The sequence below is a fragment of the Marmota flaviventris genome, chromosome 17, assembly GCF_047511675.1.
Source record: "Marmota flaviventris isolate mMarFla1 chromosome 17, mMarFla1.hap1, whole genome shotgun sequence".
NCBI classification, from domain to species: Eukaryota; Metazoa; Chordata; class Mammalia; order Rodentia; family Sciuridae; genus Marmota; species Marmota flaviventris.
Window position 1 is genome coordinate 68,007,973 of NC_092514.1, and position 144,179 is coordinate 68,152,151.

The 144,179-nt window shown below is 35.2% G+C and overlaps 1 protein-coding gene across 7 annotated transcripts; it reads right to left on the reverse strand.

Annotated features, from left to right (window-relative positions):
* Positions 1-4,320: 4,320 nt before the first annotated feature.
* On the reverse strand, positions 4,321-84,506 carry Abca5 (ATP binding cassette subfamily A member 5). Of its 7 annotated transcripts, XM_071603290.1 has the most exons (41): positions 84,385-84,504; positions 78,660-78,732; positions 73,790-73,823; positions 73,360-73,476; positions 71,559-71,763; positions 69,248-69,409; positions 68,407-68,495; positions 66,128-66,357; positions 64,463-64,604; positions 63,145-63,333; positions 61,759-61,906; positions 61,369-61,537; positions 59,516-59,574; positions 52,225-52,335; positions 50,867-51,042; positions 50,154-50,273; positions 49,184-49,322; positions 47,970-48,060; positions 47,650-47,789; positions 45,694-45,813; positions 34,143-34,344; positions 31,495-31,664; positions 28,350-28,477; positions 27,805-27,942; positions 23,039-23,152; positions 19,328-19,498; positions 18,258-18,371; positions 17,748-17,882; positions 17,024-17,098; positions 16,208-16,299; positions 14,680-14,806; positions 14,238-14,355; positions 14,045-14,136; positions 12,937-13,112; positions 12,458-12,533; positions 12,245-12,339; positions 11,063-11,182; positions 7,246-7,395; positions 6,753-6,832; positions 5,224-5,279; positions 4,321-4,620 (listed from the first exon to the last, which is right to left on the reverse strand). In XM_071603290.1, exons 4-41 carry the CDS (start codon positions 73,459-73,461, stop codon positions 4,513-4,515), a joined length of 4,929 nt encoding a protein of 1,642 aa, XP_071459391.1. In that variant the 5' UTR covers positions 73,462-73,476; positions 73,790-73,823; positions 78,660-78,732; positions 84,385-84,504; the 3' UTR covers positions 4,321-4,512. The 7 variants fall into 7 exon arrangements, 5 of the variants coding, with proteins under 5 accessions (XP_071459391.1, XP_071459389.1, XP_071459390.1 ...); XM_071603288.1 differs by lacking the exon at positions 73,790-73,823; XM_071603289.1 differs by lacking the exon at positions 73,790-73,823 and having other exon boundaries at positions 84,344-84,504.
* Between the last annotated feature and the right edge of the window lie 59,673 nt (positions 84,507-144,179).

Here is a 144,179-nt window from a genome sequence, read left to right on the forward strand (position 1 = left end):
GTGCTAGCAAGTCTTGCAATTAGATAGTTCTATATATGTTGTCTAGTTTTGAGATGCTTACAATTTGAGAACTTGATATGCTTATTTTAAAAAGCAGTTTATTAATTTGCAGGAGTTGTTTAGGTGCCTGGGAAGAAAATCTATTCTTTAAATTTAAAATATTGCCTAAATGTTTAAAACAATCAAATTTATTTTTAAAATTCTAAGAAAATAGATAAATTTGTACATAGTGTTAAATAATTGGGAATAACTTAGTATGTTAAATGTTATAAAGTGTAAATGAATGATTCCTTTATATTTGTACAAAATAGTTGAGATAAAAATATCAATAAATAAACCTAATTTATGTTTAAAGTCTGAATGTGAGTTAAAACCAGCCCAGGGGCCCATTAACCAATAAAGTGATAAAAAAAATGTGGTATACATTTACATAATAGAGTTTTACTCAAGATTAATGAAAAATGAAATTATGTTATTTGCAGGTAAATGGATGGAACTGGATACCATCATGCTAAGTGACCAAATTATGCTATGTACATATATGAATATACTACAGTGCATTTCACCTTTATGTAAATCTTTAAGCACCAATTTAAAAATACACATAGATATAGAAAGAAGACCAGTAGAGTAAAGAAAGCGGAACATGAGAAGGAAGGGAGGGAAAGAAAAGTACTTAGGACTGAAGTGGAGTAAATTATATTCCATGCATGTAAAAATAAACCTCAGTATTTTGTATAAGTATATAATGCACTAATAAAAAATTTCCAACTTAAAAAAACATAATTACCTCAATGTTCCTACTTGAAAACTCCCCTTAATACTTAAAAAATAACTAACAATTTAAGTGCCAGGTTTTTACTTTAATTTTAATATGATCCTCTCATTCACTTATCAATATTGAATAACAAAGAATTCATTTCAATACACAAAATGAAGAGTGTGACTTATATTTTCAGCTTCTTAAAGCTTATTAATAATATAAGCATTTCACTTTTCTTAAAGGACAGCATTGAGAATTACATATAATTACATATAATAAATAAAAAAATAAGTAAACTTTTACCTTATAAGAATAGCTGATATAAAAATAATTCACCTGAGATAAACTCTCATTTTATGTGATGCTACTTCAAAACAGAAAATGAAAAGTTCATGTTAGCAATATTCAAAATATATTAAGAATAAGCATTTCTAGTTTTCAAAAACTTAATGCCTATTTATATGTTACATGAGAATACAGGATGATATTTTAACAAATCTGAAGCACAATCAGAATAAAATGTTGAGTGACCAACAGAATAAGAATAAAAACAAAAAGCACCCTTAGTGTAAGAATTGTGCTCCTACAAAACATTGTTAGTACTATTAGCAAAGCATTTGGCATATCACTGCTAGTTATATAAGGATCTATCTTCCTACTAGATTACCACAAGATCTCACAGGGTGAAAATTGATAGTCACCCCTCTATTGGAAGAACCATTGCTAGAAACATAGCTGCTAAAAATGTTCATTGAATTAAATTACTCTCAAAATGTTTAATGATGAAAACCAAAATATTAACTTAAGATAATATTCCTTGATTTTAAAAGAAAAAAAAAACTATTTGAGAAAACCTACAGCCTTTTGTTAAAAATGAGCTGGAAAGAAAATAAATTAAAAGCCGGCAAAGTGAAAGGTAAATGATATTCATAGTGCTTCTCTTTGCTACCAAGTGCTGGGCTCCTTAGGGCTCCAGGCAGAGGTCTGCCTTCTCAGTGACCACTCTGTAAAGCTCAGCCTTTCCTCCACTTTTAGAAGCTGATCATGGATGGAAAATAGGCAGGTTATACTATTTTTTCCATCTTCTACTTAACAAATGTATTTATTGACTTACTTGTATTGATGCAAAAAAGTTTTGAAATCAGTTAAAGACATTTAAAAATACATACATGGACAAAACTATGATTTGTACACTTGTTACTTGACTCTCCTTTTTTTCCCAACTCACTTATCCTTTCTTTCCAAATAATTAGTTTAGTTAAATATCTACTGCATCAGAGATTGTTACTATGAACAAAGGAAAAACACATTGCTACAAATAATTTAATTTTGACCAAGATATATTCCCTCTGACTACATAAAAACTAAAAAAAAAATTAAAATTAAAATAATAATAGTAATAAAGTTAATTCTAATGTCTCGGGAGCAGTTTTTTATATACAATAATAGTAAATGAACACAATAGAGAAGACTATGGTTAGCGTAATATCAATTTTCATTTGCCAAGAAAAAAAATTTTACTTTTCATTGATCGCACGGTCACAAGCATAAAGTTAAAGTGACCAACTCTGTGAAAGAGTAGTTAATGTTCTGTTAGTCATGCTCTATTTTAAAATAACACTTTTTTTTTTTTTTTTTAGGGTAGTCAGGTTATTAAACCAAAACTACCTTTTCCAGTGACTGCCTCAGAAAATGATATGTAATTTTGTTTCTTATATTGAATGTAAAGTTCAACACTACACATAGTTACAAAATCACATCCCATAAGAAAGGCCTCTGGGTACTTACATAAGTATTAAATAATAGAAAGTTTCTCTTTAAATTTATGGCACCATTTAGCAATGACTTGCTTAGAAAATGCAACATGCTATTTTATCTACAAATGTAAAGATTTTCTTTCAAATGTATCTTGATCGTATGCATTGTGTAGTCATTAGCCAGATATAAAAGTGAGATTCTCAGGTAAATAATCCAAAACTATAGTTTGGTAGCAGGAGGCAACCTACTACCAACTAAATCTTACAAGAACAACTTAGTTGTGGGTTATAAAATCTAAGCAGAAGCTTGTAAGATGGCTCAGTTAGATTAGTTAGAGGATCTCTGAGATAGCTGGTCAAATAGATATTTGTAGGATTATGTACAGCAACTGCCAAAGCAATAGAAGAAAGTATCAAACATGTACCTTATACTAAAAAAGGAACACTATTTTAAATCAGTTGCTAGAGCCTAAAATTACAGACGTCTTATTACATAAAAGAGCTAGAAGTTTACCAACTCTTACCTACATTAAAGAATTAATAATAACTTCATTATAGGATTTGGCTACTTAAAGTAAATCAGTACCAAATATTTCTGTTGTTTTCTTTAAGTCTCTGTAATGCATTAATCACACTCCAAATATATTTGTTTTTGCAAAGCTCATATTTTCACACATGTAGTTGGAATCTAATGCCAACTATTAGTATTTAAACTATTTTATATCTATAATATCTATAGTCCATACATGGGTTATATAACTATTTCTAAGATCATATTACCCATACCTTACTTCAACTGTGTCATAGAGTAAACTTCTGGTTCTTACTGAAAAAATTATGTACACTCAACTTCTAATCCTTAATTTAACCCCTAAAGGAGTTTATTTATATTCCACCATGTTTCAAACTGATTTTGAGTTACTACATACATCTATACATTGTTCTACTTAAAACTCTGTAAAGAAGAGAGAGAGAGAGAGAGAGAGAGGTTCAAAACATAGTTTACCAATAGAAATGGTTATCCAACAAATAAGAATACCCAAGAATAAAATTGGGGACGAGGGATGTATCAATGACAGCATTTGCCTAGTATATGTGAGGCCCTAGGTTCAATCCCTAGCACCACAAAATAACAACAAATGTGCTTTTTGCAAGAAAGACAATAAAAAATTATATCTTCCATTAGATGTTGGGAAGAAGGTATGGGTTAATTCTTTCACCTCTAGGGGTGTCTGTCATTCTAGCCACAGAGTTTTAAAAAAAATAAAATAAAGCAGATTATTATAATTAGACTCTAGCCATAGACGTCCTTTAATTATAACTAAAACACCTTTGAAAGAGCAAATAATAATAATAATAATAATTTAAATACCAACTTTTTTCTATTACCTGTGTCTAAAATTGCCAGTTGAAATAAAGTCTCCTTTCCTTTTTTATGATTGATGACTGCCACCTAGTGGATAGACACCACTTCCCTCCATTTCTACAGTGAGGCTTTCTAGGGTTTACCCAAGCTTTTATGGATACCAACCTCCACTGAAAGCTTCTTTTAGAAACTGAAAAGGAGAAGCAAGAAGCTTTCACATTGCCTTATATATATATATTAGTTATATATTCATTTTTTTTTAAATTTAGAATGAGACATTACATAGCTATGTAATTAGATGGTATGACCTTTAAAAATAAACACAGCTAGTCAAAATAGTTATTCTATCACTATTTCTTTAGAATCTCTTCTTGCAAGTGAGAAATATAGCATACAAACTACAGTTCAAAATTCTTCAGATACAAACATGCAAGTTGACTTAATTACATATTAATTTTATTTAAAGTAAAGCAAAACAACAACCACAGCATTTCAATTAAGGAGCACAGGAAAATCGCAATGCCTTCACATTTCTCTAGTTGCCATTCAAATAATAAAGTTTTAATGGCAGAGTTAAATGAAGTGAAGAACAAATAAGTTCAGCAAACAGACTGAGCAATACAGATTCAAAATACTACTCTGTCTTCCTGTGTTCTTTCCCACCAAAGTGTGCTGTTTAAAGTTCCACAGCTATTATCTTCTTCCTCTTGTTCTTTGGTGAGTTCTACAAAAACCTGAATGAAAGGAAATAAATGAATGAAGTACCACACAGCTCCAAGACCTTTTAACAAAATGAGAAATGGGATAAGGCCACATCTAATTATATTAACCAGTATCGAAAGAGGCTTATTGATATTAATACTATTTAAATAAAATAAGTTATCTCCATTAATTACATGCAAAGATGAATGCTTGTTCAAAGGATTAATAAACTGTTGATTAATATGTTAAGTAGCACTGTCATAAAAATAATTATAAATATTTAAATAATTTAAGATATTTTAATATGAAACACCTTTCTTTACCAAACAGAAAAAATTGAGCTATTCAAAATAAGCAAATGGAAATTGGCTTGATTTAACTATTCCATGTTATATACATGTATCAAAATATCACACTGTTCCCCATAAAGGTATACAAATATGATTTATAAATTAAACTTTTGAAAAAATTGAAAACAATAAGCAAATAATTATAAAGTTCCCTATAACTATACAAAGTTTAAGATTATTCTACAATGATTTTATAATATCACAGTATCTCTTTCTTCAATCTAAGCCTAAATAATTGCTATTAGATACTTTGTACTTTAAAATATTTTTTTTAAATTAAAGTACCTGTTCCAATGTTGCTTGAGAAAAGCTATATTCCTCAATGGCAAAAGTCTGTTTAGCTATTAAAATATAAAAATAGGATTTTAATTATCAGTATTTTAAAAGGATAAAATGGCAATCACTAGTAAGATAGCTAACAATCTATTTTAAAAACTCATGTAAACAACTCATTTAAAATTGAAGATGCCAAAATCTGTTACTTTCCTTTCAAGTCTTCTTTTCTCTTCAGATGCCAATTCCTCTACAACCTTAAGAACTTAATGTTTATTACTTGTCTTATTTCACCTTTTCTAATCTCCTCCTTCCCTCCTGTATCCCCTTCGTCTTTATTCCTTTCTTGTAATATCTGCTATGTCCCTTTCCCCAACTCCCCTGTAACCTGTTATTTGCTTCTGGGACTAGATTCTGAATATTAAGAATTTTTTTTTTGTACCAAGGATTAAGCTCAGGGGCATTTAAAAACTGAGCCACGTCCCCAGTCCTTTTTAAAAATATTTTATTTTGAGACAGGGTCTCACTGAGTTGTTTAGGGCCTCACTAAGTTGCTGAGCATGGCTTTGAACTCGAAATCCTCCTGCCTCAGCCTCCCAAGCTGTTGGGATTACAGGCATGTGCCACCACTCCTGGCTCCAGAAGATATTCTATATTTATTTCAGATGCTTTTGCAATCTAATCCAATGCCATGTCTGCTATCATATTGAATTCTTTAATTCTTCCTAAGCAGTTCAGGTTACTTTTTTTATTATAAAGAAATCATCAGAAAAACAGAGTTTACCTTTATACTCTTAAGGCTAAAAAACATTGATCCATAGATGTTATACAGGGTATAAGAAAACCTTTTATTCAGCATTCACATAATAATAACCACAAAAATCCCATTATTTGTATTGAAAATATTAATAATAACCCTTATTCATAGGTAATGCTATAAACTAACCTGTGTCTGAACATTTGCCCAATCCAGGGCATTTAACCTCTCTTAACTGCCACCAGCACATATTTTTGTACTTTCACTTATTTTTTAAATGCACAAATTCAATACCAAGTACCTCCAAAGGAAAAAAAGTTTAAAAATAGACTTTTTTTGTTTGTTTGCTTTGTTTTCTAAGAATCCAGATTCTTTCAATAACCTTCTTTAAAACTTAGAAGAATGCCCACCCTCTTGCACCATGAATTCTCCTGTCATTTGCTGCTACCACTAGAGTAGGAAGTAAGGATTCAAGAAATACAATGCCGCTGGATGCTGGACAAAACCACTGAGAGATAAGCTAGCTGATCATTTATACAGATGTAATATAATAAACTATGCTGTTTGGTGTCCACTGACAATTCTAAAAGGTTTACATTGTGATAGTTGTTCTACAAAATCCCTAAAGTATTTATATTTATCTATATCTTACATTACATGAATAAAAGATTATGTTCTTATTTGCCATAGTTTCAACAATAAGTTGCCTCCAGTTCTGAACTTTTTAAATAAAATTCTTTCATAATTTGAGAACTACCTTACAAAATTTTAGAATACTACTTACCTTCTTCCAGCTTAGAAAAAGATTGTGAAAGAGACTGAACATCTTCCTTGGGAATTTTATAAGCCAGAATAGAAGAAAAACTGAAAACAAAGATAAAATGCAGAAAAATTTAAAAATTACTACAACTGTGCTCTAATGCTCAAGTTTAAACATTTTTTATATTCAGAATTAAACTCTAATAAGTTTATTTGAAATTTATTTGGATAAAAATTGTTTGAAATGATAAAAGAACTCCATCCATAGTAAAATAATTATCATTACTACCAAGTAAGAACTTTAAAAATTTTAAGTACTATTAAATATTGAAAGACATTACACTGAACAGACATAAAATTCCATCAGATTTTATTAGCCCAGTATTGGTGATAATACAGAAGTATTAATGTGAGATACAGATATAATCAATGACTAAAGATTTTTTGGCTAATCCTTAATATAACCTTTTATGATTATTGCACTATAATGAAATATAACTAAGTTAAAAATATTTTACCTTTCCTGGCGGCTTGCATTTGGAAAAATATACTGAATTTCTCTGTGAAGGCGGTCTATTTCTAGATTTTCTATCCAGTCCTTTAATTTAATTTCCAAAAAGTAGCCTTTTCCAAATTTACTCTTTAAATGTTGTACTGTTCCAATACATCTAAAGCAATTTTTAAAAGAAAGAACAGGGAAAAAAATGGCTTGACAATTTCAAAGAATGATTGCTCACTTAAATATTTATAATTTTTTTTGAATAAAATTACGCTGGAGTACTTTTACATTTACAGGAAATGAAAATGGCAAAGATGCAAATGGCTTTCCAGTTCTCCCAGCACCATTTGTTGAAGATGCTATCCTTTCTCCATTGCATGCTTTTATCACCTTTGTCTAATATAAGGTAGTTGTAATTTTGTGGATTGGTTTCTGTGTCCTCTATTCTGTACCATTGGTCTACCTGCCTATTTTGGTACTAGTACCATGCTGTTTTTGTTACTATTGCTCTGTAGTATAGTTTAAAATCTGGTATCGCTATACCGCCTGATTCACACTTCCTGCTTAGGATTGCTTTTGCAATTCTGGGTCTTCTGTTTTTCCAGATGAATTTCATGATTGCCTTTTCTATTTCTTCGAGAAATACCGTTGGGATTTTGATTGGCATTGCATTAAACCTGTAGAGTACTTTTGGTAATATCACCATTTTAATGATGTTGGTTCTGCCTATCCATGAACAAGGTATATCTTTCCATCTTCTAAGATCTTCTTCTATTTCTTTCTTTAGGGTTCTGTAGTTTTCATTGTATAGGTCCTTCACCTCTTTTGTTAGGTTGATTCCCAAGTATTTCATTTTTTTTGAGGATATTGTGAATAGGGTGGTTGTCTTCATTTCCATTTCAGTGGATTTGTCACTGATATACAGGAATGCCTTTGATTTATGCGTGCTGATTTTATATCCTGCCACTTTGCTGAATTCATTTACTAGCTCTAGAAGTTTCTGGGTAGAACCTTTTGGGTCTGCTAGGTATAGGATCATGTCATACGCAAACAGTGCTAATTTAAGTTCCTCTTTTCCTATCTTTATGCCTTTAATTTCTTTCGTCTGTCTAATTGCTCCGGCCAGTGTTTCGAGAACTATGTTGAATAGAAGTGGTGAGAGAGGGCATCCCTGTCTTGTTCCAGATTTTAGAAGGAATGCCTTCAGTTTTTCACCGTTTAGAATGATGTTTGCCTGAGGCTTAGCATAGATAGCTTTTACAATGTTGAGATAAGTTCCTGTTATCCCTAATTTTTCTAGTGTTTTGAACATAAAGGGATGCTGTACTTTGTCGAATGTTTTCTCTGCACAAAAGTTAACTCAAAATGGATTAAGGAGCTAGGAATCAAACAAGAAACTCTGCGTCTAATTGAAGAAAAAGTTGGCTCTAATCTCCACCTCATGGGGACGGGCCCCAAATTCCTTAATAGGACACCTGTAGCTCAGAGTTAAAATCAAGAATCAACAAATGGGACTTACTCAAACTAAAGAGTTTTTTCTCAGCAAGAGAAACAATAAGAGAGGTAAATAGGGAGCCTACATCCTGGGAACAAATTTTTACCCCTCACACCTCAGAGAGAGCCCTAATCTCCAGAGTATACAAAGAACTCAAAAAATTGAACAATAAGAAAACAAACAACCCAATCAACAAATGGGCCAAGGATTTGAACAGACACTTCTCAGAGGAGGATATACAATCAATCAGCAAATACATGAAAAAATGCTCACTATCGCTAGCAATCAGAGAAATGCAAATTAAAACCACCCTAAGGTACCATCTCACCCCAGTAAGAAAGGCAGCAATTATGAAGTCAAACAACAACAAGTGCTGGCGAGGATGTAGGAAAAAGGGTACACTGGTGCATTGCTGGTGGGACTGCAAACTGGTGCGACCAATTTGGAAATCAGTATGGAGATTCCTCGAAAAGTTGGGAATGGAACCACTATTCGACCCAGCTATTCCCCTTCTTGGACTATTCCCAAAAGACCTAAAAAGAGCATACTACAGGGATACAGCATCATCAATGTTCATAGCAGCAAATTCACAATAGCTAGATTGTGGAACCAACCTAGATGCCCTTCAACAGATGAATGGATTAAAAAATGTGGCATATATACACAATGGAGTATTGCTTAGCAATAAAAAACAACAAAATCATGGCATTTGCAGGGAAATGGATGGGATTAGAGCAGATTATGCTAAGTGAAGTTAGCCAATCCCTAAACAAATGCCGAATGTCTTCTTTGATATAAGGGGGGTGACTTAAAATAGAGCAGGGAGGAAGAGCATGAGAAGAAGGTTACCATCTAACAGGGATGAGAGGTGGGAGGGAATGGGAGAGAGAGGGGGAATTACATGGAAAAGGGAAGGACACCCGCATTGTTATACAAAAATACATATAAGAGGATGTGAGGCAAAGGGGAGGAAAAAAATAAATATAAAAATAAGAGAGAGTGAGAGAAATGAGTTATGGTAGTTGGGGTAGAGGGAGGGGAGGGGAGGGAAGAGGAGGGTAGGGGAGGGGAGAGGGAATAGGAAGGGGATAGGAAGGGCAACAGAATACAACAGACACTTGTTTGGCAGTATGTATAAACGTGGCTGTATAATCAACGTGATTCTGCAATCTGTACATGGGGGAATAATAAGAATTCATACCCATTTGAAACAAATGTATGATATATGATGTGTCAAGATGAATGTAATGTTTTGAGCAACCAATAAATTTCTGATGCTTAAAAAAATAAATAAATAAAAATAAAAATAAAAAAAGAAAATGGCAAAGATGATAAATACAGCATCCCCTTATCCTTTATCCGGTTTCCGCTACCATGATATTTTCATGTTATTTCCCATGGTACATTTGTCAAAATCAAGAAATCATATTATTACACTAGCATAAAAACTGAACTCCAGATTTCATTTGGATTTTACCAGTTTTCCACTTCTGTCTGTTTTATTTATGGGATTCTGTTCCACAATGCACTCAACTGTCACATCTCCTTAATCTCCAATGATCAGTGGCAATTTCTTATTCTTAACTTCTTTTTCATGATTTGGATGGTTTTCACAAGTACTAGTTAGATGTTTTTTGTTAGCATGTCCTTCAGTTTGAATTGCCTGATAATTTTCTCATGATTACATTAGAATGTGGGGTTTGGGACATAATAGCACACTGTTGAAGTGCCCTTCACATCACATCACATCACATCAGGGGGTATGTGATATCTACACAATATTGCTTTAGTTAAGGTATATGTCAGGTTTCTCAACTGTAAAGTTACTATTTTTCCCTTTCCACATTTTATTTTTTAGAAGAGACTAGCTAAATCCAGCCTAAACTTGGGTATGAGATAGTGGAATATTAAGCTCCCCTTTTGCAAGGGGTTAATATCTACATATATTGTTTGGAATCATTCCAAAAGTAAAATTTTCTTCTCTATCCACAGTTACTTATTTAATTATTTATTTATGCATTAACTCATTTATTTTTTACTGTGTTATATAATACAATATAATGCCTAACAATTTGTTAAAATAACAAATATCCTAACCTTAAAATAACATTTGAAGCTACTGAATAATTGAGCCAATTCCAAATGCAAGTAGCTAGTCATATCTGAAGGAAGATAACATTTCCAACTAATTCTATAGAAAACTGAATCAAAAATTCAAACAAAGAAACATTTTTTTTAACATTTAAACTAATGTATCTGACTATATGTTTTTGAAAGAATGACTTTCAAAACCCACCACCCAACTCTCCTTTCCCAAAAGGCCTACTGTGTAAACATGTACCTTAACTGCCCAGACACCATAATAGCCACTCGGTCACAGACAGCTTCTGCCTCCTCCATGTAATGAGTGGTCAGAATTGCAGCCCGCTTTTTGTTTTTAAATGCAGTTCGAATTGCTCGCCTGTTAAATAAAATACAAAGAGGAATATCTTTTAATGAAAATAATGGGTATTTTAATTTAACTATTTGGTTACTTTGGTTAATTAAAACTTATTGAATATCAATTGCTATCGCTATTATTTTCTGCCCAACTATGATGTATTTGAATTTATTTTCTCTTCATTTTGAAGGCTAATCAGATAAAGAGATATTTCATGATTTCAAATGTTCATGTGGGATAAAAGTTTAAAAAACAATTAATTATAAAGATCGATGGGGCTGGGGATGTGGCTCAAGCGGTAGCGCGCTCGCCTGGCAAGCGTGCGGCCCGGGTTCGATCCTTAGCACCACATACAAACAAAGATGTTGTGTCCGCCGAAAACTAAAAAAAATAAATATTAAAAAACTCTCTCTCTCTCTCTCTTTAAAAATAAATAAATAAATAAATAAATAAAATAAAGATATTGTGTCCATCTACAACTAAAAAATAAAATAAATTTTTTTAAAAAATTAAAAAAAAAAAAGATCGATGCTTTTTCATGTTTTAAGAAAAGTAACCATAAAATCCAACTTATATTTTATCAATATGGAAATCAAGGTTCAGAGAAGTATTCAACTAATTAGTACTTTAAATTACCAGGCAGAGTTACAACATAAGTTTAAGACAATCGATTATCGGAGTGATAACTTAATGTTACATGATTAGGAAAAACCTTTCTACAAACTATTCAAATAGCAGAATAGTTTATTTTAATAATTACTCATATGCTTATTTCCATTCTGGAATATATATATTATATATAGTATATATGTCATATATAACATATATAAAATACATATACTATATATACTGTATTTATATATAATATAGTATACTTCACAAAAAATTAGATAAAATTTTAAAAGAATAAGGTGATCTCTGGAAATCTAAATATTTAGCTATTTTATTATTTACATAGGATTTTAAATCAAGATATACACATAACTATTATTATAACTAAAAGTTACAGTAAAATAAACTGCTTTTTTTCTTCCAGCATCAGGCAGTACAGTGTGTCTCAAGAGTTGTTTGAGTCGTACTCACCACATATGCTGTTTGGCTTTAGGATCCATACCTGTGGATGGTTCATCTAGCAGAGTAATCAGAGGATTCCCCAGCATACTTAGAGCAAAACATAACTAGATGGAAGGAAAAAAAGAGGAGATAGACTGTTAAGGCTTTACTGTGAGGAATTTTATCAAGACAGCCATGAGCATTAAACTATCAATAGATATATCTATTGCTTCATCAAAGTACCTTTCGCTTGATTCCCGAAGGTAGTTTCTTTATAGTTTTTTGAAGATGTTCTTTTAAATCAAGGGCATTTGTTATTCTGAAAAGTGAACAACATCAAATGAGTGTACCAAGATATGAATAAATAAATGTATATTGTCTGTGATCAGACATTGCTTTCTCTAAAACAGTTAACTCAGTTGGAGCTTAGTATAATTACGTAAGAACAAAAATCTTCAATTTATATCATTTTAAACAAATTAATGTCTTGATAAAATGATTCACTTTAAATAAAAATGTTTCATGACATTCAGAGGTACATTCATTCTATTAGGAAAAGAGCCTTTTATTTTCATAGCTAACACAATTTTGTAAAGAAAACATGAACAAGTATTTATCATTTTCTGTGAAAACAATGATCCACAGAAATGCTTGATAAGGAATTTTTAAAATGTAAAATATAAATCTCCCCAAGTAACAAAAGAAACCTAAGGACATTTTACCGATTTATTATTTCTTTCATGTCACTTGCATTCATTCCTTTCACAGCTCCATAAATTTCAAAATGTTCTTGTAATGTAATATCTGGCCACAGTGGGTTTATCTGAGGACAGTAACCCAAATACTTAATGGAGTCATCATCTTCAGTTGTGTCTGAAGTATAATCTCCTAGAAATACCTACAGAAATACAAACCAATTATTAGGAAGTATTTTTCGGTCAGTATCTATTGTGAGGGAAGTAAGTTGATTATTTCAAATCCCTTCCTATGACCAGAATAATATAAGGTTAGAATTTTATTGCTTTTTTTTAATCTTAATTTTGTTTATTTATTTTTATGTGGTGTTGAGGATCAAACCCAATTTTATTGCTTTTTGATGATGGAAGGACATACATACCTAACCAAGATGAAGGTTAGTGATGAGGACAGAAAGGTGATTACAGTGAATAGCCAGGTAGGAAAGTAAGGCACAATTTTAACTAGGATAACCAGGGGGCTGCATCAGAAGGTAATATTTGAGCTAAAGTGAATTTAGCTGTTCGAATTTGTGGGAGATAAGGTATAGCCAACACAGGAACAGCTCCAGTAAAAACCCAAAGAAAAGAGTATACCTGGGGGCTAGGGTTGTGGCTCAGTGGTAAAGTGCTTGCCTAGCACTCATGAGGCATTGGGTTCAATCCTCAGCATCACATAAAAATAAATAAAATAAAGGTATATTTTAAAAGAGTGTACCTGTTTTTTTCCAGGAAAGCAATGAATTACTTACTGGAGCTGGTGTGAAGTCAGCAAGTGGGGAAGATACAGGAAATAGGAGCAGGAGAGTATTGTGAAGTTTCTACCAAGTGGTGAGTAACTTGCTAATAATCAAAGACTAATCAATGGCAGAGCCAAGACTAGCTCCCTATCTCCTGAAATTAATAAAACTATCTTCCATTAAGTAGATAAATCACTCATGCATGTAAAAATCATAAAAGTAGAAATACCATATATGCATGTCTGCATCTATGCATGAAAATGTTCATCAATTTCATCAAAATCCCAATTTGTCATTAATTATCTTAATTAAAAATAAAAATCCTACTTGACAAATTCCACACCACTGATACATACCTGGCCTGAAGTTGGTTCAATATCACCAACCAGAATATTAATAATTGTACTTTTTCCTGCACCATTTGGACCCAACAATCCCAAGATCTCTCCTACAGGAATTGAAAGAAAAATAATCATCATATTCAAATGAAATGAAATGGAAATTACTCTTCTGGAAAAGATATTTATAGAAAAGTAATTAAATACCAACCTTTTTTCACAGAAAAAGAAACGTATTTAGCTGCCACTTTCTTTACTTTTCTTGAATGAAGAAAATCTTTCTTGTCATCATATTCTTTATATAAATTGCTGACCATAATGGCTGGTTTCTAATAACAAAAACAGGATTCAAAAAGCGAGTTATAAAACAGATATGTGTCATTTCGTTTCATGACAGGCTGCACTATCAGTTATGCCTATATTATAAGAATAAATTGCTAATAAGTATGCATTATGAGTAGTATACAAGTAAACTTCCACTCATGACTGAAATCATGGCTTATTCAAAAGTTAGTTGACAAAAATACTTTTTCCATGAAAAACTTTTTTCAGACTGATACATATTCAAAGAAAAATATTTTTCAGATTAAATTTTATGCATTGGTAACTTACATTTCACATTTAATATGACTTAGGCATAAAGTCTAAATTACCTCCTCACAACACTGGCAACTCATCAGCTCTTTGACCTTTAGTCTCTCAGCCTTGACATCTTCATCTTCATCCTCATTGTTTGGTGGTTCTGGAAACTTCCTAGTTTTGAACTTTGTTGAAAGGGTCCTAAGAATATAAATATAGTAAATTTTCAAATAATTAAAATACTAAGAAATTTTGGCAGTACATTGAGAAAAGATTTTTTTTAAGAACATTAACATGAAATCTAAGATTATTTCTGAAAGCTGGAATTACAAGTATATTTTAAAAATTTTTTAAATATTTTTAAAAATAAATTTAAAAAATAAAAGCATATTTTTCATCGATGGCTGGCATTTAAATAATATTATCTACATCAATTCATTTATCTTTTCAACATTATTATTTATGACTAGTATCTGTCAGGTATTCTCCACAAGGAGATAAAAAACATGAACCATTCCCTCAAAGAACTTAGAACTTAGGTATAAAGTGAAATTGCCCACAAAGAGTAGATAAGGGCTGAAGTCAGAACCCACAGAAACATCACTCTTGTGGGTAGACAGAGGAAGTGCTTACAAAGGAAATTCTGATCAGGAAGAGAAGAGGCAAAAAGATGATACCAACGTGGAAAACAGAAAAATATGAGGCAGGGGGAGTCAACAATGTTAAAAGCTTCAGACAAATAAGTTGGGCTGACCAGACAAGACAATGATAAAACCATTAGTTGCCTTACTGGAAATTAAAAAAATATATATCAATGGAGAGGTAAGGGAGAAAACCAGATTGTAGGAAATTAAGGAGTGAATGGGAGGTCAATACCTGAAGATGAATGATTTCTGGCTATGAGAGAAAAAAATTCAGAAGTAACCATCCAAACATTATGCTAAGTGTAAAACTGTATACTCAATACTAATTTATTATCTAAATCCTAAAATTTAATAAAGGTGCTTTCTGGTGAGTCAGAATTTTCCAACATTAAAATACAGTGCCCACTATGGTGAAAAGTAAATAAATATGAGAGTTAATACATTTAATGTACTTAAGAGAATCATTGGTCTTTTTTGGTTAAGTTTTTCAAAATTCATTTCATTATGTCTTTTCTTAAAAATGTTTTAAAATGTACTATATAAATATTTAAAATACTAGGCATGCAGTAAGCACAATGGGAAGGACATATGCATCAATTCTAATTATATATATTAATGTTAATTTTGCAAAAATAAGTATAGAAAATTTTTTAAAAAAGAAAAATATGCTAAATGAAAGAAGCTAGACCAAAATAGACTAAATATTATATAATTCCTGTTATATAAAAAGTTTGCAACAGGCACACCTCACAGAGACAGAAAGTAGCTTAGTGATTACCTAGGGCTAGAGCCATGAGAGGACAGACAGGAAAGCAATTGTTAATCCCTCAATGGGCCTAAAGATTGTTTTGGGAGTACTAATACTGGAACTGTTTCAAAATTATGTAAATGGTGATGGCTGCATAATTTCATAAACTTAGTAGAAATGTTAAAAACTTAAATACAAAAATTAACTGACCTGAAAAAGGGATCCTTTCTTATTGATCTCCCTCCATGCTTTTTTTCATAGTACTGTAAGAGGAAAATCCATAGTACACACTGCAGATAAGGCTAAAAGAAGAACATGAACAGCTCAGGATTGAATCTGATGAAGTCATTCTTTCTTTTTTTCTTTGCCAACAGAACCAAGACCACATGCATCAGGTTCATTAACAGCACCATCCCCAGCAAAAAAAAAAAAAAGCCAGGCTCAGTGACACATGCCTGTAATCCCAGTGGCTTGAGTGTCTCAGGCAGGAGGGTGGCAAGGTACTAAGCAATTCAGTGAGACTCTGTCTCTAAATATAAAAATAGGGCTGGGGATGTGGCTCAGTGGTCGAGTACCCCTGAGTTTTATCTCCAGAACGCCCCACATTTGACTTCCTGTGCACCTTGTTTTTTATGCAACAGGATAAAAACTAAACATAGTTAATTTACAGAGATGGAAATTACATAATACTGAGAAAATGGATTTCTAAAATTCAGGTTTTATGCTGGGCACAGTAGCATATGCCTATAACCCAACATGCCCATAAACCAGCAGCTCTGGAGGTTAAGACAGGAGGATCGCCAAGTTTAGGGCCAGCCTCAGCAACTTAGCAACTTAGTGAGACCTTGTATCAGAATAGAAACCAAAAAGGGCTGGGGATGTAGCTCAGTGGTAAAGTGCCCCTGGGTTAAAATCTCCAGTACACAACAAAAACAAAACAAAACAAAAAAAACAGTTAAAACCAGACAACCACACCATTGTTAGGGTAACAAGCTGACACACAGAAACACTTTTGTTATTTCTTACCATTATAACAGCCACTAAAAGTCTGTCCCATGGATTGTCAGTATTCTCATTTTTTTGTAAATTCTTCCAAGAAACCTAAGACAAAAAAATTTTTAAATGTATATTCTGAACATGTAATATTTGAATTAAAATTAAAAAAACATATAAGTTAGCTTTTCATATTCATAGGCTATGCTCTATACTTAAACTCTTCCTTGACCCCAAAAATTTCTGAGAGTAGATATAAATTAAACATATTAAACTTAAAAGAGGAGAGGGTAGTAGCGTATAGAATTAACAGCAATTCTAAATCAATAATTCATAATAATTTTTTCTAATAAATGGAAAATTCTTTCAATTATTTAGACTTAATAAAACTAATGTGCTTTTGGAAATTAACACTTTATTTTCTCTCATCCCTTTCTAGTATAATATGCTACTTAATCCTTGAAAAACTCCTAAAAACAAATACTGATTGAAACCACATCTTACTTCAAATTATGTACATTATTTTGAGCATCAAAGAACATGTAATGGGCACAGTCCTTTTCCTCTGACAATTTATATTTAGACATGCTTAAAGATTTCATACTTCATTTCAAATTGCTGTATTAATAACTTAATCAAATAGTAGCAGTTAATTTGATGTATCCTGCTATTTTCAGTACAAAAGCTAAGATTCCAAAGATTAGGCAATATATATTTATAGAATTAAAATATTAAAATATCTAACAGACTTACTTACCTTTATGAAAGATATCAGGCAACCTAGAAGCGGATAGATTGGAACAGCTATGCAAAAGGTATAATGAAAAATAGCTGTAACTGTGTATCCCATAAAGAAAGTTATTTCAGTGATTGCAATACAAGCTAATGCTGTCTGAAGGAAAAAAAAATGAGAAAATAAGTGACAAGGTATTTAAATCTTTCATATAACTTACTTACAGATGGGTGCCTTAGTACATTAACTATGTTTTCAATCCTCTAATAAATCATGGAGCCACGGGTGACACTTAGCCAGAAAGCATCAATATGCTGATACCAGTTGTTTGCAGCTGGTATGTTTGCCATACTAGTTGTTAAGTGCTTTTAATATCATCCTTTCATGGAATGGATTATATGGAAGATAAATATACAGGCAAAAAGATGCACCCAGTTCTCTATCTAAATTCTGACGTGATTTTTTTTAGTATAATCATGAAAGAATTTATGACTTTTAAATAAGCTGTTACAAAAAATATAAAATGTGACTTACCACTGAATAGATAAATGACCAAAATTCTTTGGTATTTATAATTTTCTTATAAGTGAAAGAAGCAACATAGGTAAACAGAATAACTGATGGAACATAACCAATGAGGCAAAATACCTGCAAATCAGAAATGTTTATGTTTATATAAAACTACGAATAGCCAGTAATACATACAATGTAAAACACCACAATCATAGTAAAATATTAATAATTATTCTTTAAATTTTATTCAACAAATCTTTCCCAAACTGAAAGTGTGTGATTTAAATGAAGAGTTATTATCCATAATTTCTACTAAATCAATAAAAACATGCTTTTAATTTATTGCTAACACTATCCTGAACAATCACTTAAACAGAACACAACTTGCAGTTTTTTATACCAAGTAAAATGTTGTCTTATTTTATTAGAGGGAGTAAATATAGCTGTTTGCAACTTTATTTCACTCACTCAACTATAAGCTACTATTTAATATTGCATTTAATAAATTAACATGTTTTAAGAAAAGCATTATTTTATTTGGCAGACTTATATATAAGGTCACAATGGTCTCTGGTTAAAAAAAAAAAATCTTTACTTTTCACCTCAGTGTTTCCCCTTTTTTCTAATAAAAACCATTTAATGAAAAGGTCTATTATCAAGTCATTTACATGTGAACATGAATGGGAATTAAGAGTTTTTCTTTGTATTTTAAGCCATGTTATAAATTATGGAAAAAAAGAGCTTTCTCCTTGTGAAATTATGGTCTGGCATAAGAAAAAACAAGAAAGACACTTTACAGAAGGAATACATTTAAATATTCCAGATTACACAAAGTATGTGGTCTGTGTAAAAAGCCACCTTGATCTTAAAAAATTATTTTAAAATGATGATAAGTTATTGTTTTTAAAAATCACTTGTAGTAATACAAACTGAATTAATTAAATGTATCATATACAATAATTAAACACTGGTTCCATTTTCTTGTTTAACAAACTAATTTCCACATTACTCAATGCGGTCATGTATATAATTAATTTTTTAAAATAACATTTTATCTATAGGTAGCATGAGAACAACTGATGTTAACTTACCACGGCAAGGAACTTTACAGCATAAAAATATAATTCATAATGAAATGCGAATAAACTTCCTAGCATCAAAAAAAGAATAACAAAAAATAAGGGAATATCAACAATTGCTTGTCCAATCCAATATGCAGATGGCAAAAGCCCTGAAAGTTTAAGTTGAGTATAAGCTTTGATCTAAAAAGGAGAAAAAAAGAAAGTTTTATTGTAATTTCATTTTACAAACAAAAACTAGTAAATTATTATAGAACTCCTAAATTTATATCAAGAGAAAAACTCCATATTCCAGGCCGACAGGTAAGTACTCCTGACATTAAATACTGAGTCCATTTAGCCCTTAATGTGGCTTACTATTTGTGAAATATAATAACTTCAATGAGATTTTTAAGAATCAGAATAAAACAAAGCAAAAGAGGTTATGTCATGGGAGTTATGGCTGTGCAAACAATGAGGAGCCAAAGTACTTACTTCTGAAAATTTGTGGAAATGAATGGAAATCTGTGTAAACAGAAAAAGGAGTCTCATTTTTTAAAACTGACCTTTAATAAAAACACTAACAAACTGCCAAATACCCTCTGGATTTGAATAGAGCTTCAGACTAAATGTTTAACTTAGTACACAGAAAATTTGAGACTCTTACATTAAGATGGTGTAGTATATAACTGTAAGGTGCTATTATAATACATGTAAATAGCATTTTCATGCATGAGAACAGTTTTTCTCTCATGCTCTCATTACTTAAATTTTTTTAGATTTTTTACAAATTCAAATACCTAATAATCTTATTCATTTCTATCATCTATAAAAATATCTATTCTTAATAATTAATATATTATATGAACAGGCCAACGAGTAAGACAAAGGATCCAAGAAATATAAAAATCAGTTAAAGAGGAAAAGGGGATATAACAGCTCAGTGGTAGATGCTTGCTTAGCATTTTTGATGTCATGGGTTCAATCCTCAGAACAAAGAAGAAGAAAAGGGGGAAAATGGACAAATGCTATGTTCAATAAATCAGAAGCAAATTTAAGTATAGGAGTAAATTAAAATATAAATACAAAAAAAGTCAAATACAGTCATTTTGTACAATTCTAACTTTAGTTATTCGTTATTTTTGGTTGGAATATAAAAAGGTATATCCACTTTTGAAAATAATTGGTAATTTCTAGTAAAATTAAACATCAGAATACAATCTTTTGGGCATTTATCCTAGAGAAATGAAAATATGTTCATACGAAAACCTGCATGTAAATGTTCACAGCAACTTTATTGATAGGAGTGAAAACTGTTATCATTTCAGATGTGGAATACTAAGCAATTATGAAGGCATGGACTATTGACACACACACATTTGGTGAACTTCAAAAAGCAATGGGGAGTTATGCTGAGTGAAATAAGCCATTTGAAAAAGAAAACATACTGTGATTCCATTTATACATTCTTGAAATATCAAAATTATAAACATGGGGAACAGACAAATGATTTGACAGAAGCCACAGGGGGAATGCAGGGAAGTGGTATGTGACTAGAAAAGAGCAATAGAAGTACTCTCTGTATTTTGACTTGAACAATGTCAATACTTGTAAAATTTTACTATGTTTTTTTTAGGATGCTACCACTGAGATAAAATGAATAAAGAGTATACAGGATCTCAGTGTATCATTTCTTACAAGTGAAAATGAATCTATAATTACTAAAAAATTAAAAGTTTAATATTAAGTTGAGTTGGGTACATTGGTTCATGCCTATAATTCCAGCTATTCAGGAGGCTGAGGCAGGAGGATCCTAAATTCCAGGCCAGCCTGGGCAATTTAGTAAGACTCTGTCTCAAAATAAAATAAAAAGGCATGGGGATATGGTTCAGTGGTAGAGCACTTGCCCAGCATGTGCAAGGTCCTAGCTTCAATCTCCAGAACAAAATTTAAGAACAAAAACCCCTCAAAGTCAAAGGTCAAATGTTCTCTTTCATAAGTGAAAACTAGAAAGAAAAAAAGAAATAATAAAAGGGGAATCTCATAAAACAGAAGGAAGAACAGTACAGTAGAAGTAGGGAACCAAGGGTGGGGGGGGGGGGGCAAGAGGAAGAACTGGGGAATAAATCTGACCAAATTATGCCATGTGCATGTATTAATATATTACAATGCATTCCAATCTGATATCTAACCAAATGTACCAATTAAATAAATAAGAGATGGAAGACCAATAGGGATGAGGAAGGAAATAAAGGCAGAGAGAAAAGGAGAAAAGATGGAAGGAAAAAGAGATGGTACTGGGTTTAAAATGGAGAAAACTATGTTATATGCATTTAAGAATATGTCAAAATGAACCCCACACAATAGTGGTGTTATTATAACTACAATGCACTAAAAATAAAATCTTTTAAGAAATGTAACTGTCTGGTAAATTTTAGAAGGGTTGTAGATTTTATCTTTGTTAACTTTTCTATATTTTCTAGGGAGGGGGAGCATGGGAGGAATAGAGGAATTCTAGATAGAGCAGAGGGGTGGGAGGGAAAGGGAGGAGGCAAAGGATTAGCAAGGATGGTGGAATGTGATATCTATCACATCATTATCCAAAGTACATATATGAAGACACGAGTTGATGTCAACATACTTTATATACAACCAGAAATATGAAAAATTATATTGTATATGTGTAATAAGAATTGTAATGCATTCTGCTGTCATTTATTTTTTTAAAAATCAATAAAAATTTTTAAAAAAATAATAAATATACATATCATAATATAAAACTTGAATATTGGGACTGGGGTTGTGGCTCAGTGGTAGAGCACTTGCCTGGCATGTGTAAGGCCCTGGGTTTGATCCTCAGCACTGCATATTAATTAATTAATTCAAAGATCCATTTACAACTAAAAAATATTTTAAAAAACTTGAATACTATTTTTTAAATTGCCTAAAGAATCATGTTATATTTATACTAAAGAAATTTACTTTCAATAAAATTTTTATTAAAATTTATATTAGACTATATTTTTATTAAATTTTTAAAGATGAGTCTAAACTTATTTGTCATCATAGTCTGTAAACTAATAAACTTGTTTCAAAATTAAGATCATCCATTGAGAGAATAAAAATTTTTATCAGAGAATTAAGATACAATTTCAACACAGAGGAGTTGAGAAATTCAAATAGCCAAAAAAACTACAAAAGATAGGTAGTTGCCTGGTGGACAAAAGAAAAAGGTGGAGAAGAAAGTGAAGAATTCCGAAGAACTTGTGTATACTTAGCAGTTTTTCCCGGGCCCCAGTTATGACAATCAATTTCACCATTTTTTTTCATTTAACAAGAATGAAATGCCTGTGTATTCAACACACTCTACTAAAGGTAAAGAGAGGAAGGGTGGTGTTCCAGTTAGGATCATGAAGATCACAGTCAGTTTTCACATTCACAATGTAAATGAGCTGAGTCAACCTGAGCAACTTACATGAACGCTCCCATCTTTGATTTACCGATTTGTAAAGTAGAAAAATAAAACTTAGCTCAAAACTTTATAAAGATTAGAGGATGCAATTTTGAAAGCACAAAGCAAGTACTTAAGTAACAACTATTATCACAATTATTATAATAATAAATTTATTTATTCTTTACTTCTGAAATAATTCTATATAAGATTTGCAACCATACAAATAGGTTAGTTTTGGACAATTCTTATTGGAATACCATACCTGTAATTTTTTAAAAACTGAGTCATACCTTATGATTCTCTGAATTTTCCATGGCAAAATAAGGTGGCATCGCAGTAACAATGATTCCAAGCAAAGCAGCTTGGAAATACAGCTCAATTTTAAAAACTATGTCAGTAATTTCCTGAAAGACATCCACAGAATAAGAAATGGAACTCAGTATCACTTTATACCACCTTAGTACATTCTAAAAGAGTATCACAGAATATCAAAACCTCTGAGGGAACACATTTGGATATCTATCCCAGGCTTAGTCTCTATGAGAGACTGGGTAGTAGGTTTATTAACAGGTGTTAGACTAGTACTAACCCTGATACTAATTCATTAAATAGCTATATGACACTGCACAAATCATTGTACACTATTTTTTTTACCTACAGCACAGAATAATCCAGCATACAAATTAACTTTCACCATGTAATAAAATAATAAGTCTGAAAATAAATTGGCATGTCCACCAGTGGTCCTATGCAATGATAAGAAATATATAAGGATGATCTTTGGTGCTCTTCATTGGTTGTGTGGAATATATGCTAACTGGGATCTTAGGTGCTCCTTTTCCCTTTGGAAAAACTTATCTAAACTCAGCTTTCTATAGAACTAGGAACTTCTCCAAAGCAAGGGAGATTTTAACTTCTACTGATCCCAATGTCCAAGTAGAGTTAACTAACTTTCCCAGACAGTTCAGTAAATAAAGTGCAGATCACACAGGACCAAAGGTGCTATGTCATCCTCCATCCCCAACAAGGCCACTTTCCTATCCACATTGTTTAAGAACATACTCTCATGAGGTAGAGAAAGCACCTTGCACTAGTGCAGGACCCACACTGTGTCTGGCAGATACTGAGGCCCTGGCACCTACTCCCTTGATGTGGAAACAGTGTATCACCCTCTTATTGACCCAAGCCTTCTGAATTTTACCATGTAGCAGTAAAGCTATTTTTTAAATTCATGCCATGTGACACTGCAGAATTTGCCTCAAACTCATATATGTGACAGTGGAAGGGCTGGACAGAATCCACAAACATGTGAACTAAGTAGTTCTACAAGAAGTGGAAATTAATGATTCTATAGTTGGATTCAATCACACAAAACCTGATTAAAGAAGAATTTAGAACATAAGTAAGACATCTATGAAGAGTAACCTTTAAAAAATCCTATGTCTTTCTCTCTGGTTTCAAAAATGGCTATGAGACCATGTTTGATGAAAAAAGTGCAAGATCTTTGGAATAGTTCTAGATATATATATATATATATATATATATATATATATATATATATGCAGTAATATCATAAAAACATGTATGATTATTTCAAAATTTTGAATTGTGATTACTTCTATGGAGGAGAGGAGGAAATGAGACTGGGGAGAGATAACATGGAATCTTAACTGTGTATTCAAAGTTGTATTAATTAAAAACAAGCATGATAAGGTATTAACATTTGAAACATTTTGGGTGCAGATATATATGGCTATTCTTTTTTTGTAGGTTTGAAATATTTCACAATTAAAAAAAAACCCACAGGTGAGATTTATAAGTTTGGTGAATTCTATATCATGTATGTGCTGGTGACTTACAAATATTTACTTTCGATTCAGAAATCACTCTAGATTCAGATATTCAAAATGCTTTCTAAAACTTTCTCAGGAAAATGCCACAAGAACAACCAATTTAGTAGGTTAAAAGTGAAATGTTTTTCCATCTCAACAAAACATTTAAAAATCACTCTTCTTCCTGTATTCTCCAAATCAGTGAATACTAGTACCAAGTACCACATTACTGAAAACTGTAAAATGCAAGACTCTCCTTCTCCTCACTTCACAAATGCAACAATAAGCAACAGTGTAAGAAAGTTAGGCCACTTGTTTTTAACATACATCTAGCACTAGAATCTAGAATCTGAAGTCTTTACCTTTCTTCTTCTAAACCCCAAACTCTCCATAGAATCCCTTTTCAGTGATCATCTAAAATGAAAATTTTATATTTGTCTACATGTCTAAATATAACAAGAAGAGTAGGCACTGGCATATGCCTATAATCTCTGCAACTGAGGAGGCTGAGGCAGGAAGACCCTAAGTTCAAGGGCAGCATCAGCAATTTAGCAAAACCCTCAGCAACTTAGTGAGCTCTTGCCTCAAAATAAAAAATAAGAAGGACTGGGGATGTGGCTCAATGGTAAAGCACCCCTAGGTTCAATACCTGGTACAAAAAAAAAAAAAAAAAAGAAGGGCACCAAATTAATCTTCAATATGATTTCCAATTTAAGATATCAAAAGGTTATAGCAAATTAAAAGAAGTTTGGGGTATGGATTACCTAGCCATGATCATCTACATAAGTGAATGTGTTATTTCAAGTAAAAAATCTTCGACTTCACAAAGAAACCGGATTGTCATATTTAAAAATGTGTCTTCATTCACAATCCATGTTTTCCTTCCCTTTTGTCACAATGTAAGAGGTGCTTTGCCTCTGTCTACGCTCGCCATCTTAGATCTAATTTTTCTCTATCCCAAATCCTATTCTCATCAGGATACAAATGAACACAAAAGAAATGGAGGAGAAGAGAAGGAAGAAAGAAACAAAGGGAAAGAGTTCCCTGATCCTCCACCAACTGCTTGCTGCTCCACACCCCTGCTCTGCTTCTCTCAACCCTTCACAGGTAAACTTGAAAGTTGTCTCCCCTTGATCATCCTACTTCACATCTCAGTCCTCTATAATTTGGATAACATTCCAACCTTTCACTGCTTTAACCAAGGCCATCAATGATTTCCTTGTTGATAAAGTCACAGATACTTGTTCTTGCCTTGTACCTACCTCATCTGCTATCGATATTGATGAAAAGCCCTGGCACTACCAGCACCCATTTCCAAGTAAAAAGTATGGCTGTCATCCTCATTTGCGATAGCTAAATAACCATCAATTCCTGACTTATTTTTCTTTTTGGTAGCACTGGGGATTGCACCCAGGGGCTCACAAATATTAGGCAAGCACTCCACCACCAAGCTACATGCCCTGTCCTTATTTATTTGTTTGTTTTGAGACTGAGTTTTGCTAAGCTGCCCAGGCTGGCCTTGAACTTGGTGATCATTCCTCCTCAGCCTCATAAGTAGATGAAATTACAAACATGCCTGGGTTAAGTCCTAACATTTTCACTTTCTGATCTATTCACATCTCACATAACCAGTATTAGTACCTAATTCAAGCTACTATAATCTCTCACTCAAATTGCTTCCAAAGCCCACTAAATGGTGGGCTCTCACTAGTCTTGACCTTCTACAACATACCCCGTAATATAGCTCAGGCAGTTTTTTAAAGCATTACTCTCTTAAATAATTAATCTTCTTTGTTTAAAGACCTTTTAGTAGCTTCTACAATCTATGTCAGAATGGAGTATAAATTTCTTAAGACAACACTCAAGGCCCTTCTTATCCTGGGACCTGCTAAGTCCTTATTTCATGCCTTATCATTCTTTGTCCCTAAACTGATGTCCCTTAGGACACACAATACATTTCTTGTGTACTTTTGCTTTCACACTTCTGGGTTTTTAAACTTCCTATTACCTCTGTCTAGAATACTATTCCCACTTTAGTTTTCAGGTACCAGTTGCTCTTCAAATCTTCCCTGATTGCTTCACCACCTGATCCCTATCCTATAATCACAATGGTTTGTGCTTAAAATTCTTCCCATAAATGCTACCAAAAACTCTGTCATTAACTATGATATTGTAAAATGTTTGTTCTCTTCCCCCAGTTCCTGAGGCAAAGCTTCTAAAACCCTTATAGACAGGAGCACTATGAGAATATTCTGTTTTAATATTTAATTTTCATCCCGGTTCCTGACATAAAGCTCTTAAATCCTTTGGAATTTTCTGTGTGATAAGAGAATCTTTTATTCTAATAAGGCAGCCTTGGTGAGTTCCTGATAAACCTCAGGATTGAGGCTGATTGCCAGGGCATGGACCATGTGATTACAGGGTTGGAATTTTCAGCCCTACTCCTTATATTTAGGCAGGCAAGAGAGGTTGAAAGTTGACTTGATCACTAGTGGCCAGTGATTTGACTGACAAGGCCTAAGTAATGAAGCTGCCATAGAAATTCAAAAGTAAAGCATCCAATGGCTTGCAAGTTGATGAATATATCCATGTGCCAAGAGGGTGGTACACCCCAACTCTATGGGAACTGTGTATCTCTTGACACAATATCTTAATATCTAAATTCCAAATAAATAATATTTTTAGGTAACCTTAATTTTTCTTCTATAATTAATGTAAAATATAATTATGTTTTACAAAAATATCAGTACCAGCAGGGCACAGTGACGCACACCTGTAATCCCAGCCGCTCAGGAGGCTGAGACAGAAGGATCTTGAGTTCAAAGCCAGCCTCAGCAAAAAGCAAGGTGCTAAGCAACTCAGTGAGACCCTGTCTCTAAATAAAATACAAAATAGGGCTGGAGATGTGGCTGAGTTCAATCCCTGGTACTACTTCCCCTACCCCCCCCAAAAAAACACAAAACAAACAAATATCTACACACACACACACACATATATCCATGTATATCAGTAGCAAAATAATCTCCTTAATCCTTAAGCAAACTAATCCTGGGACTCTCAAATCTTGATTTAAACCATCCCCTACTTGAGTTTTAAAACTAGGAGATAGCACAGGATAAATTTCTACAAATTTTTGTCTACTATAATTGCTTGGTTTTTAATTTATATTTTATACACACAAACAATACACTTAAGAAATTTTATCTATATATGTGGTTGCTTACTTGAAAGAATGGGGTACTCCAGATCTGGATGGTTTCAGTCACATTTAAATGATAAAGATAGTAGTTACTAATGATATTCATCAATACAGGTAGAGAATAAACCATAGTACTGTTGAAAACAGCTGTAAAAACATAGTCCTATAATTTAAACAAAAAGTTATTGCATACTTTATATAAGTGGATAAATTATTGCTATGTGTCAAGCTTTTCTCACCAAGTAACCTAATTCTAATTAACTGTATAGAATGGATGCTTCAATAAATCATAGAAATAATACTCCATGATAGATACAGATAATAGAGCTGTGAATACAGCTAGGAATGGGCAGATATTTTGATATTTTAAATAAAAATAAAATTCCTTATTCCTTTTCATGTTGATCAGTCATCACAGCATAAAATATATCATAAACAAACAGCCAGTTATTTCTAAAAGTACATTCTAATTTCCAACTAATGAAGTCAATTTAACAAATAACTAATTTTAGGACTAATTTAATCCTTTATAACTTTTAAATGAGTAACGTTCACATGCATTAATCTTACCTTTTCTGAATACACCACATTTAAAGCTGCACTATGAGGAGCAGCAGAAACATAGTCACTGTCATTAAACATCGTCACCATTATGTTCCGGTAGGCAAAAAAGTTAGTAAGATCACTGATATCTGAGTCTGGTATTAGAAAACAAATAATAAGGAATCAGTTTAAAGAAGAAACAGCCACAGACTTTTAATAACATTGGAAACATCCCTGTCTTTTTAGAGAACTTTTTATCTTTATCAGCTAAGACATGATTAAGAACAGTAACTCTGGAGCCAGTTACTTGGATTCAAACCCCAATTGTACCACTTGCACTATTCTTAAAACAATTTACCGAATGCTCTGGACCTTAATTTCCTTTTTTGTAAAGTAAGGATAAAAAGCATATCAAACCCTCACGTCCTGTGGTCATAGGAATTAAAGGACTGAAAATAAGCATAGGGCTTAGAACAGAACCTGGCACTTAGTAACTGCAAATTTAACCTATAGCTGCTGCTACAATTATTAAAAATAACAATGAAAAGCTACCTGGAATGCTCATATGAAATATGGTTAAACAGTAAAAATGACAATCTATTTGGCAATTATAGGCAACAAGATAACCTGCTAAGGTTAGAAAGGTATAAGATAGGGTATGGTAGCATTGTTCCCTTTGGAAATTTTGTGTGTTCTGGGCAGCCAGACAAGTTTTATAAATGCCAATTGACTTAACAATGTCAAAATATTCAAATCCATAATCAGCTCTCTATCTACATTCTCTAGGTGGCCTGGAACAAAGGGAAATATTTTAATCCTGTTTAGGGTTTAAATCTATGTTGACATGTCTGATGAATACAGGTAACATCTGCTCTATCATCACAAAAACCAGGATCCAAGGAAGGACAAATGTGACTCTGAGAGAAATTCATATCATTCAAAGCAAAATACAATTTGTAAGTGAATAGTGTAATAAGGTGGATCAGATTCGACACCAAACCGCAAAGTCATACTGAATGGTGTTTGGGGGTATAAAGTGACACTACCTTTACTCCTAACCTAGTGCCTTAATGCAACTCTTCTCTAAAGCTTGTCAGCAGGACTACATGTGTTGCAAAGAGAGCTATGCTGTAACTGAAGTAGCTTCAGTAGTTCCACCTGTGCTTTGCAAGGAGGTAAGAAATCATCCAATGACACAGACAATGCCCAGTGATTCCTAAAGGAAAAAGGTTTTTATTTTGGATCATCAATAGGACCTAGGAAAATACTGGATACATAGGCAAGAAACTCTCAAAATACTAAATGATGATGATGATATAATAATAATGGAAGAATGAAAGAAACCTTGATAAAACTAGAATTTCTAAACATCAGTGAAAATGAACTCAAAAAGAAAGCTAGTAACTGCAATTTACAATTCCCCAAACTTCAAAAAAATCATAATAATGGGGCTTCATGCAGTAGTAGATTTTAGCTACAGAAAATTTATACTAAAATTGAAAACAAGAATTCTAAATGAAAGAAAAAATTGCAAAACATAACATTTTCTATTTAAGAATAACTGTCTATTCTAAATACATCTTCCCAAGAAAGAATAAAACTTATGTAGTATACTTAGCACCAGATTATATTAGTACATGATTTAAAAAGTAATTGATACTCTTTTGAAGACCCTTAGGACTATGTACACAGGAGATGTTGTAGGAACAACTGATCATACATGAATAAAATTTTGTATTAGGTTGTCATATTTTGAAGATCAGAATCCTATGTCAGTTTCGTTCTTATTTAAGCAACAACGTATACTCATACACTGCTGGTGGGACTGCAAATTGGTGTAGCCAATTTGAAAAGCAGCATGGAGATTCCTTAGAAAGCTGGGAATAGAACCACCATTTGATGAGCTATTCCTCTTCTCGGACTATACCCAAAAGACCTAAAAACAGCATACTACAGGGACACAGCCACATCAATATTTATAGCAGCACAATTCACAATAGCTAGACTATGGAGCCAACCTAGATGCCCTTCAATGGATGAATGGATAAAAAAAAAATGTGGCATATATACACAATGGATATTACTCAGCACTAAAAAATAATAAGATCATGTCATTTGCAGGGAAATGGATGGCATTAGAGCAGATTATGCTAAGTGAAGTTAGCCAATCCAAAAAAAACAAATGCCAAATGTCTTCACTGATATAAGGAGGGTGACTCAAAATGGGGAAGAGAGGAAGAGCATGGGAAGAAGATTACCTTTACATAGGGAAGAGAGGTGGGAAGGAAAGGGAGAGAGAAAGGGAATTGCATGGATGGTGGAAGGAGACCTTCATTGTTATACAAAACACATGTATGAAGATGTGAGGGAAAAAAAAAAAGAATAGTGTTACCCTAGATTAGGTAGAGAGAAGTGAAGGGAGGGGAGGGGAGGGGTTGGGGAGATAGGAAGGATAGTAGAATGAAACAGACATTATTATTACTGTGTTTATATATGTGACTGCATAACCAATGTGATTCTGCAACCTGTATACTCAGAAAAATGAGAAATTATATTCCATCTGATTCAAATGTATGATATGTCAAGGTCATTGTACTGTCATGTGTAACTAGTTAAAAATTTAAAAAAACTTTTCATTTTCAACAATTATGAAAGAATACCAACAGCAAATTCAAAAAACTCAACTACAACTACAAATTCAAAAAACTCCCACATATTTATATTTATGTTTATTTGTCTTAACTAATTCTTCAAATAGTCCTCAAAGGATTGCTTAACATTCATAAGCAGCATAATACTGTAACTCTTTCTAAAGAAAATTTCACCACTTCTCACCTTTAATTAGTTCACCATGAACTCTGAGGTAAAACATGATACTGAGAACAATGTTGCTACTCTTAAAACAAAACAACAACAACAAAAAAAAAAAACAAAGGAATTTAATGATCATAAGCGGTATAGACTATTTTTAAAACTTTCAGTTTAAAATTTCATTTTAAGTATAATTGTAGTACATCACTCAGCATCTATAAAGTACTTTTATTTCTTGTGGATTCTGTGTAGATCGTGCCTATACCTTAATTATATTTCTAAAATCCAAATCTCAATTGATCCACCCCTCAATTCCCGTTCCCTGGCCAACACACATTCACAGACCTTCACACACTCTCACCAGTGGAATTCTGAAGAAGCAGACTTGTTTTATATTTATGAGGTTTATCTCCAGGTTTTAGGAAATATAAGTCTGGAACAAGTTTGATGGGAACCACAGCATTTTTGAAAGAGTGATGTACAAAAAACATAAAAAGCTGAACTGCAAAAAAAATTAAAAGCAGAAGTAACCTGAAAGAGGAAAAACAAAAGAAAACAGCTTAAGGTATATTAATATGTAAATCTATTAAAAACTTCTTTAACATTTGTATTGATTTAAACCCCAGATGGTTAAAAATGAATCATTGAAAAAAATGAATAAAAGAAAACAAGAACAAAGAAAGAAATATTTTTAAAAAATTCTACTACCAAAAATTACCTTATGATAATGTTGTAGAGAAAGCTAATATTGAATGAAAAAATTACAAGTTATAAAAGTAGAAGCAAAGAGAGGACCAGAGTCACCCTTAAATTATTATAGGGTATGTAAACCTGTAGTTTTTTTTCCCCACAATATCTTCTGTTTTTATTTATTTATTTATTTATTTATTTATTTATTTATTTATTTATTTATTTATTTATATTTTATGTGGTGCTGAGAGTTGAACCCAGTGCCTCATGCATGCTAGTAGGCAAGCACTCTACCTCTGAGCCACAATCCGAGGCCTAAACCTATAATTTTAATTGTTAAAGAATCTGACATTGCCACAAACATTTATGTTTCTATACTCCTGAAGGAACTACTTCCTGCCCTCTCTCTATCCTATCCATTTACTTTTCATATACTGGCAAAAATATTTAGGTATAAGGAAAAAAAAGTACAATGAAACTTTGATATCTTTTAATTTCCATTCTAATCACAATTTAATCACATTAACTGCTATTGTGTCTCTCAGGTGGCAAAGCAAGATACAATCTACTGTAACACCCTCCTACCTGGAAGATAGCTCCTTCTCTGCAAAGCATCTCCGTCTTAGCTAAGTGTCACTAGTGGCTGGAGAACTTAGATCATCACACTTAAATAAATTTATAATTTATAATTTTTAGATACCTCATAATTGTTTTTTAAAAATCATTCTTAAGTTGTCACAATTCTGCTTTTAAATCCAGCCCTATAAGTTAATAGATATTTTAGATAAGAAAATAATTCATGAGAAAAAAATTCATGATCAAATACTATTTAGAATCTCCAGACTAAACAAAATTAAAGAAAACTTTTTTTTTTAACCAAAGAACATCTCATATGTTCTTATACGCTGATGAACAACTTAGTTGAGCAAATACAAGGCACAATATTTCCTAAATGTACTTGAGCATAGAACCCTGTTTTGAAATGAATGTTTGTGTCCCCTTAAATTTATATGCTGAAGCTCTAGCCCCTGAAGACAGGAACTCTGGAAGGTAATTCAGATTAGATGAAGTCATGAGAGGGTGTGTGTCTTATGATGGAATTAGTGTCTTATTGAAAAAAAAAAAAAAACCAGCAAGAATAAGATCATTATGTGTTTGAAATAAGAGAGTTCATGCTAATGTGCTCACTTGCTTATTCTCTCCCCACAACCCCTCCACAAAAAGAAGTCATGTGAGCACACAGTGAAATGGTGGCCTTGAAGAGAGTCTTCACCACACTGGCACTCTGTCTGGTCTCAGACATCCAGCCTCTAGAACTGTGAGGAAAAATAAAGTTCTGCTTTTTAAGCCACCCAGTCTATGGTTTTTAATTATAACAATCTGAGCTAAGACTCTTATTGTTTTCCCAGGGGTATTTCATGAAAGTGGTGTTCAACTTAATAAATGGAAATGTGCTGATTTAAATAAATATTTTCTTTCAGTAACAGTAACAGGAATAAATCAGATACTTAATTGACATTTGCTTATTTTTTCAGTCAAAAAGGCAAATAAGGTCAGCATATTTCAAACACATAATAATCTTATTCTTGATGATTAAGTTTTATTCCTACTACCATTTTGGATCTAACATGATAGAAGTACAGTATATGAAAAAAGTTGATATTATTCCAAATAAGCCAATTTTTAGTACCCTTGAAAGAGGGTGCTTGGGAGAGGTTAAAACTAAGCTGAGAAGATCTCATTTTGATCCCAGATCCACCAGTTACATAGCCTTTTTTACATTTCAGTTTCTTTATCTGATATATAACTATAAATCTTTTTACTTTTCCTAATGGGCTCAGTGGTGTACACCTGTAGTCCCAGCACTCATGAGGCTGATGTAAGAGGATTACTTGGGCCTAAGAATTTAAGATTCATTTTACACACAAAAAACATTTCCTGCTATTTACAAAATAAGCATAAAAATGAACTAATGGATGAAACAAAAATGAAAAACATTTTTGTAAGCTAAAACGGAAGATACAATGACAATAATTCAAAGATTATATAATTACATAGGGTTACTTGTTACTTCCTCATTTTTTAGAGGTGACAATAAATGTTAGTGCTAAAAAAAAAAAAAAAAAAGTAAACCTCTAGGTGTTTTTCAAGAAATTACTATAAAGTACATTTTTCTTCTCTGAAATTGTAAAATTATTTTAATCTTTTAAAACTATGTCTTACTTACAAATGTCAACATATAAAAACTTAATATTGTAAATCCAATTTGTATCCTTAAACAGACAATTTCTCAGGCAGAAGATTGGTAATCATACTTACACTGATCTCAGTGATTTACTCTCACGCTTCAAGGTAAGAAAATGAAACTTTGCTACTGTAGACACTTGTTGTTTCCAAAGGCTCATGGTGCTCACTAGGGAAGCTTTGGTTTCAGAAAGAATAAGCAAGCTTTGTTCCATTTCATCAAAAGATTTTGAGTCCATTTCTTCCTCTGGTGGTTGCTGTGTAAAAACACTATAATCTATTTGCCAAACAAAAAGAAAATTTTGGTATATTCCTTTAATAAGATGTAAACTCTTTTGAAGCATATCAATTTAAAGAAGCACACATCTGGCAGTAAAATGGAATGCTCTTATATTTCGGCTCTATCTATTAAAGCTAAACATATGTGAATATCTTATTACCCAGGAAGACTCCTTTAGGTATAAATTCAACAGAGGTATATATAGAGGAGGAGTCACCAAAACACATGCAGAAGATTTTTATTAATGCCCTATCAAGAATATCCTAAAACTAGAAAGTAGCCAATGTCTATCAACAAGTGAAGGAACAGTTGTAAATCATGCCTAGCACAAAATGGTGTAAAACAACAAAAGCAAGCAAACAACAGTAAACCATGTGCCATGGCTGACTCTTGCAGAAGTGATACTGAGTAGAAGAACGAGTTCAGAGTTGATTTCAACTTATGAACTTCTCTGATTTCCATAGTTCAAAACTAGACTGTATGCATGCTCATTCTTAAGATCATAGATATTTGAACTATTATGTGAACTTTTCCTTTCCTGACTACAACTTAACATCAAGCCCCCATCAAACCCTTGACTTCTCTCTTTTCTCTTTAACAGTCCTCTTCTGGCTTGGCTTTACTTTGCTATTAGTTTCATACCCAGTTGATAGCCGAAATCTGCCCTTGAAATTCATTTTCAGTCTTTGGAGAGTTATAAATACAGTACTTCAATATCATTTCCTGAAGCTCTGTGTAATTACAGCTGATAATAATCTGATATAACAGACATAATAAACTCAATAATGTGAATGAAGTATGCCATTTGGATTTACTTTTAATATTTACTTGCAATTACATTTAAACATTCTAAATATATTTGGAATAAAAATTTCTTTATGTATTTTATGTTGGAATCCTACCAATTAAATATAATTGTATACTAATTTAATGGCAAGAATAAAATGCCACATAACTGATAATTGTTTATTTTAAATTCAAAAACACATTCAGGAGTTCAAATGTAGAAAGCCACTGATAACTAATGCAAATATTAAATAGTGTATACAAGTTAGAAACTACTTTGGGCAAATATATACATTTTTAAATTTAAACAATAATACAAAAAATGACATTAAATTACATCATACTAATTTTTTATATAATTGTTCAGCATACTAGCATTTATAATATTAATCAAAAAATTTCAGAGGATTTGTTTCATTTTTAGTTATTTCATTCCATTAAGGCCATTAGACTTTCAGTAAAAAAGTTTTATCTGAACTCTTCCACAATTTGTGAAGATAAATAAAAAGAATGCCAACTATATCATTTCAAATGTTCAAAAGAAGGAAAAACTACAAAATCCATATAATAACATTGCACATCACTCTTGGATGTGAACATAAAAACATTCGTAATAGGGAGATGGGAAGATGGCGGCGAATGGAGTGCATCACCCCCATGTACTGCGTCATTGCGTGGGTGAATGACGAGTTAGCATGGCCAAAAGCTATCTTGTTAGGAATTTCCAGCAAAATTGGGGTGCACCGAAACCTACAGGAAGGATTTCCATCACCCAAGGATGGGTTACTGGGGCCCAACCATGAGTGAACTGTCCGCCCAGAGATTCAAGCTGTTTATTCAGCTGCCCGCCCTGCTGCTAGAGACTGCAGCGCGCTGGGAAACAGTGTCCCTAGTAACGGCCAGCTAGCAACGCAGAGAAACGGTGCTGCAGATTCTGTGGGCTCCTGCTGGCTGTGCCCTCACTGTGCTCCAGGCTGAGTTCTGTGTTTGAGACAGGAGAAGGAAGCGGTCCAATTCTGTCCTCCACACCGGTCAGCCCACCGAGGAAGCCAGCGGCCACCATCTTGGAGAGCTGACGTCACCATCGCCAGTTATCGACAGATTGCAGCTCATTCAGCAATAGAACAGGTCAGGTCTGTGTCATTTAGACCATCTCCCATACAGCGGGGAAATCACATAAAATCTCTCCCTGGCTTTCCACGTGATTAATAGAGTGAGCGTGAATAGAGGCTTGGGGAAAGGTAAAGGCACCTGACCTCCAACTCCCCCCCTCCCACCAGCAGCGAAAACCAAACCTATCTCGCCAGCTCTCGGAGGAGGGGCTAGCGGAGGGAATCAAAACAATAAGGTGTCGGTTCCCAAAAGCCGCCCTCCACATCCAGGAAACTGCAGGCACAGAGTGTAGCTTGAACTGCTGAGAGGTATCACACTGGGAAAGGCCTGGCTGACAGGAGAAGCCAGGGGACTAGAAACCAGGAATAAACCTAAGCTAACAGGTGTTGAGAGACACGGGGCGGGGGGTGGTGGGGGGGGGAGCGGCCTCACACGGATTGTTTCCTACAGCCGGAGGGCAAAATCTTGGCCCGGAAGGCACAGCACCACCTACTGGAAGCGAAGAAAATAGAAGCCTAACAGTGTCCCTTTTTTCTTTTTTTTTAAATTTTTTAAAAATTTTTTTAATTTTAATTTTTTTTCTTTTCTATAATTATATTATTATTTTTAAAATGTAATTTTTATTTTACTGCATTTTATTATTTTTTTTTATTATCATTTCTTTTTCTTTTCTATTCTTTTCTCTTTCTTTCCTCTCTCCCTCTCTCTTTCTTGGTTTGCTTCCTTACCTTTTCCCCATTTTTCCTCTTAAGCATGACCACCCATATTACGTACAACTTACTAAATACAAATAGATGAATACTACGAATTGGTCCATAGTCCGCCTAAGCCCTTAACTACCCCCAAGTACTCCTGCCTATTCTCTTGTTAATATCCGCCTGCATTTGAGCAACCCCCCAAAGAAGCTAACATATACTAACCTCCATACCATCAAATCGCCCGACCTCAACTTAAAATCCTAAGTTCAAACCTCAATTCTATATATGCCATCAAATTCTGTAGGCCTTTAATGAAACTAATGCATTTACCTTAAATCACAATTAAATCCAACATCTCTAAACATTGTCTCCCAACACAAAGGAGAGATATTGGAACTATAAAAACCAAAACAAATTTAAAGAAGAAAACAGAAACACAGCAGTCAAACAGAGTTGGAAAGTAACGTGAACACCATGAAAAAACAAGGGAAAAAAGGATTACAAACAATGCAGGACAACTTAAATCCACAGGAGAACCTAGAGGCATCAGAAAAATGGACAGAGAAAGAACTCAAGGCATACCTAACTCAGATGGAACGGAATCTTAGACAGCAAGTCCAAACAATGAAAGTATACTTTGAAAACGAATAACACAGGCAAATTCAAATGGCAAAGAACGAGCTCTACTAGGAGATAGAGATTTAAAAAAAAAAAAATCAACCAGTAATCCTAGAAATGCAGGAAACCATAAACCAAACTAAAAACTCAAACGAGAATATTACAAATAGACTAGATCAAATAGAAGTCAGAACATCAGATAATGAAGACAAAGTTTATCAACTTGAAAAGAATATAGTCAACACAGAAAGGATGCTAAGAAATCACCAGCAATCTATCCAAGAGATACGGGATGTCATAAAAAAACCAAACTTGAGAGTCATCGGGATAGAAGAAGGTATAGAGGTTCAAACCAAAGGAATGAACAATCTATTGAATGAAATAATCCTAGAAAACTTCCCAGATATGAAAGATGGAATGGATTGCCAAATCCTGGAAGCCTACAGGACCCCAAACATACAAAACCGTAATAGACCAACTCCAAGACACATAATTATGAAGATATCCAACATACAGAACAAGGAGAGAATATTAAAAGCTACAAGAGAAAGGAGGCAGATTACACTCAGGGGTAAACCAATTAGGTTAATGGCTGATTTTTTAACACAGACGTTGAAAGCAAGAAGATCCTGGTACAATGTATTTCAAACGCTGAAAAATAATGGATTCCAACCAAGAATACTGTATCCAGCAAAATTAAGCTTCAGATTTGACAATGAAATTTAAATATTTTACGATAAACAAAAGTTAAAAGAATTCGCAGCCAGAAAACCAGCACTACAAGGCATTTTGAGCAAAACACTACAAGAAGAGGAATTGAAAAACAGCACCCAAAACTAACAGTGGGAGGTAACTCAGTAAAGGGAAGAAAAAAAAGAACCAAAAAGTAAAAATGTGCCATATTAAAATAAATAAATAAATAAGCATGACTGGAAGTACAAACAATATATCAATAGTAACCTTAAGCGTTAATGGCTTAAATTCACCAATCAAGAGACAAAGGCTAGTAACCTGGATTAAAAAAACAAATCCAACAATATGCTGCCTTCAGGAGACTCATATGATAGGAAAAGACATACACAGGTTGAAAGTGAAAGGTTGGGAAAAATCACACCACTCACATGGTCCTCAGAAGCAAGCAGGAGTGGCCATACTCATATCGAATAAAATCAACTTCAAACCTAAGTTAATCAAAAGGGATAAAGAAGGACACTATATACTGTCAAAAGGAACCATCCAACAACAAGACATAACAATTATCAATATGTATGCACCAAACAATGGTGCTGCAATGTTCATAAAACAAACTCTCCTCAAGTTCAAGAGTCAAATAGACCACAACACAATAATTATGGGTGACTTCAACACACCGCTCTCTCCATTGGACAGATCCACCAGACAAAAGCTGAATAAAGAAACTATAGAACTCAATAACACAATCAATAACCTAGACTTAACCGACATATATATAATATATCAACCATCATCAAGTGGATAAACGTTCTTCTCAGCAGCACATGGATCCTTCTCAAAGATAGACCATATATTATGCCATAGGGCAACTCTTAGTAAATGTAAAGGTGTGGAGATAATACCATGTATCTTATCTGATCATAATGGAATGAAACTGGAAATCAATGATAAAAGAAGGAAGGAAAAATCCTGTATCACCTGGAAAATGAACAATATGTTACTGAATGATCAACGGGTTACAGAAGACATAAAGGAGGAAATCAAAAAATTCTTAGAGATAAATGAAAATACAGACACAACATATCGGAATCTATGGGACACAATGAAAGCAGTTCTAAGAGGTAAATTCATTGCCTGGAGTTCATTCCTCAATAAAAGAAAAAAACAACAAATAAATGAACTCACACTTCATCTCAAAACCCTAGAAAAGGAAGAGCAAAACAACAGCAAATGTAGTAGAAGGCAAGAAATAATTAAAATCAGAGCGGAAATCAACGAAATTGAAACAACAACAACAAAAAAAAACCACTGAAAAAATTGATAAGAATAAAAGTTGGTTCTTCGAAAAAATAAACAAGATCGACAGACCCTTAGCCATGCTAATGAAGAGAAGAAGAGAGAGAACTCAAATTACTAACATACGGGATGAAAAAGGCAATATCACAACACACACTACAGAAATACAGAAGATAATTAGAAATTATATTGAAACCCTATATTCCAATAAAATAGAAGATAGTGAAGATATCGATAAATTTCTTAAGTTATATGATTTGCCCAGATTGAGTCAGGAAGATACACACAATTTAAACAGACCAATAACAAAGGAGGAAATAGAAGAAGCCATCAAAAGACTACCAACCAAGAAAAGCCCTGGACCGGATGGATATACAGTGGAGTTTTACAAAACCTTCAAAGAAGAATTAATACCAATACTTTTCAAGTTATTTCAAGAAATAGAAAAAGAAGGAGATCTTCCAAATTCATTCTATGAGGCCAACATCACCCTGATCCCGAAACCAGACAAAGACATTTCAAAGAAAGAAAACTACAGACCAATATCTCTAATGAACTTAGATGCAAAAATCCTCAATAAAATGCTGGCGAATCGAATACAAAAGCATATCAAAAAAATTGTGCACCATGATCAAGTAGGATTCATCCCTGGGATGCAAGGCTGGTTCAATATATGGAAATCAATAAATGTTATTCACCACATCAATAGACTTCACGATAAGAACCACATGATCATCTCGATAGATGCAGAAAAAGCATTCGACAAAGTACAGCATCCCATTATGTTCAAAACACTAGAAAAACTAGGGATAACAGGAACTTACCTCAACATTGTAAAAGCTATATATGCTAAGCCTCAGGCTAGCATCATGCTGAATGGAGAAAAACGGAAGGAATTCCCTCTAAAATCTGGAACAAGACAGGGATGCCCTCTCTCACCACCTCTATTCAATTTAGTTCTTGAAATACTAGCCAGAGCAATTAGACAGACAAAAGAAATTAAAGGCATAAAAATAGGAAAAGAAGACCTTAAATTATCACTATTTGCGGGTGATATGAAACTATACCTAACAGACCCAAAAGGGTCTACAAAGAAACTACTAGAGTTAATAAATGAATTCAGCAAAGTGGTGGGATATAAAATCAGCACGCATAAATCAAAGGCATTCCTGTATATCAGCGACAAAACTTCTGAAATGGAAATGAGGAGAAACACCCCATTCACAATATCCTCAAAAAAAATAAAAATACTTGGGAATCAACCTAACAAAAGAGGTGAAAGATTTATACAATGAAAACTACAGAACCCTAAAGAGAGAAATAGAAGATCTTAGAAGATGGAAAAATATACCCTGTTCATGGATAGGCAGAACTAACATCATCAAAATGGCGATATTACCAAAAGTTCTCTATAGGTTCAATGCAATGCCAATCAAAATCCCAACGACATTTCTTGTAGAAGTAGATAAAGAAATCATGAAATTCATATGGAAAAACAAAAGACCCAGAATAGCAAAAGCAATTCTAAGCAGGAAGTGTGAGTCAGGTGGTATAGCGATACCAGATTTTGAACTATACTACAGAGCAATAGTAACAAAAACAGCATGGTACTGGTACCAAACCAGGAGGGTGGATCAATGGTACAGAATAGAGGACACAGAGACCAATCCACAAAATTACAACTTTCTTATATTTGATAAAGGGGCTAAAAGCATGCAATGGAGGAAGGATAGTATCTTTAACAAATGGTGCTGGGAAAACTGGAAATCCATATGCAACAAAATGAAACTGAATCCCTTTCTCTCGCCATGCACAAAAGTTAACTCAAAATGGATCAAAGAGATTGATATCAAATCAGAGACTCTGCGCCTGATAGAAGAAAAAGTTGGCTCCGATCTACATATTGTTGGGTCGGGCTCCAAATTCCTTAATAGGACGCCCATAGCACAAGAGTTAATAACTAGAATCAACAAATGGGACTTACTCAAACTAAAATTTTTTTCTCAGCAAGATAAACAATAAGAGAGGTAAATAGGGAGCCTACATCCTGGGAACAAATTTTTACTCCTCACACTTCAGATAGAGCCCTAATATCCAGAGTATACAAAGAACTCAAAAAATAAGAAAACAAATAACCCAATCAACAAATGGGCCAAAGACCTGAACAGACACTTCTCAGAGGAGGACATACAGTCATTCAACAAGTACTTGAAAAAATGCTCACCATCTCTAGCAGTCAGAGAAATGCAAATCAAAACCACCCTAAGATACCATCTCACTCCAGTAAGATTGGCAGCCATTATGAAGTCAAACAACAACAAGTGCTGGTGAGGATGTGGGGAAAAGGGTACTCTTGTACATTGCTGGTGGGACTGCAAATTGGGGCGGCCAATTTGGAAAGCAGTATGGAGATTCCTGGGAAAGCTGGGAATGGAACCACCATTTGACCCAGCTATTGCCCTTCTCGGACTATTCCCTGAAGACCTTAAAAGATCGTACTACAGGGATACTGCCACATCGATGTTCATAGCAGCACAATTCACAATAGCTAGACTGTGGAACCAACCCAGATGCCCTTCAATAGATGAATAGATAAAAAAAAATGTGGCATTTATACACAATGGAGTATTACGCATCACTAAAAAATGACAAAATCATGGAATTTGCAGGGAAATGGATGGCATTAGAGCAGATTATGCTAAGTGAAGCTAGCCAATCCCTAAAAAACAAATGCCAAATGTCTTCTTTGATATAATGAGAGCAACTAAGAACAGAGCAGGGAGGAAGAGCAGAAGGCAAAGATTAAAATTAAACAGAGACATGAGGTGGGAGGGAAAGGGAGAGAAAAGGGAAATTGCATGAAAATGGAAGGAGACCCTCATTGTTATACAAAATTACACATAAGAGGTTATGAGGGGAATGGGAAAAAAAACAAGGAGAGAAATGAATTACATTAGATGGGGTAGAGAGAGCAGATGGGAGGGGAGGGGAGGGGGGATAGTAGAGGATAGGAAAGGTAGCAGAATACAACAGTCGCTAATATGGCATCATGTAAAAATGTGGATGTGTAACCGATGTGATTCTGCAATCTGTATTTGGGGTAAAAATGGGAGTTTATAACCCACTTGAATCTAATGTATGAAATATGATATGTCAAGAGCTTTGTAATGTTTTGAACAACCAATAAAAAAAATAAAAATAAAAACATTCGTAATAAAATACTAGCAAATCATATACAAAAACATTAAAAATACAGTGCACAATGATCAAGTGGGGTTCATTCCAGGGATGCAAGGTTGGTTTAACACATGGGAATCCATAAATGTAATTCACCACATCAATAGACTTAAAGACAAGAATCACATGATTATCTCAATAGATGCAGAGAAAGCATTTAACAAAATATAGCATACATTCATGTTCAAAACACTGGAAGAACTAGGGATAGTAGAAACATACCTTAACATTGTAAAAGCTATATACATTAAACCAAGGCCAAGATCATTCTAAATGGAGAAAACCTGAAAGCATTCCCTCTAAAACTCAAATAAAACAGGGATGCCCTCTTTCACCACTTCTATTCAATAGTCCTTTAAACTCTAGTCAGAGAATTAGGCAAAATTAAAGGGATACAAACAGAAAAAAAAAAAAAGAAAAAGAAAAAAAGAGCTCAAACTATCCCTATTTATTGACAACATGATTGTATATTTTGAAGACCCCCCAAAATGCACTAGATAGCTTCTAGAATTCATAAACAAATTCAGCAAAGTAGCAAGATATAATATAAACACCTATAAATCAATTATATTCCTATATACCAATGATGAATCAGCTGAAAGACAAATTAACAAAATTATCCCACTCACAATAGCCTCAAAATAAAATAAAATAAAATACATGGGAATCAATCTAACAAAAGAGGTAAAAGACCTCTACAATGAAAACTACAGAATACTAAAAAAAGAAATTGAAGACCTTAGTAGATGGAAAGTTCTCACTTGTTCTTGTAGAGGTAGAATGAATATTGTCCAAATGGCCATACTACCAAAAGCATTATACAGATTAATGCAATTCCCATTAAAATTCCAATGATGTTCTTCATAGAAATAGAAAAAGCAGCCTTGAAATTAATTTTGAAAAATAAGAGGCCCCGAATAGCCAAAGCAATCCTTAGCGAGAAGAGCAAGGCAGGAGGCATCATAATACCAGACCTTAAATTATACTAGAGAGCTATACAAACATAAATAGCATCGTACTGACATCAAAACAGACATGAAGACCAATGAAACAGAATAGAAGACACAGAGACAAACCCACATAGATTTAGTTATCTCATCCTGGATAAACACAACATAAGCATACATTGGAGGAAAGATAGCCTATTAAACATATAGTGCTGGGAAAATTGGAAATCCATATGTAGCAGAATGAAATTGAATCCTATCTCTTACCCTGCATAAAACTCAATTTAAAATGGATCAAGGGCCTAAGCATTAGACCAGAGACCCGGCACCTACTAGAAGAAAATGTAGGCCCAACTCTCCATCATGTCAGCTTAGGAACCAACTTCCTCCACAAAACTCCTAAGTGCAAAAAAGTAAAATCAAGAATCAATAAATGGGATGGCATCAAACTAAGAAGCTTCTTCACAGCAAGGAAATGATCAAGAAAGAACATGAACAGAGAGCCTACAGAATGGAAGAAGATCTTTTCTACCTGCACCTCAGATAGAAGATTAATCTTCAGTACATATAAAGAACTCAAAAAAAATTTAGCACCAAAAAAAATCCAATCAACAAATGGGAAAAGGAACTAAACAGACACCTCACAGAAGAAGAAATACTAATGATCAACAAATATATGAAAAAATGTTCAACTACCCTAGCAATTAGAGAACTGCAAATTAAAACTACATTGAGATTTCATCTCACTCTAGTCATAATGCTCTTTAAAAAAGAATTCAAGTAACAATAAATGTTGGTGAGAATGTGGGGGGGGGGGGAAGGTTGAGTTATACATTGCTGGTGGGATTACAAACTGGTGCAATTACTCTGGAAAGCAGGATAGAGATTCCTTGGAATGGAACCACCATTTGACCCAGTGATCCCATTCCTTAGTATATATCCAAAGGACTTTTTAAAAAGGCATACTGTAGTGACACAGTCACATCAATGTTTAAAGAAGCTCAATTCACACTAACTAAATTATGGAACCAACCTAGGTGTACTTCAACAGAGGAATGGATAAAGAAAATGTGATACATTTATACAATGAAATATTACTACACCATAAAAATGAATGACTTTATGACTTTTGCTGGTAAATATATACATCTGGAGACTATAATGCTAACTGAAATAAGCCAATCCCCAAAAATCAAAGGCTGAATGTTCTCTCTGATATAAGAATGATAATACACAATAAGGCAATGAGGAACAGAAGTTCACTAGACAAAAGGGAATGAAGGAAAGGGAGAAGGATGGGAATAGGAAAGACAGTGGAACGAATCTGACATAACTTTCCTATGTTCGTGTATGAATACACCACCAGTAAAATGCCACATTGCACACGACCACAAGAATGGGGTCCTAATTAGAATAGACTTATCCTAATAAGTCTTATTAGAATATACACTCTACTGTCATGTATAGCTGAAAAGAAAAAAAACTCTTGCTAGTTTCACATTATACTAAGAAAACAATATTCTTTTCCAGATGTTCAAAGGCAAAATATAATTTGATTAACTGCATTAGTGTGACTTCACTGTGTGTCACCCTCCATGGCTCCAGCCAAGGTGGTTCTTTTTTCTCTCAAAGACATTCAACTCATTACTCAGTTAATATCTCTGCAGTAGGAATTTTCTTTATCTGCAAAGTTTGGTCCAAAAATTTTTGCATACCTGATTTGTCATGATATCCAGGCTTCAACTCAAATATCTTCTCAACTAAGTCTTCCTAATGCAATCTAAGTTCACTACTTCCCTCATAACTACTATTACCACCAGTAAATACTTCAATTACTTACCCTTTTCTGTCCTTCCTTCCCTAAAATAGTATAAACTTCACATGCTTATATAATTATTTGCTTTATTAACAATCTACCTGGCTCATTATCTGAAATGTTTTTTTAGTTCTGCTTTTACCTGCTTGGTCAATTTCTGCTTCAACTTCCAGCTTTAAGAATACATCTTCCAAAGTTGTCATGGATACACCATAAGAAATAACACCCAAATCTGAATGAATGTCGAGAGCAGAAAACAAACCTAAAAGAAAACCAATGATATAATGGAATATACTTAAGTATACTATCATGAGTTATTCTAAAATATCATTTAAACATAGAACATGACTAAGTTTACTCAGCTACCACAGCAGTTCTCAAACTTTTGGGTGTCAGGACACTTAAATTGCTATAGACCTCAAAGAAATTTTGTTTATGGGCTACAGGCATTATATACTTACCATAAGTTAAAACAAAGAATTATTTTATACTACTTAAAATTGAGAATGTTAACTATATTAAAATTGAAACAATATATATAAAAACAAATAATTTAAATATTCATTATAATAAAATAAGAAAAAATTATATGCTAATATAATTTTATTTTAAAAACTATTTTGGGTTGGGAATGTGGCTCAAGCAGAAGGTAACATGCTCGCCTGACATGCGCGGGGTACTGGGTTCAATCCTCAGCACCACATAAAAATAAAATAAAGATGTTGTGTCCACTGAAAACTGAAAATAAACATTAAGAATTTCTCTCTCTCTCTAAAAAAAAAAAACAAACAAACAAACTATTTTTTCAGGAAAAAAGATCAGTGAAAAGAGGACATTGTCTTCTCCCTTAAATGTATGTCATAGCAGAAGCAGATGGGTTCTTATATGTTTTTACATTCAATCTTCTATGATAGCACACGTCATAATGTCTCTGCAAAACACTATACAGGAGAATCTGAGGGTCAAAAAGGAAAATATCACCTTAGTATTATTAGAAAAAAGGGTTGACTGCATAAAGTGCCTCAAGAGGTCTTCTAATCCATCCCCTTGGAGTTCCCAGAAGAGACTTTTGAAATAGTGTGATAATTTATTAAAGAAAATCGAGAGGCAACAAAGTGAAAGACATGAGTCCTGGAACCAGTCAGCCTTGAGTTTATAAATAAGCTCCACCACTTTCCATCTGGGTTACTCTGGGCAAGTTCAATAAATCTCTCTGTGCTTCAGTTTCCTTGTTTGTGAAATGGAAGCAACAGCAGTATTAATCTCATGAACTTCTTAAAATATCGGGATGACTAAACAGATTGTAAAAGGCACAGATTGACATCTGACACAGACAAGCTCTATATAAATGTTATTAAAGAATAGGAAATAGGTTTAAAAGGACAGGTTGTTATGCAAAACACACTAAACTGGCACATTTTCATCAATAAAGTTAATTAGAGATTTATTTTGGTTTTAAAAGAAATCAAACTATTATAGAAAATGTTTTTTCTAATTATGAAATGAATACTATGGGAATTTTGTATAACATACCTATATCAGTAAGATACTTTTGGCCATAAAAATGTCTCTTAAACAGAATAAGAAGACTGAGTTTAAGTTCTTTATTATAAAGTTGAAAAATAATGGCTAAATTAAAATAATTATAATGTTAATACTTCATTAAAATAATTACCATATCATTCATTATGAAATTAGAAAATGATTTGAGAACATATACAAAGAAATCCACATACACACCATGCACATACATGCACATATGCCTTACTCCCACCCAGGAAGCAAATAAGCAAACTTTGAGCAATTCATTTTTTTCTTGACAATAAAGTAAATATAATTATTTTTATATTTTTCTTACATTAAGTATTTTAAATTAACATTAGTTATGGTTTCCCACATACAGTTTGTAAAACACATACATATGAGCAAGCGCACATAAATTAACATGTAGTATTTCATGATTTCAAAAACAATATAACTTTGGCTACCAGGGAACATGGAAATATTATACAAATAATTAAATAAAAACAGGAAATCAGGAAAAAACTATTCCCAATACAAAATCTCTGTTCAACAAGCAAGAAACTGAGAGAAATACCTGAAAATTTGTCCATGTCTTTGAAAGGCAAGCTGAACATAAGCTGTTGGTCATTCTGTTGTAGTAAAGTAGCCCCAGGGATATGCTGTCTAACCAATGAAGTAAGAGACTCTGTGGCACAATATCTGTCTATGTACATGCTAGAAAACCAAAAGTCACAGTTTTTATGGTTGTTCAATAAACAGCCAAAAATAAAATCTGAAGACTTTAAATTTAGTCTTATAAAAGATAGTTAAGGCACACTATGGCAATCCCTAAAAATAATAACAGTAGATGAAGAGCAAATATAAATAGTAATGTCAATAAAGAATGAATGGTACCTGAGGCGGTAGCCAATCCCCCATTTACTTTTAAGGAAAATTGAAGAACCAACACATTTCAGCATTCCCTGTGATATGACAGCTTTCCTATCTGCAAATAGAGATTTACATTTCAATTACTAAGTTAATAACAGGATTAATAGTTGGCATTTATATATTATAGATTATTATGAGAGACACCCAAGTATTACCTCATTAATCATAACCACCACCTATGAAGAGGGTACTAGATTATTATCACCTATTTTTCAGATGAAAATAGAGGCAGTAAGAAAATACATTGCTTACACATTTCACATAACTATTCCATAACAAAGCCAGTAGCTGCACCCAAGCAGTCAGACTCCAGGGTACACTCTACAGTAGTCCAAATAGATCAGACTCTTTCTCAAAGGCTTGCTAATATAGGAATTTTCATGGGTTTCCTTTATAACCAAATGCACAAAAAAAGCAACAGCAGTACCAAAACCAAACTATTAGTTTGTTAGACATTTTAAAGAAAAAGATACTGTTGAAGAGATAAATAACATCTAATTTATTTGATGATGCAAGCTGAAAGAGGTTGCTTTCGAATTTCAAACTCCTGAATCTTACCATAGATATTAAAAATGATATGCTAAGCCAGTATGTTTACTATAATAAATCACATGAGAGGCAGAAGGATCACAAGTTCAAGGCCAGCCTTAGCAACTTTGCAAGATCCTATCTCAAATTAAAAAATAAAAAGGCGCTGGGGATGTGGCTCATTCATAAAACAATCCTAGGTTCAATTCCTAGTACCCCTCCAAAACAAACAAACAACAACAACAACAAAAAAAAAAAATTCAAGACAATTTTTCACATGAGTGGCTACCACTCAATGCATACTGTGTGACTCCATGGGAAGGGACTATGCCTGGTTTCCTCCAGACTTGGCCCCATGTAATTTATTCTTTGCTGATTTCACTTTTTATCTTTTTGCTATAGTAAATTATAGCCCTGAATATGACTACATGCTGAGTCCTGTGAGTTATCCTAGAAAATCACTGAACTGAGTGGTCTGAGGAACATCCAACACAGAAATATATAGTTCTTAAAGTTTTAAAAACTTTTTTGAATAGAATGTACACAACCACATTATAGCTTCTCTATTTATTCCTCAGAATTTAGGGTTTTTATGCCTATCTCTCTTTTGATCCATGACCTTATCTTTTAAAAATAAAGCAAAAACTCACCAGCAAGAATGTCAGCTTCATCCATGAAGTGAGTACTAAACACTGTCACCCGATTGGCTTTTCTGTATTTTAAAAGATTCCAAACAATATGACGGGAACAAGGGTCCATTCCAGCTGTTGGTTCATCCAGCAATAGTATCTAAATGACAGAGATGCGGACGAGCAAGAAACTAAAATATTTAAAATTTATGTAGACAATCAAACAGTTCTCATTTTCAAGTTGTTTTCAATTAGTTTTTCACTCATCTTTGGGTTTGTGAAATCTTAAAAAATTATGATAAATACTTTCCTTGACACAAAAGACTAGTGTCTATAATATTTAAAACATTACTGTAACAATCAGGTAAACCAAACAAACAAAAATTAAGTTATACTGCTATTATACTTAATAATTAAATTTGTAGACATAACGATTACTTTTTAGAAAAGTATGACAAAAAATAGCACAAAACAAACACATGCAAAATCAAAGTAGCAGTATAGTGACAAACTAACCTACTCCCTTGATTTTTTCCTATTTTATTATGAACACTTAGAAATGTATAATAAAAGCAATAATAAATAACACAACAAAATTTTAATAGCTACAATTCAAGTTTAACAAATACTATTTTAGCCATATTCAGTTTTTTGGTTTTTTTTTTAGATATTGAGTCTCATTCTACTGCGGAGGTTAGTGAACTTATGGGCTAAGTGATTGTCCTGTCTTAGTTTCTTAAGTAATTAGGACCAAAGGCATGAGCCACTATACCCAGACAGTTCTTTTTTAAAAAAATAAAATACTGCAAACATTAATGGAGTCTGTTCTATTCTCCAGTATAATGATACTTAATATCATTCTCATAAACCCATGACAATGCACAGTATTTTGGGTGTGTTTAAACTTTACATAAGATATATCTTTCTACAACCTGCTTTTTATCTAACATAATTTAAAGCAATCTCATTTGTGAAACTAATATTTATTTACCTTTGGATTCCCAAGAACAGCAATTCCTAAAGACAATTTTCTTTTTTGGCCACCACTTAGTTTTTTAGCTGGGTTATCTTTGATAGGCTGCATGTCTAAATCTAGTAAAACCTTTTGCACCTGTGAAAATACAGTATAAATAATGTTATTTTTAAAATCACATCATTTAAATAATTATTAACGTTAGTCTGTATTTTAAGTTTTGAAGTACTATTTTTTAAATTATTAAATATTTGAGTAATATGTTTTTAAATAATTCTAACATCGACATTTAAAATATTTATTGTGGAATTTTGTTTACAATTTTGAAAACAACAAGTAAGATGATTCTTGAAGAAATGATCTGGTTTTACTTTTGCGCATTCCTGGGTAATGGGAAAGGAAAAAGAAGAGATCAGTGCAAAGGTGCTGGGTATGTGGGGGTTGGAGATATGAATGTGGAGAAGAAAAGGGAAGAGAGGCACAGAGATGAGGGGAAAAGAGAAACAAGTGTCCTCGAAATGAAACAGGACTATTTTACACGTATTAAAACATTTACTCCAAATTATGTCTAATTCTTTCTAATAACTTTGTATACTAGCTTAGAATATTTTTTTTCAGAACAGGTTTTATATTTAGATTCGCAAACATGAGTTTATTGTATCAGTTATTATAAAAGGTTATTAATTTACAGAAAACATAATGAATATTTATACATGAATAATATAACATACTTCTTGTATTATATTGTTGGCTGGTATTCCTTTGATTGAAGCCAAGATAGATAAATTTTCTTCAACTGTCAAAACATCAAAGTGTATATCTAACTGTGGACAAATGCCAATCATTTTTCTTGCTTCAAACATTTCATCTATTTCTGAGACTCTGTGTCCATATATAGATGCAAACCCTAAAAGCAAAATATATATTTAAATTTATCTTAAAATAAAGAAGTATTAAAAATGCATATGCTTTGATATATCCTAATAACTTAGGTATGTGGTCTCAATAGATAAGAACAAGTATAAATTTGCAAGATACACTACACCCTCATTTCCATATTACTGTAATATGCTTCCACTTATATTTGCCTTCACTTGCAGGTCATATTACATAGTCAAAAGTATAAGGAACTATAAGCTGAACACAAAATACACATATCTACTGGTGCACTAGTTATATTCTAGTAATAATTTTCCTTCATTTTCAGATATTATGTATTCCAGATATAATGCAATAGTGAAAAGATCAAAGAACTAAAAGTTTTATACTACTGTGTGGTCTTGAACAAATTATTTAATGTCTCTGAATCCCAGTTTTTTTTCCCCTCTATAAACTGAATACTAACATATCCCACTTAAGAACTGCTAAATTAATGTGATGATGTATGGAGAACTGTAACAAAAATCATGTATCCTTAAATGAATGTAAGATATTATGACTAACATTGAAAAGTTGTACAATTAAGAATAAAAATAAAACCAAACTAACTATAAAAGTTACACTACATTTAAAAGATTTATAGATTAAACATACTTTGGCCATTCTGTAAAGTAATATGTGCATTTCACTGCCAAGCTATCGGGTTACTGTGGAAACATGGTGCTTCCATATTGAATTCCCACTGCTACATGCCAATCTCACATTCACAGATCAAAACTATACCTTTGAAGTACTGCTCTTAAATTTTTTATTTTAGAAGATGACATTGATATTTATCATTATTTCCTTATGAACTGTTACTATATATTTAGAAATTTGTGTTTATTTTCTCAACCTGAATCAGTCTATAGATCTGACTTAAATTTCAGTTAGTTATGAATTTATCCTCCCTTAAAAATAAAGAATATACATGTATATATCTATAAATGTGATAAAAATAGGTACAAAATTAGATCCTTTTGACTTTATTAAACATGGACTCATTTATAATTTCTATTGAAAAACAAATGTATGTTATAAAGAAAAAGAGAAAACACCTACACAAAAGTGGGTCCTAAATCACTTAAAGGGTAAATAATTACAGTATATTGTGATATCTTGGTTAAATACAATGAAGTAAGAAACTTTTTTAAAATTAGAAAACTCTCACCATCAGAAGGGGGGCATAATCCACAGAGAATATTCATCAAGGTACTCTTTCCTGTTCCACTGTGGCCAAGAAGTGCAGTAATCTGACCTTCATAGATGTCAAAGGACAAATCTAGGTTAAGAAGAAAGAAGACTCAAATGTGATTTTTATTTCTGTTCAACTATACAAGGTAATTCATAATACTTGAACAATCTTATAATAAGGCAATAAAGACATATTTAAAATTACCAGCATATTTTACAGTAAGTTAAACTGCTTCTTTGTTATAATCAAGGGTATAAACAGTAAGAAAAGTAAATAGAAACAAACATTATTTTGTTATATACAGTGATACTTAGGGTGAACACAAATATTGAGAGTTTTTTTGTATACTGACTTTTAAAAATTCCCAAGGGAATGAAACAAAAATTTATCCCTAGAGGTATTTATATACATGTTAAATACACTGGCAGAAAAAAAAAAAAACACTAGAAATTAACCAAAAGTACAGAAGTGACTAATTAAAACTTAAAAGGTTCAATTTAATGAACAGGTATCACTGTGAGGAGGTATAGATGACTGCAGGAAAAGAAGGATGGGGATCTAAAACGATGAAGCAGAAATGCGTCGGCCAGCGAATAAGGCTGAAACTCAGAACAAAGAGAAAAAGAGCTCATATCCAAATCAGTAACCCAACTTAAAAAGGAAGGGAAACAGCAGACAAAATACATTGTATCTGAAAGTACAGTGTAGGAACTGAGGATGTGGTAAGAAACTCACCACAAGACCATGAATATGATTTCCCTCAGCAGAGCAGAAAGAGACACTGATAAGCTACATACACACACACACATACACACACACATACATGTTGTGTATACACATTAATTCAAATTGAAACAGCTTAATAAAATATCCTATTGAGGTATTATAATTACTTCATAGAAAATTAAAGTCAGGTTAATATTATGTTTATATATAAATAAACCTAGATGAGTTCTATTATCCAGATAAATACAAGGTCCATTATCTGACCATCTTCTTGTGTAAGAAAAAGAAAAAAAGTAGTAAGTCAATGAGGTATTATGATACAGTTACAAATCCTCAGAAATCATAGTGCATATTAAATTAGGAAGAAAACTATACATGAGCTGAGCATAGAGGCATAACCACTATGTTTACAGGGTTCAGTACCTCTGTTTTGGAAGATTCCCTTCTCTCCCTCAGTTAGGTAGTGAGTGTTTTAAACAGTTATTCCTCCAGCACCACAATAACCCACACACTAGTTTAGAATCTGTCACTCTGAATACTGAAGACAGTAGGCTCCTATGTCCTTTACCTGAGTAACTCTAACTTTGTAACTCAGAATGAATACTGAGTTCCCTTTAGAGACATTATGGTGCGCATCCCAGCCAATGGTTGAGTTTCCCCCAGACATTCTTGGGTTTCAAAATACACTAACACTTGGAACTCACTTACTTCCCTTCATGGAGTTCTGATATGAGAGAGAGATCAGTGAGGCCCAAATGGTTTATAGGACAAACACTATAATCTTCTCTTTAGTTAATACATATAAAACTGTAATACTTTGATTATAAGGAATGAAATTCATTTTTTAGGACAGATAATAGTTTTATTTTTAACAAATTTACTAAGATGTCAATTTATATGCTATGGAGTATTAAAGTACTATTATTAGGGCTCAATCCCTAGGCAAAAAGGCCAGAGTTAGAGCCACATACCTACTGGCACAAAAACTTTTGAGTAGATACATCACACAATTCCCTTCAATCTAGGATCAGAGAAAAATAGTTAGGAATCATCTGCCATGTCTCACTATATATGAAGGACTGGAATCAGGCTCCACTACAGAGCAAAGCCTTTACTTATTCCCAGACAAAGATGTAATAAGGGTCCCCATCTTTAGATTCTCCCCTATACTCAGTAATATGAAAATTCAGTATCACTTATTAGTACAATTTATATTGTTAATCCAAATTGCTTGAAGGATAAAGCTGTCTACCTGAATCATTGCTCCCAGGAATGGCAAAGTAGACAGTTTAAACCAATTATCTTTCTAAGAAAAGGAAAGCTGACCAAAGTATTAAAAAAACATCTGTTTGAAGGCCTTGGAGAGCTAGAGCATAAAAAACTGAGGGGTAAAGAAATGAGGAAAGAGCAAGGCTAAAATAACTGCCAATTCTAGTAGGTAACAGGCTGACCAGCGTTTTGAAGACACAGAACTGAGGCAACAAAGAGGGGAACTCTGGAATGCCAAGCATGAGAGAGACTTCAGAAAACCTCTGAGGCTTCTGGTTGGGACCTCAAAGGACTAAACTTAGGTAAAAGGGTAAATGAGAAGCACTCCAGTCATCACAGAGACAAACACCAGGCTTCAAGTCATTTTAGCCCTGACTGGAGAAGATAAAATGAGGCTTCTGGTATCTACAAAGCTGCAGGCCAGAAGCAAAGATAAACACTCTCCAAAGGAGGATCACATCACACAAATATTAAATTATCTGGGTACCTACAATTATCCAAATGCCATGTGTAGCATTCAGTCAAAAATAACCAGAATTCAAGATGAGGCAAAAATCCAATAAAATAGGCAAGCAATAGAAATAGACCTACTGGAGGTACAGATATTGGTGTAATATTACAAAGATTTTAAAATAACTATGCTATCATGTTTACAAGAGAATGTCAGAAAAGACTAGAAACTACAGTGCATGCACGCACACACACACACATACACACACACACAGAGAAAGATAAGAACCAGAAAATTTTTGAAAAAAAAACATAAAATTTTTGAAAGACAATTTATCGTGAGAGTAGACCCAACTAAAGAAAAATTTAGTGAATGACAAAAATCAGAAAATATATCTAAAGCACAAAGAAAAAGAGTAAGCAAATTAGATTGGAGAATAAAAGAAATAGAATAAATAAGAAGCTGTTACATGTACTGATAATCCTAAAGTTAGAGATAACATAGAACAGAATATTGGGAAAGAAATGGCTAAGAATTTTCTAAAACAAGCTATCAAGTCCTGACTCAAAAGACACTATAAAACCAAAGAAGACTAAATATAAAAAAACAAACGATAAACAACAACAATGAAAAACTGAAAGCCATGTTTGGACTGGGAAAAATGTACATACCAACAACAGAGTAATAATAAAACTGATAGCTCTCTTCATAATCAAAACAATACAAACCAGAAGATGTCAAAATTGTATTAAACATGCTGAATGAAAGTAACTGTCAAGCTTAAAATTATATATTCACAGATATATCCTTTAAAATTGAAAGTGAATAGAAGATTATTTCAAACAAAAATTTAGACATTGTATCACTGGCACATCCATATTAAAGGAAATATTAAAAATGTCTTCATGCAGAAGAAAAATTAGAAGATCAGCTGCAAAAAATAATGAAGATAAATGATATGGTAAATGTAAGTAAATCTAAATGAATTGTCTTGTAAAACAATAGTATTGTTTTTGTTTTAAATATATTTAAGTATAAAAATATATGAAAACAATATTAAATAAGTTGGAACAAAGATAAAAATACAGTTGTGGCCTAATTTGGAGAAAAGTAAAGCATTAATTTATAAGTCAAAGATATCTAACATGTTACGTAATCATTTAAAAAAAAAGATGTATAACTAAGAAGCAAACAGGGACAGTGAGAAATAAAATAATAAAAAATTTTCCAGTGCTTCTGGTGCAGCTAACCTGTTAAAGGATGAGAGATTATGGGAAAAAAAGGCATATAAACCCACCTACAGCCACTAAGACTAATATGAAACCACTATCCGGGCCACAAAGAACTTGTCAGCCAAATCAGAGACTCCTTAAGGTATAGCAAAATAGTGGCTGCCTAAACCTTTAAACTTTGGGGTAGTTAAAATGCATAAATAGATAACTGACTGCATGTTAAGAAACTAGAAGTAGCAAAACAAATTATTAAAACTATGCTGAGATTCCATCTCACTCCAGTCAGAATAGCAATTAAGAAGAATACAAGTAATAACAAATGTTGATGAGGATGTGGAGGAAAAGGCACACTTACACATTGCTGGTAGGGCTGCAAATTGGTGTAACCACTCTGGAAAGCAGTATGGAGATTCCTCAGAAAACTTGGAATGGAACCACCATTTGAACATTTATACCCAAAGGACTTAAAATCAGCTTACTACAGTGACATAGCCACATTAATGTTTATAGCGGCTCAATTCACAATAGCTAAGCTATGGAACCAATATAGGTGCTCTTCAACAGATAAATGGATGAAAAAAATGTGGAATATATATATATATATATATATATATATATATATATATATATATGTATATACTTATATATACTTAGATATATATACTTATATATACTTACATATATGGCGCATATATATATATACTAATATATATATATATATATATATATATATATATATATACTTATATACTTATATATATGGCATATATATATACTTAGTAGTATTCCATATATATATATATATATATATATATATATATATATATATATGTATGAGACAGACTTAATGACATTTGCTGGTAAATGGATAGATTTGGAAACTATCATGCTAAGTGAAATAAGCCAATTCCCAAAATACCAAAATGTGGAGAGCAGTGATAGAGAATGGGAGAGCAGTGTCTGACATTGGGGTCTTTGATGACTTCATGGTTGTGGCATGCCTGGTGTCTGGGAAAGTTTCTGTGCAAAGGTGCAGGATGCCTAGCTGCTGTGGTAATGCCCCCATGAGGAGGCTCTGTGCTAGAGTCCTATAAGCCTCCACCTTGATCTCAGGCACACAGCTCCTGGGAATAAAGAAACTTTCTTGCTAGAGGACCACAATATTTCACCAGCTCCGCTGCTCCTGAACCTACCCTCATAAGAGCAACATTAAACAATGGACTTCATTGAGACCTCCACAAAGCTCCTAATATTGCTCATTACAATTGTAGGATGTAACTGTGGAATAAACTGCATAATGTTGTTAACTGTAACTTTCCTGAATACAAAGAAAAATGCTTACATAGTCTTTAACCTGATAATGAGACATATATAAATAAAGATTGCTGGCATAATTCTTTAGACCTGCTTCTCCATCTGAGAGCTGAGCTCCCCCTGACCCCTGTTATCTTCAAAATCTGAGACTGTAGTCTTTATTTTTCTTATCAGTCTTCACCCTCAAGGGAACCTGCTATATTGGCCTGCTATATTGGCCACTGGTGTGGCACCGAAGGCCAAATGTTCTCTTTGTTATGCAATGCCAACACACAACAAGGGTAGGAGGGGAAGAACAGAAGTTCAGTGGATTAGACAAAGGGGAATGAAGGGAAGGGGGGATGGGAATAGGAAAGACAACGGAATGAATCTAATATAATTTTCCTATGTGCATACATGAACACACCACCAGTGAACTTCACATCATGTACAATCATAAGAATGATATCCTAATCAGAATAAGTTATACTCCATATATATAATATGTCAAAATACACTCTACTGTCATGTATACCTAAAAGAATAAAAGGAGAAAAATTAAACATAAAGAAAGCCATAATAAAAAATAATCAAGAATATAAATCAATAAAATGAAAAGCAAATTATGATTCAGCAAACCAACAAAACCAAAAACTGACTCCTAGAAAAGATTAATAAAATTATTAAGCACACTGCAAGAAAATTAAAAATGACAAAAAAATTAATAAGCACACTGCAAAAACAATTTAAAATGACAAAATATACAATGAAAAAGGGATTATGATTACAGATTCCACAGGAATTAGAAAGTTTTTTTTAAAGATTATTAAAAACAACCTCTAACAACCAACTTTGTCAATTTAAATAAAATCATGGAATTCCTTGAAAACAAATTCATTAAAACAGACACAGTAGTGGAAATTCATAAGCTGCTTTTAAAATTTACATGGAAATGTAAAGAACGCAAGATACGATATTAAAAGTTATCAAGACCAAACATAAGGCTACAGCAGTTAAAACAATGTGGAAAAAGGGATAGATAAATATAAGTCAGTGGAAGAAAATAGAGTTCAGAAGCTAAAATACACATGTGTTATTATCTGAGTTAATTTTGTAAAACAGCATTAAGATATCGTTGATATACAATAAACTGCATATGTAAAAAATGGCAAATTTTGCTAAGCTATCACCATTACCAAGATATTGAATATATCAATCTCCCACAAAAGTCTGAGACCTTCTTTAACACGTCTTCTCCTCTGCCTCTTTCCACCCACTTCTACTCATCTCCAGCAACCACTGATTTGCTTTTCTTTCACTGTAGATTGTTTTTCTATAACTTTATATAAGTGGAATTATATACCATATGCTCTGTATGTCTGGCTTCTTTCACTTAAATGTACATATTTTGAGGTTCATCAATGTTGTAGCCTGTATTAACAGTCCATTCCTTTTTATTGCTTAACAGTACTTCATTGTATGAATATACTACATTTGGTTTATTCAGTCATCTGCTGACAAACATTTGGGTTATACCTAATTTTTGGTTATTACAAATCAATTTGCAATGAACATTAATGTGTAAGCATTTCTATGGACATATGCTTTCATTTCTTTTGGCTAACTATCTAGAAGTGGAATGACTATGTTTAACTTTTCACCAAACTGACAAACTATTTTTCAAACTAGTTTTACAACTTTATATTCCATCTAGCAGTGTTTGAGAGTTTCAGTTCTTCCATATCCTTAGCCATACATGATATTATCAGTCTTTTTAACTTTAATCATTTTAATAGTTATGTGGGGCTGGGGATGTGGCTCAAGCGGTAGCATGCTCACTTGGCATGCGCGGAGCGCTGGGTTTGATCCTCAGCACCACATAAAAATAAAATAAAGATGTTGTGTCCACCGAAAACTAAAAAATTAATATTAAAAAATTCTCTCTCTCTCTTTAAAAAAAATAGTTATGTGATAATCTCATTGTGATTTAATATGCATAGTTCTAAAGAGTAATGATACTGGACATCATTTCCATATGCTTATTTATTATTCTTTTTCTTCACTGGCAAAAAGTCTGTTCAAATATTCTCTCAATCTATTAACTAGGTTGCCTGCTTTCTTCTTTTTGAGTCTTGAGTCTTGAGTCTTTGAAAATCTGGATAAAACCTCTTCATTAGAAATATGATTTACAAATTATTTATTCCAGGTCTATGGTTTGTTTATTCATTCCCTTAATAGTATCTTCAAAGAAAAGATTTTTAATTTCCATTGACCAAATACTAGAAAAGCTACTTACTTCTCAGAGCCTCCACATTTTCACTTTTCTTTCTGTATGTCTTCTGAATACCACTTATTCTGAAAAACATATTTTATATTAAAAATATTTAAAAACTTATAAGTATCTGTGTTCACATATATAATATTCCTACCAATGCTGTCTTATTTTAAAATGTACTTTATGAAATGTGAATTAGGCTGGACATAGTGGTGCATGTCTGTAATTCCAATGAATTGGGAGGCTGAGGCAGGAGGATTAGAAGTTGGAGGTCAGCATCAGCAACTTAGTGACACCCAGTCTAAAAATAAAAAGATAAATAAACAAAAGGGCTGGGGATGTGGCTCAGTAGTTAGGGACCCCAGGTACCAAAAAGAAAAGAAAATTAAACTGGATATATATCTCTAGCAATACAATGTATTTATATATCTCCATATTTAGATAATAATTATTTAAATTTTGCAATACTTTTCGGCCTGCAGGAATACTTTATGTTCATGTATCCAGAAGAATTGGCATTTTTGTGCCAAAATTTGAAAAGGAAATACAAAGGCAGTCATATTTAGTAGGAATAATAGTAATACATACCTTTCTACTAAAACAATGAGTCAAAAAAAGCTGGCAACTATAAAATTATTTTAAAGAAGCTACAAAAGTACAGCACTTGTCTCTATTTTTAAAAATGATTAAGTTTTCATGCTAAGTCAACATCTAAAATTAAGTGAAACATCTGATTCAAGCAATTTATGCATTGCTTTTCATCTCTGGTTAAATATGTGTCACTTTAATTAAGTAGGATAAACCAGATGCCATTTCATGCAAGCACTTGTATCAAACTGTCTATAAATGTGATTGTCTTACTCCATTCAAAACATTCATACATAATTGTTTCAAGAATTAATGTTTTTTAAAAATATTTTTTAGTTGTCAATGGATCTTTATTTTATTTATTGATATGTGGTGCTGAGAATCAAACCCAGTGCCTCACACATGCTGGGCAAATGCTCTACCATTGAGCCACAACCCCAGCCCCTCAACAATTAATGTTTTTAAAATCAGTTTAAATTTCACCTTTGAGAAGGCTGACCACTGACCCACCATCTTAAGTATTTTAACACTGTTTTTATACATGTTTCTTAAAATTAAAGAAGTATATTTTACTTCATTTTTTTTTCAATTTGTAACTTGTTTTCTTTCTCCTTATTTAAAAAAAAATAAATTTGACTGACATGACAAGTCCAATAATGAATTTCTTTGGTTATTAAATAAAAATAATATCCTATCTTTGATCATGTCATAGAACACTGAAGGTCTATGAACAGGTAACAATTTAATGTTACATTAGACAATGTAACATAAATCAAATTATAGAATTTCTACTGTTTCAGAGTACATAATGGGAAAAGTTTTTAAACACTGAGTTTTATTGCTTTTAAAACTTTCCAATAACAGGGTGCGATAGTAAACACGAGTAATCCCAGCAGCTCAGGAAGCTGAGGAGAGAAGATCATAAGTTCAAAGCCAACCTCAGCAACTTAGTGAGGCCCTAAGCAACTCAGCAAGACCCTGACTCTAAATAAAATATTAAAAAGTGCTGGGGATGTGGCTCAGTGGTTAAGCATCCCTGGGTTCAATCTCTGGTAACATAAACCTTTCCACTGAAATATAAAAATCCAAATCTAGCAATAACTTCATTCTACATGGCTATAAAGCAAATAAAAACTAAAAAGAAAAGCAGCTCTTATTAACACTATGCTTTAAAATCATAAATGTCTACCAAATCCAAGATACCACATATAAAAACATACTTAGGATTTCAGTCTGGCAGCTTCCATCGGCAATTTACACCTAAACTGCCAAAGAGTGAATCATACCTTATGGCTTCTTTGCCTATAAATTCTGAAGAAACAGGCTCAACAATTTCACTAAAACTAATATTCCCATTAACGTTGCCCTCTGACAACTCCTTATAATTTCTTTTGCTCTTTGACCAATATGATGGTTTTAGAAAATACAAAGATGATCTCCGTAAGCCAAATTCCCCTGAAAAACAAAAATTAAAAAAAAAAAATTATGTTATTTCTGAAAAGATTTCAAAATTATAAAAACAGGAAATGAATTATTAATTCATCTAATTTTAATTTTAAAAGCCACATGGGGCTAGCAGTCACCATATAAGACAGGTTGACCCTCTGTCAGCAAAAAAGGAAAAAAAAAAAACCCACTAAATATCTTGAAAGTAAAATCCAATAATAAACTCATACCTGGAATGACTTGATCAAGATACACAGCCAGAAGGACATAGAATGTACTATTAAGTGCTAGCATGATAAGAGTAATAATTAGAGGATATGGGCCTTCAGTCAAATTAGAAAATAAAGCACCTTCATGAAAATCTTCTAAATGCATGACCTAAAAACAGAAATACCAACTTTATTATTAAAACATGATAAAAACAAGTAAAAGCTAACACTACTCAGCACCACTCATTATATCCAAAGTAACAATAACCAAACTTGGCCTTTTTACAGACTAAATTAGTAATAAGAATTTATAAGGAAAATGAGATTTCACCAAAATATAAATTCATCACAAAAATGCTATCAATTATGTTTTTAATGCTGTGCTTTGTAAACTTGGATCTATCAGCTCCTGAGACAACAAATTCTCAAGTAATGACTACCAAATGAAAGAAAAGTGAAGGGTGATGTAACCAGGGCAAACAAAAGAGTTATTTCCCCCAAAAGTCAAATAAATTAAGCATCGGAAGATAAAATTAAGGAATCTAATACTGAAAAGAGAAAAGGTATTTTGATTAACCAATACAATTATTAAAGTATTCTAGCAGATATATGAGACAGAGTAGAAAGAGAAATGTATTGGAAGATGAGGTCGCATTTATGCAGGGGCGCTGCCACCCACAACTAAAACATAAATCTACAATTCCACCTTCCTAAGGAAAGGGGGAACTCAGTTCAGTGGACTTTCAAAATGTGTAACAATACCTCTCTTCTTAGTCTCACAAACCTGAACTTTCTATCCCAAGACGAGTAATACATTATATTAAAAAATTATATATTTTTGTACAATAACCAAATTTATCTTCTATTATATAAAGCCATTTTTTAGACTTTTTTCACTTAGAATCTGACTACACCTATAAGGATAAATAAAAATCAAATTTATAAATTAGGTATTATTTAAATGAATGACAATTACATGAAACCTAGGCCAATAAAATCAATTAGGCCTTTTTATTTCACTACTACATTCATGTCAAATTTGTTCTGCTTAATGCACAATTTTCTGCTAAGCATTCTACCATTTATATATAGTAGCAATAGAGCAATCTAAATTACTTGGAACTTAAACCAATGAATTCTAAGTAATTATACTGAAATAGATTCTTGGAATGTAAACAAAGCAAAAAACGAAGAACTTACAGAACATTTAATTGAAAACTTAAAACTGAAGAAAATATACATAAAACTAGATATAAAATGTACTGAAGTATTCAAATATTATTTCTCATGTTGAAATTTTAAAGTAATTTTATTTTGCAAATCAAATGTAATGTTCATAGTAGTATAAAACATTGGTTGGAACTGGAGAGAAAAGAAGGTATTTGTGAATGCAAGATTATTACCTACCTGTGCAATACCAATCAAAAAAGTACACTGACAGAAAGGACTTAAAAGCCACACTAATGATTTTGGAAAACTTTCCATGAGGACTATTAAAAGGCCAATAAATCCGAAAGCCACAGTGACAAAAAATTCAACTATTCCCACATGTTTTGATTTTTTAAAAAGGGGTGTCAGCATCAAAGCAAAAAATATCTATAAAATATAAATATTAAGGTTAGTTAATGCACTTTCATATACACTGATATGAAAACAAAATTAAATTTGCTTATGAAAGGAGCATTCACACTATCATTGGAAAATATAATTCTAATTTATTAAAGCTATGATATTTAATTTTCATACAGTGATACATATTTTAAAATTTTAATTTGACAAATATTAAAGACTGTATATTATCTGTATTATAGGCAAACGTGAACATATCTACACTATAGAAATCAAAGAAACATGTAAAATATGTAAACAATAAATCAACAAGCTCCTAAATATAAGACCCATTTTTTAAACAATGTGTCGGTATAAAACTAGAGACATACTCATGAAAGTACAGGAGAATTTGTAACTTGTCATTTTAAAAAGTAGAGGTGATAGTCAAAATACTTAACAACTGGTACAGATCAATTTATAACCTGATCAAAGTAGAAGCTGGAACCACTTAAAACAAAAGCTTGTCATTATACCCAGCATTCACCCTATATACCAAATGAATATCAATACTGCTAAAGAGCTATATTTATAAAAACATCTTTTTTTGTTTTCTTCTATTGGTACTAGGGATGAATCCAAAGAGACTCTACAACTATGCTATATCTTCAACTGTTTTTATTTTTTAATTTGAGACAGAGACTCACTAAGTTGCAGAGGCTGGCCTCAAACTTAACAATCCTCCTGCCTCACCCTCCTGAGTCACTGGGATTACAGGTGTGTACTACCACACCTAACTACAAAAACATCTTTGAATAATCATAGCACAAACTACCTTGAAACACAGTTTCATGAAGACAAAGGAATAAAAAGTACAGTACTGGACAATCTTGATCACACATGGTTATATAAAGATTAGAACAGATAAAATCAGAGGAACTATATGTGAACTGTAACATAAAAACAAGTTAAATTTAAACCTGAGACAATTCTGTATCTTTCCTAAAAACATGGAAGTACAATAATGCTACATAATTTATTATTAAGTAATTTATCAGTAACTTAGTGATAACATATGTTGCTATGAGAAATTGACTATAAGTTAACCAAAGAAAAGCCTTTACTATATTACCAAACATTTTGAACAGTTATTTTCATTTGAAGTTAAAACACTTACAGATGATAATCCATACAGGAAAAAAAGGAGAAATATCACAATGCTGCTACTTTGAGGGAATAATGAAGAGGCTGTTGCAATGACCGCCATGAGAAGAGACATAAGAAAAATCAAACTCATATACAAAAGAACCCAGGAAAGCCTAAAATGAGAATACAAATACATTTATAGCAAATGCAGAGGCTTTAATGCTTAAAACAATCATCTGAAACAAAACTTCACATTTAGCCATTTTATTCTTAAGTCAATTTATTTCCATGTATGTTCATATACTGAAAATTAAAATTCATAACTAAGAATACTGTATTAGTTAAATTAGATGTAAAAAATGTACTCTAATGTAGAGGTAAAATGCTGAGTATCATTTACAAAACCTAAGAGCTTTAAAAATTAATAGCAATTCACATTTAAATCTAATACTCTCAAAAGTTCAATAGGGCACATTGTCTGATTTTCTTAAGTTTACTAAGTCTATATAATGATTATCTTTATGGAATGTGCTATAATTAAACCTCCAGTGGATTTTGTTACTATAAATAATAAAAGTTCCTTACCAATCAATGATGTAATTATTATATTTATAAAATGTATTATCAACAAGAACAACCCAGTCACTATTTTTACTCAAGATTTCTCTTTAAATCAGAGCTCATTTTATCTTTATTTTTCCCAGTTAGCAGATTATGATTTAACATAGGATATAAAAATCATTGAATTATGGTTAAAAGACAGTTAAATTAATAAAACTGGATCCATTGTTTCAGAGGCAAAACTGAGGTACTTGAGACTGATTTGCCTGAATTCATCCAACTGTTTCCCACAAAATAATTTAATAACCCAACACATCTTAAAAATTAATCATTTCTAAAGTAACAAGATAGCAAAGAAAATGTTATACACAATAATTCCATTATATAAAGTGTTATAATTATTTCTTAGATTAGGCCTCGTGGAATAAAATTTTGTAAAATAGATGATAGCAACTTACACAGTATTAACCTTCCCCCCAAATGAGCTTAAAACAAATTTTATTACATAAGTGGGAAGAGTAAGGAAAACATACCTAGATATATTTATAAATATGTATGTGTCTATAAAACTACCATTACATAAAAATGCTGATAAATTAAAGTTCATTTGTAGAAACTTCTTTTTCATTTGTTTCTTTATAAATTATATGTATATTGCCCAATTTAATTCACTCAAATAACTAAAATTTTCCCAGGGGAATTAAAGTCCATCTATTACATATGAATCCTTTAATCATTTAAATTTTAAATCATTTAAACATGTATATCCTATGATACTAAGGGAGGCCCATGACAGGCAATTAATTTCTAACTTTCCAAGATCACATATCTTCTGTGCAATGAAATACAGAGTGAAAAACATGGAACATGCCTCATGAACTAAAACAAAATGTAAAATAAAATGTAAATGTGTTGTCAACATAAGCTTTCCACAATTCCTCTTCCCCTATGTGAAAATAAACAAATTAGTTGCTAAAGCTTATTGACTATTCTGAAATTCTAAGACAAATGCAATCATTTTAAGAAAACAGGATCAGTATCTCATCAAGTTGGGTAAATAAAATAATTCTGAAGATCTGTATGATACTTAATACAACTGTTAAGTATACTAAATAATAAACTTTTAATAACATACCAAAAGGCAGTGTCATGAAGTCCCATTATCTTTAAAAATTCCTTTAACTTTTTTTCTTTTTCGGCTACAATATGAATTGCCAAAAAGTATCCAAAAGGTGAAAATGCTATAACTAGATATATTAAAATTATGCCTCGAGAAAAGGTAACTATTTCTACAATAGCAGTTTCTCCCATGATTACAGCTTTAGTTGACTCCAGCTCCTTCCAAAGAGAAACATTGGTCTTCAACTACAATTAGAAAATGTAAATGCATTAATTTAGTTCTGACAGTTGTTTATAATAAAATGTAACAATTTTAAGTCCAAATTCAGTCAATAACCTCATACAAATAAAATCCTCAAAAAGCTATACAGACTTGAAATAAAACAACTGACCACAATATCAAGATACAAAGTAGAATACTGTTTTCAATTCATTCTGGAAGTATATGATAAATTTTAAAGTTTGAAATTGGTACATTTTAATTAAGTAATTTGTCAAAGAAAATAAAATTATGCAATTATTATCTTAAGCAATCATATGCATCTTAACAAAAATATACAACTTCAAAACTGAGGATCTTTAGAAAAAGTATTAGTACCATCACTCCTCATACTAATGTTTAAAAGGGTTCTTTTTCACAGAATGCCTTTCCATTGCTTTAAACTATATGTATGAAGTACATATGGATGGGATAATAAAAACTACTTATGACACATGATACTCTAACACTTAAGCAAATGCTACACTGAGATTTGTCCTGCCAATTCATCTCAGGTGGTCTAGGTTGTAGATGGCTAAAGTCTTTGGCCAGGACACAAGTAAGTGGTACAACACCATTAATGTGAAATACCCCATAGTTCACTACCTTTACTGTAAACATCTATATTGAATTGGTATAATATTCTCTAATGCATTTATACCATGTTACAAGAGTTTATAAAGCAATTTTACATACATCATCTCATTTGGTTCTTACAACCCAGTCAAGTATTGTGTTAACATTTTACTACACAGCAGTCTAACAACAGAATTACTGTGTAACTCTTGATTCCAATTCTATCACTATTCATGCATACTCTGAACAGACACTGTAGTAAAGATTCCTGACACGCATTTTTGAAGTCATAATACTTTATAGTATAGATTTCAACTAGAAAAAGCAAATAGAAAAACAAAACAGACCCATAATGAATATAGAGGAATGAGATATGATTAATTCTAACAATGAATTATTTGGGGCTTGTTTTAACTGCTAGGCATTGAACTTAGGGCTTTAAACAGGCTAGGCAAATACTCAACCTCTGAGTTACATTCCCAGCCCTAACAATTTGATTTCTAACTAAAAGAATTGCATCATACTGCTATCTAACACAGACACAAAATTTAAGATTTTTTTTTAAATAAATTTCATGTCTAGTTCTTCTGCTAAAATGTAAAATGCTAAATCAGGTCCAAGCCTGTCTTTAGAATAATTCAAACATTTATACACAATCCTAGCAGCAGAAAAATATAGTATTAATGCTCATATTTAGGAGTCAAAAAGCCATAGCTTGGCCCCGTGCAGTGGCACATGCCTACAATCTCAGCTACTTGGGCGACTAAGGTAAAAGGATTGCATATTCAAAATCAGTTTCATCAACTTAGGCCCTTAGCAACTTAGGAAGACCCTGTCACAAAATAAAAAATAAAATACAAAGGTCTAGGGAATGCAACTCAGTGGTCAAGTGTTCCTGGGATCAATACCTTTTACCAAAAATAATCCCATAATTTGAATTTCTGCTTTGCTGCTGAGTTTTGACAAGTTACTTAATATCCCTATATTTCAGTTTCAAATTAAAATCAAGATAATAGCACCAATCTCACAGATTTGTTAAATGCTAAATGGGATAATATTAGAACATAATTCAAAAGTAGTGTTAAATATGACAAATGTTGTTAAATAAAAAATAAAATCTGCAATTATGACTAAAATAATAAAGATAGTCACTTTCTTTAAACTAAGTTATTTGTATTCCAACGAGAGTCTAAAAGCATTTCATAAATATTATCTATGGTCAATAATGATATAACATGAATATATAGTATGCTGAATCCTATGTTTAAAAATATCACATTAAAGTAGCTTCAAAAAGTATTAAATCAGAAAATATAACTTCCACTATATTTTTTCTTAAAGAAGTTATTTGCAAGTTATATATTTTATATATTTGGCAGCAATCTGACCAAATTCAATTGTAAAGATTTATGAAGGTATTAATAAAATATGATTTAGTTTTCTGCTATTATCATATTCACCTGTATAATAGCGGCATCTATGGATGCCTGTAAAACAGTGAACCCAGAGGACCAATACTGAGCAGCCTCACACGATTTTGAACAGCCAGCTATAAGGAGAAAAATGTAAGACATAAGATTGTGTTCAACATATGTAAGTGCTTTCTTCTAAAGGTGACATATCGAGAGTTAACAAAGAAACATAATCAATCTCTACAGAACTTAAAAACAATATGCTACTACTGCCCTTCAAAAGCAAATAATCTAGGACTGTTTATTTGAAATGTGGAAATAAAACAGTTACATGTGTTAGGATACTGAATGGTAAGTGAATAAAAATGTAAGGAGAGACATTAAATGTAAACGTAAAAAAAGTAAATACAGTTAAAATAGGTCAACTTTTTTATTTTAAGATAGTCATTCATAATGACTTTGTTTCAGCGCACCTCCAGATACACAGTGAAGTCCAGATTAAGACAATAGAAACAAGAATTTTCTATAAAGTCACAAATTCAGTACTTAGCACAGTGACTTTATTAATGGGAAATCTTAAGGATTTGTACCATAACATGAGTAAAAACAATGACATAGGGAAACAAATACAGATTTACAAAGTCTTATAAGGTATAATTTTGTTTTATACTATAATTGATAAATGTATATATGTACACACATATATATGTATGTACACACACACACACACACACACACACACTTTATGCTACACTTGAGTGTTCCTATATGAACAAATAAGCACAGCTGAAAATACCAATGTTGGAGCCCATCAAATTGTGCATATATATACTGCAAGCAGCAAGGCCATACATTTCTTGTATTTCAATGATTATTTAGGGCTATTTACCTCTTGAATCCATATAAATAGAAGATACTGGAATCACATCAGGAAAAAAGCGAAGTTCGTAGGACATGAAGTCTTTGAAAACCACACCTACAAAGTTGCTGGGCTTAGAAAGACTGGATGCTAGCATTTCTTTTTCGTTTGCATATTCTTCGGTAATTATGACTACAAATATTAACAATACAGTTAATTCATGAATTAAAATGGTTTACTATGTTATAGTATATCAATTTTATAATTATATTTGATGAATGGAATATTTTATAAGCACATTTGTTTTATTCTCTAACCTCTTAGAAAATGAAGATAATACTAATAATATCAAAGAGTAAAAGAATAATTGAATTTTATTGGCATTAAGTTGTCATAGTATTACATAAACTATCAGTATACTGTGTAAGTTATGAGTACAATAAAGCATAGTAAAAAACAATATGTAGAAAATTTTATCAAGAGATTATTTCTCTAGGAATTGTACTAAACTGTAATACTGAAGAGTTTTGTTGTCATTTCCACTTTTTAAAGTCCACTGACCAGGAGGAGACTTACTCAGACTTTGAAATTTAAAACTTCCAAAAGCAGTAAAATTGTAAAAATGCAGGTCATTTATCTACCTGAAAGTAAAACCAACACATAATTCCTTGATAAATGAAAGGATATTTTTAACCTAAATAATTCTTCTCATGAAGACAGTCCTCTAATCCTTCTCAGAAGTTAGGTATGTATTTTAGTAACTATGATACAACTGTTCTTTGAATAAAAATTGCCACTTAAACCCAATATTTCTTATTCCTTTCTTAGAAGAAATAAATTTTAAATATCTTCTTGCAGTTTTGTTTATAAGTAACTTCAATTCAGAAGCTCCAAAATATGTAGTAAAATGGAAAGAACACAGAATCAGTACATAAATTCATCATTCATTAGCTGTGTGAACACATATAAGTGTTTAAATAACTCTCCAAACTTTACTGTTCTCATCCACCACACCCAGTTAATCACACAGGGTTGCTGTGAAGACCAAGTGAAGTAACAAACATGAAGGTGCTTTGTAAATTATTAAGTATTACTTAAATGTTAATTAACATGATTTTCTAGACTTGTAAACTAGATATGAAACTCCAGAATTGACTTGAATAAAGAGGAAGTTAGTTCAACATCCTATGAGTTGTGTTACCACATATGTGTATATAACTCATTTTCAGATAGTTCTGTTGTTAAAAGATAGAACTTTAAAAGTATGTGTGTGTGTGTGTGTGTGTGTGTGTGTGTGTGTGTATATTTGTGAATAATGGTATCCCAGTGAATACATAATATACCAACAAGATATGTTTGATAAAAATATTCAATAGCAATAATCTGCAAAAAAAAAAATGGAGTTATTTGGCTCCTTACTAACTCATGTCGTCTACTCAGTGACATACTCAATATGTGATAATATATACTAGAAGTTGATTACAACTATCTTATACAAAATTTTTAAAATGCTGAACTGTTATTTTCTATAGTTCAGCATTTAATTGTTTAATCATTACAGTGTAAAACATTTAGTATAAACATTTCCCTCACTTTCTCCAGTTCTTGCTCTAGGTTCCCTCAAAGCTACTTAAAAACTCACTAGAACCTAGCACAGTGGCCCATGCCTTTAATCACAGTGACTTAGGAAACCGAGGCATGAGGATCTCATGTTTAGAATCCAGCCTCAGCAACTTAGCAATGCCCTAAGCAACTTAGTGAGACTCTGTCTCAAAATAAAAAATAAAAAGGGTGGGGATGTGGCTTGGTGTTAAGTGCCCCAGGTTTCAATCCTAGAAAAAAAACACCCCCAAACAAAACAACAAAAAGCTCACTACAATGTCATTGCTTACACTATTTCCTACTCCACTTCTTTGTGAGATATAAAACAGATCTAAGTACTTAGCCACAGACATAGTTTTCAAAATGAAGTGCTTATTCAGTTATACCATATACCTCCATAAACAGGCATGGCAATCTGAAAATATTACTGCTTTATGTACTTCTAGCTTCTCAATTATGAGTCAGAATCAAAGTAAAATATTACTTCTAATCTTTTATGTTATACAAATATTCTTAAATTATTTTACAAATGCTAAGAATTCAATTTAAAATATGAAAATACATAAAATACATATCACCAATAATGTTTCACAAGAAACATAAGGCAGTAGAATTATTTTTGTAACAATATACTTGTTGGAAGAATACATCTCTAAGAGTTTAAAGAATGCTAGTAAAGCAAGCCAATAAATATTGAATCCACTTTATGTCATAGAATACATATATAAGATCACAATACCATCAGGAAGGTGGTCAGTAGACACTCTCTGCATGATGTTGCTTGTAATATTAGTCACTGGAGTATATCCAAGAATTAGATTAGAAAGGATAGATTTATCCATAGGATTAAGTTCTATATCAGGCACTTCTTCATATTTCTTATTGGGATGCATCATGCTTATTAATATTAACCAAAATAAAAAAAATAATGGAAAAAGTATTTCCTATAATAAAAGAAACAAAGCATTATAAAATATAACACTGGCAGCAAAAAACTTCAAGATCTGTATGCACATAATATAAACAAGAAAAAACATGAAGAATTTGGTAATCCCTTCTTCTGTACAAAAAGTAAAAGCAGTTCTATACCAAAAGAATTACTATATTGAACATCTCAACAAATCCAGTAGACATAGTAGGTGATTTTTCTTTTACATTCAGTTTTGCTGAAATATTTTAAAACTCAAGTCACATAATAAATTAAAGTGATACAAATGCAATATTTAACTATCTTAGGTCACTGATATAAAATATAATAAATTATTTACTCATAATTTTAAGCACTTACCAAACATCCCTATAAGAATCACCACAAAAATGTCTTTGATTCTGAATTACAAATCATACTTTAATAAAGCCTAAATTTATACTACTAAAATTATACTCAAATTTTATGGTCAGCTTTAACAGGCATGAACTATTATTTCACCTTTCTGTTTAATTGTTCTTCTAGTTTCAGAAGAAGACATTTCCACCCTTTCAAATTATTACTAAATGGTTAGCTAGAGTTCTTTCTTTCTTTTAGCAAAAGTAATGCATGCTGCAGTACAAAGCTGTGACATAATTTTAGTATGTTAGGGCAATTCAATCTAGAGTGTATAAAATGCAAGGGTGTGGAGAATAATATTGTGGAATAATGTTCTGCAAAGTTATCTGTGAAAAAGTAGTTTGTGAATGTTGAGAAATGCACTGAAGTTCAAAATTAAGGACTGATGTTAGAAATTAAATTTAATAATAATGTTTCATATTTAGGAGCACTAGGTAATTCAGTTTTTCTTTTATGGCTTTTACTTTACAAGCAAATGCAGACAGCAAAAAGAAATTATAATAAAAATGTATCCAGCAAAATTATCTCTTAAAAATGGCAAATATCAAAACAAAATAAACTACTGTTGAGAGCCACAGCCGAAGGGGCCCCAGCAAACTTCCAGGCCAGCAAACTTCCAGCTGCCCGCTCATGATTGGCTCACAGCGGCCCCAGCAACATCTAGCTGATTGGCTCCTCTGCGGTGATGCTCATTGGGCTGTTTCCCTGCCCTTTCAGACCACGGAGCTGCTCATTGGGGGACTTTTTTGGCTCCGCCCACGTGACCCAGCCAATCAGCCTCAAGAGCAGGAGGATTGTGGGAGGTGGGGAGAGGCTTGTGTGGGAGAGAGAGGCTTGTGGGAAGCCGGTGGTGGCAGTTGGGGCTCTGAGGATTTTTCCTGAGAGGCTGTTTTGTTTGGCGTGTGTGGTTCTAAAAATAAAGTTAGTTTCTTTTGACAAGTGGCTCCTGATTGTGCCCAGCCAGACTGCGCATTTGGTGGCTCCCACGGGGAGCGACTGAGGGTAAGTGAAACTGCTGGCCCCTGAGGGCAGGGTGAGAGGATGGGTAGCCATTTTAAGATTCCTCTTTTATTTTGCTTCACTTTTGTTTTAAGTTGCCTGTCCCTGGAGATGAGTGAGAGGGAAGAAAAACCGCTCACATCTGAGGAAAAACTATTTATGTCTGAGGAACAGATAGGGATAACAAGGCATAAGAAAGAGTATTTTAACTTACCTGAACACTACTTTTTTTAGTCCTGCATTTAATTAGATAATTCTTCAATAGAAGTGTTCTGGTCTGTCTCCAAACTCCCACCTCCCTAATTGCAGTGGCCATGTTTTCTGGTCAAGCCTATTAATAGAGAAAACAAATAAGCAAGCAAACCTTGGAACCACACAGTAAAGCATAAGTCTTTTTTTATTTTTATTTTTTTTATATTGCTGGGGATTGAACCCAGGGCCTTGTGCATATAAGTCATTTTTAATGGCAAAAACAGGTGATTTCAGTCCCAAGTAAAATGAAGTTAAGCATATTTTAAGCTGTCCCTCCTACCTGGAAAGAATACATGAAGCAGCAATTTGAGGATGGTCAAAAGTAAACAGTAAGTAGCACCAGGAATGACCAGAAATTGAAATTCCACCAAACAAACCAGCAGGGAGCTTACCACTTTTTCTCCTTGTAATCCTCCAAAATGAACACTGAAGTGAGCACCATGCCACAGAGCAAGTTCCAGAAGGAGAAATGGGAAAATTTAGTCTTAATGATAAAAGAAAAAGCAGAAATACCAAGTTTTTTTTTGTTGTTGTTGTTCTTTTCTGCCTTTGCCTATGTCCCATCCCCAAGTAATACCATGGTAGCAGTGCCAGAATGCACTAATGAAAGCTAATGAGCCAAAACTCTGAGGCAGTGGAACCTTCATCTCCATGTGCAGCTATGGTTCCCAGAGAGCTGGGGCAATTCCCATTCTTTTCTTCTCTACCTCTTGTCACTAAGCCCTGGATGTAGTAGTTATAGTTGCAGAAGTGTGTGGCACAATGAGACTTTCTGTGTGGAGAATGCAAAGAGAAGCTATGGGAAAAAAAGTAGCAGAGAGGTCAAATAAAAGAAAAGCTGAAGAAAGCACCCAAAAAAGTTGTTTTTTACATTAACTCCCAAGCTGGGCATACATGGTTCTCATCCTATGTGCGTTAACAAAGACTAAAGGAACTGAACTGACAAAGACCAGTCACTGGGAGGCACACACAGGACAGATCCAAACCACACTGCAAACGTTTTATAAACTAAACTGAAATAACCATCACCGTTCAAAGACTATGAGTGGAGACTTACTACCTGAACCTAACTGGGTTGACAGCTACTAAAATAAAAGATCAACATTCCCCATAGTGAGATGGTCAAGGATCTCTACCCCTTGGGAGATGAAGGGAAAAAAAAAAGGGGGGACTCCTTAAAATTAAGGAAATCAAATCTCTCAGGGCCAACCTAGTCTCAGTCTTACAGGGTTAACAGACACATCAGAAAACTAGGAATTAAAAATGTAGGCCATCTTCAAGGCCATTGAATTAAGATAAAACCGGGAGTCTGGGGTTGGGAAGTCAGGAGGTCAGTTCAGTCTTCTGAGACTATGTGGTCAGCAGAAATACCAAGAAGCCAGAGCTGACAAGGTCACTAAAATCAAAAGCACTGGGACAAGACAATGGTGTGTCTGCCCTATTCTGAAAATAATATTAGGGACTTTCCCAGGTGCACCTCCAGGTGGTAAGGGGCACATGCAAGCATAAAATAAAGTAACCCAGTTACTTTTGCTCTATTATCATAGTAAAAAGTACACCCCAGACTGGGGTTGTGGCTCAGTGGTAAGCACTTGCCTAGTGCATATGAGGCACCTGGGTTCAATTCTCAGCATCACATAAATAAACAAACAAACAAAAAAAATCACACCCAAGATAGAGACTTAAGATGGTAGATATGTGTCACATGAAGAAGCATGATGAAGAAGAGCATAAGTGCAATCACCTCTATATGTGATGACACAGAGACCAGGACCCTGTCTACTACATAGATGCCGTAAAAGCTGTATACATTTGTCCACTAAATTAGCCTGGGATTTATCCTGTGTCATCTCCTTTGTGCTGAGCATAAGAATAGAATCTCAAAAGAAGAAATACAAATAGCCAAAAAATACATGAAAAAATGTTCAACATCTCTAGCAATCAGGGAGATGCAAATCAAATCTACAGTGAGATTTCATCTTACCATAGTCAGAATGGTAATCATCAAGAATAAAAATAATGGTAATTACAGGTGAAAATATGGGTAAAAGGGTCATATATTGTTGGTTGGACTAAAAATTGGTACAATCACTTTGGAAAGCAGTTTAGAGATTCCTCAAAAGACTAGAAATAGAACTACCATATGACCCAGCTAGCCCACTCCTTGGTATTTATCCTAAAGAACTAAAATCAGCATACCAACCAGCAGTACAATCCACAAAATTCAAGAACCAGCCTAGGTAACTGTCATTAGACAAATGGATAAAGAAATTATATATATATATATATATATATATATATATATATATATATATACACACACACAGTGAATTACACTCAGTCATAAAGAAGAATGAAATTGTCATTTTCTTATAAACAGATGGAACTGAAGAAAGCCAGGATCAAAAAGTCAAGGGTCAAAGTTTTCTCTCATATATGGAAGTTAGGAAAAAAAGGGGGAGACCCAAAACGAGAAGGGAGGTCAAGAGGTAGAAAGATAGGAAGGGAGGAAAAGGGGAATAAATGGGGAATCATGTTGACCAAATTATATTATATGTATGTATAAATGTATCACAATGTGTGGGAATTTTATATATAACTAAAATGCACCAATTTAAAAAATGAATAAACAGACAACCAATAGAGCAAAGGAAAGGGACCAAGGGAAAGGAGGAGAGGAGGCAATGAGGACGTACAAGACTGAAATAGAGCACCGTATAAATTCAGATTGAACCCCACTTTTATGTATAATTCACTAATAAAACTATAATACACTAATAAAAACAGAAAAAAAAATGAATAAAGAGCCTTGTTCCTGTCCCAGGTGCGCCTTTTTCTGATTTTTCTGATGGACAACATAAGAACACACCCTGCCAACTGCAACAGGATTAAACAAAGCCCACAGTTCAAACAAATCAAAATTTCTTGGCAAATGATGTATGTATATAAGAACAACTATAAGAAAAATAACAGGTGCCAATGTCAAAATGATGCAGATTTGGAAATTATCTAGTAAAAACTTTAAGTAACTAACAAGTGCTTTGGTAAGAAATGGTAAACACTCTTGAAAAAAACCGAATAGAAAATCTCAAGAAAGAAATGGAAGCAAACCAAAAGCAAAACCAAATGGAAATTTCAGAACAGAAAAACACAGTAAAAAATAAATAATACTCATGAAGTGGGTTCAAAAACAGAATGGAGGTTAAAAAAAAATAGTGAACTTAAAAACTGATCAATAAAGAACTCCCACTTTGAAGTTGGATGCCATGACACACATCGCAGCTACCCAGGAGGGTGAGGAAGGACAAGCTGAAGGCCAGCCTGGGTAACCCTGTCTCAAAATAAAATTAAATTAAATAAAAAGAAGAGCTGGAGATATAGTTAAGTGTTATACCACTTGCCTAGCAAGCAAGTTCAATTCCCAGTTCCAGAGAGAGAGAGATAGAAGGAAGGAAGGGTATAGGGAGACAGGAAAAGCAAAGGAGGGGAGGGGTCTGAGAGAAGGGAAGACCCAATCTGAACATCAAAGAGAAAATAAGATTTTTTTTAATATTTATTTTTTAGCTTTTAGGTGGACACAATATCTTTATTTTACATTTATATGGTGATGAGGATCAAACCCAGTGCCTTGTGCATGCTAGGCAAGCACTCTACCACTGAGCCACAACCCCAGCCCCAGAAAATAAGATTTTTAAAAAATTAACATAGTTCTTTGAATAAAGAACTATGAAACAATAACAAGAAAATCTAAATTTCATATAAGCATAGTTACAGAAGAAAATGGTAATGCTAAAAACAGAAATAAAGAATTAATCTGAAAATGTCCCAAATTTGGCAAGAGATATCAAACTGCAGGTTTCAAGGTGCTTGGTGAATCCCAAAAAGGTCAACTGAAGAAAATCCATGCATATACACATTACAATCAAACTGCTCAAAATTAAAGACAATGAAAATTCTTGAGAGCAGTCAGAGAATGATGTAGCCTACCTATAAGAGAATAATGATCTAATGAGAGTAGATTTCCTATAAGAAATTACAGAAAACTGAAATACTCATACACTCATACAGCTTGGCAGTTCCTTGAAAAGTTGTATGAGCCTCAAGTTCAGTCCTAGGTATACATTCCAAAGAACTCAAAATAGGAATTCAAAGGAGTATATGTTCACACATGTTCATAGCAGCATCACACATAGTAGCAAAAAGGTAGAAATGGTCCAAATACCTATCGACAGATAAATGGATAAATTGTGACATATAAGCTGGGCATGGTAGCACATGTATATACTCCCAGCAGCTTGGGAGGCTGAGGCAGGAGAATGACAATTTGGAGGCTAACCTCAGCAACTTAGCAAGGCCTTAAGCAACTTAGAGAGACCCTACCTCAAAATGAAAAATAGAAAGGACTAGGGATGTGGTTCAGTGTTAGAGCCCCTGGGTTCAATCCCCAGTACCAAAAATTAAAAATTTGTGAGAAATATACATAATTAAATATTATTCAGTCACCAAGGAATTAAGTACTGATATATGCAATCATGTAGATGAACCTCCAAAATATTATGTTAAGTCAAAAGGTCAGACAAAAATATCAAATATTATACAATTTCCATTTATGTGAAATTTCTAGAATAGAAAAATCCATAGAATAGAAAAATCCATGGTGGTTGCCGGAAACTAGGGAAGAAGAGAATGGGAAAAAAACTGCTTAATTGGTGAGGGGTTTTACTTTGGTGCGGTATAAATAAATTTCACCTCAAAAAATTATTTTTAAAAAACAAAACTTTAGGGGCTGGGGTTGTGGCTCAGCAGTAGAGCGCTCATCTAGTATGTGTAAGGCCCTGGGTTTGATCCTCAGCACCACATAAAAATATATAAAATAAAGGTATTGTGTCCAACTACAACTAAAAAATAAATATTTTTTTAAAAAAACTTTATGATCTAAATCACTATCCTATCCAAAGTCCTATCCTTCTTCTAGTGTATGTTTACCCTGTCTGAAGGCCTTTGGAACTCTTTCTGCCCATGGAACTCTTTTGGAGATATCTCAATTCTTCAAAGTGGTTTCATCATAGGTTGACTCAAAAGAGAAGTGGCCAGAGTCTTAACTACAATCTCCATGGTCCCTATTCTAATTTGCCCACTCTAGTAACCCAGCATCTCTGCATACCAAGAGGTGTTGAAAGGGCACCTTGGGGGAAATATAAAAAAGTCCTGTAAAACCTTCTTCCACAGCAATTAGTACTGCCTTGTTTTATATTAACCTACCTAATGGATGCCGATGATATGATTCCTCTCCAAAACAAGGACAATCTGTTCCAATTTTGTAGGCTGTCTCTACCTAGACAAAAAAGCAAGCAACTTTTTAGAGTTTTTCTTCTCTAAAAAAGTAAATATATGCAATTAAAGTTGGCTTATTTATATGCCCAGAAGACTAGAAAGATATTTTTTAAGTTAACAATGGAATTATAGAAAACTTTTGCTTTATTTATGCTTTTTTCTATTTTTTTCAGTATGTACCCTGTAATAAAAATGTGATTAAAGAATTCAACATATTATAAAATACTAAATGAGGAAATTAAAAACAACAAAACAAAGGCAGTTAAGAGTGGACTGATAACGATCTCTAGGCCAAAAAAAGAGAGAAAAGAAGGAAGAAAAACCACAAACATGATTTGCTACAATACAAACACAGAAACACTAACCAATGCAGCATGAACATTCTAGAGTTGACTGTCAAAACATATTGATTTAGTAGATACTACTGAATTATTAATTCAAATTGAATGCTAAATGCTTAAATTTTCATGTTTAGGTAATAGATCCCTCATAGAATAGCTGATGGAGTCATAATATTTTTACTTCCTTGAGAACTGTTCTCTGAACTTGAGGTTGAGTTGCCAATGGCCTTGTCTGAAGCTCATGAATCTGAAGTAGGTTCACAAGAGCCTTTTAAAACAGAACTAAATTTGACTCCCCACACACCGGACCCACTCACTACTACCTCCTCTACTTCTACCACTACTCTTGATCTACAATGGTCAGAGTTTCCCCAGCAGTATGGAAAATGAAGAGAACACTGAGGTAAACATACATTGCGTCATTAAAACTTTCTCCTGATGGGCAATACTACGCTCAAAACTTGATTTTTATTCCTTGAGATATATGAAATGTCCCATTTTCTCCCCAGTATATTTGCATTTTCACTAAGCCTCTATAATCAAATTATACTTCTTGCAACCAAAAGCATTTTAACCAATATAAAAGGCACCAAAATCAATAAACGCAGAAACTAATGGTAATGTTTGAAGTGGTACAGTATAGTGGTTAAGAATGTGACTGCTGGCTAGGCCAAGTGGTGATCCAGGAGGCTAAGGCAGGAAGATTGAAAATATGAGGCCAGCCTCAGCAATTTAGTGAGACCCTTTCTCAAAATGAGAAAATCTGAAAAATGGGCTGAGGGTGTAGCTGAGAGATAGAGCACCCTGGATTCCATTCCAGTACTGAAAAGAAAAAGAAAGGAGAGAGAGAGAGAGAGAGAGAGAGAGAGAGAGAGAGAGAGAGAGAGAAGAAGAAGAAGAGGAGGAGGAGGAGGAGGAGGAGGAGGAGGAGGAGGAGGAGGAGGAGGAGGAGGAGGAGGAGAAGAAGAAGAAGAAGAAGAAGAAGAAGAAGAAGAAGAAGAAGAAGAAGAAGAAAATAACTTCTAGAGCCAAAATGACTAAATATGAATCCTGCCTTTGCCACTTCTAGCTGTGAGACCCTGGACAAGTTATTTAACTTTTTTTGTGCCTCAGTTTTGTCATCTGTAAAATAGAGTAATAACAATGCCCACTTCTCTGGGTTGTTAAAATGACTAAAAGAACTAACACATATAAACCCCAAAATGGTACCTGGAAGATGGCAAGTAATTATACATATTGATCACTACTATACCTAAAAACAGAATAACTAATATCTACAAAGGAATAATAGAGAGTATCATATTCATGAAAAAAAGAGTAATGCAATCAAGGAAAAATTAAAGAATGGAAAATGAAATAACAAAAGAAAGTTCAAAATACATAGTCTTGATTTTTAAAAATCTATAAAATAGTCCCATCATTAGTTCTGGCCCATTCAAAGCAATGTTTTTTCTTAAAAATCTTCCCTCTTAAAAAAAATCAGTCACTTGTCTAATGTTACCATATCTCTGTAAAATATTTCTAATTAATAAAACAAATAACAACACAGCACTGAGAAGGCACTAAAAATTTGTAGAATAAACAATCCCATTGTTATATAGCAAGTAAGATAGCCTTTAAATTTTAATTAATTTTTACATGTACAGACCCAATTTAAAAACTGTGAGGAATGAATTAAGATTACAGCCTGTAAAATAAAGAAACTGAGTCATCCTGCTGTTCAGATTCATCCTGGTAAGAGATGTGATCAATCACCTTCTTAGCATCCTTGATAGATTTTCAGAAAGGCTCTTAGCTCAAAATATGTTCTCTAACTTCAAAAGATGACTGTTTGAGGTCACTTCTGGTCCACCCAAGCAGAGCTAATTACCATTCCTTTGTTCTACCTCTACACAGAATACATATAATTGCAGTTACTATACTGTATCCCCTGTATTCACTTACATGTCTTAATCTTGAACTTATCCATGAGCTCCCTAATGAAAAAGACTGTCTTGGTTGTATTTGCTTCTCTACCACCAATAGTAATATTATAGCCAATATTTTCTCACTGCAAATTACTTTATCAAGACTTCCTCAGAGTCCTTACAGCTCAAGGGCCTACAAATTAAGATGGAGGAGGACGCAAGGGCTAAACCCAGCCCATAAGCTGGTTTGTACAACCCATGAGTTAACAGCGTTTCTACATTTTTAAATAGTAGGGAAAAATTCAAAGAAATCTGGATTTACCTTGTGACAGGTAAACATTATATGAAATTCAAATTTCAGTATCTATAAATATAACCTTATTGGAATACAATCATGATCCTTAATTTATATACTGTGGTTGCTTCTGTTACAAGAGCAGAGGTAAATTACTGAGACAGACACAATACGGTCTGCAAAAGCTAAAATTTTTACTATCTGATTCTTTTTTTTTTAAGAGAGAGAGAGAGAAAGAGAGAGAGAGAGAATTTTAAAATATTTTTTATTGTTTAATTTTCGGCGGACACAACATCTTTATTTTTTGTATGTGGTGCTAAGGATCGAACCCAGCGCCGCGCGCATGCCAGGCAAGTGCACTATCACTTGAGCCACATCCCCAGCCCCTACTATCTGATTCTTACCAGAAAAAGTTTGCTACTTCCTATCATAGTTTAAAGAAGGCAGAAGGAGAAGAAAGGAGAAAAGCGTCATGCTCATTTAACATTTAATAAGAGACTTATACATTGAAAGTTTTAGGACAAAAACAGGGAGACATTTGTCATGACTTTGCTAGATAGATAATATTTAGAATTGATTGTAGAATAAACAATCCCATTGTTACATAGCAGGAAGATAACCTTTAAAATTTTATTTTTACATGTACAGACCCAATTTTAAAAACTGTGAGGAATGAATTAAAATTATAGCCTATAAAATAAAGAAACTGAGTCATCCTGATGTTCAGATTCATCCTGGTAAGAGATGTGATCAATCACCTTCTTAGCATCCTTGATAGATTTTCAGAAAGTTTTATTCTATCTTTGCAGGATAGATAATATTTAGAAAAAAACTGAAGCAGAATTTCCAGGCAGAGAAAAAGCCGTGGAAAAGCTAGATTTCCCAAAGGGATTGACTTATGTAAAGAAGAGAGATACCTGCAATATGGCAGAGGCATAAGGCAAAATGAAATGGGGCAAATGGAACTGGTATATGCCCTTGATGACACTGGGAAGACAGACACTGGAAATGGATTGTAATTGGGTATGCAAAATGAGACGCCTTTATTTTGTGCACCCACAGCCAGCACCCTCTATTTCCTCTGTTGCACTTTTACACTTAAGGGTAATTGTTTTAATTTCCTAGAAATCATATTTCACTCATCCATTCACAAGCCCAATCTTCAAACCTCCTAAACTTCTATTGGTTGCATCATTCCCAGATTATAACTTTGATTTTTACTACATTGAGAAAACAGAAGCAATCAAAAGAAATTTCCCAAATCTCTCACTATTCTTTCTATCCACTTAACCTACATCTGTGCCTGAAGGAATATTGTATATTTTAACAATGTGCCATCTCAGCCTAAATTGAAGACTGTTTTCATTAGAACTCTGAACCACAAAAGCTTAAATGCAATCTGGTATTAGCTACTTTTGAATTAAGATTTATTTATTGGAAGGAGAGGTTAAGAAGCTATCTGCCACATGACTTTAGAGAAATTCCTACCCAGTTGCATTACTGGCTTCTCAATTTATAAAATAAGCCCTTTAACTTAACAGGCCTGCTACATTACTGGCTTCTCAGTTTACAAAATAAGTCCTTGAACTTAACAGGAGATACATTATAAATGCTTTCTTCTCTAATGTTTGAAAATTTATGAAGGTAGTGTGAAAATAAAACAAAAACTAATTGTTGATAAAATTTATCGTGAATTTTATAAGTGTTCCTTGTTGAAGGAATTAACTTTCAATAGCATTCATATGACAAGTCATCTCATAACTTTTCTTATATATAATAAATTCCTAAAAGCTTGTGCTTAAAACTATTTTTAATCCAATTAACTCACCCACTCATAAAGATTATGATTTAGTAGAATATTATGAAACTCTTTTATATAATCACTCTCTCAAACTCAAGGATGGAGATTATAAATTGTATTTATCTTGGTATTCTTGACACAAAGAATAGTACATGGAATATAAACGACACTCACAAGTTTGTAACTTATTAATTAATAAGTTTGGTCTTATCTTGAATGCAAAATTTCCCTGTATTAAACCCCCTTTGAAGTTTTACTCCTTCAACAGCACAGGCACTTACACAGCAAACATTCAAGGATCAATGTCTCTTTAAGTCTGATTTTAACGCAAATACGCCCAAAGTCCTAGCTGCACTAATAATGTTCTCTCCTATGGAATCTTCCCTAACAATATATAAGATCGATCTCTGGACAGACATGAAATACAGTAAATAAAGCACCAGAATTAAGAGTCAGACATCCCTAAACTGATCGGAGCTGAGGCTCTACCTTTTTTTACTAGCTGGGAACTCCCACCTCTGCAAATCTGGTCTAGACACCTCCAACCTCACAGAAGACCCAAGGAGGTGTACCTGAGCCTGGCTGGGAGCTGGCGTCCGACAAATACTCTTCTCCCCTTAGAAATTCCTCAACTACAAGTTCACGCGGATATGTTTGATTTTTGCAGACTTGTTTTTCAAAACGCGAGTTCAAGCCTCGAGCCCGGGGGAAGCCGTGCCCGCGCCGCCGAGCGTCTCGCCAGCCCGACGCCCGCAGCCCTCCCGGCTCCGCGGCCACCGAGACGTGTCCGCGCCAGGCGCCGCTCTTGGTGTCTCGGGGGTCAGGGTGCTCACCTCACCCGGTGCAGGAGAGAGAACTCGGCATTTTCTCACCCCAATTCCCTTCAACACACTTGACTCCTGCCCCCCAAGGAAAGCGAGTGCTGGCCATCCAGCTCCTGCGAGGGAGACTGACTTCGACATTTTTCCTTCTCCCTAAAGACGGATTGATGATGGAGATGGCCCACATCACGGCGTCGCGGTGATACCGGGACCCGACCCGGTCCCCAGTGTCCCCGGGAGCGCCCGGGACGTCCACACGCCCGCATCCCGGGGGCTCCGCGGCACCCACTACGCAGGCAAGCAGCGCTCGCTCGGACGTGCTGGGGGTCTGCGGCGTCCCTCCGCTCGCCGCTCCTGCCCGCACCCACTCCGCAGACCCCGAGTCCAGCCCTCACGCCACTGACCCTCCGCCGCTGCGCCCCCCGCTCCACCTCCGGCCTCTCTCACCGACAGGCCTACAGCGCCCGGGCCTTCGGCCGGCTCCTCACCTCAGGGCCGCAGCCGCAGATCCGACAGGCCCCGACACGCTCAGTCTGTGGAGACCGCGGGAGTGACGGAGCTCGGAAATGTGTGTGAGGGCGCGGCCACGGCTGCGAGAGCGCGCCCCCGCCGCTCGGTCCCGCGCGCCCCCGTGGGTCCCTAGTGGTGTCCAAGCCACGCCCCGCCTTCTGCAGAGCGCACCTGAGGGCGGGCTTCAGAGAGGACGAGGCGGGGCCGACGCGCGCGCTCCCGGCGCACGCAGGGCACCTGGGGGCGGAGCCCCGAGGGGCGGGACAAGCGGGGCGCGCCGCCGACGACAGTGCACGCGCCTGTCCGCAGGTGCCGGATCCCCGCGAGCCCTGCCACCTGATTAGCCCTCGGGCTCTCGGCGCCTTTGCGGACCTCTAGCTGCCAGATATTGGCAAAAACTACGCGCTCCCAGTCGGGGCTCGGGTTTGAGTAGCAGCCCTGCGGCCTCCTAGCGGGTGACCTTGAACCCCCGCCCTCACATCCTCCTCCCTGGCCACTTCTAGTTTAGCGATCCTTTCTTACCCGTGACCTCTTCTCCCGGGACCGTGCTTTTGAGTCCCTGTGAAGTCCCTACTGCCTCCCGCCCGCGTCCTCATTTCCATAATTCCTGCCTCAGCACCAGGAGCTAAGTAGCACATCCAAAGGTTGAGGTTGCTTTTAGAACCTGAAGTGCCCTCATCCATGTCTGGGAATGCTGCGGATTTTGGTTTTCCCAAAGGGCACGAATATGGCATCTGTCGGAGACTGCATACCACGCTTATTTTTGCTAAAAAAAAAAAAAAAAGGCAGTTTGGTGATTGGAGTTTCATTACCTAAAGTGGCCTAAATGGTGGTCAAAAGGTTGTTTGTTTTTTGTTTGTTTGTTTGTTTTCCGGAGGGAAAGGAAAGTTTAGAACACCAGCATTTCTTGTCCATAATTCCTTGTAGTTATTTTTGAAGACTTCAAATGCTGTGAATCTGTGTACATTGTACGCGTTATCTTGTTTTTTCTACTTCTTAAGTCTAAACCGTGTCTCTTCAACATTCATTCTGCTTTCTAAGTTTAAAAAAAAAAAAATCGAGGAGTCAAGATTATTTTACTTATCTTGCCCAATATGTACTAAAAGAAAATTCAGAGAGGCTCAACAAGACACATGATGATATACTTTGTCAAAATGCGATCTATTTTGTCTCTCTGAAACATCTAAGACATTTTTGTTACAAATTCAAAAGAATGCATTGGCAATGGTGTAAGATATTTGGGCAAGTAAATAAACGTAAGCCAAAGATAAAATAAGTTGGGCTGCGGTTGTGGCTCAATGGTAGTGTACTTGCCTTGATGTGTGGAGCACTGGATCCGATCCTCGGATCGGATAGAAAATAAAAATAAAATAAAATAAAGATATTGTATCCATCAACAACAACAACAAAATTTAAAAAAAAAAAAAGAAGAAGAAGTGAAAAAAAAAATGTTACTGAACTCTCCCAATTCTCCAATGGTACTTTTCACTACTAGGCTTAACTTGGCCTGAATTCTGAAATCTACCCATCATTTCTACCACTATTCCAGACATGTGTTTCCTGAGTTTCTTATTCTATCAGATACTCAGGAATGCCTTGTGATGGCAACTTTAGTCTGATTTTCATTGCTGTTACTAATATTATTATTGCTACTATTTTTTATGTTGCAGCAAAAAGAATTTCAAGTATTTGGTCCTTTGTGTTTTCTCCAAACAGAAAAAATAGTCAAGGAGATTGATATTTGAAGAATGTAAAGCCAAATTTGATATTTAAAATTCAACAACCCAACAAGTGTTTAGAAAGTGTCTGGTAGTCTTCTTCGATAATAACTCCAACTCTTCAGGTGAACAAAAAAAAGTTTTTAAAAAAGTAAATCAATAATTATTCTGAGAGATCAAATGATAGTAACTAACAGCATCAATCTGGGTATGGTGGCACACACCTCCAGTACCAGCACTCAGGAGGCTGAGGCAGGACTATTTCTTGAGCTTAGGAGTTCTCTTTCATTCATTCCGTCTTCTTACACTTCAATTTGCTTCAAGATGAAATGACCAAAACCCAATTCTTTTTCTAAAATGATCATCCCTGATCAAATTATCTCACTCTCCTCTAACAGCTCACATGCTACCATCCTGTTTACATCACTTTATTTATGTGCTATATCTCTTCAATTAAATTGTAAATAGCCTGAACTTTTCCATATACAAATTTAATTTCCAGGTCTTATGCATTATAGCATATAGTAAATGCTGATGATACTACTAATGAGAAAAAAATATGTACAAGAAAGATTATGCAAATATTACTGCTATTATACCCCCCCAAAAATTTTACTACTCACTCTACAAAATCTACCTAGTCATAGAGAACATGTTAAATTCTTCTTATAGAATGATTGTCAACATTAAGACAGTAATCAGGTTGTAAGAATAATAAAAAAAAATGCTAAAGACCTTTTAATTAAAAAGTTCTACCAAATAATGCATGAGCGATGATATATTGTAGTGTCTCTTTGAAAAGGTACCTGTCAGATGGCTGATATCTTGTAAACAAGTTAGGCACATAATCTCAATCTAAATTTCCATAGCTACCGAGTTTTAGTATTAAATAAGCAGCTGGAGAGAAGATGTTTCTTTCTGGTTTTCTGTATCTAGGAAATAGATGCCATCCTGCTTGGTTGTCATGGTGGCAACCCAAATCTCCACATCTCATTAGTAGATGTTTTAAGCAAATAAATCACACGGGGATACACAGATCATAGGAGTTATAGCTTGAGATTTAACAAGTTGCCTCACGGTACAAAATTAATAGTGAAATGGAATTTTGACAGTATTTAATGTGGATAAAGAGAATAAAGATTGTTACCTAAAACATAAAACTGCAAACCAAACTCCCACTGGTAAACAATAGGTTTCACTTTTTTTTTTTCCTTGCTAAATACCAAATGGATTTGCTAGGCCATTATTGCCAAAATTAAAAGCAAAATTGCTAAAATCATTACAATAACTTTTTTCTCATGTTCTTAGTACATTATTTCCCATGACTAAAATATACTGAAAATTATATGCTCCACTTTTAAATATGGTCTGATTAAACACTATTATTACTTGTTTTTAAACACTTACCATTTCTATATGCAAAGAAAGGTGCCAAGAAAAGTCATGTGGTCTCTAAATTCAGGGCTTAAAGTAGGTATAATTTCAAAGAATTTCAAATTGGTACCTTGGTCTAGGAAGAGGCAGCATAAATAAAGAACTACAGACTTGGCTGAAAGTAAAAGGGAATCGAGCACCTTTAACACCAGAATTCCAAACTACCACAAAAGCAAATGTGGCTGAAATTGTAATTAAATAGCTTAGGGAATGTTTAATGTTGGGTAAAGGGTGGAGAAGGGAATAACTTCTGATGGTAACTTTAGTTTAATTGTCATTGCTATTACTAATATTATTATTACCATTGTTTATTTTGCAGCAAAAAGAATTTAAACTATATTATCCCTGTGTTTCTCTAAACAGAGAAATTAGTCAAGGAGACTGATATTTGAAGAATGTAAAGCTATATTTAACATTTAATATTTAAAACTCAACCACCCAGCTGGGTGTAGTGGTGCACACCTGTAATCCCAGGGGCTCAGGAAGATCAAAAGTTCAAACTCAGCCTCAATAAAAAATAAAAAGGGGCTGAGGATGTGGTTCAGTGATTAAGTGTCCCTAGGTTCAATCCTCAGTACCAAAAAAAAAAAAACAAAACTCAACCACCCAACAAGATTCTTGCTAAGTAAGAACACTGACTTTCCAGGTAAACCAAAAAAAAAAAAAAAAAAAGGAAAAGAAATCAATAATTATTCTGAGATACCTAATAATAGTACCTAAAAGCATCATGCAGGGCATGGTAACACACACCAGTAGTCCTAGCACCCAGGAGGCTGAGACAGGAAGATTTATTAAGTCCATGATTTTAAGACAAACCTGAACAACAAAGTAAGACTCCATCCCAAAAACAAACAAAGCATCAAACAAAGGAAGTTTTTTGTTGTTGTTGATTTTGGTACTGAGGATTTTTGTTGTTGTTGTTGTTTTTCGTACTGAGGATTGAACCTAGGGACACTTGGGATTACAGGTGTGCACCACTACACCCAGCTGGGTGGTTGAGTTTTAAATATTAAATGTTAAATTGATATTTGTTTGACTCTTAAATTATATGGTACAAATTATGAAATGCTATAGAGAAATAGTGAAAGCAAAATTTACCTAGTAACTTCAAGAGGAAAAGATGAGGAGATGGGTTTAATTAGAGTGACACTGTATAAGAAGGCAGAGAGAAGTAAACTTGCATGATTTTTTTTAAAGTATAACTTCTCATTCTTCTAATTGTACATGATATAGAACTACACCAGTCGTGTAATTCTATATGCACATAGGGTAAAAATGTCCAATTCATTCTACTATCTTTCCTGCTCCATACTCTGTCCCCTCCCTTCACTCCCCTCTGTCTAATCCAAAGTATCTCTATTCTTCCCTACTCCTTCCCCCGCATTGTAAATTAGCATTTGCATATCAGAGCCTTTGGTTTGGGGGGACTGGCTTATTAAGCTTAGCATGATATTCTCCAGTTCCATCCACTTACCTGAAAATGCCATAATTCCATTCTTCTTTAAGGCTGAGTAATATTCCACTGTGTATATACACCACATTTTCTTTATCTATTCATCTGTTGAAGGGCACCTACGTTGGTTCCATGGTTTAGCTCTTGTGAGTTGAGCTGCTAAAATTTTGATGTGGCTGTATCAGTCACTGAGGCATTATGATTTTAAGTCCTTTGAGTATGGACTGAGGAGTAGGATGGCTGGGTCAAATGGTGGTTCCATTCCAAGTTTTCTGAGGAATCTCCATACTGCTTTCCTTAATAGTTGCACCAATTTCCATCAGCAATGTATCAGTGTGCCTTTTTCCCCACACCCTCACCAACACTTATTGTTGCTTTTATTTTTGATAATGGTCATTCTGACTAGAGTGAGATGAAATCTTAGTGTAGTTTTGATTTGCATTTCCCTAAATACTAGAGATGTTGAACACTTTTTCATATACTTGTTGATCAATTGTATTTCTTCTTCTGTGCAGTGTCTATTCAGTTCCTTAGCCCATTTATTGATTGGGTTGGGGTTTTTTGTTGTTGTTGTTGTTTCACATAGGTTTTTATCAACACAAAGTTAACAGTTAACTGAGAGCATAAGTTAAAGGATAAGGAAAGACATGAGTCAATTTCTGTTTTCTTTCCTACTCTGGGAAAGGAAATGGACTTTAAATTAGTAAAGGTGAAACAACACAGAAAGAGAACTGAAACTCGAGATAGACAAGGAGGTAGTAAGAGAACACATATCTGTTTCAAATAAGTTCTTGTTTCCAGGCACAAATTACACCGCACAGCTGTCTACAGGTAACCTAAGAACCATTGCTGGTAAGTTCTGAGAAAATGCAAAAACTGAAAAAGACCATGGATCACTTGCTTTTAAAAAATGATTAAGATATAGATACTGAAAACTTTAGAACAGAAAATTAAAATCATAGCATACGTAATTAGTCTGGTGGTCACTAGGAACCAGACAAACTAAAAATGCCAAAATAGGATAATTCTAGTTTATCCATATCAAAAACGTTTTGGTTTCTGCCAAGATGAATGGCATTAATAATGCATCACTGGCAGTAGGCAATTATACCTCTGACTTCCATTTGAAAATCCTATCCTCACCTTGCCTCTTTCTTCTCATTCCTTCCCACTATTCTCCGAAAGCTCACATGTCCCTAGAATAAGCAGAAAAATGATCAACCAAAATGTCCATATCCTAGTCCCAGGAACCCCCACAGTTATTTACAGTTAACCTAAGATCTGCTGCTGAGAAACTGTGAAAACTGAAAAAGACAAGAATCACTTACTTTTAAAAAAATGAGAAGATGTTGTCTTATGCGGGGGGGGGGGGGGGGGGGGGAGGGGGAATGGAATTAACATTAGAGCAGGAATCAGGTGGCTATTGGCTGACCTTAAAACAGGGAGATGAGGGGCGAGGGCTATAGTTCAGTGGTGGAGTTCTTGCCTAGCATGTGTGAGGCACTGGGTTTGAGCCTCAGCACTGCATGTAAATACAATAAAGGTCCATCGATAAGTTTAAAAAAACAATAGGGAGATTAGCCACAATTTTTCTGGTCGACCCAGTATAAACATAAGGGTCCCTAAAAGTGGAAGAGGAAAGTGGAAAAGATGCTAATTCAGCTCACCTTCTTAGAAACTAATCAAACTAACCTTAATCAGCAGATCAGAACATTGAGAAGAAACTGCCACAACCTGAACTTCAAGTAATCCTGTTTTTTAAGGTTATCCCCAAAGAAGAGGAGGCCAGAATGTTTCAGAGTAAGAGCTCAACCCACCACTGTTGGTAATCAAGATGAGAAGGGAACACGGAGGCCTCTACAAGTTGGAAAAGAAACAGCCCCTCTCCCATAGACTCCAGTAAAGAACAGAGCCTGCTGATGCCCTTGGAGAAACCCATGTGTTAGACTTCTGACTTTCAAAACTGTAAGGTAATGCTGTTTTAAATCACTAAAATTGTGGAAATTCATCAGGGCAGCAATAGAAAACGAATACACTTCTTTATTTAATTGCATTCTCTGTATTGTAGCGCTATGATTTTTTTTTTACCATCCAAATATCATTTATTTTCGTCTCTTTCCCTAGGTAAGCAACACAATACCATAGAAAGAACAACGAACTATTATTTAAATATTGTGGGTTTTGAAACTTAGTAACTGATGTGTCTCCAATTTTACATGTCCTCCAGTTTCGTCAATTGTTAGTTTTCTAATTTGTAAAAAACAGCCTTGTAAAATATCTGCCCTCTCTGACTGGGATGCTTCAAATAATTAAAGAGATGATGTGCGTGAAATATAAAATCCAGTTATTCAGGAAAGAATATGCGCTACACACTGCTCAGTATGTTTTATTTGTAGTCTTTATTTAATCTCTTTAATGACATGTCAGTGATATACTATTTTTATTTTTCCACCCCTGAGGTAGAGACAAGTTAATACTCTGAAAACTAATTAAAAAGCATTAGAGATCACTAATCAATGGACATCATTGTAAGGATGGCCTTAGCCTAAGTAACTCCATTTTATTTTTTATTAAACTTTATTTTATGTATTTTATGTATTTTATGTGGTGCTGAGTATCAAACCCAGGGCCTTGCACATGCTAGGCGAGCACTCTACCACTGAGCCACAATCCCAGCCCCAAGCAACTCCATTTTAAAATAAACCTGTGGTCTCTTCAGGCACAAGTCCACAGAGCCAACCAATATGTCATAAGTCATAGCCTGATAAAAGAAGTCAATTTCTACAACACTGATAAAAGTCAGAGTGAAGTCACTTGATATAAAAATGTCATTTGCCTTAACCCTAATAAGAGTCAGAAGGGTAATACCAGGGCAGAAACCACCAGACCACAGGCCCTGACTCTAAGATGTGAGATGCCACTAAGAAACCTGGTAACAGTTGATAGGGGCTAAAAGGGTGAGCAGAAGCCCCAAAATTTAGTATAAATGATAGAACAAATGAACAGACATTCAGCTAGCCTACACTGATGCATACATGCCTGATGAGGACCTGGATTGACATCCCTACTTTTCTCATCATCTGCCTGATCCTCTGCATCATCCTCACCACCCTCAAACTCTACAGCAGCCTCTTGACCCTGTTGAGAACTGTAACTTCTCTTTACAACCGTCTTCTCAGCCAGTCATCAGCTCCCTACCAGAATCTGAAGCCTCTATCAGTTCCTGAGCTGGACGCTGCTGTCTGAGTGAGTGTGCATCTGCTGGACTTAAGACCTAAGACTTAAGACTTTAAATCTACCACTTAAGCTTAGCATGCAGAGGGAATGTCTGTACTAAGTCTGTCATGATTAAGAATGTTTGCAGTGCTTAGAGTTAACTTAGAATTGTTTGCTTTGAAAAGATTATGTCTGTTGCAGTGCCCAGCATTAAGGATTGTCATCTCTTGATTAAGAACCTATAGAGTGAAATTGAATTGAGTGGTTTTGAGTGAATAAAGCATTGAAAAGGGCATTAGTGCCTGAACATTCTTTCTCTCTCTCCCCTTGACTGCAGATGTCGCAATTTTGCCCATCACGACAATCATTCAGGAAGTCAATATACAATGAAGAAAAACATTTTTCTACCAATAAACTCCTGTAAATATCTTTTTTTTTCACTGAAGCATTGCTGATACTTTCAATATCTGTACCTTGTACATTTCCTTTATAGTTACTCTCTTCATTAATCTGTTCATTCATTCTATAAATATCAGTGAAGTCCGTATCATATGTCAGATACCATTCTAAGCATTTGAGATGGAATAGTGGATGACGCAAACGTGGCACCAGCTCAGCTGTTAAGTCAGTGTAGACTGTCGTGAGGGCTGTAAGATAGACAAGCAGTGACAATGAAATGTGGTCACTAGCATCACAGGATATGATTTGTAGGAAGACATGAGTGGCTCATCTAATGCCACTCTAAGAGGGGAGGGTCAGGCAGAGGAACTCATAAGATCTGAAGGCTAAGCAGGAGTTAGGCAAAAGAGGAGAGAACATTCTGGAAGAATACTCGTGACTTCAGTGTTTCGGCCTCGTCCTTATGTACACTGCCTTTTCTCAGTTCTCTGTCTCTTAACCTCAAATAGATCCTGCTTCAAGATTCATTACTGAAATATAATTTGATGTTAGTTCCTGATTTGAAACTCTCAAATACTTTATAATTAATAAGCCCCTTACCCATACCCCATTTATTATCAGATCTCATGTTTTATTAATACACTAATCAGTCAATATTGTTGCTTTAGACCACTTTAATTCCTTTCCAGTTAGAATATAGACCTCCTTAATTAGTTAACCATAATATAAATAAGAAGTGAAAAATAAACACACAAATGTTTTCTGTAGACTTCATTCATGTGGTTACCTTCTTTTGCCACTAGATGGTACTTGTATACCTGGGAGACACAAATGCTGATTAGGTTTACCTACTCTGGAAACTCACTTGACAATCAGAAGATCAGGAGATTACGAAAAAAACTGCCCAATCTAAACTTGTAAGTGATCCTAGTCCTCAAGTTTATCCTTAAAAATTAACACCATTCTTTTTCTTTTGATAAATATGACAGCAAGAATCAAATTACCTTTAAATTACCTTTAAATTCCCTTTAAATTACCTTTAAATTCCTGCCCACTTGTACCACCCCGCTCCCACCCATGCTTAATTTTTTATTTATTTTAATTTTCAATATCACCATCTTTCTAAAATCCTAGAAAAATGGGAATGGAACTGCTGGTTCTTTCTTGGAGGGCTTCTGCCTTCCCAGCTCCTTATCTAAGCATGATGCCCCTTTCTCCTTCCCCTCCAGCACCATCCCCTCCCTTGTTACTTCGGAAATCCCAATCTTTCTTTCTTTCTTTTTTTTTTTAACTGGGGATTGAACCTAGGGGCATTTAACCACTGAGCCACATCCCCAGCCCTTTTTATTTTTTTTATTTTGAGACAGGGTCTCACTAAGTTGCTTAGGGCCTCACTAAGCTGCCGAGGCTGGCTTTGAACCTGGGATCCTCCTGCTTCTATTCAATCATTCCTCAAGGCACATTTCAACTAGCAATTCTACCCCCAAGTTTTCACTGACTTTACAACCACTATAAAACTCTTTCATTCTTTTAATAACCTTAATAATTTGTTGAATAATAAATGTAACATGCATTATTCTTAAAAACTATATATATATATATATATATATATATATATATATATATATGCATCACTATAGCACTTAAAGACTTTCTACCTTATTATTTATGAACCTTGTTCAATATTTGTACTATGTAATGTTTGCCTCTTGTGGGCAGAGACTATTTTAGTCACCCATATATCCTGAAATATTAAACACAGTAATATTTATTGAACTGATTTTAATTGTAATACCCATAAGGCTACTGCCCCAAACTCTTAAGAAGCAAAAAATGAGATGATGATTCTTAGTGATATTCTCTTGTATAATTTGGATGAAATTCAATTAGCTACACATGTGAAACCAAATTATCTTTCTGCAGAAGATGTCAATCATGGCTTGCAACTCCTGCTTCTTCCAGTATGTATCTATAGTGGACATAGTACAAGTATTTTAAAATGCAAAGCTGAGCTTGAAATAGAGAAAGCAAAGACTTCAGATACCATAAATGAAGAAGAAACAAATTCAAAGTCACACTAGTAGGTGACAGAAGCTGAGATTTTATCCCCACTTAGGAGCAAAAGATGTCATCCTAAAGGCACTTCTGAGGAGCTGTCACTAACATTCCTGCTTATGAAGTAGGACCCTACAGAGGCCTTAACTTTTTGAAGCCTCAGGAAATTGCTGAGAAGCTGATCTTCTAACCCAATAGTCTAGGTCAAGTGGAGATGGAGTGATGGTTGCATGAAAATTGAAAGCTTCAACCAGTAGAAGTCCAATTTTATACTATCATTCAATAATAGAATCCCAAGATTAAAAACAGAGAAACTGCCAGGCCCCTGCAGAAGCAGTATAAAAAATCCTCCATGAGAATATTTGTACAACTCAGGACACAAATGAATGCCACAGAGTAAATCACTTTCATTAAACAAATAAAATTTGCAGACCATATAAGGAAACAATTCATCATAAGGCAGAGTAAGCAGACACACACACAAAAAAAAAAAAAAAAAAAAAAAAAACAGAAAAATCTGTGCTCCCCAAATCTATCTTTTAATAACTTGAGTTAATAAAACAATCTGAAAATGACTACCAAAAAAAATTCATAAAATGATTAAAAGCAAAAAAAGGAATAAAAATTAAAGGACAAGATAAGGTGAAAAATATAGAAACATTTTAAAAAGAGTGTTGATTCATCAGTAGTCTTCACAAATATTTATTAAACATCTACAAAGTTCTAAAACTGTTCTAGGCACTAGAGATAAAAGGATGAGTAAGACACAAAAATTTTCTACTATCATTTTATTTTCACATTAGAATTTTATTTTCTAGAATATTATTTATAAATAAAATAATAATAATATGAAAATAAAATTATTTTCAATAGAAAATAAAATAAAAACTCAACAGATGATTTAGACAAATGGAATAGATACAACGGAAGAGATAATTGCCAAACTGGAAAACATATCTGAGGAAATCACCCATAGTATAGCAAAGATGATTTAAAAATGGAGAGTAGAAAAGTGAAGTTATCTTATTTCCCTAAGGGTTTAATAAGAAGATCCAACACATATTTAATAGGCAATCCCACTGAAACAGAATAAATAATGGAGGGGAGGCACTCTTCAAAGAGAAAATGACAGAGAATTCCTCCAAAATAAAGACATGACCAATGGAAAAATACAATATATCCCTAACAGGATAAACTTTTTAATAAAGAAGTCAATATCTAGATACTTGTATTTAAAACTAAAGAGCACCAAAAACAAGGAAAATGCTACAGCTGAAAAATAAGGAATACCCATGAGAAAACAAAAATAAGACAAGAGAAATCTTGCCAGGAAAAATAAAGATTGAAATAAAATTTTAAAGGCTCTCTGAAAATTCTATTCTCAGCTAAATCGTCATTCAAAGTGAGAATGAATAGAAGACATTTTCAGACGAAAACCAATAGAGTTAACCATTCACAGATTTAGGCTGATAGAACTACAGACAGATATACTTTAGAGAAAGAGAGGAATTGAGCTGGGTGTGATGGCAATGCCAGTAATTCCAGCTACTAGGGATTCTAAGGAAGGAGGATCCCAGGTTCAAGGTCAGCTTGAACAACTTTGGAAGACCTTGTCTCAAAATAAGGAATAAAAAAAGGACTGGGGATGTAACTCAGTTGTAAAGTTTCCATTCATTCCCTGGTAACAAAAAATAAAAAGCAGGGGTATTGGGTGAGGGGGGAAAAAAAATAAGGTATAAGGAGAAATGAAGAAACTGATTAAAATGTTGGGGAAACCAAGTAAATATTGAAATATAAATAATACATTATAACCAAGAAAGTTAAAATACTGAAACACGAAACAAGTCAGAGTTCAGACATACTGTTTCTAAATCTATTTTTTAAGAAAAACTATAGTTATTAATTTTAGATATATTGTAAAATCAAGTATGCATGTTAAAAATTTTAAGAGTAATGATTTGCATGTGAGTTGCTGAATCATTGAAAAATATTTGATTCTGAAGTAGAAATGAAACAGAGATGATTAAGAGATACATAGCCTAGGCATGTTGGTGCAGGCCTCTGATCCCCAGCTACTTGGGAGGCTGAGACAGGAGAATGGCAAGCTTGAGGTCACCCTGGGCAACTTAGTGAGATTCTGTCTCAAAAAATAAAAGGGACTGGAGCTGTAGTTCAGTGGTAGATCACTCCTGGGTTCAATCCCCAATAACACATGGAGAGAGAGAGAGAGAGAGAGAGAGAGAGAGAGAGAGAGAGAGAGAGAGAGAGAGAAGGCAAGAAGCAAGATGAAGAGAGAGAGAGATAGACAGACAGACAGACTTAAATACAAACCGGTCAGATCACATCGGTAATTGAATGCACAGAGAGGCAGGATGAAGAACCTTGTAAGCACTAAATACTCTGAGACAGAGGGGCACCATATAATCATGAGGACCCACTTTGGTCCTGTGTGCCCTCAAGACAGTTGGATTAATATTCATGAATGCTCAGCAAGGGATCTGTGTTGATTTACATCCATAGGCAGGATTTCCAGTCCCTGAACCTTTCTGGGAGAGAAAAATACAAACAAGCACCTTCTGTGTGTTGAACCTTCTTAGCTCACCTTCAACTCTAGTCATCATAACCACAATATTAGCGGGAAAAATGATACAGAAAATAGGAAAGAAGATAAAAGAAAATTTGGTGATTTCATATATCCAGTAATTTGATTCTTCGATACTCGTTGTAGCCTTCCCTAGGTATATTATTAATATTCTGTTTCTTTCCCCTTGCTTCTTGCTGTGTATGTCATATGTTTTAAATAAACAGTGTAATTTCAGCATCTTACTTTGGATTGTGAACTTGTCTAGGCTACCCCGCTGAAGTAGATTTGAACGCTACTATTGCATCAAGGCAATTTCTTGCTAACATACCACAAAAAAGGTAGAGATATAAGACTTGTAAATGTGTAAAAGAAGAAGCGAAGAAAGGACCAAAGGACAAACAAGGATTAAAAATTTTAAGAAGTAATATTTTAAAAATAAGTCAGACTTGAAGAATACCTTTTCCTTTATTTCAGGGTTGTATAACTGATTATTCTTTAGTTGCTTCCTCACATAAGTTTGTTATTTGCTGTATGCAATACTGGGTTAGAAAGGTTTCTAAAGTCACACCCAACTATTAAAACAACAGTATTTCACCTACCAGTAATGTCTGTCAAAGTCACTGGAAATGAGGAGAAATATTAGAAGCATGTATTTGTCTTTTTATTTTTAATTTTTTGTTTGTTCTTTTTTTAGTTACACATGACAGTAGAATGTATTTTGACATATTATACATACGTGGAGTATAACTTCCCATTCTTGTGGTTGCACATGATGCGGAGATCTTTGCCTTTCTTGATCCAAATTTTCAAAGCTTAAAAAATTACCACCAATTCTCAGAGCTTTAAAAATCAGCTATGCTTTCTTTTATATATGTGCATTTCAATTTGGTGCCTTTGTACCTAATTTTAATAATTTTATATATGTCTGGGGAAAAGTTACTTTATATGCCACCAATTCAAATATTCATATTTATAATATTCATAACTATGCCAAAATCACAAGGTAATATTTTTGTTACTTAAATAGAAAAAAAGTTTTAATGATATAACAAGCAAGAAATTTCAGAAAAAAGAAATTTTAATTGAACTCCACAAATGGTCATTCAGCTTCTATTGTGATATGTACAGGGCAATTTACTAGAGGTTTTAAAATTGAAACAGTATCCCTGCCCTCAAGAAACTCAAATGATAGGGAGATATGTGTGTGTGTAGCCAACTATAAAACAGTGTGGCATCAGCAGATCCTACATCTGGCTGGACATCAGGATTGTGAAAGCAGTTCTCATTTGTATATGTATTGCTAGTGACTGTCAGAACCTATCTGAGAAGAGTAAAAAAGAATCTCTAGGTTATGGAATCTGGAAATCTACAGATTTTAAAGGGCTTCCACATGATTTCTGATTTTGGCCGGATTTGAGAACCACTATGATAAATATTATATTATTAGTCCTTAGTAGAAAGGGTCGTGGGTTACTTTATAGCAGTATTTTTCATGACCCTAATTTTGAAGGAAAGGGGTATGACATGAGCACATTTTCTTGGAGAATAAACCTAACGAGGATAAACTGGCAAATTAGGACATTAATATAAAAAGAGCCCTGTCATGACAGAGGACTATTGAATGCATTTGATGCAAAGAGGAAACGGTGGTACTCAACATCCAAGATGTTGTGTGTGTGTGGAGGGAAGGACTAGTGAATACAGGATAGTAGCCTTTATAATTGGGCCATAAGACCATGTCTGATCCTTTTACTTTCTCTCCATTCCCAGCACAGTCTGAGGGCTGATGCCCAAGAGCTGCTGTTAAATTTGAAATTTTAATTTAAAAAAAAGAAAGAAAATCATATCTGTGCACATTTGTTTCCTAGATAGCTGAGCACTTTGAAGTCACTGCAGTATTTTTTTGCCATATTTTTATGTCATTTTCTATAAAAACAGTCTACTAGTCAGATGGTTAGTGTTCTAAGTGGGACTACCCGCATTATCAGTTTTTTTGGCGTGTAGATTTTTATTTTCTTCAAAGAATTTTTATTTTTCAAATTTATTTTTATGTTGTTTGATATTGTTATTAAAATAACTTAGTTATTATTTTACAAACTGAGGGCTGGGTTTGTGGCTGAGCTGGGGTTGTGGCTCAGCGGTAGAGCACTCGCCTAGCATGTGCGCGCCCTGGGTTGGATCCTCAGCACCACATAAAATCAATAAATAAAGGTATTGTGTCTAACTGCAACTAAAAAATAAATATTAAAAAAAAGAAAGAAAAAGAAAACAAACTGAGAGGGGGAAAATATAAAGAAACATTTTAATTCTCTATGTTCTGATACATGTGATGCAGCCTGTTATTTAGAAAAAGCTAATGGATGTGTTAAATACAAGTAGATGTATTGACCCCAAAATGTGCAACAATTCAAACACAACTAATATTTATTTCTTACTCAGACAGTTCAGAGGAATGTCCTGAGTGTTTATTGCCTAATTGGGAGACAGATGTTTAAAAAGCACAAAGACAAGGACAGGATTCTTTTTAACTACTAGCTTACAGGCTTTTTGTAAGCAATGGCTATGTGGCTGTTCCTAGACCTCAAGGACATATTGTTCTTAGCTGTGTAGCTCTTCCCAGCAATATCTCCAGAGAGAAGAGAGAACTCAGATCTTTAATAACAGTGGTCATGTTCTTTTTATTTAATATTTAGGAGAAATCAACCTTTCAAGGTATCTAAACCTGGCACTTGATAGAATTGTAATTTATTTTTTATTTTAAAAATTGCGGCGGCAGAGTGGGCGGGGTCGGCGGGTACTGGGTACTGAACCCAGGCCCCCACACATGCTGGGCAAGTATTCTGACACTGAGTTACATTACCACTCAGGGATTTGTAATTGAAAAAAATTTATTTTTTTTAACTCTATTGCTATTTGTCTTAAAAATTCTGGATATTTATATTCCCCACCAATTGTCCATTTTATCTAAATTAACTAATGCACTACCATAGACTTGTACAATATATTGTCAGATAATTATTTTAAATTTCAGTAGATTTCTAGCTACATCCATTTATTTCTTGAATTATAGTTCAGCTAACTAGTTGTTTATCTTATCTGTTAATGTTATCAATGAAAAATAATTGGATTTATTTATAAATTTTTCTGCATAGATATTTGGAGTATTGAGTTTTGCCTTTGTATTCAAACTGTTTAACAATAGTGGAAAAGTGATGTGCTTTCTAAGCACTCATTATTTAAAATTCGTTCCTTTGCCTTCACATATGATTCATACTTTAGCTTGGAGCAGAATTCATGGGTAACATCTCTTAGCCTGACAACTTTGTAGATACATACCCACACCCACACACACTCACTCACACAGAGTTTTTATTTTCTGAGCCATTTGGGAGTAAGTTGCATATATCATACTCTTTTGCCCCCTAAATACTGTGGTTATTTTCTAAGGACAATAGTAGTCTTGTCAACCAAGAATAAAATCAGCCTGGTCGAGAGAAGAAAGAAAATCATTTATTTGGGAACAGTTAGGATTGCAACCTGGGAGACACTGATGTAAGTACCTTGAATTGTGCTCCAAGGCTCAGAGAAAATGGTGATTTTATTCAAAAATAAAAGCACAAGAGAGTTGGTAGTTAAATCCTCTATTTGTCAAGGACACGTTAAATGGTCCTATAAGAAAGAATGGGGTGCAGTCTCAGTCTCTGGGTAGTTTAGTGGAAGGGGCCCATTGTATAGTAGATCAGCACAGGCTAGCCAACAATGTTTTAGAAGAAAGTCAGCTTGCAGTGGACATGTCTGTAGCCCTGTTTCAAAGTTCAGCTTACAGGTGGACATGGGTAAAGAAAAGAGGGACTGTAACATACCATGTCCTGGAATGCCCCCTTTCTCTTTCCAGAAACCTAGCCAAATTAAGGGAACACTGAGAGCAAGCCTGGGCCAGGATGTTCAGATACATATTATCTTGAAGGACACTGACTTTTCCTCATGCACACGGGGAACTATGGCAAGCTAATGTTATCTTTGGAAAGTTGCTTTGTGCTAGGACGGTTGCTCCTTGGAGTGCTGGTCAGACAAGCAAATTAAGCAAGCTAATGATGATGTCACTGCTTCTGCAGCCTAATATGTAAAATTCCTCTCTCAGTGGTGACAGGGGTGGAACTGAGGCTCTGTGGAAAGGACATGTATCACTTACTTGTCCAGCTAGTCACCATTGGACAAAATACCAGGAGGGAGAAGAGGCACTACTTGGCAAAGCACAGTGAGGGATGGAGGCACTTCTCTCCCTCAGTCTGTTACTACTGGGCCTTCCTCACAAGCATTTCTTAATAAAGCCTTATGCCTCATCTGTTATCTCCAGGTATTTTCTTTGGTCTCTCTGCAACCTAGCCCACTGGCATGGCACAACCGGGCTGCCAATGTGACAATGTGTGTAGAACCTGATCCAAAAAATTTGGCCTCCTGACTCTGTTTAAAGTGCCCTGAGCCAATGCTACCCCATTTGATATCCTTTTCTGACAGTCTCCAACACATATAATTATTAATTTGCTTATTTTCAATCTCTTCTATGAGAATATAGTTCCATAATGGCAGGAACTACTTCTTTCTTGATAATTGCTATTTTGCCCAGAATGCAGAATATTACTTTCATTTACAGAATGGAGATAGAAAAACCTTTTCTGTAAAAGGTTAGTGATACTGTATTTAAGGCTTTGCAGGCCAAAAGGAAAAATCAAGAAACTTATATAACAAGAGAGAAAACAAGTTTCCTCATTTTTAAGATTGTTGGAATTCAATATATAATGACACTTGAATATTTCTTTTTTTTTTTCTTGGCAATTCTGCTGAGCTAGATTAGAGGGAAGCTAAGAAGAGTAGACAACAAGGGTTTGGAAGCAGAAAATAGCCCAAAAAGTCGTTCTTCAGGGGAGAAGACAAGCAGGAGGAATACCAGAGAGAAGCTGTTGATAGCGGCCCCACAACATCTCCAGATCTAAGCAGGTACTGAAGGGTTCTCCTGGGACCAAGCTGACTTCAGAATGCTTTGAGTCAGTGGAAGTCTGGGATGGGGGATTTAGGAAAGAATTAAAATGTGTAAATGAAAGAGAAAAGGCAAAACGTGTGATGATTAGACCTGACCGCTAGAGCAACCACTCAACTCTACTATCGAATTCAACCACAGACAGTACATGCTGCATTCCAATCAAATCTTATTCCTGGACACTGAAATATGAATTTTGAATAGTTTTCATGTGCCACAAAACAACATTTTTTTCTTCACCACGAAAAATGCAAACACCAATTTTAGCCAGTGGGTTTTACAAAAGGATCTGGGCTGGATCCAACCCTTGGACGGCAGTTGTTTGTCAATCCACATAATAGATGCTCCAATGGAAGGAAGGAATCCAGGAAGTGCTAGAGGAAAATTTTTTTCTAAACTTGTAAAATTGTGAGTTATATACAAATAGACATTGAATATGTGAAAATTTTTGTTTAGTTCTTTGAGTAGTGGGGGAATCATTAGGATATTGTTAGGGAGGAGTTCAGGGATACCAAGATGGCCGAGGCAGAGTGCATGAAAAATGGTGCTAGAAGGACAAGACAGGGAGGTGTATCATGTCCCTGTTTTCTGTTTACAGTAAGTCCTGTTACCATAACAACTCCCCCCACGGGTTCAGTATTCTAAAATAACCAATGGGGGTAAAGTGGACAGTGTTCTAATTAGGGATTCTAAAGTAACCAGTGGGGAAAACTGGATAGTGCCCTAATCAGATATCATAAGGTAACCAACAGGAGCAAATGGGGTAAGGTCTTCAATCAGGTCCACATAGGAGAAAGACTGCTTCACAGCTCAGCATGTAAGATAAGAATTCTTAAACATCATGGCCTTGAGGCCACCTTTTCCACCACTCCACTCTACCTTACAAGGTTCTACTTTCACCTTCACCTTTGATAAATATGTGCTTTGCTTGGACTTCTATGTGCCTTGCTCAGTTCTTTGTTGGGGACACCAAGGACCTGGACCCCAACAATAATAATTTTACAAATACTTTTTAAAAAACTTTAAATAACACACACACACACACACACACACACACACACACACACACCAGGCATGCTGATGTAAATTTACTAATAAATGCAAAATTGGCCAATGTTCACAGGGTAATGATCAGTTATATTCTAGAGACAAGACTCACTGCCTTACCACAACTTTTTTACAACTTGCAAAGTTGTAAAACCTTTCAAAGTCATGGAGAGGCTCAGGACCCTCCATTAACAGCAACATTAGAAAAACTGGGACCACTCACCAGGCTTCTCAATTACAAAATCAAGCTTGATGAAATCATAAGCTGGTTGCAGAATATCAAACTGATACCTTATTGCTGCTTTACAGGGAATGCTAAAAATGATTTGCATCAGTTAGTTTATAAAATGTCATGACATCTCAATAATATGATGAACATAGAAACATCCCAGCACCTGTACCAGAAGAATACCTCTTGTATAGTCCTTAGAAGATGAAAAGACCTCCCATGTTTTTGGATAAGCAGAATTAATATTATCTAAATGGCCACACTACCAAAAGCAACATAAAGATTCCCATCCAAAACCATGACATTCTTTATAGGACTAGAAAAAAAAACAATTCTAAAACTCATTTTGGGAAAATAAAAGACTCACAGTAGCCAAAGTAATCCTGAGCAAGAAGAGTGATGCTGGAGGCATCACAATACTTAATCTCAAATTATACTGCAGAGCTAGAGTAACAAAAACAGCATGACATTGACACCCCAAACAGGTACAAAGACCAGTGGAATAGAATAGAAGACACAGAGACAAATCCACGTACTTACAGCCATGTGATACTTGACAAAGGTTCCAAAAATGCATATTGGAGAAAAGATAGCCTTTTAAACAAATATGCTGGGAAAACTGGATGTCTATTAGTAGATGAATGAAACCAGTTCCCTATCTCTTGCCTTGCACAAACATCGAATAAAAATGGATCGAAGACTGAAGAATTAGACCCAAAACTTTGCAATTGTAAAAAGAAAACATAGGGTCAATACTCCATCATATTGGTATAGGATCAGCTTCCTTAACAAGACCCCTAAAGCTCAAGAAATAAAGCCAAGAATCAATAAGTGAGATGGCCATCAAACTTAAAAGCTTCTGCATAGCAAAGGAGACAATTAAAATCATGGATGTTGTTAGGGAGGAGTTCATGGAGAATCAATAGGATGGAAGAAAATCTTTGCCAGCTGCTCCTCTGACAGGGGATTAATACCCAAAATATATAAAGAACTCAAAAAAACTTAATATCCCCCAAACAAATAACCTAATCCATAAATGGACAAAAGAACTAAAGAGAAATCTCTCAAAAGAAGAAATACAGTGGCCAACAAATATATGAAAAACATTCAACATCTCTAGCAATCAGGGAAATGTAAATCAAAACTCTACTAAGATTTCATCTCACTCTAACCAGAATGGCAATTATCAAGAACACAAACAATAATAAATGCTGGCAAGTATGTGGGGAAAATGGTAAACTCATACATTGTTGATGGAACTGCAAATTAGTACAACCACTCTGGAAAGCAGAATGGAGATTCCTCAAAAAAAAAAAAAAAAAAACCCAATTAGGAATGGAACCTTCATATGACCTAGGTTTTGTACTCCTTGATATTTATCTAAAAGAACTAAAATCAGAATACTATAATGATACACCCACTTCACTGTGTATAGCAGTACAATTCACAAGAGCCAAGTTATGCAATCAGCCTGGATGTCCATGACCAGATGAATTAAGAAAATGTGATACACACACACAAAATGGAGTTTTACTCAGCCACAAAGAAGAATGAAATTATGGCATCTGCCAGTAAATAGGTGTAAATGAAGAACATCAGGCTAAGTGAAATAAGCCAGACTTAGAAAAGGAAGGGTCAAATGTTTCTCTCAAATACAGAAGCTAGAGAGAAACAAGGGAAAGAAGGTGGATGAGGAGGGCTGATTGGATATCATAAAGATACAGAGACTATCAGAGGAGTAGAAGATCCAGAGGGAGGAAGAAGGGATTGAAAAGGGGAAGAAATGGAGAATGAATTTGACAAAATAGCATTAGGTGCATAAATAATACAGCACACAGAATTTCACCTTCATGTGTGTGTGGAAAGCACCAACCAAGGATGGGTAAATGGATGAGCAAGGGGAGGACCATTAGAGTGGAAGGAATTGTGGAAGGGAAGAGAACAGAGACTAAAATGAAGAGGGTCAGATTCCAAGCATGTATGATTTTTTCAAAATGAATCGAGCTATTATAAAAAAATATGATGCTGTAATGCACTTCCTGTGTGAGCCCAGCAAACTTTATGCAGGGTCAGAAATAATAAAATGTCTTTCAAGATACAGATTTGATTAACAGTCCCAACACATACTGTGATGTAATCCTGAGGACTACATCTCTCTCTCTCTCTCTCTCTCTCTCTCTCTCTCTCTCTCTCTCAGTTTCTTTATCTGTAAAATGATGATGATAATGATAACTATTTTATAGGACTGTTATAAGAATTAAATGAGGTAATTCAAGTGACAGGCTTAGTATAGAGCCTAGCACAAACTAATCACCCAATATTATTATTATTTGTCCTTTCGATCAGGGCCTACTAACCTTTAATTTGTCAAAGGCTTGTCAACATACATATTGTTCTGGACAGTCTTGATAAAGCGGAGTTTACTGTTTTAATATCACAGTTGTATATTATTAGAGAAAGTTCCCTCTTGGGGGTGGGGGATGAGGTAGGACCAAAGGAATAAAAAAATAGTTAAGAAGGAGACACAAAGGAAGAACTAGGGGGAAAATATTTGATTCAGAAGTTCCGCATACTTTTCCAAGCCTGTCACTCCCCAAGTCAGCCTCTCTTCCAGCCCAATAACTGAATTCCTGGGAAATCTGCAAATCTACCTGTGCACTGATAATTAACCCCCAAATAAATAGATTAAACACAGAGAGATATGATATCTTGGGGAACCTATAATTTAGGGAAACTTCCAGCACTATCTATTGATAGGATAATGAAGACCAGTCAGGAGTCTGAGACTGACCAGAACATCAGAAACAGTCTTGAGATCACTGCACTGATATCATTCCTACCTATCTTTCCATAATCACCCCTCACCAAGTTTCCTTTAAAGGAAGAACTGAGAATCCCAAATCCACGTTTCTCAGTCTTGAAGTAACCTGCATTCTCCCTCGAATGAGTACTCCTTGCTTTACCTCCAAAGCAGACCCTCTCCTGAGATTGTCCCTATTCTTCCTTGACTTTGTATTTATTTTCCTAAATAAACCTCTGTCTATGCCTGACTGGCAAGTGCTGAAATTCTTTTCTGTCACATATGCCAAGAACCCCACTGATCCTGAATCAAATTCTCCCTTCTCTCTGGGAACTCCTTGGACCTTTATTTGGAAACAACCTCTGTTCTCTTGACAGGGAGATACCAGTATATTCAGTTCTCTGTGTCCTGGGTAATGTGTAGTGATATGGAATTGGCATAGTTTGCCTAGGGTATCCTCTGTTGCTATCAATCAGAGGGGATACATTTTGGTCAACAGAAAGAGGAAGAACACCATCTACCTGAACTTCTGAAGGAATCAACATGTTCTTTGAATTATACACAAGCCTTTTCTAAAATTATCCATCAAAAGTATACAAACTTTATTTCCCAGTGTGCATTCAGCTTTATTAAATGCTAATATAAGGAAATATCATTTCCTATAAGACTTGGCATGTTTCAGACTACATTGGACACCAAGGAAGAATTCAATTTGAAACTAATTTCGTTGTAAATAAATTATGCACATTTGATCACACCTTCTCTTTTTAGGTATAAACTGAGATATTAAAGAAATTAGAATTGTATACCTACACTTCTAAACTGAGCAAAAAAAAAGTCAAGAATTTTTTTAGAGCCATAGAGGTATTTTTTTCTGAAATATAACATTTTTCCATATGAAGAACTGGCATTTTTATTCCATACCCTACCCGCTCATCACTGCCTAAATTATCATTCCAATTCCTCAACTCAGTGGTTTGTTGGTTTTTTTTTTCTTTCTTTCTTTCTATTTATGGTAGATGAAAACCAGCATAGAGGCCATAAAAATAACATTAAGATGCAAACTCAAAGACCATAAGAAAAACATTGTGGTCTAAGGACATTTCTGCCTGGATTTTCCATAAAACAAAAGTCTGTTAAGACCGACTTTTGAAATGTCTTTTGTTTGACATTGGATTGCCCTCTTTTGCCATTTGGTCAGTACAGGTGAATTTAATTTCCTCCTTTTTTTGTTCTGTTATCAACTCTGCAGGCCCCTCTTCTACAGAAAGTCAATCAGCTTTCAGAGGACCTAGTAAGAGAGAATGGCCTTTGAAATGCCAGAACGGGGAAAACAGCTTGAAAATGTTATGAGGCAAGACAGACTGACGTGAAAGATATTTTCATCTCCGCACACTTGGTGCCAACTCAGGGCAAAGTTAGCAAAAGAGTGCGTGATGTGCTGTAAAGTAATACTGAATGGAACAACAGGTGAGTCCAGAATGAAGTAAGAATGGAAAAGTGAGTCAGATCCAAAATCACTCCATTGTGAATTTGTCCTCACGATAATTGTCAATGGCATTGATTGGCAAATCTCTGTTACTATCTCACAGTAAAAGAATTGATACTATAAACATCTGCATTTTGTGGAGAGTACAGTAATTGTACTGTGCTCTTAGTATTTGGTACAAAACTTGGTGGGGAAGTGGAATCCAGTTCTTAATTCCAATCTATCTTAACAGCCACATATTTCTATTGCAAACTAAAGGATAACAAACTATTGTGCATGAAACATCAATTTAGGGTGCTTATTAAGAAAAAGAGTGTTTGTTAGCAAGAGTCTTATTAAAAATCACAATGAAGTTACTACGGGAGAGCGTATTTTCTGTTTCTGTGGCAATTTTTCTAGATTACTTTTTTCTAATGAACATCATTCTGACCAAAATAAGCAAGTGCTTTAAATTGGAGGGAACACATGGACTGGGGATACACCTCAGCGGTAGGGCACCTGCTTAGCATACCAGGGCTCTGGGTCCATTTATCTAGCACCTTAAAATAATTGGAGGGAGCCCATGTCAATTGATTATTATCATTTGATTATTGATTCTGTTTTTACAGGACTATCTGAAGGTTTTGGGACTATCTCAAGTTTTTAATTCTTACATTTTCATTTTCATAAATGTAAAAATAAAGATGATAAAATGTTTGAAAGTGTTTTTTTAAAAAAACCTGTTTGGGTTTGCTTTTTATTTATTTTGCTTTGGGAGTCCTGACTGGGAGCATCAAGATACAGTGGTATATTCAGGGAGTGATGCTACAAAAGCTGAATATTTTGATGAAACAAATTTTAGCAGTGGTGCACACCTGTAAGCCCAGTTACTTGAGAGGTTGAGGTAGGAGGATCCCCCTTTCCAGCCCAGTCTTCACAACTTAGGGAGATTCCATCACAAAACAATAGAAAGGGCTGGGGATATAACTCAGTGGTAGAGTACTCCTGAGTTCAATCCCTAGTACCACAGAAAGAATATGTTTGAGTGTGTGTGCACATGTGTGTGTATAGAGAGAGAGAAGAGAGAGAGAGAGAAAGAGAGAGAGAGAGAAAATTGGTGAGGGTCCAAGGCCAGAGGGCTCCATATGTATCGTTGGAGTAGTTTATATTGAAAACACCTTTCTTAAAAACTTTCTTGAAAGTGATATGTAAATAGGTGTCAAACTTTTGACATGTTTATATAAGCCTGCTTAGGCTTTCATAACAAAATATCATAGACTGGATTGGGGTGGGGGGGCTTAAACAGAAACTTATTTCTCGAAGTTCTGGAGGCTGGGAGCCCAAGATCGGAGTGCCAGAGGATTTGATTCCCAATGAGGGATTTCTTCCTGTCTTGTAGGTGGGTGCCTTCTTGGTGTATCTTCACTGGGCATTGCTGGGGAGGAGAGGGAGAAATGTTATTTCTCATTTGGTAAGTCTACAGTCTCATTAGATTCAGGCCCCACCCTTTTAACCTAATCGCCTAATGATCCCATCTCCAGATACAAGTCACATTGAGGGTTAAATCTCCAATATATGATTTTGGTGGAGGAAGGCAACACAATTCACTCCATAGCAACGTTCAGAGCCTTTGACCCATCATTCAACTTCTAGCAATTTATCCCACGTGTGCGGCATGAGGTGCAGGTGGGAGTGAAGGAAGGTAACTGGAGTGTGGCTCCAAATGGAAGCTTACGTATATTCATCATTATGATCATGTTGTTGTTATTACTTTGAGAGCTGGAGCCTTGCTATGTTGCCCAGTCTGTTCTCCAATGCCTGAGCGTAATTGATCCTCCTGCCTCAGCCTTCCAAGTAGCTGGGACTACATGTGTGTCACTGTCCCCGGCCATATTTTGTATCTATAATTCAAAGTAGAGAAACAAACACAATGTTCAAAAAATACTCATGATTGAGTGCATCGTGATACAAAAGAGACAGAAAATTAGATAACCAATAAAACTGTTCCTTTTTAGTTTTTGTTTTACCAGGGGAAAATGCATATAGTATATTTTTAAACACAAATAAACTGATGTATGTACAGTGATATCAACTATGTAAAACAAATGTATAGATACCTGGAGAAAAGCTTTAAGGAATATGTAATAAAATATTAGTGTTGATTATGTCTGGATATCAGGATTATATATTTTTTTTCAAATTTTCTATAAAAGGAATATAGTATGTTAAGAATACAAAAATATTTTTCAAAGTAAACTAACATGTAAATGTGGGGTACAGCCAAGACAAGAGGGAGAAATGCTTATTAACTAGGAAACCTACTGGGTATCATAAGGGTAAGACGAAATAAAGAATTTTATCATAACATGTCAGGTAAATAAATTTGGGTTTCCTTGTACTTTTAAACTCTCTTTTCCTATAAGCCACAAAGGGGCTTCCTTCTTTAATATGCCCAGAGATAAAATGTTAGAGTTAGAAAATTAAGGAGGAATGTTTCTGTTTCCTCCTAGTGGATTAGTTGAATGATAATATGTAAATCTAACCTAGCATGGGTTCTTTCAGATGGACCTGCTGAATGGAGCACACAAACAGCCACTTTTTATTTCACATCCATCATTTTATTATGATTTGCCTTATTTCCAACAGAGGGATCCTCAAGTGTTCTAGATAACCCAGTTCAATTTCAGGCATCAGTGAAAATAACAATGAATGGATCTTATGTGACTAAAGAAAGCTCCTTCCTACTCTCTACCTTTAATTTCCATGAAAATAAATCCACTCTTGTTGCAAAACAATTCTGCCTGATACTTAAATACAACTTATGTTATTGTGAACTGGTTTCTCTTTCAGATTACACCCTCCTTCTCATCTTCTCTAGTCCTTCTGTATGAACATATTTAGAAAACAAGTTATCAGTATTTGCAGGTGCAAGAGATATTTACAAGTATCTCATTTAAGCTGTAACTTTATAAGATTTAATAAGCAGTTTTTCTACTTTATTATTTAGTTATGAATCTTCTAGTGATGAATTATGTATGTTGACTTATTCCTAAACAGACATATAACAGAGACCTATTATGAGAGGGCCCTAAACTCAAGAGTTTGTAATTGTAATTTACCTTTCCATATCTCTATATAGTCAGCTAGCATTTTTTTTCCTGTTGTTGAATATTTAACGAAGTCAGTGCCAAAAAAGTCAGTAGTTTATCATTGGATCCAGGTTAACATAGTTAATAAAGGATTTTTCCATCTCATTTTCTCTAAATTTTCCATTTTCTCATTTCTTTCACTTTTATGGTTCAGGGCATAGTGTTGCAGAGGTTAGGGGGAAATCATAGAGTACACAGCTGTGGGAAGGTTCAGGTCTGTTTACAACCTCAGGTGTCTGCTGTCATCCATTGAGACATTAAGAGAGTATCATCCGTCACTTGGTGTCATGATTCTGCCCTGTGCCCCTGCTGTCATCTGCTGAGACTTACTCATCAATTATCTGGTCTGTCATTTACAGACTGCCAGTTCATGAAGCTCAACCTGTGCTCTTTCCATTCCATACAGGTTGGTGGACCTTCTTCCCTGCACCAGTTTGATGCCTTTTCCTGACAATAGGGTGTGCCCTGGTGCCATGTTGGAGTCAAGGAAGACACAGGCAGTGACCTTGGACCCTCTTTGCTCAGATTCCATAATGGCAGTATTCTTTGACACTCGCATATTGCTGGGTGGGAAATCTTCTGTAATCAGTTTGCCACATCCTTGAACTTCCCCTGTAATTGATGTGAGTCCTTTCTACTCTCAAGATTCCCAAGCCCAGAACATTATCATTATAATCCTCTCAGAAGCAAGTTATGGGGAAGACAGGAGAAAGCACCCTTCAAGGGCTCCCTCAAAGACATACCTTCTCCCTCAGTTTGGAGTGGGAAGCAATCAAGTTGAAGGTGGAGGACAAATAACTCTGACTATTCTCTATTTCCTATTTATTATTTATTCCATTTTTAAATTCAGAGACATTTGGAATTCCAGATGCTATTAGCTTTTGGAAAAATGAGGTCTGAAAACTAAATTTCTAGGTTTTCAAAAATATTTTCTTAGGAGGTAGCAATGCAGCTTGGTGGTAGAACACTTGCCTAGCACTTAGGTATAGATGGACACAATACCTTTATTTTATTTATTTATTTTTATGTGGTGTTGAGGATCAAACCCAGTGACTCACCTGTGCAAGGCAAGCACTCTACCACTGAGCTATAGCCCCAGCCCAGAACATCTTATTTGTATATTTCAAGAGCTTATTTTAGAGACCAAATGCCATGAAATGGACTTTTCCATCTCTATACTCAGTACATTTAGTTTCATACTGTAACTGACAGGGGATAGAAACAACCTCAATAAGTAAACTTTTATCTCTGGACCCAAGACCCCAATTCATTTGTTCAACCTATATTTATTGAGCACCTGATAGGTGCCAGGCGCTGTTCTAAACACTGAAACACATACTTCAAAGGAGAGAAATGCAGCTTAACACTATATTTATAAATTGAAACATTTTTAATCAGTGGTGACCTAGATCTATGTTGTACTAGCTTAATTCATCCGTGGGTGACAACTGGTAAAATGTTCTCAGGTGGAGGTAGGAAAGGACTATGGATGTTTCACCTTCAGAAGGAAATCATGAACTAGGTACAAAGGCAGAATCCCATTCGATTTCTATATCCACATCAGGTAAATTAGTGTAACAAATCCAACTCAGGCAAAGCCAGAGATTAATGAGCTAAAATCACACACCCAAAAAAAGAAAGAAACAAACAAAAACTCAAGCCAGTCATAAACTTAAGGTGAAACCAATGCATAAGGAAGTTTGAGATCCAGAGAAGAAAGTTGAAATTGGCATAATTCTCCAAGTTTGGATTTCAGTGTCCACCAAAACATCTCTATGGTGTGTCAGTGGACTTGAGCATGAATATTATGCAGTGATAACCTCTTTTGGTTTTTGCATTTTGAAAACAGTTATAAGCAATGCTATTTCAGGAACAAATTAAGTAATACCTTGTGCAGTTAGGTATTGAGGTATTAAGTTCCAAAGCATGTATATTTCTCTTTATGTTTTGTTTGGCTATGATCTATTCGCATGGTCTCAACTATTACCTCAATCAAAACAAATCACAGTCAGTAATACCAGTAACTCAAAAGGCTGAGTCAGGAAGATTGTAAGCTCAAGGCCAATGTGGGATCCTGCCTCCAAAAATAGAAAGAGCTAGTTGATGCCTGTCAATAAATGAATGGACCAAGAAAATGTGATATAGATACACAATGGAGTTTTACTTGGCTTTAAAGAAGAATATAACTATGGTATTTGCCAGTAAATGGATTAAATTGGAGTTAAGTAAGCCAGATCCAGAAAGTCTTTTCTCTCATATGTGGAAGCTAGAACAAAATGAGGGGACAAAAGGAATGTGGAGGGTAGAATAACATAAAGATAAAGGAAAATCAGTGGAATAGAAGGAGGTCAAGTGGGAGGGAGGAAAGATGGGAAAAGGGAGGAAAATCAGAATGAATTTAACAAAATCATGCTACATGCACTCATAAATATACCACAGTGAATTCCACCTTTAGGTACATCTAGAAAGCACCAATCAAAACCAAATACATAAACGTGTGAGAGGAAGATGAGTAGAGTAGATGAAGGACCATAGGGATCAGGAGAGGCGGGAAAGGCCAGGGCACCGAAGACTGAAATGGAGTACATCAAACTCCATGCATGTACAATTTTGTCAAAATGCATCCAACTATTGTGAGTAACTATAATGCACTAATAAAAGAAAAATGAATACAGTATTCAATTAAAAAAATAGAAAGGGTCGGGGATGGAGCTCAGCAGTAGTCTACTTGCCTAGAATGTGTGAGGCCCTGGGTTTGGTCCCCATCACATGCTGGGGGAAAAAAGACAATCATACATCTGTAATCTTTAAAACCCAGCCCAAATAAATGCCTGGACATGTCTTCCAAATACTAATGATGCATTATTAACCAGTTTCCCCCACTTTTCTCCCTGTTTGTTTTGCAGTGCTGGGATCTAACCCAGGACTGTGTACATGCCAACCAAGTGCTCCACCACTGAGTTACGCCCCCTGCTCCCCCTGATTGTTTGATATTTCAAACAGAAATCACCACTTTCCTGGTCATTCTTTACCACCAGTGATTTCTCTCTCTCTCTCTTTACAGCATTACCCATCACTACCACCCCTGGCCAAGTCACCAGAATTCAAAACGATGGTAGAAGGGCTAGCCAAACATTTTTTTTTTAAATTACCCACAATGTAGATGATAATGCATTAGATCTACACTAGTTTCCTATATTACATATGTAAAATGTATATTGAATAAAATATATATTAATTGCCATTAGATGCATACTAGCCTACCCTAGTATAAATCAGTTTCATATAACAAGTGTAAAACCTTTGTAGAAATCCATCATCTGGCTTTTATCTGAGTTCCATAAATAACAAGACTGCTATATAAATAGTTGTTTGTAAAAAACATTTGTTTTATATAAACACATACCCACACTTCCACTAAAAATACATAAATTTCCCTACTGACTCTTTCCTATAGTTTTGGATGTGGTAGATTATAATTTCACATCATATTAACACAAACACAAGAAAACAGTTTACAAATAAAGTCTGAAATTGATTTTAACACTTTGCATAGAAATTCCATTTGTACTTGGTCATGCCATCCTCTGCTAGGGGAAGGAGGTTAAGTGTGCTGTTAAATCTAAAGGGCTGAGATTAGTGGAAACCAGACTAGTTTCCTGGAACACCTGTGCTGAATGTAGAAGAGCGTGTCCAGGGCAGAGAGCACCAACAGACTCCATGGTTCAGTCATGAAAGAAGAATCAGAAGCCATACTAGCTCCATACTTGGTCACAGCCTAGAGCAGCACTGCCCCCTATGGGTGGTTATAAGAGGGCTTGTCAGGATTTGTGGAGCTAGAGACCATGAATTCCTGAAGCTGAGACAGCCCAGCTGTATTGATTGTCTGATGTGTTTGGTTGAAGGGAGGAGTTGCTTGGCCACATTAGCATCTGTAGTAAAATAAATGAGTTCCTCTAAGGTCTATGTTTGGTCCATGGCTGCGACTGCAAATTCCTGGGTGAACCATCACAGTGCTACCTGGGAGATATACTAATGGCCCCAGACTTGAGAAATTCATAATCACAAAGTGATTTTGAGCATCTAAGCCACAGAAAACTACCAACCACATTGCTTGCAGGTATCATACATGACCAGGTAGACCATCCTACCTATGCCCAGGGCTACAAAGGATTTGCCTTCACAATGGTTCTCAGAGTAGGCTGAGCCAACCCACATTCCAAGTTTCATAGTTGTTAAGTCTAGGACCTGATAAATGTGACTACATCCCTGTAGTGGATCACAGTTTCAAATTGGGCCACACCATTTCCTCTGTACTTCCCTTCTGTTCACAAGTAAGAACAAGAAATATTGTTTGCCAGAAGTATCTTGATTCAATTCAATTTGATTCATTCATATTTTCAACAAATATTTAGTAAATGTTGTCTCATCATCCTAAATTTGGAATGCCTATACAACCTAAGTATAGTATATAACATATATGATAATGTAATAATATTAATTTATATAATATATAAGCTGTAGATTATGATTTTTAATCTATTTTTTTCAATATTTTATTTTTTAGTTATAGTTGGACTCAATACCTTTATTTTATTTATTTATTTTTATGTGGTGCTGAGGATCGAATCCAGGACCTCACATGTGCTAGGCGAGTGCTCTACCTCTGAGCTACAACCCCAGCCCATCTAATCTATTTTAATGCACCTGTGTCAATTTCATTGAAATATTCACAGAATCGAAAACTTGAAACTTGATGGGTTAAGTACATACATGTGCCAAGCACTGTAGGAGGTGCTAAAGATTCAGCACACAGACAGACACATACACACAAACACAATACACAATTCCTGTGAAGGAGAGAGAAAAATAAACAAGACAAAAAGTAAAACACGAAATTTGCTTTTACCCTATTGGAAGGAGGAAAAAAATTCAGCTGAGAAGGGTGATGCTATAGTCTGAATACTTGCCTTCCAATTTTTTTAATTTTTAAGTTTTCTTGTAGTACTGCGGATTGAACCCAGGGGCGCTCTACCACTGAGTTGTATCCTCAGCCCTTTTAGTTTTTGAGACAGTCTCACTGAGTTGCCCAGGCTGGCCTCAAATTTGTGTACCTCCTGCTTCAGCCTCCTGAGGTTGCTAGGATAAGAGGTGTGCACCACTGTACCCACAAATTCAAGTTGTTACAACTTAATTTTCACTGTGGTGGTATTGAGAAGTATCTCCTTCGGGGAAGTGATTACATCTTGAAGGGTTCTACCCTCGTGATGGATCAGTGCCTTATAAAAGTGGTGGACCAGGGCTGTGGGTATGTAGCCCAGTTGTAGAGCACTTTCTTAGCATGCAAACTGCCCTGGGTTCAATGTTCAATTCCCAGAACAAAACAAAACACACACACACACACACACACACACACACACACACACACATACACACGAGGGCGGGGGAGAAGGAAAGAAAAGAAAAATTGCTGGATAGAACTAGTTAAGGCTCTTTTGCTCCCCACTCTTCCACAGGTGAGAACACAAGAGTCTTCCCCTTTGTCCCTACCCCCTTCTGCCATGAGAAGAGGCTGATGATGGAACAGGGCCTCATGGAACCTTAGCAGTGTTTGGATCTTGAAACCCTAACCTCCAGAACAGTGAGAGATAAATTTCCATTATACAGAGTTAACCTGTCTGTGGAATTTTCTTAGAACAAAGGGACAAAGACAAGGGATATAGCATGTTGGGGAAGCAGGAGTCTAAATTTTGGATGGGATAGCTAAGGAAGGTGTAATTAAAAGTGAGTGAAGACCTGGAGGAGGCGAGGGAGCCTGCTGCTGTGTGGATTTCAGGGGATGACATTCCCAGCAGGCTGAACAGTAATTGTGAAGGTCCTGGAAGGTGCACATCTGTTTTGCTCCAGGAACAGCAAGCAGGGAAGAGGGACTGGGAAGTATTGAGTGATGGAAAGAATGAGAATGAGGTCAGACAGGTAATGAAGTGGGGGCAAGATAGGGCTTTGTATCAGACCCCTCTCGAACTGCACCTCACATGCTATCGGCCATCCTTTTACTCCAGCCACTACCTGGGCAACAGCTACACAGGTACAATACCATAGCACCTCTCTCTGGCTTCTCAACACCTGCCACCACCACTACATGGAATACCTGCATGAACCCACAGCCCTGTGCATGCCAGAAGTCTTTATGGAGGATGAGAACCACCAGTTAAATACTTCCTTCTATCCTTAGAAGGACAATTATATGGAGATAAACAGTGCACTATTATAGTATACTATAATAACAGTATCCTTTTATTATAACTAAGTGCTTCAGGCAGCTAACTTTATAAAGAAAAGAGGTTTATTTAGCTCACAGTTCTAGAAGTTGAAAATCCAAGATTGGGTGGCCCATTAATGTGTCCTCTGGTGAAGGGCCTAATAGTGTATGTCACCTTGGCAAGAGTGTGGGCAGGAGCAAGAGGTCACCAGAGAGGAAGGTGGAGAGAGATTTAGAGTGAGGCTCAGGCTTTTGTAACAATTTGCTCTCTCAAGAACTCAATCCAAGAGGCCAGCATTCCCATCTGAATGCAGCACCCCCAATGACTTAAGCACCTCCCACCCACTAGGCCCTGCCTCTTAAAGGTACCACTACCACCTTGAAGATCAAGCCACCAACACAAGAAACCTTGGGGGGCAAACCACCCCCAAATCATAGCACACACAGAGCTTGTCAAGTCTCCTCAGAGGAATCCAGCTCCAATTTTCCCCCTCAGTTCAATGATACCCACTTGGGTTTCCTTTCCTCTCTCTTCGTTTCACTTTTCAAACCATCCTGATTTGGGGATGATTTTCAACAACAAAATCTGCACACAGCTTTTATTCCAGGATCTTCTGTGGAAGTGACTACTTGAAGGTTCGGGAAGGACTCTGGTTTTGACTCAGAGTGAGATGGAAGCCTTTGCAGAACTTTTGCACAGACATGAGCTCATTGGTTTCTACTTGGAAAGGATGATTCTGGTCTACTGGTTTGAAAACAGACAGACCGCCTTCCAAAGGGAAAATCAGCAAGACCAGTGAAGCAGTCGCAATGATCCAAATGAGAGATGATTATGATGATGATGATGATGCCTTGGACCAAGATGGCGGCTGTGGAGGTGGCTGTAAGTGTCAATTCTGGATCAGTGTTAAAGGTGAAGCCTGTAGAATTGTCCATGCCTAGGATATGGGTTAGTGCTATAGAGTGAATGTGTACCCTCAAAATTCCTAAGATGAAACTCTGATTTCAGTGTGGGCATGGTATGAGGAGATGGGGTCTTTGGGAAGCGATTATGTTATGATAACCGAGTCCTCATGAGTGGATTAATGCCCTTGAGGAGCTGGGGCCAGAGTTCCCCTCTTGTCATCTGAGGATACAATGAGAAAATGACTATGGAGAGCCAGGAACTGAGTCCTCACCAGACACTGAATCTGCAGGTACATTGATCTTGGACTTCCAGTCTCTAGAACTGGAAGAAACAAATGTCTATGGTTTATGCTGAGAGCCATTGCCAAGTAGGAATGACGCATGGCAATTTCTTTGTCAGCCTACCCCATGTTGCTTAGAGGAAGGACTCTCCATTGTGGAAATGGACTTGCCTTTGGACCCAAGTCATTTGCAGTGACATTGCATGTATGTTTGAGTAAGGTGACCCTGCTCAAGGACCAGGGTGGATCCGGGTTTAGGGAGGATCCTGCTGGATTAGGGTGGGTCCAGGTTTAGGGTGTATCCTGCTGGGAATAGGGCATATCCTGCTGCCTCAAGCGCCCACCCGCTCCTTGAGTTCCTGTTGAGTTCTCGAGGGATTCAGAGAGTATTTGGGATGCAGAGCCCAGTGGAAGTGTGGATTTTGCCCAGAACGTGCGTGTAGAGTGCCGGTGACAGTTCGGGAATAAAGAGTTGCTGTTTGAATCTACAAGGCTGTGAGTGGCTCGTGATTTTGTGCCCAGCCAGACTGCGGCAGGTTTAAGCCACTGAGTCTGTGGAATTTTGTTGTAGCATCCTGAGTGGACTAAGACTCTATATTATATTCTCAAAGCACACTTTGCGTTATTGTCATTGGGCATTATTTTAATGATAGTGAAATAGGCTGGGGCCTGGACAAAACCAGACAGAAATTCCTTAAGTAACAAAGTGCTTGAGTTGTCTTTCAAGAAAAGCCTCCAGAAGCTACTCGAGGACAGTTTGAAACTGGTTTCTCAAGAATGGACATGCACAGAAGAAGCCAGTTCCTCTGGTCAATGACCTTTTGACACCACGTGCTCAAAATTCCCTTCACAAGAACATGAGACCTCCCCCCGTCAAAAAAGAAACATGCACTTTATAAAGAGGTATAATAACTGTCTACACCCAGGTAAGAAAACCGTATCTCAACACCCGCTGCCCACCATTCAATCAGTAAGCACTTTCTGTCCTCTCCTTCTCTGTCAATTTCCCTGCTATCAACCTACTGGAAGGCAAACTTGAGCTCTGTTTTCCATCTCATGGCCCCTTTTCCAGTCATCTTGCAATAAAGTTCTCTCTTTTTGCCAAAACTGGTGTCATGGTTTTGGCTTCTCTGGGAATCAGATAGCGACCCCTTGTTTGCTATCAGCAATTTGAAAACTATTTTAATAAGAGTTTTTTTCCTTTCCTACAGACATCAAGTTTTCAATATAAGATTGAAATTATAGAATCTAAAACTTAATTTCATCCTGGAGGGAAGGCCCAGCAAAATGATGAGGACAGTGGGAAGATTCCCTCCTGTGATTTGGTTTTATCCAAATGCAAGATGTACCCAGAAAAAAAAAAAAAATTCTCCTTATAGTGAAAAAGTCTATGCCCTTGCCAATACAAAGGATTTCTCAAGCAAAGCATGTATTAGCACAAGGTCATGTGATCTCTGCTCCAAAGGGAGGTTGAGGTTGCACTACTCATTTTCCTTATTCACCAGGTATGGACCAGCCTGAAGGTCATGTAGGGAGTAAAGGATCTCTCTCCAATACGACTGTTGCCTGGTCAGTTTTTTACTTTAATCAAAGAAGAAAGGATAAAAAAGTAAATATGAAAAGTGCATTACAAAGAAAAGAAGAAATGGTTTTACAAAATCAGATTGGATGTTCTTAAATAAAACAAGGGACATAGGCAAGATAAGACCAAGGAACCAAGCTCCAAGACTCACTGTATCCAAGGTGACTTTGCTAATTTTCCGCAACAATAAGTTATGCTTTCTGGTTCTGTTGGTCATGCCAATCTGAATATCTGATCAGTGCATCTCCCGGACTTTTATACTTGTTTAAGCATTTAAATATCAAATAAAGCTGTACCAAGTCCCTGCATTTGAATCTCAGCAAACCTAACTAGCTAAGAAAAATCACTTCAATCTAATAAAAATGAGTTACATCTGAATCACATCAGAATATGACTTAATTTTTTAATTGATTAAATGTCAGGCACATCCTTAATTTGCTAAATCAGCTTTCACATGCATAATTGGAGTAATCTGTTGAATAACGTTTCTTTAAGGCAAGGGAATACATTGAATTAATTAAAAGGAAAATGTCACTTGATGAGAATGTCTCAAAAATGTCTCCTTGTGTAGGTACTGAGTCAAATAATCAGCTTAGTAAGACTTCACAGTTGGAGAACATACTCATAATTTAAAAATGACTATGATTATGTAATTAAGCAATGTCAGTCCATGATACTTGCCCTATTGAGAGAAAATTATGCTTGCTGACACTAAAACAGTCTCTGGTCTTATTCTGTTCTATGACCTTAGGGAATTTTTCTAACTGATGTTTGCTTCAGTTTATTTTGATCTTAGATGGGTAATTCATTAGGGTAATATATGTAAAGGTGATTTTCACACCCAGGTTTAAATTTTTTGATTCTATTTATTTTAGTAAGACTTCCAGAGAAAATTTGAGTTTCTCTGTTCTTCTCTTGACCCTGCTAGCAGTCAGCTCTGTGATTTGGGCAAATATTTAACCTTGGATTCTTTCATCTATAAAATGTGAGGCTTGATCTGGTAAAGTTCTAATATTCTGTGATCATTTGCTTTATTTAATGACCATCCCTTGGGCTGGGTGGGTAACTCAGTGACACATGAGGGCTTAAGTAGCCCACATGAGACCCCAAGTTCAATCTACTGAACTAACAGAAAGAAGACAGAGAGAAAAAGAAAGATCATCCTTTGTTTTCCAAAAATTCAAGACTTTGAAATGAACAGAGAGTACTTGGTGTCTGTCTAGAACAACCTTCAGGTTATATCCACCTGACAATATCTTTGAGCTATTTTAAAAATCCATAAGATAAAACACTGACAGTGATACTTGTTATTCTTACCCATAGAAATGCAAATTGTGCCTACTGAGCTGCCATCTGTCATTACCTTTGGATAGTAACCTGCTTTACCTCTACTTGTAATTCATCTCAGCAATCCCAACTACTTATTTACATAGCTCTTTAAATTCTCCTTTGAATCAGATATAGAATCTTCTTGGTTTCCTTATTAACTAAGAAGTTAAATAATATCTTGGATATGTATTCATTTTATATTTGTATTAGAGTCATAATTTTGGCCTTTAAAAAATTAACTTTGGGACCAGGGGTGGTGGCGCAAACCTATAATCCCAGGTTTGGGACTCAGGAGGCTAAGACAGGAGGATTGCGGGTTCAAAGTCAGCCTCAGCAACTTAGCAAGGCCCTAAGAAACTTAGGGAGATGATGTCTCAAAATAAAAATAAAAAAGACTGGGGATGTGACTCAGTGGTTAAGCGTCCAATCCCTGATTTATAAAAAAAAAAAAAAAATCCTTGGGCTGGGGTGTAGCTTATTGGTAGAGCACTTGCCTAGAATGTGTGAAGGTGCTCTGGGTTCAATCTCCAGCACTGCATTAAAAAAAAAAAAATCCTTTAATTTATCCAAATCACTAGCTTACTTTGAGGATGAAATAAGATGATGAATATTAAGTACTTGGTATAGTGCCTGAGACACAAAGATGATAATTATAATTCATATAATTGTGGTATAAATATGCAAATATTGATGTGTTAAAAAACATGCTTTGATTTCACATCAAATTATTCTGAAATCCATGCGGAGTCCAGCAGAGATGTAGTTGCCACATGGAATGCCCAGGGACACAGAGGCTCAAGGAGCCACCTCTTCGCTGCTCATCTGTCTGCCACCTACAGAGATCGCCCACTTGCTGAAGATTCATTAATAATATGACTTTTGTCACCGTGGGGAGAGATATAAGAAAGGGCAAGTGAAAGAGTCAAAATAAGGGAGTCGGGAGCTGGGGGTGCCTCTCAGTGGTGGAGTGTGTGCTTAGAATACATGGAGCCCTGCGTCCAATCTTCAGCATTTTTACTGAAAAAAATTAGGTAGAGATAAAAATAAGGGAGTCAGAATGAATTTAGAATCCTTATTTTTTGCCCACCTATCCTGTTCTGCCATCTCAATAGATAGACCTTGCAATGCAGAGAAGTGAAGGATATCTTATTTATGAATGCATTTCTACATCACCCCATTGAGTAAAGTAATCGGAACTGGCTCGGGTTAGACATACAGTTTGGATAAATAGAAAATATTCCTGATTGCAAGCTCATTGCACACTGCCACAGGTCTCCTGGGGACAAGATTGCCTCCATCAGTATACATGAAATAGGTTGCTGAGAAGATTAAGTGAGAAGGGTGAAGGTGGCCATAGAAATGTCTGCCCAGAAATTCTCTCCTCTGTACCATGATGAGGAAGAAAGCAAGCAAACAAATAAATTCAATGCACATTTATTAAATACCATGCACCAAGTACTATTTTAGCCAGAGAATTCTCTGCTTTCATGAGGCTCACCTTGGGAGGGAGTGAGGAGCAAAGCAGGAGAGGCAGAGAGGAAATGCAATAAAGCAGTAAATGATACGATGTGTTAGAAAATGACAGGTGCTGTGCAGAAAAATGAAAACAATAAGCAGGAAAAGCCCAGGTCTGCAGTTTTCAGTAGCTTGGTCAGAGGTCACTCTGAGGAGATATTCCAGCAAAAGAAGAAGCAAGCCCCGGGGACATGAGGTGGGGTGGTGGGGAGAGGAGAGAGTTCCAGGTAGAAGACCCTGAGGCAGATAAACACCAAGGCTTGGGGGATAACAAAGAGGCCAGGTGGCCTCTGCAGAATGTGCAAGGTCAAGAGAGTGGACAAGGTCAGGGAGGTAATGGGATAAGGGTGGAGGCAGCTCTACATGGGCCCAGTGAGCCCAATAAGGTGTTTGACTCTTACTCAAAAAGGGGGGGAGTCCCTGGAGAATTTTAAACAATGCAGTGATATGGCCTGATTTAATTTTGTTTTAATGATGATGATGATGGTGATGATTTTATGGCCTCCCACATGCTAGGCAAGTGCTCTACCACTGAGCCACATCCCCCAAACCCTCTGATTTGAATTTTTTTTTAAAGGATCACCAGGGGGGCAAACAAAAAGCCTCAACAGCTGCAGTTCAACAGTAAAAGGGTCAATAAAGAAAGTAATGGCAGTTTGTAGAGAGAGACAGAAGTGCAAATCCTGACCCTATGACTCTCCAAAGCCATACTGAAAAAAAAAAAATTGACAAAGCTTCCAGCGCCACACTCTCAGTGGGGGGAAATGATACAAAGGGTAAATGTAACCCCTGGTGTCCTATGGAAGAAGAGTGAAGAAATCGATGGAACTGTATCAAAGCAAACCCAAGTTCCAGACAGAGCCACTCAAATCTGAGCGAGAGCTTGTTGATAGCTATGCACCTATCCTACAGTGGGGGAGAGTGAGAGGGAAGGAAACCTGCAAGAGGCCACGAGACCCTTTATACAAAAGCACATCTCAACAGAATAAAAGGGCTGCTATTTGCCTAAATAAGTCAGTACTTATAATACAAATTTTTTAAAAATTAGAACTAGTCAGGCATGGTGGCGTACGCCTGTAATCCCTGCAGCTCAGGAGGCTGAGGCAGGAGGATCGCAAGTTTAAAGCCAGCCTCAGCAACTTAGCAAGGTCCTAAGCGATTCAAGGAGACCCTGTCTCTAAATAAAATACCAAATATGGCCTAGAGATATGGCTCAGTGGTTAAGCACTCCTGGGTTCAATCCCTGTAAAAAAAAAAATTTAGAAATAGCAATGGACATAGAGAAAAGATTTATTGACATACAGAAAAGACTAAGTAATCAGAGTGAATGCACATAAAAAATAGAAAGGGAATAAAGCAATAAGTAAGTTCCAGAACACAGACCAAGACCTATCAGCTGATACTGAATAAGTATTTAAAAATCTAATTCAAGAGACTATCCTATAAACAAAGAAAAAAACCTGTGTCTAATTTAAAAGAACATCCTTCCCCGCCCCCCCCCCCCAAAGTTTGATAGAGAACGCTCAAATCCAGCATGATTACTGAATCTCAATGATTGGGGAGTTCTCTAAACATCAAGGCAGAAAGAGCAAATTGCCCTCAAGAGAGGAGAAATAAAGCTGGTGTTAGACTTTATTTCTCCCTTCAAACTCAGGGTCTTGTGCATGCTAGGTAGCGCTCTGCCACTGAGCTCTATTACAACACCCAGTTCCATGGATTTCTTTACACCAGTTATCTCAAGAGTCCAGAGATAACGAAGCAAAGTCGACCCACATGGCTGTTTAAAGTGGGATCCACAGATAGGTAGCCTAGGAAACTTGCTAAACATGTAGACTTTCAGGCCCAACGTCAGACCTACTGAATCTACTTTTGTTATTGTTTGTTTTGAGGCAGGGTCTTGCCATGTTGCCTAGGCTGGTCTCAAACTCCTGGGATCAAGCAATCGACTCCTGTCTCAGCTTCCAGAATAGCTGGGACTACAGGTGCGTGCCACCATGCCCATCTAGCAACCACATTTTAACATGTGTCTAGTTCATTTCTATGCACAGCCAAGTTTGAGTATCTACACACGGCACTTATGGAAAGAAGATATTACTAGAAATGCATTGCATTTTGCAGTTGCTATGTGATTCCATTTATAAGGTCATATCTCAAATATGAAATTACTTAGGGAATTAGACCTATGACCTCTTCTGAATGATTGACAATAAGATTCAGATGTTACGAAAAAGAATTCAGGAACAAAAAAGCAAGAAGTGAAAGTATGGTTTTAACTGAATCCATCTGAACACAGAACAGCAGTTATGAGAAATAGAGTCAAAGAAATGGATGTGAATTCAATAACCCTGGATGATGTAAAACTGAGTAACTCATAATGGGGATGGTGGGAGGATGAATATTCCAATCTTTAACAAAAGACAGTCCATGAATACTGCCCAAAATTGAAACATAATGTTTTAAAATAGTAGAATTACATAGCATAGGTGAGACCTTGAACCCAGGTACTGTGAATGAAAAAACACTACCTCCCCCCATAAAAAAAAATGAACAAAATAATAACAGCAGAATGACTCAAGTATCTTAATGCTTTTGTTTACACCTGTGACTTCTTTTTTAAAAAACCTAACCTTACAGACATATTTTAGGAAATGAGTTCTTCTGTGGTACAAAGACATGTGAAGTTCAACAATTTCTTCAATTTCACTTCCTTTTATTTTTCTTCCACTGAATTAAAGAAATTTTAACATTTTAATGACAATAGTATTTCTAGTTTTTTTTTTTTTTTACAGAAGTATTTTATCTCTCTCTTTATCCACCCAGCACAAATTCTTTATCTGTACATATGCAAACAAAGTTGCATATTCATTAGTGGTGTCTCAAGTGGTGTTTAATGCTGGCAACTCAAGTATTGAAATGTTCATATTTTTAATATTTCGTCCTTGTTTAAATTACTTCAAAAGAGCACATATAATTTTAAATATATGTATAGCAAAACAAACATGAAAGGACATAAATAGTAGTTAACTGTAGGTGGCAGACATAAAGTTCGTTATTTTTTGCTTTGGAAATTTATGTACTTTCTATTTGAAAAATTTTTCTTAATCAAGCTTTATGTTAGAACGCCAAAGCCATTATTTTTACCTCCAGAATATATTTGCTCAGTCCTCATATTTGGGGTTCAGTTTCATGGCTTACGTAGAGGCATGCATAGGCAGAAATCAAGGACTAAAGTACACTTAGAAAGAACCTTCCTCCCCTATCGTATCTGAGACTTTCCAAAGAATGCACTTTCAGTTTAAAGATAAAATACAGAGGACTTCCCCAGGGTCCCTCTGTTAGGGTTGCCTTGGCCTTCAAGAGAAGTAAATGGAATAGGGATAAAATTACTGTTCTTGACAAGATAAGGACATAGATCAGCAGTTCTGCATGCTGGGTGTGCCCTGCCAAGATAGGCCAAGGAATCCCACACCTTGAACTTGGTTTGAAGTGGCTCACATCTGTTAATTTACTCAAGTACTGGCAGACACAAATGGCAAATCTCTCAGGAAGAGGCCATCATCACCACAGGCATTAGATAATCCCCAAGAAATCCCCTTTTCAAGGGCAATAACCAGCATTCTACTGAGGATAACCAAGACACAAGTTAAGAAGTCAAAATGAATGAGAACTACCAGAAACTAAAGATAGCAGAACCGCTCCTACAAATTACTAGATATGGATTATGAAACAAATATCCTCAGTGGAATAAGGAATAAATAACAAAAGCATGAAAATATTTGCAGGCAGCAAGAAACTAGAAAAGTAATCCTGCAGGTTGGAAATGTAAAATGGTTACCTTTCTTTTAAGTGGCTCAGTAAATTCCAAGAAAGCAAATAAGATACATACAATTACGCACATCAGAGTATGTTAACCACAAGAAGCTACCATAGTCTTATTGATATCAGAGCAGGTAGATTTTGATGATAAAAAGCATTATTATTCTAGGGATAAAGTGGGCCATTTCATAGGGATGAAGTGTTAAATGATTACTTTTTTCTAATTTAAAAGAAAAGGTGACCATTTTATATTTTATATGCAACTAATAATACCTCCTACAATATATAAAGAAAAATAAATAACCATAGAAAGAAAAAGTCCATAAATTATACCATGACAATAAAAGGAATCCACTTTCAGTGATCTATGGAATAAACAAATTGAAATGCTAAGACAGATATACAGAACATTAGAAAACATGATTAAAAAATCTTAAACTCAGTAATGTTAAAAGACCAGAGCTTACAACAACCATGGAATGCATGTTCTTTTCAAGAATATAACATGCACACTCATGTACCCAAGATGTGCCTATATCCTCTAGAACAATATGTGGACATATGCACCATATACATTCATAAGAATGTTCACAGCAGTCTAAGATTCAAAATCTGGAAACAATTCAATTACTAATAATAGAATGAATAAATAAATCACACTAGGGCTGGGGATAGAGTTCAGTTGGTAGAGTGCTTGCCTTGCATGTACAAGGCCCTGGGTTCAACCCTCAGTGCACGCGCACACACACACACACACACACACATACACACACACACACACACACAAAACTAGATCCATTAAAGGAATATTATAAAGCAATCAAAATGAAGTACTGTCCGACATGCCAAAATGTTAACAAAAGCAAGGTACATAAAAGGAGACATAGTGTTATTGAATATACATAAAATACAATAAAAAATAAAACTCAACAGTTCTGTTTAGACTGTTAGAAAGAAAACCAAAGAAGTGATTCCCATAAAAGTAACAATGTCAGGATAGTGAAAACTATCCTGATAGGGAAGGGTTGTAAATAACAGAATATCATGCGGGAGAGACTTCAAAATAAGAGCAATGTTCTATTTCCTGATGAGGATGGTGGTTATTATTCATAGGAATTTATGCAGTTGTCTATACACATTGAATAAAGTTTCTGTGTGTGTATTAAATTTCATTTTTTGCATTTAAATAATGGGACTATTTTTAATGTATCCTGAAGTATGGTCTAAAGAATTTATCCTAAAGTGCAGACCAACTTTTAACTGGTTTTCACATGGCTATCCAGTTATCACCACAGGCTTGCAATGTGCCTGCCTCTATCGTACATTACATTTAACATGCAACTGGATCCAAGTCTAGATTTTTTTTCTCTCTTGTTCCATTGGCCTATCTACTAAAGCACCAATGCCAAGATGTTTGAATCAGAGAAGATTCGGAGCTCAGATTTCTCCCTCTTAGCACCAGTGGCATTTTGGACCAGGTAATCCCTTGTTGAGGATTGTTCTGTGCAGTGTAGGATGTTTAGCGAGATCTCTGTCCTCTACGCTCTAGATTCCAGGAGCAGTCCCTATGTCTACCCCTCCGGCTCTCCCTGGCTGTGACAATCAAAAAACGCCTCCTGAGGACAGAAGAGCTCCCAGCTAAGAATCACCGCTTTAGAGTCTATTTCAATACCTAGCAATGCTGTTGCCCCTCATTGCTTTCCTGTTTGATTTCTTCCAAATGCATTTTATAAGCCACATGTTATAAGTGTGCATGCGTGTGTGTGTGTGTATGTTTAAATATTAACTTATAGATATTTCCTTAATATTAAGGATATATCTATAAGTTAATATTTAAACATTTTTAGAAAGAATGGGTGTTAAATGTCTTTTTACATCTGCAAAGATGATTATCTCGTTTTCCTTTTAGCCCTATAAATATGACAAATTAAAGTTGGGATTTCTTACCACTCAGCCGCCCTTGCTTTCCTGAAATAAACTGTAAGTATTTGTAATGAATTATCGAATGGTTCCCTACATTGTATGTGATGTTGAAAATGAGGGTTAGTAATCTTTTCATCCGCCTCTTCTTTCTTTCCATTAGTTGCCCATTTTCTGATTTTAAGTCCTTTTTATTGCAGTTAGGGCCACTGAGAAATCAGCACCCTTATTCTACTTTTTACATAAAGTCTCAATCTCAGTTCTTCCCCATTTACACAATCGTACTGTAGACAGCGTAATACATTTCCCCATAATTGTTTTTGATTCTGATCTTATTGCTCATGTGGAGTTCACTCTAATACATCTGAACACAGACTCTACCTCTATTGTTCAATGATTATTGCCTCTGTGGTCTCCATTTAGCTATTGAGGCCAAATCTGATAAATATTATATTTAAGTTTATTTCTTTTAAAAAATTTGTTCTAATTAGTTATACATGACAAGAAAATGCATTTTGACACATCATCCTAAATGGAGTGTAACTTCTCATTCTTCTGGTTGTACATGATGTAGAGTTACACATGTCATATAATCACATATGCACATAAGGTAATAATGTCTTTCCTATTCACATCCCCCACTTCCTTCCCCTTCATTCCCCTTTGTCTAATCTAATGACGTCTATTCTTGCCTTCCCTACCCTCCCTTGTTGTGGGTTAGCATCCACATATCAAAGAGAACATTCAGCCTTTATTTTGGGGGGGACTGGCTTATTTCACTTAGCATAAGTGGAGAGTCTCCAGTTCCATCCACTTATTGGCAAATGCCATAATTTCATTCTTCTTTAAGACTGAGTAATATTCCATTGTGTATATGTACCACATTTTCTTTATCCATTCATCTGTTGAAGGGCATATAGGTTGGTTTCATAGTTTAGCTATTGGGAATTGAGTGTAGCTTTGTTTTAAACATTTATTTTGTGTGTGTGTTTTTGATATCTATAAAATTCCTATATACAGAGTCCCTTTGAGCATGTCCTCTTTTGCCTCCTCTGGTCACATCACAATAGCTGCTTTTAAGTCTTGGTCTGATCATCCTAACATCTTACTCATCTTGGGGATAGCAACTGTTCATTGTTTTTCCCTTCAAAGTGGATCACATTTTCCGGTTCTTGGTATTCAAAGTAATTTTGCATGGCATCCTGGCCACTGTGAGTTTTGATTTGCTCTTTTCCTGCAGTGTTGATATTTGTGTTTGCTAAGCCGTCGACTTGGTTCCACTCGAACTGCAGACTGTCACCTCTGTGTGTGGACAGCGCCTCACATCTCCGCCCCAGCTGTCTTCCCCTTGTTCTCTGCATGCATGTGTCCGGGTGAGCTAGAGACTTGGCAGTTTTCATACAGATTTTGGGACCCTCTTCTCCCAGGCTCTGATTTCTGGGAATCCCTCTGCCTTCTCTGGAAGTCCTGATTGGTTTGAGCATCATCTTTGGTTCCTCTCACCAGAAAGAGTTCAAAGCAGAACTTCCTGTCAGGGATCTTTGTATTCTAGTTTTATGTAGGTTGGATTCCTCAACTATAATGACACATCATCAGACCATACACCATGGTGACCTCCTGACCTGCTGCACACAGTCATGGGTTAGAGATTCTGCTGAATCCCTCCCAGGCTAGGCTGATGGTCTCAGTAAGCAGTTGTGATTTGGGGTCCTCCTGGAACCCACCTGAACTTTTACATGCCGTACTCCCTCCCTGAATTCATCCTAGGAAGGTGGTGATTCTACACGGACCTCAAAGGTCTGGGGGTTGTATTCGTTTTCTAGGGTTCCTCTAGCAAATTTCTACAAACTGTGTGGCTCAAAATAACAGAAATTTGCTGTCTCACAGTTCTGAAGCCCGTGAGTCTGAAATCAAGTTGCTAGCAGGGCTGTGCTCCCTGAAGGCTCTCCAGGAGGATTATTTCAAGCCTCTCTTCGAACTTCTGGTGGCTGCAGGCAATCTTTGGTTTTCCGTGGCTTGTAGATGCATCTCTTCAGTTTCTGCCTCTGTGGTCACAGGGTGTTCTCTCTCTATGTGTTCTGTACTCTCAAATTTCCCTGTCTTCAAAGCATGCTAGTCATTGGATTAAGGCCCATCCCATCCAGCAAGACCTCATCTTAACTTGATTACCTTGCAAATACCCTCCGTACAAATAAGATCATGCTTTAAAGATTATTGGGTTAGGCCTTGAGTGTGTGTGTGTGTATGTGTGTGTGTGTGAGAGAGAGAGTGGGGGGGTGCTGAGGCTCAAGCCCAGGGCCTCACACATACAATATTTTTCTTTATTGGATACAATTTTCTTTATTGGATCCTATTGTAGGTAGAGAGGATGAGGAACACCTGTAACCTTCTTTTGTTGTAGAGGTCATTCGTGAATTTTTTGGTCTTCTTTTCTTTCTTGGCATTTTTTTTTTGTTATTTTTTTTTTGGGGGGGGAAGAGAGGGGTTATCAATAGGGAGAATACCAAAAGATGAAAGCATCAGATGCCCATGAAATGGAGTGGGTTAAACAGATTTGTAGTGGGAGAAGAGATATTGCAAGGGGCCAAGGGGGAGGGGAAGATACTATGATAGTGGAACAAAAACAATTTTTTTTCTTTTTACATAAAGATCACCCAAGACACATTTGAATTGTAGTTCTACGTAAAGCAGGCTAGAATATGCCTATTTCAAAATTAAAGAATGATTTGAGGAAAAATCATGTGTATATCTGACTTCAAATTTCTTTCTCACAACAACTTATTTATAATTTTAAAGTATATTTTATTTTTGATGTCTTTTTAAATTGTTTTATTTATATATAACAGCATAATGCATTACAATTCTTATTACACATATAGAGCACAATTTTTCATATCTTTGTTGTATACACAGTATATTCACACCAATTTGTGTCTTCATAAATGTACTTTGGATAATAATGATCATCACATTCCACCATCATCAATAACCCATGGCCCCTTCCTTCCCTTCTAATCCCTCTGCCCTATGTAGAGTTCGTCTATTCCTCCCATGCTCCCCCTCCCTATCCCACTATGAATCAGCTTCCTTATATCAAAGAAAACATTCGGCTTGGGTTTTTGGGATCGGCTAACTTCACTTTGCATTATCTTCTCGAACTCCATCCATTTACCTGCAAATATTCTCTTTTATTGCTGAGTAATATTCCATTGTGTATATATGCCACATTTTTTATCCTTTCATCTATTGAAGGGCATCTAAGTTGGTTCCACAATTTAGCTATTGTGAATTGTCTGCTATAAACATTGATGTGGCTGTGTCCCTGTAGTATGCTGTTTTTAAGTCCTTTGGGTATAGACTGAGGAGTGGGATAGCTGGGTCAAATGGTGGTTCCATTCCCAATTTTCCAAGAAATCTCTGTACTGCTTTCCATATTGGCTGCACTAATTTGCAGTCCCGCCAGCAATGTATGTGTGTACCTTTTCCCCCACATCCTCGCCAACACTTATTGTTGTTTGTATGCATAATGGCTGCCATTCAGACTGGAGTGAGATAAAAATCTTAGAGTAGTTTTGATTTGGATTTCTCTAATTGCTAGAGATGATGAACATTTTTTTTTATGTATTTGTTGATTAACTGTATATCCTCTTCTGAGAAGTGTCTCTTCAGGTCCTTGGCCCATTTATTGATTGGGTTATTTGTTTTTTTGGTGTTTAGCTTTTTGAGTTCTTTATATACCCTAGAGATTAGTGCTGTATCTAATGTGTGAAGGGTAAAGATTTGCTCCCAAGATTTAGGCTCTCTGTTCACCTCACATATTTTTTTAAAGAACATATAGTGATTGTGCACATTTATGGGATACAGTAAGACAGTTCAATATTGGTTTGTGTGATTAGGGTAATTGACATACCTATCACCTCAGAGTTTTTTTCTTGTATTTGCTTACATTCAAAATCCTTTCTACCATCTATGTTAAAATATTTGATTATTGTTAGCTCTGTTGGCAATCATAGTTATACTATAGTAACTTAGAACTCTAGAGGTTATTCCTCCTATCCAGCTGTGCCCTTCCATTCTTCTCTCCCCTACCCACTTCCCAGCCTCTGATAACCAGTATTATCTGCATCTTTTTTAAAAAAAGATTTTTTTTAAAAGATGGACACAATATTTTTATTTATTTTTTATGTGGTGTTGAGGATTGAACCCAGTACCTCACGAGTTTGAGGCAAGAGCTCTACCGCTGAGCTATAACCCCAGCCCCTATTATGTACATCTTTGAAATCAAGATTTTAGCTTCCACATAAGTCAGAATATATAGTATATGTCTTTCTGTACCTGATTTATTTCACCTAATATAGTGTCCTCAAGTTCTATATTCCTTCAAAGGATGGAATTTTAGAACTCTAGAGGTTATTAATGTTTATGGCTGAATACCATTCCATCCGTACCACATTTTCCTTATCCATTGTCCATGGACACCTAGATGGAGTCTATATCTTGGCTATTGTGAACAGTACTGCAACAAATATACAAGTGTTGATCTCCCTTTGATATACTGATTTCAATTCCTTTTGATATATAACCAGCAGTGGATTACTGCGTGATCTGGTGGAATCTCCATACTGTTTTTCTATGTTTTTCCATACTGGTTTATATGCCCACCAACAGTGTTTGAAAGTTTCCATTTATCTGCATCCTCACCAGCATTTGTTAATTTCTTTTTGTCTTTTTGATAGTATAATAGTCATCCTAACTGGAGTGAGATGATATGACATTGTGGTTTTGATTTGTATCTCCTTGATAAATTAGTGATGCTGAAATAGCATTATTTCATCCTTTAAGGTTTGGTAAAATCCAGCAGTGAAACCATCAGGTCCTGGGCTTTCCTTTGTTGAGAAGCTTTATTATTGATTCGATCTCACTACTTAGTATTGGTCTGTTTGGGTTTCCTATGTCCTCTTGCTTTAGTTTGGGTTGGTTACCTGTGACCAGAAACATGTCTATTTCTTAAAGACTTTTCCTATAGTTGTTCATAAGAGTCACTATTCAGTGTCTGCATTTCTGTTGTATCCTATATAATGTCTCCTTTTTCATCTCTGATTTTATTTGGGTCTTCTCTCTTTTGTTTTTTGGTGAGTATGGCTAAAGATTTATCAATTTTGTTTATCTTTAAAAAATCTTCCTTTTTTTGATCTCTTGTATTGCTTTTGTAAGTCCCTAATTTGTTTATTTCTGCTCTGATCTTTGTTAGTTCTTTTCTTCTGCTAATTTTGGGTTTGGTTTATCCTTGCTTTATTAGTTCTTTTATTGACTTTTTTTGGTGGGGGGAGCTGGGGGGACATGTAGCTGGAGCTTGGACCCAGAGCCTCACTGAATTGCACTCTCAACCCTCTAGTTCCTTGAGCTACATCATTAGGTTGTTTATTGAGATTTTTCTCTTTTTGGATGTAGATACTTAATTGCCATATATTTCCCTCTTATTACTCCTTCTATATCTCATATGTTCTGATAAACTGTGTTTTCATTTTCTTCAATTTAAATTCCCCCCCCCCCATTGAACCACTGGTCATTCAAGGGAATGCTGTTTGATTTCCATGTCATTTGTACCCCTTCTCAAGTTCTTCTGTTCGTTGGAGTCTAGGTTTATCCCACTGTGGTCAGGAAAGGTACATTCTATGGCTTCAGATTTTTTGAATGTGCTATGACTCATGTCTCTACATGGACAGTTTTGCATCTGGCAGATCATTTGCCTTTTACTGGGTGGCTTTCTCCGTAAGACTTTCTCTTGGCAACGTGTGCCCGTGTGTCAGTTGGATAAGGTGTACTGGTTTGGGTTCGAGGTGGGCACTTCAGTGTGGTGTCCCTGTAGCTTCTTCAGCTGTCTTCAGTGCTACCTATGTCTGTGGGCATCTCAGCAGCCAGGTTGCTGGGGTTGTGGGACTGCACCACCACCTATCAGGCAGTGTTCTCATGCGGGAAAGATTCACTAGCAGCTCTGGGCATGGCGTGCCTCCCATGGGCGTGGGGTGCCATCTGTTTCTGCAGGTCATCCAGGTGGGGCTGCCTCAGTGGGCCCACATGGATGTGGTGCATCATGTCTGGTAGGGAGATGGGATTCCTGTCACTGTTCAGGGCAAATGGGGGCTGGGTTGCCCCAGTGAGCTCAGATGGTGGGCCTCAGGTTCCAAGGGCTGTGCGGGAAACTTTGCCTGGCTTCAGGGGACTGATCTGCTCAGGAAAGCCTACCCAGGGCCTCAACAGGCCTAGTTTCTGAGAACCGGCTGCTCTGTTGCTTCTCAGGGCAATGCAAGTTGGGTAGGACCACCTGGCATCTTTCCAGGGCATCAGCTGACTAAGCCACAGAAAGGCTGTGGAAAGGCTGCTTGGTTTCAGACATGTGGGTGTTCTTGTCTGCTTCCCATGGCTTCTGGGGGCAGGACTGTTCATCATTGGCTCCCAGCTACCTCCCAAGGATTTGGGGAGGGTAGGTGAGGCTACTGATTGATTCTAGGGGCCTTAATTGGGCCAAGACACTCAGGTATGATTGACTGGCTGCTCTTAGGACCCAGGCTGGGTGAGCAGGGCCACCTGACTGAGCCTCTGCAGGCTAAGGTGCTCTTGGTGAGCTGCCCTGGTGCTTCATGGGGTGATATGAGGATATGCAGGGGCCACTTGGCTGGTTTGCAGGACCTTATGTAGGAGGAGGTCTCGACAGGGAGCAGGGACCTTGTGCAGCAGGGGCCAGGAGGTGGGGCACAATGTGGATTGGACTCTTTCTCCAGGGAAATGCATCATAGTTGTCATTTAGCAGCTGCCTGAATTGCTCTCAGGGCCTGTGACACTGCAGGCTTCTCCAGCAACAGATGCTCCAGGTGTCTATGGTGTACTGGGGACCACTAGGGGTTTCCTGTTTACCCCCTTCTTGCTGAGCAGTCTCTCTTGGTTCAGGGTTGATCTCAAGGGATGGGGCAGTAGATGCTGAACACAGAAAGAATATTTCGTGTTTCTAGAGAAAATTAAATGACTTGGATAATGTCACATAAATAGTAAAATAGAACAAAATCATGTTCTTTCATGCACTAAATATATATGCATATTAAATATATCAAATTATTTAAGAACACTTTTACTTTACATTTGTTTCTTTTAAAAATGGAAAGCCACTAAAACAATACTGAAATTCTTTAAAATGGAAAAACCCATCCTATTTAGATGAACTCTAGACCAAAAATATTTTCCTTAGACCAAAAGTATTTTCTTTTGCATATCATCTTTCAGTCTTTTTCCATTTTTGCTAATATTTTGCATAGTTGCAAGAAACTAAGATTAACTTTTACTTAAAAAATTAAATAAGCAATAGAAATTGTGTATAATTAAGGAATTCAGTTACAAGAAATTTAATTGCTTTGCATTTTCCCTTAAAATGAAATACGTAATACCCAGGGGGATTTTCAAAGTCTTGTCAGCTGCTTCTTGGAACTTTCCTTCAGGAATTGCTGATGCTGGTCTTTCAACTATTCTGTCTTCATAAAGTCACATTAAATAATTAAATACCAAGCAACAGTACACCTGCCCAAGCTAACATGTTGAACTCGAGCGTTTTCATCAGCTGGTTCATTATTCTCAATGTATTTCAAATGCAGCAATTAGAGATTGCCTAAATTTCTGTGACTAACCATGACTTCTTATATATATGAAATGTCAAAATATGTCAAAGTTTGGAACAAAAGATTATTCTCAGTCTAGATACAGATACATTGGAAATCAATCATCTAGATAAATAGCATAGAGGCAGAAATGCATGAGCTTTGACTTTGGAAAGAACTGGGTTCAGATCTTGAGTCCTCCACATACTAATGGGTGAAAGTGTTTCATCTTCCCTAAGCATCAGCTTTGTTTTGCTTTGATAATAAATACAGAACTTGTGAGTTGGAGATATAGCTCAGTTGGTAGAGTGCTTGGCTCACATGCATAAGACCCTGGATTCAATCCCCAGCACCACAAACAAACAAAAACAAAACTTGTTTCATAGGTTTCTTGAGAAGGTTAGAACATTAGCACATGCCTGCTAGGTCTTCTATTACTGAATTATGCAATTGAATTATTGAATTAAATGTTGATTTGGATATTCACTGGAATGTTGAATTACTCAACTGTTGAATAAATATTCAGAGAGATAGTCATCTAGAGATTCTAGTCTATAAAGTACACCGCTGATTCAACTGTCTTTACTCTAGTACTTGACTGTTGGTTGTAATCATTATTCTTGTCTACCTGATTGTTGTACCTACCTTTAAAAATATGTGAATGGCCAAATTCAACTCATGACTTTAACATGATAATAGGAATTAATAGATATAAATATATATTATATATATATTACTTATTTATATGTATATATTTATGTATATATATTTCCTGAGACATCTTGGATAACCATTTAATTCATTGTCCAAACTAGGACACGGTTGAGAGTGAGTGAGGCCTTATGAAGCATGCATCAACCAAGACTCTCTTAGACAATTCTTTTTCTAGGGCTGTGTCTGTTCTCTCTATCAGGGGTGATTTTGTACCCAAGGGGACATTTGGCAATTATCTGAGGACATTTTTGGTTGTCATAAACTGGAAGGCTGCTGCTGGCCTTTAGTCAATAGAAGCCCAGAAGTCCAGGATGCCACGGAGAGTACCCTAAAACAGAGGATTACTTAGTACAGAATGTCAACAGTGCTGAGGTTGAGAAACCCTGCCCTAGACTTGAGAAAGTGAATGAGAAGATCAGGTTTGCTGAAATGAATGAGACGAAGATCACTATACCTGAAGAGAGAAATTTTACGAGGATGTTTATTCTTCACTTATTGATCTTTTCTACTCAGCCTATTTCATATATTTATAAAATTTCAAATATAAATATATATATATATAAACATTTACCTAAAAGGCATCTACTCAAACATAGAAAAGTATTACTAAGCAACTAGACAACTGAGAGACTCTGTAGAGCTAATTAGACTTAAGATTACAACTGGGGTTTCCCTCCCTCATTTCTCAGTTATCTTTTCTTTCTTTTTTTTTAACTATAGTAAAAATCATACAATGTAAAATTTACCATCTTAGCCATTTTTAAGTGTACAATAGTGTTAACTACTAATATGCATATTATTGTATAATAGGTCTCTAGAAGTTTTTCATTTTGCAAAACTGAAACTCTATACTCATTGAAAAAATCCACCCTCACCTTTTTTTTCCTATTCCTACTTCATGGAAACCACCATTCTTCTTTTTGTTTCTATGAGTTTGGCTACTTGAGGTACCTCATAAAAATGGAATCATGAGGTTCAAGTCTTTTTGTGACTAGAATATTTCATTTAGCACAATATTCTCAAGGTTCGTCCATGCTACACCACATGTCAGGATTTCCTAATTTTTAAAAACTGAATAATATTTCTCTGTATGTAAACAGCGTGTTTTCTTTATCTATTCATCAGCAAAGTTACATTTATGTGACTTCTACTTCTTGATTATCGTGAAAGAATTGGTAACAAATGTGGATATGCAAATATTTCTTTAAGGTCCTATTTTGAATTCTTTTAGATACATATCCAGAAGTGGGATTGATAGATCACATGGTAATTATATTTTTAATTTTGGGGGAAACTCAGTTGATTTTTATAATGACTACATGCCCACCAACAGAACACAAAGAATTCGATTGCTCTACATATTTGTCAACATATGCTATTTTCTATTTTTTCATAGTGACCATCCTAAAGAGTGTAAGTTTCTTTCTCACTGTGGTTTTGTTTTGTTTTACATCATCTATATCTTCTTTTACCAGAGGCTCAGTTTAACTAAATCCTGGGTGCTAATAGCTTCTTGAAATCCCAAAGTATATTTAAAAAGAAAGTTAGAATGCAACTTTAATGTATTTTTGTTTTTCAGTACTGGGGATCAAACCCAAACCTTTGTCAATGCCAGGCAAGTGCGCCACCACTGAGCTACACTACCAGTTCCTGAATGCAACTATAAGAAAAATGATTGCCACGATTGCCACCCATTTAAACACAGTTAGCTGAAATTTATTTTACAGTCAGGGTTCTTCCTACCAAAAGGCAGGTGGATAAACCTCTTAAGAAGAATGAGCTCATCAAATAAGATCTCCAAATTCATTCTTACTCCCACCATATCTTTCCTCCAAAACAGAATGAACAAATGAGTGAATGAATGAATGAATAAAAAAATTAAAACACCCTTTAAAATTCATGGCAGAACTCAAGAAGCTGATTGCCAGATCTCTGCAACCACCCTTTTCCTCATCACCAGTTTGATCATCTGTGAAGTTATAATGAACCCTTGCACTAGCTAGCTGACCTTCCAATCCCGGTTTAGGTCCTTACATTTTTGTTCTCCTTTCTTTCTTCCAACCAAATTTAGTCATTGAATGAGACGATTCCAACGGCTGGCTGTATCTGATGAGCATGTTGGTCTCTTAGCAGCTCGAATCCGAAAGTGGCATGCCAACTATTAGCTAATGAAGGAAATTATTAAAAACTTTAAAAGCAGCCTCAATTTTCTGCACCCACAGCTAACAGGCAAGGTTTATTAACTCCAACCCTTTCCTGTCCCATTGTCCTCTGTAATTTTATAATGTGTTCACAGGCTTCAGTTGAACGTGCAGAAGTGCCTCTTTGTCTGTGCTTATACAGAGCGGGTACCCACGAGGTTTTCTTTTTGGTAGAGATTATATAAGGTCTTAGTGTTGCGCTGTCCCCTTTCTCCTCAGTTATGCACACAGGCACACAAGTGCATTTATGGCTGTTACATAACATGGTCCTGGGCAAGCGCAGGGTGTTTCCACATGCAGAATTCTGCCCTGGGTGTGGAATGTGATAGAAACAAGTTTAGGCAGGACTGTTCCCCCCTGGAGGTGGGGGAATTTCAGGGGAACTTCATGGAAACAGAGCAATCGACCTATGTCTGTTCTGTTCATTCAGGTTAGATTTCACGAAAAGGAAGGAAAGCTGTAAAATAGCTGCATTTCTGGCAATACGTGGATTTCAACATTTGATTATGTGTCAGATGGCTCTGAACATTTTAAACATGAACAATTTCTGCGTATGAGGGAAATAGTTTTCCCGTGGACACCACTGGGGCACGTAAAGAGTAAATGACACCATGTAAACATTCAAGGGAAAGAACACAGGGAGCAAAGATCCCGAACTACCTTTGAACTTTGGAACCTCCCGTGTTGCTAACTGCATGCTTGAATGGCATGCTACGATCATGGGTGGAATCACACACGAGGGGTCTAAATGTGAGGTGTTTCTCTGTTCAGTCCTATGCATCTCCCTAATGTAAAACAAAACAAGCAAAATGACTGGGACGTGCCAAAAGGATTAATAGATTGTCCTGAGGTGACCTTCCCCTCAATTCCGTTTGAAGAAAACAGGTGGTTCATTTCAGTCTCACACGGATTCATGTTCCGTGCTTGAAACCTAGACTAAGGATCACAGACAGATCCATTGAATACCTGGTTTTCCAAGAATGAAAGATACTCATGTTCAGAAGCTGATGCCCAGATCCTTTCAGCCCTCCATCTTCCACAATACTCAATGTTAATTACCACTTGTCAATGTTAAGTGCCTACATCCACTTTCTGAATCTCCGAATAAAATTAATCTGGACAGTGGGTATGCTTCCTGAGACTCATCATGGAGACTCCATAAATCTAGTTCATTTCATTATCTAAATGTGACCCCCCCCCACACACACACACACACATTTGCATTTGTTAAAAATCAAGAGTGCTCATAACCTTCTGGGAAATTGGTCTTTGTTCTTGGAGTATTACAAGTATGTCACATAAATTGTCAGTTCCAGTGAATACAGAAATAGAAGTAAGAGTGTGTACATACAGCATCTTGAGAAATGATTTCATATTACTTGCTATTCTGCTTCCGAAGCACTATACAAAATTGATTGAAGAGAAAACTGGAATATTACCCACCACAGAGGAGCATTACTGCTCAGATCTTCATCTTCCCTATGACTTATTTTTAAAGTACTGTTTTTTAAGACACAAGGCTCAATTCATTTTTTGGGGGGCGGGCACACTGATATTTGCTCAGCTCTTGCTGCAGAAAATTGTCTTTGAAGGAATCTTAGTCACTGTGAACATGAAATCTTGAAAATATTGTATTTTTTTCACATATTACCTACTGAAAACTGGTATTGACTGTAAGCTCCTAAAATAATTCAATGGGTATAAAGTTAAAAAGTTAAATGTATATGTTTTTAGCCAAACCAAAAAGTTAGCATTAAAATCCATAATAACTAGAAAAAGTGGTGATAATATTATGGGGAAAAAAACTATAGAACATGCTACGTATAGATTGAACTTTAAAAATTTTTTGAGCACATTAAAACTTCAATTTAATATTATCCTTTTGAAACCCTACAGACTTTCACAGGAAGATTTGTGTTCGTGGACCTCTTCTAACATATATCAACAAAGAAAATTTATTTTCCATATGTTTTTAAACTCATTGTGATAGAAAGTAGAATATTTCAGTTATTAAAAATGTTCCTCATGGTTCTTTCTCTTCATGTTCCTTCCTCTTACCCCTGTCTAATTCCCAATAATTTATGTGTATCCTTTTGTATAGGTATTAAATAATAATTTTAAAAACTTTCTCAGTTAATAAATCCTTAATAAGAATTTATCCATTTTAAGTAAAAATAGAATACCCCCAATACATGCTTATATCCCTCAAGTGTTTATCCATTAGGTAACTAGGAAACTGGAGAAAACCTATTTTGGCAATTTTTAAAACATGCCTCAAATAAACTTTAAAACTGAACCAGTGAATTAATTAACATGTTAATTAGCAAAAGGCAGCAAGCTCTAGTAATGGCTACAAGTAAAAAGCCAACACAAAGTTTACGGATCTAATAAATAAGTAGAGTAAGTACAATGGAATAATTTAGAATATTAAGGTCCTAAATATATTCAGATGACTGAAAAGAAACAAAATAATGTCATTAGCATGCTTCTTTACCAAGGGGACTGGTCCACTCCTTCCTCCTCTCATTAACCACCACTGCGCCCCCTGCTGCTCACACTGTTAATCTATGACGTTACATGGCCAGAGGCCTATGTAATTCATGCCCTAGCTCCTGGGCTGTTCTTTAAATTCACTCCACAGTGTGGAATGGAATTGTTTTCTCCAGATGGCCTCCATTTCCTCTTAACAAGCATCCAACAGGGTTTTGATTTGCTGCAATAAAAACACATTTCTTCTTCTTTCCTTCCCATTAGATTAAGCCTTTCTATTCATATTCCCTCGTGTGGCCTACTTTCTGACTTTCTTACCTTTAGCCTTAAAAGAGGGTATGTGTGTGTGTGTTTTGCTGGGGAAGGAATCCAGGGCCTTGCCTATGCTACATAAGGGCTCTATCACAGAGCTATGGCTCCAGCCTGAGTTTTTTCTTGTAGGACACATGTGCTTACGCCCAATCTTCTACAGCAAATACAGTATCTTTATTCTCACGAAAGGAGCCATGGCCTCCAGACTTCATTTACTTAATTCCCTTTCCAAATTAAAAGTGAATGGCTGATGGAAAAAAAAAAAAAAAACTAGCAGGCATCCTTAGAATAATTTTTTCATGTTACATCTGTTGATTCCATATAAAAATGAATTCAAAATGCAACATCCACAAATTATGTAGAAGGGCACATAAATGGCACTACCAACCAACAAATTCCAAATATTAGAGTCATCATTGACCTTCAAAAATTGTCCATGGCTATTGCTTCTATAAGCACTTGAACCTAAAATAACTAAACATCCTTACAGAATACAGGGTTGGGAAGTATAACCCACACATAGTTTAAGCTTGTTTTAATCATACTTAGAAAACCTGAATTCTCAGATACTTAATTTTAAATATAACAGAGAATAGTTGGGAATGATTTTGAGTTTCATCTTGATAGTATACCTGGGTCAACACATACATTCTGGTCACTTAAAACTGACATGAGGGTTCTCACTCTGTAAACTAGAACAGTGCCTTCAGCCCAACAAATCAAAATCTGAATCAATTCAATTCCTCCAGTGTTGGTGAACAAAGCAATAAGGATCTATAAATATAGGAATAAATACAGTAATGTACTTTTGGGGTGACATTTTGCCCTCATATATCTAGTAAATTTTCATCCTCACTGAGCAGGTAGGTAGATGTCATAAGCAATGTGTATCTGGTATTTGATGATCTCTATCTATTTGACTATCTCTATCAAAATCTTCAAAACATAAAATCAGGGTCTGACTTGTAGTACTGTGCTTACTTTCTCCATTCTATGAGAATCAAACACATATCTTGGACATACTTTGGTTTCCTTAGCTTCACTCTGTTAAGTGCTTTGATTGCTACCTCATTATGATGGAGTAAAAACCGATAAAATGATGTGCATAGATCTTCTTTAGGTTTTTTTGCATAGCATATTTTACACAATTACCATTAGAAGCTCCTATACCAAAAAATTGACATTATAAGATAAAGCCAGGCATTACATTGTTTATGAAGGATTATCTATGTATTAAAAACATTACCCACATATTTATTGAAAACTTGTATAATGAGCTTCCCAAATCATGAATCTCATGGAAATAAGTTTTAAGAAATTATGCACAAAATTTCCTAGATTTTTCTTTGAAACTTCCACAGGCATTTCAAAATGTATTCACGGTGCCAGATGGTGTTACCATATTCCACACAGTTTCTCTATATACAGTAGCATCCGATTTGGCAACATGCCCCCCAAAATGTTTAATAAATGCATTTTGATATTTGTTTGGGTAAAAAAAAACAGAAATGAAAAGATAAATAAGGACTGATACAATGGAAATCTCCAGTTGTCGTTAGCAAACGTGCAAACATTTCTAGATTCTCTTCATTTCTTATCTATATGTCAGTAAGGCTATTGGAATGGGGCTCCAAAGAGATCCAGTGACAGTCGAGTGCAATTTCATGCCTCTGCTGCTTCATAGAATCGTGAACAAGCATGGAATATATAGCTCATGCCAGCATAAAGGAATTAACCCTAACTTTAAGGATGGTGGGAAGTCTAACCTGTAAAATGTCATCAGGTCTTCATTATATTTTCAAATAGCTCCTTTCTAATGCTATACAATTACATAATACTTATAAAATACCATTCAATTATCTGATACAATAATTAAAATATATAGAACCCATATTCTTTTACATTGGTCTGAAAAATAAAATCCACTAATCTCAAAAAATGAGTAAAATGGAAAATCAGTATTCTTCTCTACTTATCAGCTGTACACTGTTCTTTATAAATAAAACATTCTCTTGGACACTAATCCCAAATGAAATAATTTAAGAACAAACTAATTTGTTATATTGACTATTTCTGCACAACTGTAACTTAAGACAACATCTTGACTTTCTCTGGACTTTAAAACATTTTCTATGAATTGCATATGATATCTACCCAAACAATTTATCAGAATATTTAATATTTTTTTTTAAAGTGCAGCAGGTCAGTA

What these genes read in the sequence shown, in the direction of transcription:
- Abca5 (XM_071603288.1), bottom strand. Translation starts at nt 73,461, where the DNA reads ATGGCCACTGCAATTAGGGAGGTGGGAGTTTGGAGACAGACCAGAACA. An exon ending in AGCAGAAATTGACCAAGCAG is followed by an intron (nt 34,345 to 45,693) that starts GTAAAAGCAGAA and finishes TTTGGCAAATAG; the next exon opens with ATTATAGTGTTTTTACACAG. An exon ending in AAAGCCAAACAGCATATGTG is followed by an intron (nt 11,183 to 12,244) that starts GTGAGTACGACT and finishes TTTATTTAACAG; the next exon opens with GCGAGCAATTCGAACTGCAT.